The sequence below is a fragment of the Lampris incognitus genome, chromosome 2 (assembly GCF_029633865.1).
Source record: "Lampris incognitus isolate fLamInc1 chromosome 2, fLamInc1.hap2, whole genome shotgun sequence".
In the NCBI taxonomy this organism is placed as follows: domain Eukaryota; kingdom Metazoa; phylum Chordata; class Actinopteri; order Lampriformes; family Lampridae; genus Lampris; species Lampris incognitus.
The window spans coordinates 106,309,242-106,453,420 of record NC_079212.1 but is presented as its reverse complement, the minus strand read 5'-3'; the positions used below and the strand labels follow the sequence as shown (position 1 = coordinate 106,453,420).

Here is a 144,179-nt window from a genome sequence, read left to right as displayed (position 1 = left end):
CTCCCGTCTCAGAGGGTCAACATTACCCAGTAACACAATTAGTTCCAAGCAAGCAAACTGACCCCATGTCAATGTCAGACATACTGCAGCACGTCTATCCTTGATGCATGTATCAGTTCAGACTGCAGTTACACAGAGGGATGAAAACTGTTTTTTTTTCCAACCCTTTTTTTTTTGTACAGATCCAGACCCCCCCAATTTGATTGAAACAGCTCCTGATTTCTGAGGTCTCAAGGTTGGCCAGTATCAATCACACTGATTATATCACAATCTTACATGGGTATTTTTAACTGTTTTCTCTTTCGGTGTGTTAAAGGGTCTGGCATGAGATAAGGGGGAGTTTAACCAATAAAGGGTTGCGAAACATATCTCTATGCTTCAACTCTATGGACTTTTGTCTCTAAATGAAGCTGCCTTACATTAATATCTTGCCACAGTCATATTAAAACTCTAAAGCAAGTTTAAAAGCAAACTAAGTAGTCTTTAAGTTAAGTTGTAATAATTAAATAGCATGATGAAATTCTTAATTTCAGTTATTATTCAGAATTGTGATTAATTACAGTTTATTATTTTGCGATTAATCAGGATTTATCATGTTAAGTATTCCATCAACTGACAGCAGTAATACAAACATAAATTGACACAAATGTACACATGTATGCACATACACCCAAGCAGCAGACAAAGACAATCGTAAACACACAAATGCAAATACAAACAACTATGTGTACACACATGCATTCACACATGAGAACAAAAAGCAGAAAAATTCAAGGGCATGCACACACACACACTCACAAGTCACAGTGACAAATAAAGAAATAAATGCACACACACACACACACACACGCACGCGCGTGCACACACACACACAACATCACAGTCTGGGACAAACAAGCTTACAGCAAACATACACACCCAACAGAGAGGCACATAAACACATGTGCATGTGTGCACAGCATGGCACACACACTCGCTCACTTATCCATCCATCCATCATCCATCCCTTCATCCCTTCATCCATCCATCCACCCATCCATCCATTCATCCACCCTGGCTGGCAAAGTAATGTGTTACTTAGCATTCTGCAAATGTCACAAGGATAGTTTTCACAAATTCAGCCAGGCACCTGGGAGATTACATTTTATCAACATACAAATGAGCACTGCTTCATACTACACTGGGCAAAGTGACAGAATACTAACCATGGCTGAAGCGATTGGAAAATAGCTGTGACATTGAACCAATGGGGCCTGTGTGTGTGTGTGTGTGTGTGTGTGTGTGTGTGTGTGTGTGTGTGTGTGTGTGTGTGTGTGCGCGTGTGTGTGTGCGTGTGTGCGTGAGTGCATGTGCATCTGTGTGTGTGTGTGTGTGTGCGTGAGTGCATGCGCGTGTGTGTGTGTGTCTATCAAATGTGCATGTTTATGTAGGTGTAATTGGAAAGACAGACAGACAGACAGTCTTTGCATATTTGTGAATAAGTGTGTGAGTGTGAGTCCGTATTTGTGGGTCTGTATTAAAAGTTTAAAGATCCAGTTTGTCTATTTGTGTGTGAGTGTATTACAGTGTGTGTGTGTGTGTGTGTGTGTGTGTGTGTGTGTGTGCTTGCAAATGGTGTGTGCTAGTGTTACTGAACCACTACATCAGTGAAAGCTGTAGTGTGTGGAAGCCTATCACTGACAATATTCAAATGAAAATGCAATTCCATTATTGCATTTTGATTTTCAATTCATGCATGCATAATTTGTAAAAAAAAGTTTAATCAAGAGCAATAATCCAAATTTCATTTGAATGTTTGGTTTTATAGTGCAAATGTGCTGGCAATATGTGCATGTTAATAAAACAGTCATTTGACATTTCATTTTCAAAGTCATCCTAAATTAAGGTTGACTGTTTTCCAATTCCAGTCCATTCCAATTTGAAAATTAAAATGCAAAGTAAAATTTCAGCTTATTCGTTTCCTTAACTCTAGGGCTGTCCCCAACTAAGAAGTTCATTAGTCAACTGTAAATCTTCCATTACTGAATGCAGTTGAACAATTGGCGTAAACTGTTGAGTGCCCAGTTTATACACTGCTATATTCAAGGCATTCTTGCAATATTCAAACTGCTTCGGGACTGTAGATGTTGTTTTTTTCCCCTTCGACATTGTAAAGTTATAGCCAACTTTGCATTTGTGAGTGGTCAGTCCAGTGGTCTCAATGTGCGTTGCCCCTCCTACTGTGCACACTGTCAACCAGGAGCAAGAGCACAGGCTGATCTATTCAATGGTACAACACTTTCCTTCTGTGCAAAAGAAAAAAAAATCGGTACTTCGTATCTTCTGTCTACCCTGACCGTTCAGACACATTGGAATTGTTTTAAAATCCTGTGACTCATGGAGCTCACAGCAAGAAGGTCCTGGGTTCGAGCCCCGGGGTAGTTCAAGCTTGGGGGTCGTCCCGGGTCGTCCTGTGTGTGGGGTTTGCATGTTCTCCCTGTGTCTGTGTGGGTTTCCTCCGGGTGCTCCGGTTTCCTCCCACAGTCCAAAGACATGTAGGTCAGATAAATCGGCCATAATAAATTGTCTCTAGGTGTGAATGTGTGTGTGTCAGCCCTGTGATGGACTGGCGGCCTGTCCAGGGTGTCTCCCCGCCTGCTGCCCAATGACTGCTGGGATAGGCTCCAGCATCCCGCAACCCTGGTTGGGAAAAGCGGCTTGGATAATGGAAGGATGGATGCATGGCTCATGGAGATTGAACAAAGAGAGGGAGAGAAAAAGCAACTATTCGACTAAATCTTAGTCTACCAAGTGACTCAGCCCTACTTAAGTATGTAACATTAAGGTCATTCTTGCTGTGCTGTGTCCACAGGATCAACAGGGAACAAATCATGATGAAATTCACCTTAAGCATGTCATCCTGGGAATGTTTGGCTTAGAACTTTCCAACATTTTTTTCCTCTTTCGTTTTTTAAGGAAATACTGATTATTTCTAAATCTGTGGTCACACAAACGACCACGAAACTGGAGCTATGGAAGAGATAAAGGAGGAGATGGAGCAGAGGATGTATGACAGAAAGTATGAGGAAGAAAAGGGGGCAGATGGAGGGGGGGAATAAAGCAGGAGGAAATATTTACCAAGAAAATTGTAATAAAGGTCAGAAAAAGTTAAAGTTAATCAATTGTAGTTAGTAACACTGATTGTAATATGGATGCAGAGTCAGCTATCCCCAATCCTTTTGCCAGGAGTCACAGTGCAGGATTTGGATCCCCGGAGCATCTGGTGCACCAAATGGTTTGATATGCTAGAGCTGCTTTTCACAGTTTTCAATATCTTGTACAGTGTTCGCTGTTGTAAGCCACACATATCTATTATGTGTGTTTCATTTCATCTACAAAGGGTTGAATAAAATATGCCCCAGACTTGTTCTCATTTGATTTGATCATAAAAGGGGATACCTGGTAAAATGAAAAAGTGAGGCAATTTAAAAAGCGATACAGATAAAGGAAAATAAAGGAGAAAACACTGATGATGGCAGTTTTTTTTTTATCTTTACATCCCCATGTGTGTGAGCTTATGTGTGCATATATATGCCATTTATTTTACCATGTATATAGGGTGAATGAAATGTTCTCCAAGTTTGGCTAAATTGACCTCTCACAAAGTCCCCGCCCCCCCTCACTTACTGATGCTATGCCCATCAAGCTTTTCAGAACCATCCAGGAAGTAGCCAGAAAACCCCAAAGGAAACTAGTGCATTCCCAGAAAAAATAAGTGATGTATTTTGGGGTAATTCATCCTTAATATCATCCTGTGAAAGGCAGAAGAGGTTACAGTATGCAGGAGGGATACATTCAGAATATTAGAAGTAAAACTGACTTGCGTGGACTCCAAGCTGCCGGGTGTGACTGTAATTGAGGGTAAAGCTTACCGGTCGCAATCAAAGAATGAGAAACCCCATCAACCAATTCTGAAACACACTGTGGACCAATTGTGCTCTTGCACTGTAGGGTAAGTTAAATATTTCAGCTAGTATTGGTATATTTTTAATAATCCATTGTCAATCTCACCGTATTATAGTGTTGATTTTGGCCAAGGTTCCCCATGGCGTTCTTTTATCCAGGCTTTTTTGGGGGCTCTGTGTGGGCTCCTGGGGGTCGCAGATGGCCAGGGACATGCCCTGGGGCTGGGGGAACCGCCCCATGATTTTTTATTTTTATTTTTATTTTATTTATTTATTTATTTATTTTACCTTCAGACCAGAACCGATGTTTTCAACAAAATAAGACAAACAAGATGCCTCCGTGGGCGGGATGACTTTTCCGAATGGCCGGTCCCCGCCTGGAACTCACAGAGGAGAAACGTTTAAAATAGGCCGGATATGGGGAGGTCAGACTGGCCAGAGACCATCCCAGCCGACCCTCCCTGCAGGTCTTTATGCTCTGAAGTGAAAGGTGGAACCTGGCTAACCTGTGACTAGCGTAACAAAGTTATGTTAGTGGGCTAGCTATCATTAGTTATCATTAAATTAGGTATCTCTGGCCACAGACTAAGCTGGTTACGTTCATTAGGTATATTAATAATGATATTTTCTTAGTCAGTAATACATTGATATGTTGATAATGGTAATAATCATTGTGTGGGTAAAAGTAACAGTAATAATATGTTAGCTATATTAGCTATCAAATTTTGGATGGATTAAGCTGGCCATAGGGTCTGCTATACTGCGAAATCGAGGAGGGACACCGTTTCAACATTTTGCTGTCTGTTTGAAAGCTTGACGGACCTCCCTCACATAGAAACCGTTGCTAAGGTAGGATTGGACAAGCACCGTTCTGGGGCGGTACTTTGCAAAAGGTCAATTAGTTGGATTATTAAGAATTGAAACTTCTACAATAAAAAATAAAAGGTAACAGGTAAACAGTGTTGACTGTGGTTTTGTGCAGCTACTACATATGCTTATGTGGTATTGAGTGTGTGTGTGTGTGTGTGTGTGTGTGTGTGTGTGTGTGTGTGTGATAAATGACAGCACCCTATTCAGTGTTTGGTCTTGGCTACGCCATTGCATCATCGGCCCCCCAAAAAAAAATCATAAATGACCTTGTAGAAGTTGATGCATGTGCCCAGTTGACCCTTTCCCTCTCCTGAAATATTACACAGCAATGAGCATCCCCCTCTTATATTAGGGGAATGCTCATTGCTGTGTTATTTTTCTTTCAATCTCAGGGCCCCACAACTTAACTTTTTTGAGTATTCAATAGTTAAGAATGGAAAGGGCACAGCAAAATTATGCCAGCGTTCAATTGAGTAAAGGAATGCACGTTAGTGATTGGAGACTCCATTACCCGAAATGTCATATTAGCTTCACCAGTGGTAGTTCACTATTTACCCAGGGCCAGAGTCTCTGACATAGAGAATATTCTTAGGGTGCTGGCGTCACGGAGGGAGAATCGGGGAACCCAGGCACACAACACCACTACTTTCAGCAACAATGTTATTCATATCGGGATGAAGCAATCGGAAATCACAAAAGCTAGCCTAGTCAGGATGCTTAAGCTGGCCAGAAAGATAACTCACCTAAGTGAACCGCTGGCTGGCTCGTTACTGTAATGAGCAGGGATTTGGTTTTGTTGATAACTGGCCTTCTCTATGGGGCCACGTGCTGAAAGCAGACAGCATTCACCCCACTGGGGACGGCACCACTCTTGTCCTGTAATATTATTACTGTTATTGTATAGCTGTTTACACTTAGTTTGACACTAGGGACTTAACATTCAGCAGGTCGCAGGTGATTAGAGAGCCTGCTAGGTTTAAACCTAGTGTGGTTGTGGAGTCAACTAGTTCAGTTAATATGTCTAGTCAGGGAATTTCTCAGACTGACAGATTGGTCTATAACACTGAGATCATCTCCCTCCCCTGCTGTATGCACCCAAGCTCTCCTCTCCTATATGTGAATCACAATAATCTATTAATCATTCCTACCACAGGTAGTGGTGAAATGTGCAACAAAACACCTAATAATTTACAGAACGAAATAATGTTATCAAAGTGTGACTACACATCATTCAAAGTGTAGGTCTTCAAAATTGTCAACTAATAATACAAGTTGTCTAATTTCAATAAATAGTTCATCTAGTGGTAGCTCAAAGGTTCTGCCTACTACTGATCACTTCAATAAGACACTTAAATTTGGTTTCATAAATATCAGAATTAAAAACTCAACTGTAATTGGGAAACCACTAGTCATTGAGAGTCTTTGAATATTGAAGTGACATTCAAATGTTCACACATTTGAAATCATTCATTTATCTTCAGCCGCTTCTCCGGTGTCGGGTCGCAGTGGCAGCAAGCAAAGTAGGGCACTCCAGACATCACGCTCCCCAGCAACGCCCTCCAGCTCCTCCTGGGGAATCCCAAGGCATTCCCAGGCCAGATTGGACATGTCACAGTCAAATGTTCACACATTTGAACATTTGACTGTGACAAGTCCAAAAAACAAAAACAAAAACCCACTCCCCCCACCCCCCAGTGGATTGTTTCTGGGTTGTTCTGTTCACCTCTATTGTGTTTCAGGTTGAAAGATGGCTCACCAAACCTGAGAGGATACACCTGGGCCCGGGCATGTCCTTCAGCATAAAGCTACAGCCAGCTTTCAGTCTTGGCACTCTCACTGCCACGCTGTTCTACTTTTGTTTGTTGGTATGGTTTTACACTTGACAATACGCACAACATCAGCAAATACACCCACACATGCACTACCTTACACCACCGATTTACAGACACACTCATCCATACTTTATTGTATTAAGTTTATTCTTTATTTTGTAAAAAAACATTTTGGTTTATTGAATGGTTTTGACGCGTTTGTGTGGTTAAGAGGAGAGGTGCCGATTAGCAAGCAGCAGTATGGTTTCATGCCACGAAAGAGCACTAAAGATGCAATGTTTGCTTTGAGAATGTTGATTGAAAAGTATAGAGAAGGCCAGAAGGAGTTACACTGTGACTTTGTGGATTTAGAGAAAACATATGACAGGGTGCCAAGAGAGGAGGTGTGTTATTGTATGAGAAAGTCAGGAGTTGCAGAGAAGTATGTAGGAGAAGTGCAGGATATGTGTGAGGGAAGTATGACAATGGTGGGGTGTATGGTAGGAATGACAGATAGGTTCAAGGTGGAGGTGGGATTACATCAATGATCGGCTCTGAGCCCTTTCTTCTTTGCACTGGTGATGAATAGGTTGACGGACGAGATCAGGCAGGAGTCTCTGTGGACTAAGATGTTTGCAGATGACATTGTGATTTGTAGCAAGAGTAGGGCGCAGGTTGAGGAGAGCCTGGAGATGTGGAGATATGCACTGGAGAGAAGAGGAATGAAAGTCAGTAGGAGCAAGACGGAATACCTATGCATGAATGAGAGGGAGGAGAATGGAATGGTGAGGATGCAAGGAGTATAGGTGATGAAGGCGTATGAGTTTAAATAACTGTCCAAAGTAGCAGGGAGTGCAGAAGAGAGGTGAAGAACAGAGTCCAGGCAGGGTGGAGTGGGTGGAGAAGAGTGTCAGGAGTGATTTGTGACAGAAGGGTACCAGCAAAAGATAAAGGGAAGGTTTACAAGATGGTTGTGAGACCAGCTATGTTATATGGTTTGGAGACAATGGCACAGACGAAAAGATAGGAGACAGCGCTGGAAGTGGCAGAGTTGAAGATGCTAAGATTTTCATTGGGAGTGATGAAGAAGGACAGGATTAGGAATGATTATATTAGAGGGACAGTTTAGGTTGGACAGTTTGGAGACAAAACAAGAGAGGCAAGATTGAAATGGCTTGGACATGTGTGGAGGAGAGATGCTGGGTATATTGGGAGAAGGATGCTGAATATGGTGCTGCCAGGGAAGAGGAAAAGAGGAAGGCCAAAGAGGAGGTTTATGGCTGTGGTGAGGGAGGACATGCAGGTGGGTGGTGTGACAGATGAAGATGCAGAGGACCGGAAGAAATGGAAACGGATCATCCACTGTGGCGACCCCTAACGGGAGCAGCCAAAAGTAGTAGTAGTAGAATGGTGTTGATGTGTTCCCCTTTTAGTTGCAATCTGTAGAGCCAGGGGTCTTAACATGGGGGCTTGTCCTTTATATTAATTAATTAGTTGGTAATTATTTTCTTGAATTCGGGCAAGCATATGTTGTATTTTGGTAATTTGTTGGTTAATTTATAGCTCTGTTTCATTGCTTTTACACTCCTGAGTTTGTTTGGAAGCAGGGGCTGATAAGTGAATTGGTATTTCTTTGCTTTGGCTGTGTACTCATTTTGGTTATTTGCGCTATTTTTGGAAGACACTGATTTTTGTTAAAATCTGTAGGTCCTGAGTTGGATTGGTTGTTTGGGCACTATTTATGTGTGTGTGTAGTGAGGGAAGCTTGCTGCTGGTGGGTAAATTGTGTGTTATGCAAATTTGATCAAGGTAGATAAGGGAAATTTAATTATGCTTGTGTGTAATTAAATTTCGGACCTCTCACCTGGCGTGTCCCCTTAGGGGCCCATCTATATAATATATACCAGTTTATGTATGTATGTGTATATATATATATATATATATATATATATGTGTGTGTGTGTGTGTGTGTGTGTGTGTATATATATATATCAACATGGATACAGGAAAAAAAGTTTTTAATACATTGGCCGATGTTTAAAACAGGCCTGTTTCGTGCGTCTTGCACTCATCAGCTGCTAATGTTTTGTTACGCCATTTCAACAGTGCCCTGGCCCCTAAATGCTTTTCAAATCAAACCCCAGTCCCATTGGTTGTAATGTTTTCCACCCCTCCATTGGTTGCTGTGCATCATAAGTACCTACCCCATTGATTGTTATAATTTGAATGTTTCCCCATCTGATTGGTTGCTGTCTAACCGAAATTAGGGGTGTGACGCTGGGCAACGTAACTGTATGATTCTTTGTGAATAAAACATTAGCAGCCGATGAGTGCGAGATGCACGAAACAGGCCTGTACTGTAATGTATTAAAATATTTTTTCCTGTATCCGTGTTGATATCCCGCTCCTCATTTGTCGAGCACTCAAAACGCTATATATATATATATATATATATATATATATATATACACTACCGTTCAAAAGTTTGGGATCACATTGAAATGTCCATATTTTTGAAGGAAAAGCACTGTACTGTTCAATGAAGATAACTTTAAACTAGTCTTAACTTTAAAGAAATACACTATACATTGCTAATGTGGTAAATGACTATTCTAGCTGCAAATGTCTGGTTTTTGGTGCAATATCTACATAGGTGTATAGAGGCCCATTTCAAGCAACTATCACTCCAGTGTTCTAATGGTACAATGTGTTTGCTCATTGGCTCAGAAGGCTAATTGATGATTAGAAAACCCTTGTGCAATCATGTTCACACATCTAAAAACAGTTTAGCTCGTTACAGAAGCTACAAAACTGACCTTCCTTTGAGCAGATTGAGTTTCTGGAGCATCACATTTGTGGGGTCAATTAAACGCTCAAAATGGCCAGAAAAAGAGAACTTTCATCTGAAACTCGACAGTCTATTCTTGTTCTTAGAAATGAAGGCTATTCCATGCGAGAAATTGCTAAGAAATTGAAGATTTCCTACACCGGTGTGTACTACTCCCTTCAGAGGACAGCACAAACAGGCTCTAACCAGAGTAGAAAAAGAAGTGGGAGGCCGCGTTGCACAACTGAGCAAGAAGATAAGTACATTAGAGTCTCTAGTTTGAGAAACAGACGCCTCACAGGTCCCCAACTGGCATCTTCATTAAATAGTACCCGCAAAACACCAGTGTCAACATCTACAGTGAAGAGGCGGCTGCGGGATTCTGGGCTTCAGGGCAGAGTGGCAAAGAAAAAGCCATATCTGAGACTGACCAATAAAAGAAAAAGATTAAGATGGGCAAAAGAACACAGACATTGGACAGAGGAAGACTGGAAAAAAGTGTTGTGGACGGATGAATCCAAGTTTGAGGTGTTTGGATCACAAAGAAGAACGTTTGTGAGACGCAGAACAAATGAAAAGATGCTGGAAGAATGCCTGACGCCATCTGTTAAGCATGGTGGAGGTAATGTGATGGTCTGGGGTTGCTTTGGTGCTGGTAAGGTGGGAGATTTGTACAGGGTAAAAGGGATTCTGAATAAGGAAGGCTATCACTCCATTTTGCAACGCCATGCCATACCCAGTGGACAGCGCTTGATTGGAGCCAATTTCATCCTACAACAGGACAATGACCCTAAACACACCTCCAAATTGTGCAAGAACTATTTAGAGCAGAAGCAGGCAGCTGGTATTCTATCGGTAATGGAGTGGCCAGCGCAGTCACCAGATCTGAACCCCATTGAGCTGTTGTGGGAGCAGCTTGACCGTATGGTACGCAAGAAGTGCCCATCCAACCAATCCAACTTGTGGGAGCTGCTTCTGGAAGCGTGGGGTGCAATTTCTCCAGATTACCTTAACAAATTAACAGCTAGAATGCCAAAGGTCTGCAATGCTGTAATTGCTGCAAATGGAGGATTCTTTGACGAAAGCAAAGTTTGATGTAAAAAAAATCTTATTTCAAATACAAATCTTTATAACTAACCTTGTCAATGTCTTGACTCTATTTTCTATTCATTTCACAACATATGGTGGTGAATAAGTGTGACTTTTCATGGAAAACACAAAATTGTTTGGGTGATCCCAAACTTTTGAACGGTAGTGTATATATATATATATATATATATATATATATATATATACACACTACCATTCAAAAGTTTGGGATCACCCAAACAATTTTGTGTTTTCCATGAAAAGTCACACTTATTCACCACCATATGTTGTGAAATGAATAGAAAATAGAGTCAACATTGACAAGGTTAGAAATAATGATTTGTATTTGAAATAAGATTTTTTTTACATCAAACTTTGCTTTCGTCAAAGAATCCTCCATTTAAAGCAATTACAGCATTGCAGACCTTTGGCATTCTAGCTGTTAATTTGTTGAGGTAATCTGGAGAAATTGCACCCCACGCTTCCAGAAGCAGCTCCCACAAGTTGGATTGGTTGGATGGGCACTTCTCGCGTACCATACGGTCAAGCTGCTCCCACAACAGCTCAATGGGGTTCAGATCTGGTGACTGCGCTGGCCACTCCATTACCGATAGAATACCAGCTGCCTGCTTCTGCTCTAAATAGTTCTTGCACAATTTGGAGGTGTGTTTAGGGTCATTGTCCTGTTGTAGGATGAAATTGGCTCCAATCAAGCGCTGTCCACTGGGTATGGCATGGCGTTGCAAAATGGAGTGATAGCCTTCCTTATTCAGAATCCCTTTTACCCTGCACAAATCTCCCACCTTACCAGCACCAAAGCAACCCCAGACCATCACATTACCTCCACCATGCTTAACAGATGGCGTCAGGCATTCTTCCAGCATCTTTTCATTTGTTCTGCGTCTCACAAACGTTCTTCTTTGTGATCCAAACACCTCAAACTTGGATTCATCCATCCACAACACTTTTTTCCAGTCTTCCTCTGTCCAATGTCTGTGTTCTTTTGCCCATCTTAATCTTTTTCTTTTATTGGTCAGTCTCAGATATGGCTTTTTCTTTGCCACTCTGCCCTGAAGCCCAGAATCCCGCAGCCGCCTCTTCACTGTAGATGTTGACACTGGTGTTTTGCGGGTACTATTTAATGAAGATGCCAGTTGGGGACCTGTGAGGCGTCTGTTTCTCAAACTAGAGACTCTAATGTACTTATCTTCTTGCTCAGTTGTGAAACGTGTCCTCCCACTTCTTTTTCTACTCTGGTTAGAGCCTGTTTGTGCTGTCCTCTGAAGGGAGTAGTACACACCGGTGTAGGAAATCTTCAATTTCTTAGCAATTTCTCGCATGGAATAGCCTTCATTTCTAAGAACAAGAATAGACTGTCGAGTTTCAGATGAAAGTTCTCTTTTTCTGGCCATTTTGAGCGTTTAATTGACCCCACAAATGTGATGCTCCAGAAACTCAATTTGCTCAAAGGAAGGTCAGTTTTGTAGTTTCTGTAACGAGCTAAACTGTTTTCAGATGTGTGAACATGATTGCACAAGGGTTTTCTAATCATCAATTAGCCTTCTGAGCCAATGAGCAAACACATTGTACCATTAGAACACTGGAGTGATAGTTGCTTGAAATGGGCCTCTATACACCTATGTAGATATTGCACCAAAAACCATACATTTGCAGCTAGAATAGTCATTTACCACATTAGCAATGTATAGAGTGTATTTCTTTAAAGTTAAGACTAGTTTAGAGTTATCTTCATTGAAAAGTACAGTGCTTTTCCTTCAAAAATATGGACATTTCAATGTGATCCCAAACTTTTGAACGGTAGTGTATATATATATATATATATATATATATATATATATATATATATATATATATAAAACTGGTAGTGTGGTGTGGCTGAGGTTTGTAGCAGTTGGCTCGGGGACACTCCATAGCTGCTTGGAGGGTCACCAGATACGGGTTGCCTTCACAGTGTATTGGCTTAGTGTTTAAAGAGCCCAGATGCAGAAGAGCCTGAAGACTATGGGGAGTTGAATAGCTTCATGGTTAGGCAGTTAGAGGGGGAGTTCTGGAATTTGTTTTGCCCACATTTCCCCATTTTTGTCTGTCCTTTTGTAAATTTGCATAGTTTCGTCCACCATGGAAGATATTGATGAGTTTGTCCATATCCCTAGGAGTGGACAGAGCAGTGCATTAATAAGGACAAATCCCTTAAAATAGCAGATTATTATTCTTTGGATGATGGTGATAGAAGGCAAAGTAGAGACACTGTTAGGGCCACAGTGGAGTCCCAGTTAGATTGGAAGGTCTTGCTAAGTAAGGCAGAGAAGAGGCCTGGTCCGCTTCTCCAGCCACCCGTAGGTAGTAATCTCACATTTGAACAGCAGAAAGAGTTGTTCTTGTTGCAGCTAGAGTACGATAGTAAAAATCATAAAGCCGAGTTGAAATTGGGGCAAGCAAAGTTAGAGCTGCAGCATGCGAAACTGGATTTAATTAAGACGGGTAGAATGACTGGCGATTCAAGTATGGACTTTCATATAACTTCTGGTGATTCTCCAGACCGGTTTGATGCCAGCAATTTGTGTCTTGTCCTACCATTCAGTGAACGGGGTCCAGACACCTTTTTTTCTCTGTTTGAGCACATTGTTGATGCTAGGCAGTGGCCTGATGCAGAGCACACGTTGTTATTGCAGTGCATCATGACTGATAAGATGCAAAAGGCATATGCTCCTCTCAGTTCAGTCGATATTCGTAGCTATGATAAAGTGAAGTCCGCTGTGTTAAGGGCATATGAACTAGTGCCCGAAGCTTACTGGCAGCGATTTAGGTCCCGGAGAAAGGGCTATAAGCAGATGCATGGTGAGTTCGTTAGGGATCTAGCCACTCATTTTCACTGGTGGTGTGCTGTTTTGGAAGTGGAAACGTTTGAGTGCTTGGCCGATCTTATTGTGTTAGAACAGTTCAAAGACTCAGTCCCTGTCTACATAGCCACCCATATTAATAGGCATTAAGTTAAGACTGCTGCGGAGGCTGCTGTCCTAGTTGACGAGTATGTTTCAATGCACAAAAACACTCACTTTTGGAGACATGCGCACTCACAGGCAGTGTATGGCAGGTGGTTTGCATTCCATGAGGTACAATGGGTCGAGATGGGCCTTCAGTGCATGCTAAACTGATCGTGGCTCAGGTGGGAAGTTTGATCCCAACAAAGTTTGTAATTGCTGTCGGGGTAGGGGACATTGGAAGACAGAGTGTCCTGTTCTTAGAAGTAGGAGTAAGTTATCAGGAAGTAGGGGTCAGGGAAAGGTTGTAGCATTGGCCACCTCTATCCAAATTGGTAATCCTTTTGCGCAGTTTCCAGAGCAGGTGCAGCCACCAGCATCCTCATGCCGGTCCTGATTATTCTGATTTCTCACTATTTATTATAGAGGGTCATGTCTCATTCGTGGGAAGTAATGTGAAAGTGCCAGTGAGAACCCTGCGGGACACTGGAGCTATAGATTTTTTTCAATTTAGAATCAGTACTTCCTTTTTCTGCTAAGTCTGATACCAAGGTACGGTGCATGGGTTTAACCACGTTGTCTGTCCCACTTCAACAGATGATGCTCATGTCTGACCTGATGGAAGTGGTGGTTGCTGTCCGCCCTGCGCTTCCGGTTGAAGGGGTTCACCTCATTCTAGGTAATGGTCTGGTTGGGGGAAGTGTTTGGGCTAATGTGCTGCCACCTGCAGTAGTTACCCCTTCACCAACACTCGTGAGGGAGGTAAATGAAAGTGGACAAAGTTTACCAGAGGTTTTCATAGCCTGCGCTGTGACGCGCACTATGAGCTGTGCTATACCTTATCCACAGCTTGAGCTAAGTGATAAAAAAGAGTGATCTTAGGGTGCTGACGTCACGGAGGGAGAATCAGGGAACCCAGGCACGCAGCCTCACTACTTTCAGCAACAATGTTATTCATGTCGGGATGAAGCAATCAGAGATCACAAAAGCTAGCCTAGTCAGGATCCTTGAGCTGGCCAGAAAGATGACTCACCTCAATGAACCACTGGCTGGCTCGTTACTGTAATGAGCAGGGATTTGGTTTTGTTGATAAATTGCCTTCTTTATGGGGCTGCCTGCTGAAAGCAGACAGCATTCACCCCACTGGGGACGGCACTACTCTTGTCTTGTAATATTGTTACTGTTATTGAAAAGCTGTTTATGCTTAGTTTGACACCAGGGACTTAACATTCAGCAGGTCCCAGGTGATTAGAGAGCCTGCTAGGTTTAAACCCAGTGTGGATGTGGAGTCAACTAGTTTAGTTAATATGTCTAGTCAGGGAATTTCTCAGACTGACAGATTTGTCTATAACAGGGGTTTTCAAAGTGTGAGGCGCGCCTCCCCTGGGGGGCGCCAGAGAGCTTCAGGGGAGGCGCAGCGTGAGAAAAAAAACGTGAAGAAAAAGTAACCGTAAACATCTAGCTAAATTTAGTTAACTTCAGCAATGCTTGGAGCAAAATAGATCGATTTTTAGTAACATTACCTACAGTGAGAAAGGAGACAGCGTCTGGGGCAAGCAGAAAATGGAGGAAGTATGACCATGATTATTTAAAGTTTGGAATTTCATGGATTGGTCCTGATGACTCCCCACTGCCGCAGTGTGTTATCTGCAAAGAGGTGCTAGCTAGCGACAGTATTAGTAAATGGGCCAGACGATATTTCGGTACACTCAAGGTGGCAAAACTTACCTATAATTTTTGAAAGGATCCATGTCTGTAGATTATATTTTGGTATGATAACCATTCCTGAGTGGCAGCTGTATCACAGTTATCAGCTCATGAAGTTAACCACCCGCTAAACTAAATTGCATTTTAGACGCTGGTGCATATCCTGGTTTAGCCTCATGGTCAGGACATTTTTCAATGTTCTATAATATTGTCTTTGGTATCATTTTAAAGGGGACCTTCTTAGCTTTCATTCAAGCCCTGTTGTGGATATTTCTCACAAATATAGAGGTCACTTGAGCTCTTCAACCTGTCAATAACACACATCTTTCTGCAATTTTCGCCTAAACTATATACTTTCTTTTAGCCCTGTGGCATCTAGGAATATCAGGGACACAAAACACAAAAACTGGAATACTCACAGGACTGTAAAGATTCAGGAAATGTATAATATACCCATACTATTTCATTGTGTGAGGTGATTGTGAGCCTTAAATGAGAACTAGACCAAAGCCAGTTAGGTCACAAACTGGTCTCTATACATTTGTTTAAATACACAATCAAAATACATGATAAAAAGGAATACCATAGTGAGGTAATGAACTATTTTAATATTTTAAACAACTTTGACATTTACATATACTTAGTCAATGATACATGTAATCCCATATCATTAGTGGGTATATGTAATGGTAATGGGTAGGGTAATGGGTATATGTGAATATGGTTACATTATTGTTATCAAGCTCTGGGTAACCAAGTCCAGAATCAACATCCTGTGCATCAGTAGACTACTACCACAGTAATACCATCAGAATCATCACACTGTCATTCATCAAACTGCTCGTTTCTCTCATCATCTGACTCCCCAAGTTCAAAGTCCAGTTCTGGACCATCCTGCTGTTTTTGGTTACTGCAGGTCTGTGACCTGCACATGTCTGTGCATGGAAGTCATTTTGACAGGCACATGCAGCTTGGCATTTTGCATGAATGCACACACTTGCATGTTAGCATTTCCAAGACCACATCTGGTGCAGGTGGGGAGCGCATCCAGTAAATGGCCAGCTTGCCTTCATCGTCTGTCCATCCATACTCAGTAGGGCTTGGTACCACAGGGTTAGCCTGCAGACAGCACTTCCATATTGCTGCCTGATAGTTGGCTCGTTGAACATGCATAAAGAGACAGTCTCTACATGGTGGCAGCTGGCTGGACTCAACCTCTCCCCTTTTGGTGCAGAAGAGCTGGTAACGCAGTTTGTTCACCTCAGCAGTGCTGCTATTAGCAACATACACCCGACAGGTGAACTGCTCAATTTTCTGGAACAGCTCATCACTCACATTCCATGTCTGTCCCAGTTGACTAAAAGTCTCTTGGCAGGAAGTGTGCTTTCTCACTATCTTCAGGGCATTCAGCTTCCCTCGACCAGCGAATGCACTGACAGTGTCGCAGCCTGTGAAGGCATGTAAGCCAATTAGGCTGTCACAGATGCTGTCTCCAAGTGAACTTGCCAGTTTGGTGATGTCGACAAACCATGTGCGGTTCTGAGTCCCACACTTCTGGTAGATGGGACAGGTGATGTCCTTCTGGAAGCCAAGACAAAGCACCATGACATCAGTGTCCTCAGCTGTGATGATAACTGACTTTGAGCCCGCATTTGCTGCATGCAATGCATGCAGGAGCAGACGGGTGTCAGCTTCTTCATGTGTGGAGTGCAGTTCTGCTGCTTCCTCACACCCATCTTCTGTCAACTTGTAGCAGGTTTCCTCACAGGTCATGTACAACACCTTGCCATGCAGCATAGCTCTGTATCGTGGGAGTTTCCACTCTTCCACCAGAAACTTGATGAGACTGGTCTTGTTGGAGGAACTGCACAGAAAATTTCTCCACTGCTGGACGTGGTGTCCCCCTGCAAGATTATTGTACTGGAGAGTGATGTCTCCACCCCGGTTCAGTCGTTCAGCATCTTTGATCGAAGTCTGGTGATAGACATCAACAACAACATCAATCCTCCCACTCTGTGCTCCCTCATGGAGGACCTGGGTCAAGGCTGACTCTGCCACCTGTGCAAAGGTTTTGTTGTTGCCATTCATTTTTTGGACCAGGCTCATCCCATCAATGATGGAAGTAGATGGGATTGGGATGTCTTCTGCAGGAGATACATTCTTTTCAAGCTCTCTGGCAAGTGCAGCCTTGTTTGTTTTTCGTAATGACCCATCAGCATTTGCCAGTGCCCATGGTAGTGGGCCCAATGGGTAGGCAAGGACATCCTTCAGATTCACCTTCCTGCTTTCAGCCACCAGGATCATGTGACTGAAAAGGTTTCTATCTGCCTTCAGAACCACATCCTGTGCTTTCTTTCCATGAGCTTGTTTTGTGCTGACATTGGAGAATGTTTTCAGACTTTGCTTGGTCATCTTGTCGTGGAATTTCACAGGTGGTGGGTCTGCATCTAACCTTGTTTGCTGGAATGCTTGGTAGGCCTCTTCTCCTTTCTCAAGAGCTCTCAAGAGATCTATGGTCACATCAGGTGGAGCCATGTTGCCAGTGGAGAGGCTAACCAAATCAATCTCATCAGGGGACATAGGATTGAGCCAGTTATTCTCCATAAGGTCCATGAGAGACTGGACATCTGCTTCATCTCTCTTGATCCTTGGACTCTGTAGATCTGGATGAGACCATTTGCACCTGCCTTGACCTGTCAGGTCTCTCAGCTGTCTGAGGTACATGCTTCTATACTCAGCTGTGAGATAATATTTGGTCACAGCTCCTGGCTTCAAGCTGAATCCCTTTGTCCCTCCAGCTGTTTGGGTGTCTTTGTTCACCGTTTCTTCTATAGCTTGGTCAACAGGGATTCGGCCAAAGGGATTGGTGGAGCCCAGTTGGACTGAGAAGCCTCCTTCCATGAATTCTGTGTACACATCTGGGTGTGTGATGGGCAGCTCAGACATCTGGGCGTAGTAGTAGGGGAGGTAGCGTGCATAATTCATCCTGTCATAAGCAAAGCACCATGGGATCATTGCTCGAATGCTAGCCAAGTGTAGCATCCAGTCTCCCTCTCTGGATGCTCGGATGAGCCCCAACAAGATTTCAACCATGTCCAAATAGGACATCCAGAAGTTCGAGAGGCTGCCGTTTCCACCTCTAAGGAACTCATGGTAGACTTCAAATAGATCCATGATGCGTGTACAAGAGCTGTTCTCGAGGACCTCCTTCAAAGCATGTTGTGAGACTTCTTTCCCAAGGCTGTCAATGGTCTTCAGTGTCTCATTCAGGTGAACCATGTCATTCCTGTGAGTTTCTTCCAACCAGGCCAGGAAACCATTCAAGGTCAGTCGCATGAGAGCCTCATACAGGAGCTTGTGTAGTCGCACTGCCCTGTTGTACTTGCGGCCATCCATAACACCAGCAATTGGGCCTTCTGCAATCATGCCAGACTCAATGCAGAGGTCTTTGAGTCCAGCATCTTGGAAACGCTTTCCTATTATTGCCAGCAGTGTGCAGATGGTGTGGAATACCCCAAGCCTAACGATGATATCATGGAACTTGTCATGGTGTTTCCATGTGATCTCGACAGCCTTCGCATACAGGGCTTGGTCAAAGACACAGACAATCTTCCTCAGGCCTAAGCACTGCATGATGCTCAGTGACTGATTAAGCACCTCGTTGACAGTAGACATTTGTGTCGCTGGAGCATTGATGGTAGGCAGATAGCCTATATTGTCGGGGATGACCGTCATCTCTCCTCGAGTCAGGATGTTGAAGCCTGTCCAGCTGCTGACTGACTGTTCTTCTTGTTGTGACATGCGTGCTAGGACCCAAAGAAGGTTTTTCTCTCTGGCAAGCTTAGTATTGGCTGCAGTATCGGCATCTGACTTTTTGCTTTGTGGTGGCCCTACCCGTTGTCCAGCATTGTAAGTTGGTAACATTGGTGGGGGTCCATCAATGCTTCTCTTCTTTGTTTTGGGAACAGTGGGCATGGGTTGGACAGGAAGTGGGTTGACTGGCTTTGCTTGCACAGCAATCCCATTGACTCTGTGAGATGTTCCCTCACCACTGACAGTTTCTTCAAGACGGTCGATATTGTCCCAGGCTAAAGTTGTGAATCTGCCAGGATGGATGTTAGCTGGAAGGGCAATGCCACTCCCTGATGATGAGAGTTTCTGGAGACACAGGGCAGTGTTGATCTCTTCCATCTGTGAATAGGACACACTGTGACCAAGTCGGTTGAGGATGTTTATCAACTCTACATTTCCTGTCAACGATTTGACACTGAATGGCAGAACAATGTGCTTGGAAGGCTTGGTATTTCCACATGTCACTGCATATACTATGTCATGGCCAAATGACTGCAGAAGGCACTGCACTCTCTGGGATGCATGATCAGGATCATTTGAGCCTGTGAGTAGAGAGTACAGGAAGATAATGAGCGACTCTGGAATGGTAGGACATTCTGCTTCTGGTTTGACTTCAGGCGGCCAGGTTTGAGGAACATCTTGACTTTTAATGTCTGCTCTCAATTTGATGGCTGCTTTGGTTATAACATCTTGTGCACTGACACTTTTCAGGGTCTGCAGCTCCCTTTTGAGAGACTGATTTTCTTTGGCAAGTTTCCTCATGGACAAGTTATCGGGATTGAGGAGGAATTTTCCTTTGTCATCAGGGAATATCTGCAAGGCTCCAGCAAACTCACTCTCCAGGTTTCGCCTTATGTGCTTCTTGGTTGATTCCTTGACTTGGGCAATGCCTTGGGAGTTCATTGAAGCTACCAGTCTAGAAGAGAGATCAGTCATTGTCATCACTTGAGGATTGCCAAAAAGCTCCATCCTGATGAAGAGGAACAGCTCATTGTATGCCTTATTCACAGCAGCTTCATACTGGGCTGCAGCATCATCATCTTCATTGCTGGCAACCTCTCCTTTGGAAACCTCTTCTTTGGTGTAAAGTCTATAGCATGACCTGTGGTAGTGCCCTTCAGCTGCTACAAGGTCTCTACTCACAATGGCAAGGATTCTGCTGTCCCTTTTCTTTGTGGCTGCACTCCTGATCTTTGCATCAGCTCGCAGTTCTCGACACTGCACCAGTACTTCTCTTGTATTCTGTCTCTTGGAATATTTGCTGTTTTTCTGACAAAATATGCACTCTGCATCATAAGTCCTAGATGTACTTGGAGCATGTCGAGCTACTCTCTTAGATGGTTTCTCTTCAGCAGAGACACAACTTTTCTTTTCTTTTGCAAGGAGGCCATCAAGAATTTGCTTCATAGTGAAGATACTGCGACACTTTCTGTGGTAGTAGATTGCTGGAATCTGTCCCTCAGGAATGTCTTTTGCCAGTTTCAAAACTGGTGCATGATTTCGTATCTGAGCTGCCCTGAGCAGAGTTCTCCATGAGTCGACACTTTGTAGTGAAACCAGCTTATCTGTATCATCAGAACAGTGGATAATGCACTCCACCCGTGGGCGCTTTGGTATTGGGTAAAAACTTGCTTGTTCACCAGTGGCCATATTCAGTCAGTTTTCACCTGCCACATACAAACAAATACATGTAACTTAGGTGTATGAACACTACTAAAACAAAGTTTACTTTGCTTCACCAGCGTCATATTACCATTATTTATCTTACATAGCCACAAATAGATACATTACCTAGTTGCTATGCAACAGCTGTATTTTGTCCACATGAGGCCGCTAAAATCAACACAAGATGAAAGTTCCTCGTAGCCACTTTAACTAATCATATTAACATACACATTAAAAGAACATGCTAACATTATGGGAAATTAGCTTACAATCTTCTCCAGAGTGAGACAAGAAGATAGATACCAGTTTCCTCTATATGTGTTTAGTAGAAAGCTATCTGGCTGCACGTTAGCCTAGCTTAGCACAATGAATGGAAGTACACAGTACTGGTTATCCTTGGTTGTTGGCCAACTAAGAACTGTCCCAGAGTTTAAGCTAGGCTAATCAGTACAAGGGGTGTTGAAATGCTATATTTGTAAAAAATCTGGGCAAATACACAATCGTGAGAGGCACAGAAACAGGTTTCCTGAAAGAAAAATGAAATAGCTGCTCATTTGGAAAGGTTATCATGTATTATTTTACTTCTGTTAGTGTACCAAATAAAATGGCACCAGTGAAGTTGTGTCACCTTGGGTGATATCGATATCTGGTCTGACCCATGGACTAACTGGCTTTGGTCTAGTTAGTTTCTTAGTAATAATGCCCTTCTAATTTAAGGTTCACAATCACCTCACACAATGAAATAGTATGGGTATATTATACATTTCCTGAATCTTTACAGTCCTGTGAGTATTCCAGTTTTTGTGTTTTGTGTCCCTGATATTCCTAGATGCCACAGGGCTAAAAGAAAGTATATAGTTTAGGCAAACATTGCAGAAAGATGTGTGTTATTGACGGGTTGAAGAGCTCAAGTGACCTCTATATTTGTGAGAAATATCCACAACAGGGCTTGAATGAAAGCTAAGAAGGTCCCCTTTAAAATGATACCAAAGACAATATTATAGAACATTGAAAAATGTCCTGACCATGAGGCTAAACCAGGATATGCACCAGCGTCTAAAATGCAATTTACTTTAGGGGGTGGTTAACTTCATGAGCTGATAACTGTGATACAGCTGCCACTCAGGAATGGTTATCATACCAAAATATCATCTACAGACATGGATCCTTTCAAAAATTATAAGTAAGTTTTGCCACCTTGAGTGTACCGAAATAGGAAATTTTGGGCTCTGGCCCATGGACTATATGAGACCATGTAAACTCCGGCGTCATATTGATACGAAACACCCAAGTTTGGTGACCAAGCCACAGGAGTCTTTTGATAGGAAGCTAAAGGAATTGCGGTCACAGAAGAAAGTCATTGACACATTTAGCACTGTAAATACCGAGGCAACCGAAGCATCATACCGAGTGGCGTTGTGCATAGCTAAGGCAGGTAAACCCCACTTTAAAACATAAAGATAAAGATGTTTCAAAATGTTTGAAAAAGATGTTTAAAACATTTGAAAATTTTGAAAAAGATGTTTAAAATGTTTAAAAAGATGTTTAAGACGTTTAAAAATGTTTAAAAAGATGTTTAAAACATAAAGATAAAGATGTTTAAAAAAATTTGAAAAAGATGTTTAAAAAAACAAAAGAACATCTTCAAAGATATATCATTTATTGTTGACACCCATTTTTATACCTGAGTGGAACATACATTATAGCAACAACAATAATAGTAATAATAGCAATAATAATTGGGAGGGGGGGCGCAGCTGTTTTTATGTTCTCTGAGGGGAGGCTCACTTTCCTACACTTTGAAAACCCCCGGTCTATAACACTGAGATCATCTCCCTCCCCTGCTGTATGCACCCAAGCTCTCCTCTCCTATATGTGAATCACAATAATCTATTAATCATTCCTACCACAGGTGGTGGTGAAATGTGCAACAAAACACCTAATAATTTACAGAACGAAATAATGTTATCAAAAGTGTGACTACACATCATTCAAAGCGTAGGTCTTCAAAATTGTCAACTAATACAAGGTGTCTAATTCCAATAAGTAGTTCATCTAGTGGTAGCTCAAAAGTTCTGCCTACTACTGATCACTTCAATAAGACACTTAAATTTGGTTTCAGATCACTCCAGCAGTGTTACTAATAAATGATTTCATTCTTGAACATACTTTTGATATGACTGGATTATGTGAAACATGGCTGAAAGAAAATGTTTTCCTTCCTTTAAATGAATGTTCCCCACCTGACTATACTAATGCCCATTTAGCGAGGGAAAATAAACAAGGTGGGGGTATCGCCTTAATACATAAGCCTATTTTCAGTTTAACTCCTAAACTTGAAATTAAATTCAAATCTTTTGAAACTCTAATTCCAAAACCATCTCCCTGAGCCATGAACGGACTCTGTGTAGTCCAGTTCGTGATACACTATCAGCCTCCTGGACCTTACTTTTTTTTTTTGAGAGAGAGAGAATTTATCTCAGATCTTGTTACTCATTCTGATGAGATTCTAATTTTTGGCGAATTCAATATTCATCTGAATAAGGCTGGTGATCTTCGAAGTAAAGGTGTTCTGGAGCTTGTTGATACCTTGGGTTCACTCAGTTTGTTCAATAGTTGACTCATTGCAGTGGTAACACCCTTGATTTGGTTTTATCTAAAGGGATTGCTGTTTCTGATCTGACTGTCTTGCCAACCACATCTGCTGTATCAGATCATTTTCTCATTATATTTTAAGCATTATTGGCCTGTCCTGTTAATGTCGGCACATACAGTGCTGCTTGAAAGTTTTTGAACCCTCCAGACATGGTCACTGTTTTTGTAAAAAACATTAAAATAAGCTTATTACACATACATCCAAATCCCAATTTGTAAAGCACACCTTCCAAATAGTGGACACACACACAAAAAGTTATATATTTTCATTATTTAATTCAACAAAGGTGGTTTATTTCACAAAAACTGAAAATTTAACATGTGCAAAAGTATGTGAACCCTTGTATTAGTAGCTTGTGGCTCCTCCTTTTGCAGCCATTACTTCAACCAAACATCTTCTGTAACCACTAACCAGTCTCTCGCATCTGCTTATGGGGATTTTTGCCCACTCCTCCTTGCAGAACTCAGCCAGTTGAGAGAGGTCGGAGGGACATCTGGTATGTACCAACTTCTTCAGGTCTCGCCACAACATTTCAATTGGATTAAGATCCAGACTTTGACTGGGCCTATCCAGAGTACGAATCCTCTTTCTCGGAAGCCATTCCTTTGTAGTTTTGCTGGAATGCTTTGGGTCATTGTCTTGTTGCATAATCCATTTTCGTCCCAGCTTCAACTCCCTGACTGATGGCAGGAGATTCTGGTCAAGAATTTGTTGATATGCTGGAGAATTCATGGTTCCTTGGATAATATGGAGTCGTCCAGGTCCAGAAGCAGAAAAGCAGCCCCAGACCTTCACATTTCCACCACCATGCTTCACTGTTGGGAGGAGGTTCTTTTCTTCATATGCAGTTCTGGCGTTTCTCCAAACATGTTGGTTTTGATTGTGACCAAATAATTCTATTTTGGACTCGTCTGTCCAGAGAATAGACTTCCAGAAGGTCTCTGGTTTGTCCAAGTGCTCTCTGGCAAAGTTGAAATGGGCAGCTTTGTTCTTTTTTGAGAGCAGAGGCTTCCTTCTAGCCACCCTCCCATGAATGTCATGGCTATTCAATTTTCGTCTGATTGTAGACGCATGCACATTTGTCCCAGATGCTACCAGAGAGGTCTGCAACTCTCTAGAGGTGATGTGTGGGTTGGCCTTTACCTGATTTATTATTTTTCTGGTGCTTCTGGGTGATAGTTTTGATGGGCGTCCACTTCTAGGCAGAGTTGCTGTCATGTTGAAGGCCCTCCATTTGTAAATTATTTGTCTTACAGTGGATGGATAGAGCTGGAATCTTTTGGAGATGGTCTTATATCCCTCCCCAGACTGATGGGCTATCACTACCCTCTTCTTCATGTCCTCGGATATCTCCTTTGCTCTCGGCATTGTTGATTTGTATGGGACCACAGTGGTTTGGTTGGTTTCCTCTCTCTTTTAATTAGTGCAGGCCAAACCCTTTCCCAAGGATATCTCATTTCATTGGTCTGCTTAAATGATTAATTAAGCACCTAAATGTGTTTCACCCGAGTCTGTTACCTGCTTGACTTAACCAATGCAGCTGGGGGTTCACTTACTTTTGCACATACACTAATTCCATGTTTCATGTAGTTTTTGGGCTACTTAAACAAGTCCCACTAAACAAGTACATGCAACTGATAAACATACATCTGACATTTCATACATAAAAACTGGTGATGATAGAATAAGAAAATCATGGTAAAACAACAGAAAAATCTAAACTGCTCAAGGGGTTCACATACTTTCAAGCAGCACTGTGCGTATGTAACTGCCACTCGCCACATTGGTCCATCCACTCTAGCTGCATTTGACCAGCAGCTGCCTGAAGTCTTGGCAAGACAAGACAAGACAACTTTATTTATATAGCAATTTTTTGTTATGTTTTATGTTTCACATAAAAAAATACAAATAAAAAATAAAATAAAAAGTATAATAAAAAGGATTTAACAACTAATTCATAAAAATACATTTAAATTAAAGAATAAAAGAATAAAATCAAATTATAATGCAAGGTTTAACTCTTTGTAAAAGTCAAAGTGCAATGTTTGCAGTTTAGCAGAAAGCAATGGTAAACATAAACGTTTTTAATATGGATTTAGTCAGTGTTGGAGCAAGTCTCAAATCTTCTGGAAGTTTATTCCAGCTATTTGTTGCATAGTAGCTAAAATACATCAAAAGACATGCATATTAGGGCCAACACACCCATCTGTGCCCCTGACGGGGCCGTGCCTATAGTCCCCGGGTCCTATATTCCCCGGTTCCCATGTTCCAACATAGGACCCTTTCGGAAAAAAAAGGGTCCCATATTCCCCGTTTTCCCCTAAAAAGGTCCTATAATCCTGGTTGCAATAGACACCGGGGAACATAGAACCCTCTTTTGGAAAAAGGGTCCTATATTCCCCGCTGTTTCCAGGGGAACATAGGACCTTTTTCCAAATAAAGGGTCCTATATTCCCCGCTATTGCCAATCGAGGAACAAACCGGGGAACTTAGAACCCTTTTTGCAAATTATTTCCTTAACGGGTCCAAAATAATAAAAACTGGGGTCATGGCTGAGTTGTAGGCTACGACAATCTAATCCTCCGCTGATTAAATTAGGCCGTATTACCATTGTTGGCTGTTGTATATTGCAGGCCACCTTGAGTGCGTATCCAAATTCGGCCTAGAGGAGGCTGTAATTTGCTTTATTGTTATTATCTTACCAATATTTACTGCAGTAGGCCTAGTTAGTTGGCTCTCCGGCTCAGCGTGGACAGTCGGCAATCAACGCAAGTTTGTCTTGCAGTAGGCCCGCCTACCAGTATAACCTAGCCATTTCCACCTCGCTCAAAGTTCAATTTGCACAGCACTGGACACTTCAGCCACTTTCTTGTTACTTTGCAGTTCGTTTTCCATATTAAATCACTTGGCAGACTTTCTTTCAAAAGGACTTTAATGATGAACTTTTTAGGCAGAGAACTTAGACCAGGACTTGGAATTTAGGACCAGCACAAAGTATCCATCAACGGGGGCCGCCTACCTTACACAATAGGCTAATTGCCTAATAATAATAATATGTGCTTCTCAAAAAACTAAAGGCTTGTGGAGATGCTAAACCAAAAACATGAATCAAAGACGAACATCAAAGGATGTAAGGTAACACTCACCGAATGGTAAAAAAAAACAGAGGCAGTCCTCTATTTCACCATTTTATTGTTTGGCATCAGTCATTAAGGTTTCTGAAGAAGACCACCTGGCCAAGTTAATGACTGATGCCAAACAATGAAATGGTAAAATAGAGAATTGTGTCTTTTTTTTTTTCATTTGATGAGTGCTACCTTACATCCTTTGATGTTCTTCTTTAATAATAATAATAATAATAATAGCAATAATATCAATAATAATAATAATAATAATAAATAATAATAATAATAATAATAACAGCCTAATAATAATAATAATAATAGCCTAATTATAAAAGAGGCCTGATAACAAATAACAATTACAGGCATAATACTATCAATAGTAACACTGATAATAGGCTATTAATAACAAAATGCTTCTAGTAAAAGCTTGGTTGAAAAACGGTTGGTCTATGGCAGAAGCCCCCCAGAAAAGGCATGGTCTAAAACAAAAATCTCCAAGGCCTAACTAGCCTAACGTTAAGGCTTTTTTCTTCTTCAAAAAAGCAAATTGAGTAGTCCTAGTCCATTAGGCTACTCAACAAAGAGGGGCTAAAACCCTGGATTTGACGTTGCCGACGCTGCAGGACCCTTTGCGCATTATAGATCCTTCTGATTGGGACTGTTGGCTCCCTCGCAACTTCTGCAATCACCCCCTATCGGAATTCTGCACGGTGCACCATTTCTCCGTCAGGGGGATGCACGTGTTCCCCAACATCGTGCACAATAATGTTAGCATCCACGTCCTCCACTTCAAATCTATTTGTGATCAGTGGCACTCTACAGTTCCACCTCCAGCACCTCCATCTAATGGTGTCTTGATTGGTGCGGTGCTTCTGATATCTGAAGTTCTCATCACTTTGCCCCCTTGATCACCATCCTTAACTATCGCCATTGTTTGTATTCTTGTAGGCTAGTAAGCACATGACAGTGAGTCCACGAATTATCACCGATAACAACCGATTGTTGCAAATTGTTGCAAGTTGGCGGGCGGTTTAGACATTGGTGAATTTTGATCATGTGGTTTAGAACGCCAGGAAACTTGCGTGCAGATGACCACACATCCACGACAAGTTTTAAATATTTCCAAACTCGAAATCATGTGTGCATTTGGCTATTTATAAATTATTTTTCGAGCAATATGTGTTTTGTGATTCAGCTTTAGCATTGTTGATTAGCCTTTCATTCATATTTTGTCAAAAAGGCGTATTCATTAGCCTAGGCCTATGTCCCGTTATTTCTGTAGCATACAGCATCTTAGAATCTTAAGAGACCAGGCAGATATTGTTATTATTTTATTGTTATTACCATGCTATATTAGCCTACTTTATAATTATAAATATTTCAATTATCCAATTTTTAGCATTTCTAATATAAGGCTATGTTGTTATTATTATTATTATTATTATTATTATCATCATCATCATCATCATTATTATTATTAGGCTATTATCATTATTATTATTATTATTATTATTATTATCATTACAATTATGATGCTTAAAGGGCCTTACTGAGCAGATGGTTTCTATCTAATATCTGTCAGATGCTTTTCCCAATAAGCTGGTGTGGTTATGATGGGACCGACGGCTTTCTAGGGAACATAGAAGAAGTGGGTCGGAATTGGCCTATTGTCGATATCAGCCAGCTTTCGCCGGAGTCTATCCCTGGTACAATGCGCTAGAATTCTGCGAGATGGATTGCTGAGGACGGAACACAACACCTATCCTCAGCTCCCAGCACTTCTCGCACAATGTGCTACTCATACGCTGAGTTGGCGGCACCCGGGATCGAACTCACGACCTTGCGATCCATAGGCGAGAGCTCTACTGACTGAGCTATGTCCGGGTACAAATGCCCAAGGAACATAGGCTTACTATATTACATTCAGACACAGACAAGCCAGCTCACCTACTCGGCGAGGCGCATTTTCCTCGATAAGTGACACATTTCACGCATAAATATCAGAGAACTACCGGGGTGGGTTATGCGCCCAAATATAGGCTATAGCCTAATAAGTTGAAATTGGTTTAGTGTCGAAAGTTTCCACATAATTTAGCCAACCTGGACTTTGTGAATTCGTTTTTGTGATATAAAAATAGAAATCGTATGATTCATTGTCTTCTTAATAATCTGCCCTAAATAATGCATTATTGAAAATGCACTTTTTGCGCCAAACAGCGTCAAACTTGCTGACCGGGGAACATAGGACCTTTCTTTATAAACAGGGTCCTATGTTCCCCGGGTGCCCTAGGGGAACATAGGACCCTTTTTATAAAGAAAGGTCCTATGTTCCCCTGCACATACAAAACGGGGAACATAGGACCCTTTTGGGGAAAAGTGGGGAATATAGGGCCCTCTGTATACAAAAAGGTCCGATATTCCCCGGTCTCATACAAAGCGGGGAACATAGGACCCGGGGACTATAGGACCCAGGGACTATAGGGAGGACCCCCCCCTGACAGGGCAAGGCAAATTTATCAATATAGCACATTTCTGCAACAAGGCAATTCAAAGTGATCCACACAAATCATAAAAGCCATCAAGCAAAGCAACATACAGCAACAAAATAAAAAAAAACCTCAAAAACCAATAAAAAGATTAAAAGTTACAGTACAGTGCACGATGAAAATCAAAAGATTCAAGCCTTATTCAACAAAAGCAGCAGTGGCAAACGCAGGCACGGCTCAAGGATTTCAGTTTTGGATGGGCCAGGCCAATTATGGATGGGCCTGGAATTCCCTAGGGGAATGCTCCCCCGTAAGAAAATGTTTCAATATTGATAATTTAAATGCATCAATTTGGTGCATTTTGAGACCAAAATCGAGCTAGATAGAATAACAAATGTAATCACAAAAAACCCTCATAAATTATGCAACATTGACAAAATGAGCCAAAATGTTAAAAATTACTCAGTGCAAAATATACACTCACCGGCCACTTTATTAGGCACACCTGTCCAACTGCTTGTTAACGCAAATTTCTAATCAGCAAATCACATGGCAGCAACTCAATGCATTTAGCCATGTAGACATGGTCAAGACGATCTGCTGCAGTTCAAACCGAGCATCAGAATGGGGAAGAAAGGTGATTTAAGTGACTTTGAACGTGGCATGGTTGTTGGTGCCAGACGGGCTGGTCTGAGTATTTCAGAAACTGCTGATCTACTGGGATTTTCACGCACAACCATCTCTAGGGTTTACAGAGAATGGTCCGAAAAAGAGAAAATATCCGGTGAGCGGCAGTTCTGTGGGCGAAAATGCCTTGTTGATGCCAGAGGTCGGAGGAGAATGGCCGGACTGGTTCGAGCTGATAGAAAGGCAACAGTAACTGAAATAACCACTCATTACAACCGAGGTATGCAGAAGAGCATCTCTGAATGCACAACACGTCGAACCTTGAGGCAGATGGGCTACAGCCCCAGAAGACCACACCGGGATCCACTCCTGTCAGATAAGAACAGGAAACTGAGGCTACAATTCGCACAGGCTCACCAAAATTGGACAATAGAAGATTGGAAAAACGTTACCTGGTCTGATGAGTCTCGATTTCTGCTGCGACATTCGGATGGTAGGGTCAGAATTTGGCGTCAACAACATGAAAGCATGGATCCATCCTGCCTTGTATCAACGGTTCAGGCTGGTGGTGGTGGTGTAATGGTGTGGGGGATATTTTCTTGGCACACTTTGGGCCCCTTAGTACCAATTGAGCATCGTGTCAACGCCACAGCCTACCTGAGTATTGTTGTTGACCATGTCCATCCCTTTATGACCACAGTGTTCCCATCTTCTGATGGCTACTTCCAGCAGGATAACGCGCCATGTCATAAAGCTCGAATCATCTCAGACTGGTTTCTTGAACATGACAATGAGTTCACTGTACTCAAATGGCCTCCACAGTCACCAGATCTCAATCCAATAGAGCACCTTCGGGATGTGGTGGACCGGGAGATTCGCATCATGGATGTGCAGCCGACAAATCTGCAGCAACTGCGTGATGCTATCATGTCAATATGGACCAAACTCTCTGAGGAATGTTTCCAGTACCTTGTTGAATCTATGCCACGAAGGATTAAGACAGTTCTGAAGGCAAAAGGGGGTCCAACCCGGTACTAGCAAGGTGTACCTAATAAAGTGGCCAGTGAGTGTATATTGCTTGAACAGCAGCAGTACCATCACTTGCCAACGTTGAAAGCCAGTGAGTGACCATTTTGAACTATAATTCTATCACTGACCGACCAATAGAGGGCGCAACAGGTCTGTGACCAAGCAACCACAGTCCAATCAAAGGCCCTGTCCCAATACCCACCTTACGCACTACCTAGAGTGGTGCAGTTTGATATTACAGCGTTGCGTAGGGCATGCAAAGTCCCCTTTGTGAAGGAGGTTTAAATGAATTGAATTGGGACGCCTGAGTAACGCGAGCAGAGCAGCGAGCCAGTATTCAGAACTCGCTCATAACGTTATCTGTCATGTAAAGACATGCTACTAGAGTTCATTATCAGTCACTATCAATCAGTCTACAAATCTCTATGATCACAAGACGGTGGCGGAGAGGAAGAGCGTGAAGTTGTGGATACCAACTCTTGGTCAACTCCTGGTTGCAGTGACGACTCCGAGTCTGACACCGTTCGTGCACGTTTAAAGAACTTAAACAAAGTTGATTGCGCCATAGCCTACACCCACATACGGTAGCATAGCCGACCGCTTATATGTTTTCGTGAAAAAAGCAAGGCTTGGTATGACAGTTGGAACTAGCCTAGCCTGTCCCGCCGGCGTCGAACATCACATCACGTGTCTCATGAACTTGCTTGCGCATGAACATGAACATATAAAATTATGTTTATGAAAACTATTTTTAGCACAAAATCAGGCGATTATTGGCTGATTTCGAATCATTTATGATTAAATGAAAATTTGTAAAAACAATTTTTTTTTTTGGGGTAGGAAAATTGTAGGGTGGGCCTGGTGAAAAGTGGGCGGGCCTAGGACCAACAGGCCCACCCATAACGCCGTGCCTATGGCAAAGAGGATTTCAAAGAACTAAGTGTTGTAGCAGACCTGCAGTTTTCAGGGAGTTTGTTCCAGATATGTGGTGCATAAAAAGTGAAAGCTGCCTCTCCATGTCAATCAATTCTTTGGCAGACAGAGAACCAATGTAGCGACCTCAGGACTGGCGTGATGTTACTCACTCTTTTGGTTTGGTAAGGACTCAAGCAGCAGCACTCTGAATCAGCTGCAGCTGTTTGGTCGATTTTTTTTTTAGAAAGACCTGCAAAGACACCGTTACAGTACTTGAGTCGACGGAAGTTAAATGCATGGACATGTTTTTTTTTTGTTTTTTTTTTAATCCTGCTGAGACATAAATCCTTTAATTCTTCATATATTTGTCAAGTGATAGTAGGAGGACTTTGTAATTGTTTTAATTTGGCTATCTAAATTCAGGTCTGAATCCATGACTATACCAATATTTCTGGCTTGATTCCTGGTTTTTAACATTACCGATTGTAGCTGAGTGCTGACTTTTAGCCATTCTGCCTTGGCTCCAAAGATAATTACTTCAGTTTTATCTTTCTTTAATTAAAGAAAATTCTGAGACATCCAATCATTGATTTGTTCAATGCACTTATTCTGTCACAGCCTCTCGCCCTTGACATCAAAGCGATCGCCCTTGACACCTGCTACACCAGCTTACACCTGCTACACCAGCTGACACCTGCTACGCCAGCTGACACCTGCTGACCCCCCCTTCACCCCGGCAATCGCCCTCACCCTTAAAAGGCCTCCACTATGGACCAGTCTTCGCTGGAACGTCGCCATTCATGGACTTCTGCCTGCCTGCCTACCTGCCACAGAGCCACCTCCTGCTCTACCCCCGAGATCGGTCACTTCAATAAAGACTGGATTCTTCCCTTACCTGGTTGTCCCGTCTGCTTTTGGGTTCTTTCCCAATACGTGACATACTCAGTGTTTGTGTGGGATTATAGTCCCCTGGTGATATGGTTATGTAAATCTCCGTGTTGTCTGCATAATTATCTTAACATATTTTGTTGTTTTCCATAATCTAGACTAGTGGGAGCATGTAGATGTTAAACATAAGTGACCCCAGAATGGAGCCTTGGGGAACTCTGCAGGTCATTTTTGTATGCTCAGATTTGTAATTACCTGTAGACACAAAGCAGTCCCTGTCCTTTAAGTAAGATTCAAACCAGTTTAGTGCTCTGCCAGAGAATCCCACCCAGTTTTCCAATCAGTCCAGTAATATGTTGTAGTTAGCTGTGTCAAATGCAGCACTGGGATCCAATATTACCAGGACTGAGATTCTGCCACTGCCTGTGTTTAAGCAGATGTCATGAAAGACCTTAATAAGGGCAGTCTCAGTGCTGTGGTGTGGTTTAAATCCTGAATGGAAGACATCAAAATGGTTGTTTAGTGCCAAAAAGTTGTTGAGCTGCTGGAAAATGAGCTTTTTTAATTATCTTACTCAGAAATGTGAGGTTTGATATGGGCCTATAACTGTTCATTAGTGAACATTATTATTTAAGAGTGGCTTGATGGCTGCAGTTTTCAGGGCCTGTGGCAAAAGACCGGGGAGAAGAGATGTGTTGACAATTTGTAGAAGATCTTAGGACATGCAATTAGACATTTTTTTTAAAAAGCCTGTTGGCAGAATATCAAGGCAACAGGAGGAGGATATCAGATGTTGTATATTGTCCGCCAAGTTTTTATGGTTGATGGGATCAAATTGTGACATGCTATTTGAATTGATTTTAGGTGGACTTGGACAACACATGCCCTGTACGTAGCATGGAGTCACTGGTTGCCTGTCTACTTTTCTGAATTTTTTCATTAAAGGAGTAAAATTAATTGCAGGCCCTGGTAGATAGAAATTCAGTGTGTGTATGTGTGTGTGTGTGTGTCTGTGTGTGTGTGTGGGGGGGGGGGGTTGTTAGCCTGTCAACAGTAGAAAACAAGGCACCTACATTATTATTACTTTTGGCAATGATGTCAGAGAATTAAGACTGCCTTGCATTTCTCATTTCCAAATTTTAAATGTGAAGTCTCTCTTTATAGATTTCATAATCATCAGTAAGATTTGTTTTTTGTTTTTTTTTTGTTTTTTTTTTTCACATGCGTTCAGCTTTACAACACCCTTTGTTTCTTTTCTGACCAGTGTGGCACATCTCCACAGAGCTTTTTTCTTGGTTTTTCTTTTCTTGGCTCCTTTCACTGTAGAGAAAACCTCACTAGTGACTTCAATGTGGCCCTGTTTAGATGCCTTGATTCGGTTGTGACCTTTGAGTACCAGAGCTAGGTTACTAAAGAGGCCTAGACCCTGTTTTAACGACGAGACACACACTTTCTTAAGCAGGCTTGCAGGAGACTGGAACGTAAATGGCAAAAATCAAAATCAGAAGATTTTTAACCTATTTTTAACAACTGATCAAAAAGCTGAGCCAGCTGGCCTTAACACCCCCCTCTGCAACTGGTTGCTGGACTTCCTCACTGGGAGGCCACAATCAGTGCAAATTGGCAAGATCTCCTCCAGGACCATCACACTGAGCACCGGTGCTCCACAGGGCTGTGTGCTCAGTCCGCTCTTGTTCACCCTGCTGACTTATGACTGCACAGCGTTATCCACATCCAACCTCATTATACAATTTGCTGATTATACCACAGTGGTAGGTTTCATCAGCAACAACGATGAATCATCATACAGAGTGGAGGTGGATCAACTGGTGATGAGGTGCAAAAAAAACAACCTCTTCCTAAACATAGGAAAAACTAAGGAGCTCATTATTGACTTTAGAAAGACCCGCGTCCACCATACCCCTCTGACCATCAATGGTATGGACGGGGAGAGAGTCAGCAGTGTTAAGTTCCTGGGAGTTCACATCACAGAGGACCTCTCCTTGTCCTCATGTGTCACTGCACTCTCCAAGAAGATCCACTAGCATCTTCACCTCCTGTGGTGTTTGAAGAAGGTGAGTCTTCCCCCGCCCATCCTCATCATATCCTACAGAGGCACCATAGAGAGCATTCTGACCAGCTGTATCACTGTCTGGCATGGGAACTGCAAGGCCTCTGACTGCAAATCGCTACAGCGGATAGTGAAGATAGCTGGAAAGCTCATAGGGACTGCTCTCCCATCCATCCAGGCCATCTATGATGCACGGTGCACCCGGAAGGCTCTCAGCATTGTGAAGGACCCCACCCACCTTTCCCACATCCACTTCACTCTCCTACCCTCTGGCAGGGGGTACCGGAGCATCCGTGCTGCCTACACCTCTAGCAAAAGCAGCGTATCTCTCTCACTTAATATGAATAAACATGATCTCAGATTTCTCTTTGATACTGTCAGGGGTTAAAGTGGGATTTGGTAAGTGGGGGATCTCTGAAATCAGGAAATTAACCCTACGAGCACATGCACACACACACCCACTACATGCTCAATAAATCACTGGCTACATGTTCAATTTAAAAATTGAAATGCATTTTAATCAGTCTTTTGTATTACTTGAAAGTGCCACAACTAGCCAGCAACGTCAGCTACTAGCTAGCAACGTTACCGGGTGGAAGATAGCTAGTTAGCTAGCTAGCTAGCTAACGTTACGTTCGCTAACGTTAGTTGCTTGAATGAAAATCACAGCAGAGCTAGACAAAACTATTGGAAATACTATTGGAAATACACTGAATATACTCACTCTTTATGCCCCCGAATCCAAGATAATAGTGCAGGTAGCAGGTTGACGCTCTCTCGAGTCTTGTCTGACTGGTGCGGTGAACTGACCCTGACCCGTGAGTGTGAAGCCAGTCTCTTTTGATGTCAAGTTTGGTGAAGCCAGACAGCAGGCAGGTGCGGGTCACGTGAGGACGCGATATCATTCAAACTTTTAGAAAAAGTAAAGTAGTATAAGAATAGAAGAACGACTTTATTTGCGATTTATTTTGTAATGCTTGTGAATTGGCTGCATCATGTTTTTTGTTTTAAATTTTACTGTGACAAAAAGGTTGAAATTACTCCTGTCTACAGAGTGCTGGATCTCAGCTCCGGTTGACTTGGGGGAGGAGGGGAAGTGCCAGTGTCGGGATCCGGGTAGCTCCGGCCCACTTTAATCACTGGATACTGTAGCTAAATTTAATTTTTTTTAAAAAACAACAAAAAACATCTTTCTTTTCGCTGCTCACCATTCATGGCCCATAAGTTTCTATACTGTTTCTGTAATAAGGTTGATGAGATCATAAACAAAATTAGTTCTTCAACTTCAGCTACTCCTACAGATCCTGTCTTACCAAATTCATATCTATAAAATGAGTCACTGATAGTCATTGTTATTACAGCTTTTGAGACTATCGCTCTTGATAGTTTGACTAAGCTCATGTCAGCTTCTAAACCGACTACTTGCCTAGTTGACCCTTTATTTTCTAAAGTACTAGAGAGATTTGTGTATCAACAACTTTCGACCTGTATAGAAGAAAATGTGAACTTTTACAATCGGCTTTCGGGGCCTGTCATCTCACTGACCAGATTGGTTAATGATCTTCTACTTGCTATGGACTCTGATTCCACCTCTGTGCTTTTACTGCTGAACCCTCAGTGCAGTCTTTGACACCATTGATCACTGTGTGTACTATTAGACAGAATAAATTGTAATTTTGGTGTCTCTGACTTAGCTCTCTCTTGGTTTAAGTCCTGCTTACCTGGAAGGAAACAGTGTGTCTGCTATAATAATATTACATTAGAATTTTCAGATGTTAAACATGATGTATCTCAGGGCTCGGTTCTTGGCCTTCTACTTTTCACTCTTTATATGTCACCTCTTGGCCAAATTATACACAGAATGGAATTAATTACCATTGTTATGTGGATGATACTCAACTGCATGTGTCAATAAGGGCTGCCTCCCTCTGACACACAAGTAGAGACACACATTGCTGCGTGCTTGACTGACATCTCGGAGTGGGTGGCGACACACCACCTGAAGCTCAATCTGGACAAGACAGGGCTGATGTTCCTCCCGGGGAAAGGTTTCCCGCACCGAGACCTGGCCATCACACTTGACTACACTGTGGTGACACCAACTTGGACTGTGAGGAATCTGGGTGTGATCCTGGACGACCAACTGTCATTTGATGAAAACGTTGCATCGGTTGCTTGCTCCTGCAGATTTGTCCTCTATAACATCAGGAGGATTCGCCTATTCCTCACCGACTTTTACTTTAGCACTGGTTTTGCTCTTAGATGCTTGTTTAGATGCACTTATGACCTCTGATGACTAGTAGTTCTCCTGATTTCCTACATTAAATGCACTTATTGTAAGCATCGGCTAAATGACTGTAATGTAATGTAATGATGATTGTACTTCAATAACTAGTTCAGAGGTCTGTTTGGCTGCTCTGAAAAATTAGATGTCACTAAATGTCCTGCTTTTAAAATCGAATAAAGCTGAGATGCTGGCTGTTGGCCCTGCTAGACACAGACACCAATTTGATCAAGTAACAATAACAATTGACAGGTGCCTGGGTAGCGTAGTGGTCTATTCCATTACCTACCAACATGGGGCTTGCTGGATCGCATCCCCATGTTACCTCCGGCTTGATCGGGCATTCGTACAGACACAATTTCACTGTGCCTTCAGGTGGGAAGCCAGATGTGGATATGTGTCCTGGTCACTGCACTAGCGCCTCCTCTGGTTGGTCGGGACACATGTTCGGGGGGAGGGGGAACTGGGGGGAATAGTGTGATCCTCCCACGCGCTATTACCTCCTGGCAAAACTTCTCACTGTCAGGTGAAAAGAAACAGCTGGCGATTCCACATGTATCGAAGGAGGCATGTGGTAGTCTGCAGCCCTCCCCGGATCAGCAGAGGGGGTGGAGCAGCAACTGGGACAGCTTGGAAGAGTGGGGTAATTGGCCAGATACAATTGGAGAGAAAAAGGGAGACAAAAATGAAAAAATGAAAGGAAAAAATAACAATAACAATTGACAACTCTGTGATTTCACAGAGCCAAAAAAATAAATAAAAAAAGTGTTACTTTTGATCCGAGGCTTTCCTTTAATAAGCACAATAAAGAAATCACCAAGGATAAAATTCAATCTTTCCTGCCCATGTCTGACACAGAGACTCTAATACAAGCATTGTTTCATCCAGACTTGATTACTGTAATGTTCTGTTTTCAGGTGTGCCACATGCTAGAATTACAAAACTTCAGATGGTTCAAGATGCTGCAGCTAGAATCCTAACTAAAACCAGAAAATTTGACCATATTAAACCAATTCTAGCCTCCCTTCACTGGCTTCCTATCCATGTTAGATCAGACTTCAAGGTGCTTCTGCTGACATATTAAATTCTAAATGGGCTGGCCCCATCTTACCTGTCTGATCTCCTTAAACCATATATTCCATTTCAAGCTCGCCAATCCCAAAATACAGGGCTGTATGTACCCAAAGTTAAAAAGAAGTCAGCTTGTGGCAGTGCCTCTTTTTTTTTTTCCTATCGGGCCCATTCGTGTAGAATAACCTGCCTACTGCCATCAGACAATCAGTCTTTTGAGTCCTTTAAATCCAAACTTAAAATGCATCTTTTTGCCTTAACTTAAAATTAGTTACCTTTAAATTGAGTACTTCATGACCTGTAATGCATGCTGGGTCGGTTTCTGTCTCAGTGAATTTACCAAGCACTGTTCTACTGATGAGATTATAGAGTATATATTATTGACTATTGCAACTGTTCTCTCACATGTCTTTTCTCTCTCTCTCTCTCTCTCTCTCTCTCTCTCTCTCTCTCTCTCTCTCTCTCTCTCTCTCTGAATAATGTCTTCTCCTTTCTCTTCTCCTGTGTATGTGAATTGTGTAATGTGAGTCTCCCCCTTGTCCACATGTAATCTGTCCTCCTTCCATGTCTCCATGGTAATGGTGATCGCCACCTGTATGCAGTTTGGCATCCTCCCTACCACATTCTTTATATATCTCATGAATCCATATAACTTTGTTATCCTGTTTCAATGTTATATCCTTCTCTCTCTCTGATGTGTGACTAATGTCTTTTCTTGTCTCTTCTTGCATGTGTGTGAATGGTGTGACATGAGTCTCCCATGTGCATGTGTAGTCTGTCCCCCTTCCAGTTCTACAAGGTGTTGGTGGTCGTGTGGCTCAGGTCCTAGGCTGTTCCGGTGGCATATGGACACTGCTTGGTGTCCTCCTCATCTCATTCTTCATATATCTTATAATTCCATTATAATTCTGTTATCCTCTTTCAATGTTGTATTGTGCAAACTGTATTTCATTCTGTATAAGCACAACATCCATTGCATGTCTTTCTTTTTTAGGGAGTTGTTCCTTATCCAATGCAAGGGTCTATGGACAGGATGTTGTATTGCTGTAAAGCCCCCCGAGGCAAATTTGTAATTTGTGATATTGGGCTATACGAATAAAATTGACTTGACTTGACTTGTTGTATGTTGTCAATGGGACTACCTGCAGTGGTTTATTTTTGACTATTTTCTGTAGGAACTCGCAAGCACCAGAAATGGACGGAATGCTGAAATTGGAGCTTAAAATTACCTGGTGCAACAGTGAAATTCTACACAACTCCTATTGATGGTAGATATAGAGGGAATCATGAATGAAAAAAATCATTATAATGGATGCTTGTTTGTTCACCTGTGGCACTGATACTCAGTTGTAAGATCAGTCTGTGGTTCAACAAAGAGGAACCAACTTAATAGGTGTATGGACGTTTGCCAAATTTGGTGGAAGCATTTACATTTGGAAGGCAATAAAAATGCCATAAATAATAACGATGAATTAATTTGGTCTTAATTAAAGATTACTTAATGTAGATCCTATTATGTATTTTTTTCCAATAAAGAGTTCAAATTTGCTTCCTTATTGTTTTTCTTTTATATATAAATATACATTTGACAAGGAACCTCTAAAATAAACAAATAAAAAACAAACATGGGGGGCAATGTGGCCTCCTCTGGATAAATCCTGGATCAAATACTGCAAATAGAGTTTTTTTTTTTAAGCCAAGGTGAATGTGAGTTAGCTGTGATAATCAGGAGCATAAAGTAGAGAAGATGGTATTGGGGAGAAGAGAAAATGAGATAAAAAAAAAAGAGAAACAGATGAAGAAAAAAGGAAAAAACGTGGAAATTAGATAGGTTGACACGTAGTGCAAAGTATCTCATTAATTGAGCTGTGTTGGCTTGCCAGCTACTCATCATCAATATGAGCCCCTCTTGCATAATTTTAAATGAAATTTCAGGCATAGGTGAGGAAATTTTCATTTTTTTTATGTTACAGGAAGTAAAATCACATTCTCTTTTCCCTCTTCCTAAAACCATAATAAAGGACGACTCAGCAAGTGAACCTTGCAGAAGCTGTGCCATATTTCAGTGTGTTAGGCATGACACTGGTGATTTTAGGGTTGGGGCTTTGTTTTCCATTGGGGCCGCGATGGCAATGTACTCTTAGGCCCCCCTAAGAACATTAGCAGTAGGGAAGGGGGCGGCTGCAGCCCCCCCCCCCCCCCCCGTAGTGGCAGGTGGCTGTGGAATATCTTAGACGCAACAGTGTGCCTAACTTTCCCTAATGTGCAAATGCAAAAAAAAAAAAACAAGAACAAAACATACCTTTATTTTAAACAGTAGGCTGGGGCCGCGTGCAATGTATATTTTTTTAATAACAAACTGAGTAAACACTCCATTCCAAATCTGCAACACACGCGCCTTACAAACAAAACAATGACATCATACTGTAGCGACCGGGACGGCGGTAGTTTTTTGTTTTTTTTAAAAATATTTTTATTGAACATTGTTCATATTCATGTACAGATTCTTGAAAAAAGTTCATTACAAAACAAACATGGCAAATATATATTCCATCCAAAAATACATAGATATATCCAAAGTGCCAAAGGGAACAGTATGTAAACATTTCTATACAGTATATCAGGAAGTGCATAGAGATTGAATGTCACATGAAAAATATACGGTAATGTATTACGAAAATAAGGATACAAACAATAATAAATTAAAAACATGACATACACTAATTGAAAATAATAAAACATAGTCCAGCATACAAGGGGGAATTAATAAAGATATCAGTCTTCTAATTCAGTGGGAAAATGTCTTAACACCTCATACATCTTTAGAGCTTTTGTATCGGTCATTAGTTTTAAAGATTTCAAGTATAATCTAAATTCATTTAAAAAAACAACAAATTTGGGGGACGATTTAAAGTATCTATTTTTATGAATAAAGAATTTGGCTAAGCAGAGAATTACGTTACAACAGAGTTCATCGTTTTTGTTTTGCAAAATCATACCAAATGTTATATTGTCTCTAGAAATCGAAGTTGGAAAGGACAAAGTCCTTTGCTTTATCCATTTGTGAATGTCAAGCCAGAACACAAGTACCACACCACATGAAAAAAATACATGGTCCGTAGTTTCTGTCATTTTCACAAAATTAACATATATTATCGTCAAAACCAAACCATGATCTGAGTAGTTCTTTGGAGGGATATATGTTATTCATAATTTTGAAGTGTGTTTCCTTCGCTTTGGGGGGATAGGAAATGTTAGATACATTGTTCTCAATTTAATAATTGCATTTTTATCAAATTTGTGTAAAATGTCATTTTTGTTTTGTCTTTCAGGGAATACGTTTTCAGTGAGACAGTATCTAATAAAATGATTATCACATTTTTTGTCCAAGATTAAAAAGCCTTGAATTGACAGTGGGGCCAATCGTGGCTGTATAGGTTGGTGAGTCATTATATTTGTTATCAAAGATACAAATTCTTTGGGGAGTGCTTTATGTAATTTAGTAAAGTCTGATTTGGAAGGCTTGAAAGTATGTTTTGTCTGGAATTGTTCATAATTTAATAAATTACCACTAGGATCCATTAAATCAACTATTGACCATATATTTTCCTCATGCCAATCTTTAAAGAATAAAGACTTGTTCCGATACAATATATATCTATTATTCCAAAGTACAGTGGTATGGGGTGAAAAGTTATGTACATATAACATTCTCCAATACAACAGTATCTGTTTATGGAACTCTGATAATGAAACAGGACGTTTATCAATAGTATAGTCAGATCTGAGTATAAATTTCAATCCTCCAATTTTACTGAATAAGTGATTTGGATTACAGTACCAGAAGGAGTTACTATGTTTGATCCAAGATTTTAGCCAATTTATTTTTAAAGTTCCATTAAGGCAATCAAAATCAATAACTTTTAGTCCTCCATCCTTTACTTCTTTAACCATATGGCTTTTCTGTGTGGTCTGTTTCGCCAAATGAAATTTAGATTAATCTGATTGATTGATTTGAGGGGGCGGCGGTAGTTCTGACCGTCGGAGGTTGTGCTCTGGGGGAGCGCAATGGCTGATGGGACTGTTAATGTTAGATTGAAAATGGTTGATGCTAGATCCAACGGGGTGTAGGCACGGAGGTAGACGTGATTGGTTGTTGGTTAGGGTTTAAACTCTTTTTGAATGTCCATTGTTTGCAAGCGTTAACGTTAGCTATCGTTACAGTACGATCTGGCAATGTTAAGGTCAGTTGTAGCTAGCTAAATGTTTCAGTGCGCATCGAGGTTCCGCGCTGTCTATTGGCCGACGCAACAGCCAATCACGGCTTCTTCCGTTCCTACACCCCGTTGGATCTAGCATCATTAATGATGTGGTAATCATGTTGTGGTTATTCTTGTGTTGTTGTTTTGGGGTTCGACTCAGACTAAGTAGGAGACCATTTATTTACTGGTTAACTGACTGGGACAGATGTCGCCACATGGATCATGGGGGTGGTGGTGGGGGGGGACTCGTTACGGTGTTGTCAGTTCTGAACCATTCTGGCCGGTGTAAATAAAAGAGCACTCCCGAGGTCGCGCGGTGTATGGGGCACGGGAGTTGCGATTAAAATTAGATCTCTGCCTCTCGACTCATTCCACGCCGGCTCGCCGCAATACTTTTCGTTTTAGTTGGCAGCCCCCTATACTAAAAACATCTTCACGCGCGCCTGCCTAAGAGTACATCTCGCCATCTTACAATGTTGTGATTGCAACTATTCCCCACTCCTCTATGAATAGTACACATGGCCATTGTAACGCTAGTTAATGGTCATGGCAATTTGTATATGAAACTGATCTTTGGTTTCGGTCGTTATACTACTGTATTGCTTATAAGGGTGGGGATACCTGCAGTCAGTTTAGACTGAAGAGGTCACTTAGATGAGTGATGAAACGTTTCTGTCAATAAACGTTGCAGACTCAGACTCGAGTCCGACTCGTGCCCTGATTTTCAAGACTCGTGACTTGACTTGGACTTGAGCACTGATGACTTGGACTCGGACTCGAGACTCAACTCGGACTCGAGGTTTAGTGACTCGACTACAACACTGATGTGTGTGCACATGCTTGTGAGTACATTTGTTTGGTTATTGTGTCACAAAGTAAATAAATTCCCTTTGAAATGGTGACAGCTGTTTCCTTTTTGTTTATTGCGGACCTTTTTTATTTGTATCAGCTTTTTTTACGGTGCCAGAGTGGAGCACTGGAGCCCATCTTGGAACTCGACTCAGACTTGGCCTTGATGATTCTCAGGTAATGGGGACTTGACTCGGAATCGGCTCGGACTCTTTTTTGGGGACTTGGACTCGGACTCGAACACGGGACTCGAGACTCGACTGGGACTCGAGGTGTAGTGACTCGACTACAACACCGAAACGTTGTATCCAGATGAACTGATCCAACTTCATGTGATTTCTTTACCTGGGTTATTGAGCATGCATCAAGACAACAATGCTAATGTTAGTGCTGATACAAGACCAGACAGTGTTTGTGACATTGCACTTTCTCGGTATAACCGAAGCATGTGTGTCAACAAAACTGTCAAACGCAACTGCAATGTGTATCGCCATGGTCATTAGAATGAGATTTTATTTCAGTATAGGCCATCTACTTACACTGACAAATCAATAAAGCTAAAATTATGTTATTCAGTAAAGTCTATGGGTTTGATTCCTCCAACCATTTCCTAATTGTATTATATACCATACCATTTGAGTAGCAATAAATGTGAATACAACTGATTATGAATAATCAAAGTGTATTACGTGACTATAAATCCATCCATCCATGCATTATCCAAACAGCTTATCCTGTTGTCAGGGTCGCGGGGATGCTGGAGCCTATCCCAGCAGTCATTGGGCGGCAGGCGTGGAGACACCCTGGACAGGCCACCAGTCCATCACACAGGGTGTGATTTTTATATATATATATCTATATATAGATAGATAGATAGATAGATAGATAGATAGATAGATAGATAGATAGATAGATAGATAGATAGATAGATAGATAGAGATTTTTTTTTATTTAATTTTTTAAGTGCAGCAAATTGCATAAGGTGGTGGAAAAAAACTTTATAAACATGCACTTTTTTTAAAGCTAGGAACACACAGATGCAGTCACAGAAACACACACATGTACACACACATAATCCATACACCCAAATGAAATTGTAAGTCTGAAGAAGACAGGTAGAAACTTGTCAATAGCTCCTGCAATTTACAGGGAAAAAAATGAAGAAACTTAAGCGTTTTGGCCAAACAATACATGTTCTCATTAAGAGGTCTATAAAAGTGATGAGGAATTAAAAAACAGGGAGGGAGAGAGAGAGAGCGCGAGAGAGAACAAGAGGACACTTGTCACACCTCCTTGCTGAAAGAGACAAGGTCAAGACCACTCAGCATGACAAGATGAGTGATTGGAGAGGAGTTTAATGCAGAATCTGTTCCTTTAGAATCAGACAAGAGTGTCACTTTTCATTGTGTCTGCACATCAAGAAAGATAGAACAGTCTAGCTAGGTAGCTTGATGGATAGGCGGAATTCCAGACAGACAGACAGACAGACAGACAGTCAGATAGACAGACAGATAGATAGATAGATAAATAGATAGATAGATAGATAGATAGATAGATAGATAGATAGATAGATAGATAGATAGATAGATAGATAGATAGATAGATAGATAGATAGATAGATAGATAGATAGATAGATAGATAGATAGATAGATAGATAGATAGATAGATAGATAGATAGATAGATTCAAAGCATCCTTGAAGAATTTCCTGTTCTTACATACAGTTTTAAAGGAAAAGGGTTCAGGTTTTGTAAATTACGCCAGTGTGTCCTCACCGAAAAAAAAGAAAAAAAAGGTTCTGGGTTTGCATGTTCTCCCTGTGTTCTGCATGGATTTCCTCCCATAGTGCAGCTCAGGTGAATAAGAACTCTAACTTGCCCTTGGGTGTTAATGTATTTCTTTTTTTCCCTTTTTTTCTCCATTTGATTTATTATGTAATTCATATTGTTGTCGTCATTGTTTTTGCAATGAACTGATAACCCTGGAATGGACCATAATCCAGAGTGGAAATAATTAGGTATAGAAAATTAATAAATGGGTTTCTATATAAGTATTTCTAAAAAAAAGTTTAACAGTCGAAATACAGCTGTAATGGTACTTCACCTCACACGCACACACAGACACATGCACACACTCACACACAAACACACACACACACACACACACACACACACACACACACACACACATACATACACAAACACATGTGCGCACACAAATACACGCACAAACACGCACAGACACACACACACATGCACGCTCACATACACACACACGGTGACAAACACACAAAACATTGAATCAGTGGAGGCCTGAGCGGTGCTTGTGGGGTGGTGTTCGGGTGAGAATCAACGCTTACCTAACGTCCTCCCATGGAAATGATCTTCGCCTCCTTCGCAGTGGTTATCGCCTTTTTCCGGTTCGATGGCTGCTGCCTGTTGTTCCTGGCGTTGCTGTGGGCCAACTTCACTTGCCGGTGGAGGCTCCTCTTCCCAGACGGACGCAAGCCCGCCGAGGCGGCGTGGATAACAGGAAGAACCTTCGCCCGCTGGATCATGCATCAGCGTCTGACAAAGAGGAGCTCACTGTCCGTCTGGCTCTCATTAATGCTAGATCGCTAGCCGATAAGACGTTCCTGCTAAATGACTTCTTTACCTCTCGGGAATTGGATTTTATGTTTCTGATGGAGACCTGGCTTCACGCTGGTGAGTTCGCCCCATTTTCTGAACTTCTTCCCCCTGACTGTTTATTCATCAGCTCGCCTCGGACCACTGGCAAAGGTGGAGGTCTAGCTTCAGTATTTAAATCAACCTTCCACTGCCGACAGACTCCGTCTGACAGCTTCTCCAGCTTCGAGCTGCAGCTTTTGGAAATAAAGTGTAATTGTCCCGTGCTGTGCGCAGTGGTCTACCGTCCACCAAAATTTAATAAGGACTTCATTCAGGAATTCACAAACTTTGTGGCGGGGATTATAGTGAACTACGACAGTTTCTTAATCGTCGGTGATTTTAATATCCATGTCTGTTGTGAATCCAGACCTCTGGTCAAAGACTTTTTGAATCTTATTGACTCTTTTAATCTCACTCAATTGGTGACTGGTCCGACGCATGAGAAGGGTCACACACTGGACCTTGTGTTGGCCTTTGGTTTAAGTGTATGCATCACTGAAATATGTGATACACGTATATCGGACCATTTGCCTGTGTTATTTACTGTGACGCTGCCTTGTTCTCAGGTTAAATCGCGCGCCCCGGCACGCTCCCTGCGCACAATTAACCCTTTGACGGCGTCTCAGTTTTCTGTTGCTTTTAAAGATTCTATGCTTCACACCATGGATGACTCTTGTAATCTCAGTGCTGATCACATTACCACTCTTTTTAACTCTACCTGCACTGACATACTGTGAAGTAATACTTGGGGGTAGTATTGGTCGAGGATCAATGACCACACCGGGTTATAGAACTCAGGTTTAATCGTGGCTCAGTAGGCAGACGTAATAACCATACATGGTAGTGGTGTAACCATAATAACAGTCCGGGTAGTACATAACACCTAGTGTAGTTCCAGTGGATATACATGGCGTTATATCACTACATACTGGACTTGGTTGCTCCTGTTAGAACCAAACGCCCTAAACCAGTGACAGAGCGATGGCTCAATGACACCACCCGCGCTCTTAGACGCACATGTAGACGTGCTGAGAGAAAGTGGAAGAAAGACAAACTTCATGTCTCCTTAGGAATCCTAAGAGACTGCTTATCAGAGTACCAGAGAGCCGTTAAATCTGCAAAAACACAGTTTCTATCGAACCTTGTGTCGAACAATTGTCATAGGCCTGAGGTTCTTTTTAATGCTATTAACTCTCTTATAAATCCATGTGAGTCTCCTTGCATCGTGCCAACGCCCACACTCTGTGAAGAATTTCTTAAAGTTTTTACAGATAAGATCTCTGCTATTAGGGCCTCACCATCCTCTTTGGCCTCAGATCCTGCTATTTATTCTATGTGCCCAGCTGTCTTAGAGCAGTTTGAGCCCGTGTCCCCCTCCTTTATATCTGAGGTAGTTAACCATTTGAGGCCTTCAGATTGCCCCCTTGACAGTATTCCACCCAGACTGTTAAAAGATGTTTTTACCACTGTTGGTTCTTGTATTGTAAATTTGATAAACACCTCTCTTCTCTCAGGCTGTGTTCCTGCTGCCTTCAAACATGCTGTAGTACAGCCCCTCATCAAAAAGAGGAATCTTGATCCCTCTTTTCTTTCTAGTTTTAGGCCAATTTCTAAGCTTCCCTTTCTTTCAAAAGTCTTAGAGAAAGCAGTTTATGTACAATTACAAATGCACCTAGAAATTAATGGCATTTGTGAAAAGTTCCAGTCTGGTTTTAAATCACGTCACAGCACTGAAACAGCCCTTTTAAGAGTTTTTAATGATCTTCTTTTAACTGTGGATTCTGGGAACTCCGCTGTTCTGATGCTTTTGGACCTGACTGCTGCCTTTGACACGGTTGACCATAATATTCTTTTATCACGTCTTGAGCTATGTGTAGGTATTAAAGGTACTGTCCTAGAATGGTTCAAGTCTTACCTGTCAAATAGAAGCTTTTCTGTCCATTTAGCCAATTCTGTTCAGCTGCAGCCCCACTTAACTCTGGGGTCCCCCAGGGCTCCATTTTGGGCCCCATTCTCTTCTCATTGTATATGCTGCCCTTGGGGTCCATTTTTAAAAAAACATAATATGTCTTTTCATTGTTTTGCTGATGATTTGCAAATCTATCTGCCTATAAAAACAAACAGCAGAGATTCTATACAGGCTTTGCTGAGTTGTTTAAAGAATGTCAAAACATGGATGGAGTTAAATTTCCTGAAATTACATCAAAATAAGACTGAAATTATTGTATATGGACAGCCTGGTCTGCTGGATGGTTATGATAGTGCTCTTGGCCCTTTAGCTTCCTACAGTCACTCTTCTGTTAGGAATCTTGGGGTGATTTTTGACAGCTCTTTTAACTTTGACAATCAAATAAGCTCAGTAGTCAAAACAAGTTTTTTTCAATTACGACTTCTGGGGAAAGTAAAGGCCTATCTCCCTCCAAATGATCTTGAAAGGGTAATTCATGCGTTTATTACCTCTCGTCTAGATTATTGTAACTCTTTGTATGTTGGCATAGCTCAGTCGTCGCTTCGTCACCTGCAGCTTGTACAAAATGCAGCTGCTCGCCTGCTGACAGGAAAGAAGCGACGTGATCACGTAACGCCTGTACTGGCCTCCCTTCATTGGCTTCCTGTCTGTTTTAGGATCCAGTTTAAGATTTTATTGCTTGTTTTCAAGTCGTTAAATGGGCTGGCACCATCTTATTTATCTGAGTTAATATATTATCATACACCAGTCAGAGCACTTAGGTCAGCAAACCAGATGCTCTTACATGTTCCGAGATCCAGGCTTAAGAATAGGGGTGACAGAGCCTTTGCAGTTGCTTCCCCTGATCTTTGGAACAACTTACCAATACACATAAGATCTGCTCAGACCCTAGAGACTTTTAAATCTTGGTTAAAGACCTACCTCTTCTCACTGGCATTCAATTCAAGTTGAGCTAGACACCGTGATTTTATTGTGGAAATATACTTTTACGCTTGTGTTTTATTGTTTACGTTTTAATTCCTTTATTTTACTTTTACATTTATTTTTATATTCATATGTGTTACTTATTTTATATTGTATTTTAAGCTTGTGCAGTACTTTGGTTCAACTGTGGTTGTTTTAAATGTGCTATATAAATAAACTTGACTTGACTTGACTTGTGTGCATTGCGGCTGAAATGCAAGTGCCTCTTCACTGGAATTATATAACAAAAATCACAGTTTTTCAATGAACATTCCCTTGATGGTGATTTGACGAGATTGAGGCAGGTAAGAGCAGAAGTAGTAGTGTATTATTGACATCAGGACAATAGCATCCAGTCTCTGAATAGGATAGGCCACCGTTTGCTCTCTTTGACCTGGGCTCCTGAGCTTGGTTCTACGCATACAATCCTCTGAGCTTTGCTAGCAGGTTCTAAGGATAGGGGGTGCCATATATATATATATATATATATATATATATATATATATATATATATATATATATATATATATATATATATATATTGATCTGATGTAAAGTCCTTTCATACTATATTTGGATGAAGGATGCCAGGAGTAGAGGTGACGACGGCGTATGAGTTTAAATAATTTGGTCGACTGTCCAAAGTAACAGCAAAGTAACGGGGAGTGCAGAAGAGAGGTGAAAAAGAGAGTGAAGGCAGGGTGGAGTGGGTGGAGAAGAGTGTCAGGAGTGACTTGCGACAGAAGGGTACCAGCAAAAGGTAAAGGGAAGGATTACAAGATGGTTGTGAGACCAGCTGTGTTATATGGTTCGGAGACAGTGGCACTGTCGAAAAGACAGGAGGAGGAGCTGGAGGTGGCAGAGTTGAAGATGCTAAGATTTTCATTGGGAGTGACGAAGAAGGACAGGATTAGGAATGATTATATTAGAGGGACAGCTCAGGTTGGACGGTTTGGAGACAAAGCAAGACAGGCATTATTGAGATGGCTTGGACATGTGTGGAGGAGAGATGCTGGGTGATGTGTGAGAAGGATGCTAAAGAGGAAAAGAGGAAGGCCAACGAGGCCAACTTTCTTTTATTTTATTGCGGGCTTAGTTATAGGGTTATTGAGCTGTATGCTAATGTGTTAGTCTGATTAATTTGTGTATATCTGAATGCAGATGCTTGTTAGCCATTGAGGCTTATCACTTTCATTCATTCTAATAATTATTACTCATAATACATTTGTATATATAATTCTATGTACCTGTGTGAGTGTGGATTATTCATGTGTGTTTATTCCTGTGGTGTCTAGGCTATGGTAAGTGACATGTTGAGACAACCTTAAAGGGCTAGTCCACCATTTTAATATAAGTTACTCGGTGACACATTGAGGTGTCTAGACCATGTTAGATTGCCTTAAAGGGGTAGTCAACCTTTTTAGTTGGAGTTACCAGATGACACTGTAAGACATTTAGAGCCTTTAGAACATACTTTAAACACATAAAAAGCGAAGTTAACATACTTCAATAGTTTATTGGATACCGAGTTGTATAGAGAACTCAGGAGCGTTGTCCTTGACAGTTAAAAAGGATAGATAGCGCTACATAAATGGAGGCACCGCTGGGATCTGTTTATGTGTTTAGCTGTATGTAAGACCAGTACATTTAAGTCCAAGTCATTAAATTAGTCATTAGTCAGTTACCTGAGCCAAGAAATAAGAATTTAGTCTTTATTAGTAAGTTTACATAAAGATACAAGACAACAAGCAAACATGGAGTTAGTTAGTGATCTAAAGAGCTGGTGCAGAGGTGAGGGCCTGCAAGAGGACCGTGCAGTAATGGTCCTAGCACCTGAAGATACCGAAACTGCCAAAGTTGAAGAAGCCATGGAAACCATCAAGTGTTTGGGAAGAGTACGAGTTAGAGGAAGGAGGTTCAGTACGAAGCTAAGGAAGCTGATGGTGCTGTGTGAGTGTCGAGAGAGCGTCAGGTCAGAGACTGTCCCCCCTGAAGTGCTACCTATCGAAGGACAAGAGGCGTGGCCCATCGTCATGGTAGGGGAGCCGGAAGCTACAGTTGAAGACTTCAATAGTAAATTGAGAGCCTTACTGCGAGCTGAGGGGAAGACAGAAGAGGACCTGCAGGCTTTCGTCGCCACTACTCCACCCACAGCCGAAACCCTATCAGCCACTGAAGCACTCCTACGAGTGGTCAGCCTCCTACTCGATAAAACCTCCAAGCCTTCCTCAGACAGTGGTGGCTTCCGGCGACTACGGATCTTCTCAGGAAACCTACCCACGCCAGCTGGTGAAGAGCCATTTGATCACTGGCTAGAGCCAGCCCAACTCATGGTTGAAGAGAGTGACTGCAGTGGCAAGGAGAAAAGGCGACGGATCATGGAAAGCCTCAAAGGGCCAGCATTGGAGACAGTCAAAGCTGTGCGAGTGTCCGACCCCAACATGAGTCCTGCAATGTGCCTGGAAGCGCTGGAGCGCGCGTTCGGAACAGCAGAGTCAGGGGAAGATCTGTATTTCTCCTTCCGCTTACTACAGCAGAAACCCAGAGAGAAGCTGTCCGAGTTCCTGAGACGCCTGGAGAGTTCCCTCACCAAAGTAGTGCAGAACGGTGGACTTCCAGCCGACCGGGCTGACCGTGCCAGTGTAGAGCAGCTACTTTGAGGCGGGATCGAGGCTGATCTGATGCTCATCCGGCTCAGACTGAGAGAAAGGACGGACAAGCCTCCCAACTTCGTGGATCTGCTCAGCGAAATCCGCAGTGAGGAAGAGTATGAAGCCTCTCGGAGTAAACTGAACCCCTCAGTGCAGACTATTCACGCCAAACATGATAATAGCAAGCAGGACGAGATCCAGAACCTGAAAGCCGAGATCAAGGAGCTAAGGTCAATGTTCGCTACCATGTCAACAAAGGGCCCCTCTGTCGCTGAAGAGGTTAACGTCGCCAGAGCCAAACAGGAACACTGGCAGGACCCTGAAGTGTCAGCCCTAAAGAAGCAAGTCAAGCAGCTGCAGCATAAACTCTCACACCGACAAGTCAGTCCCCTAGAGAACCAAGCAGCAGTTATGACAGTGGAGACGACACGCCCTGTACGTCACAGGCCCAAAGGGCCTCGCAGTGGTTCCGATGAACACTTCTGTTACCGGTGTGGTGAAAGCGGCCACTTCGCTGTTAAATGTCGAAACGCTGAGAACCAGGGCAAGGTGATTCAGAAGCTGATCGAGTCATGGAAGAGAGGCCAAGTCACGAGCCAGAAGCCTCCCAGTGATAGTTCTACTGGTAATGTGACTGTCACGTCCAAGAAAAGTGCTGTTGATGTACAGCGAGGCCCAAACCTGCCAACAGGCTTAATCGGAGCCCCATCCTTCGAGCCAGTGAAGGTGAACGGACATCTGTCTACTGCCCTACTAGACAGTGGCTCTCAGGTCACCATAATCTTTGAAGGCTAGTACAAGAAGTACATACCTGATGTACCCATCTACCCAGTAGACGGCCTAGACATCTGGGGTTTGAGTGAGTCCAGCTACCCCTACAGAGGATACGTTGTGGTGGAGATGGAATTCCCACAGAAAGTCACTGGTGCCCCTGAGACGATCTCCGTGCTCGCCCTGATCTGCCCGACACCGAGAGGCCCAGAGCAAACACCAATCATTGTGGGGACCAATGCCAAGGCCAATCTATCTAAGCGTCTCGCACGTCTGTATGGAGAAATGGTGGGTGTGCACCTCGCCCAAACCATTGGAGTCAAGAAGATGGATGCTGGGACAAAGACCGGACCAAACCTCCCGCTACATGATACGGAAGATGGAGACGAGGGAGTGGGATATGTGAAGTGGCTAGGTCCAGGCTCGCTCATTCTACTGCCTGGGGCCAGCCGTGCGGCTAGCTGCAAAGTAGAGTTCACCCAGCCAGTGGAGAAAGAGATCCTGATGATGGATGACTCTCCTACCAAACCCCTCCCTGCCGGCGTGCTACTGACGTCAATAGTAGTGCCCAGCTATGATGTTGACCCCAAACAGTTCACAGTCCTGCTGCGGAATAAGTCACTCAAAGAAGCCATCATACCTGCTGGAGCAGTACTGGGTCACGTGTATGCCACAGATGTCGTTACCTCCACCTACAAAAAATAACCAAATTCAGTGGAGTGGGATGCCAGCGAGATTGACTTCGGTGACTCGCCACTACCTCAGGAGTGGAAGGAGCGACTCCGCACGAAGCTCACACAACGTGCGGATGTCTTCTCCCTACACGAATGGGATGTTGGCTTGGCCAAAGGCGTGGAGCACAGTATCAGGATGTCGGATGAGCGACCCTTCCGTGAGCGGTCCAGACGCCTCGCCCCAGCTGACAGTGATGACGTGAGACGACATATGCAAGAGCTGATAGCAGCAGGCATTATCAAGGAGTCCCGAAGCCCCTACGCATCACCCATAGTGATCGCGCGGAAGAAGAATGGGAAAGTGAGGATGTGCATCAACTACCGCACCTTGAACAGTCGAACCATCCCCGATCAGTACACAACCCCTCGTATTGACGACGCACTGGACTGCCTGTCCGGAAGCCAGTGGTTCAGCGTACTGGATCTAAGAAGCGGATACTATCAAATCGCCATGAAGGAGGAAGACAAGGAGAAGACGGCGTTCATCTGCCCACTGGGGTTCTACCAATTCGAGAGAATGCCCCAGAGGATCACCGGAGCTCCAGCCACATTACAGCGGCTCATGGAGAAAGCCGTGGGTGACATGAATCTCCTGGAAGTGCTCGTCTACCTCGATGATTTGATAGTCTTTGGAAGGACCTTGGAGGAACATGAGGAGAGGCTCGTCAAAGTCCTCGACAGGCTGCAAGAGGCGGGGCTGAAGATCTCTCTGGACAAGTGTCAGTTTGGCCAGAGCAAAGTCAAGTACGTCGGGCACATCGTATCTGCTAACGGTGTCGCCACTGATCCAGCCAAGATCGAAACAGTCACCAACTGGCCCCAGCCTACTGACCTGAAGACTCTGCGATCCTTCCTCGGCTTCTGCGGATACTACAGACGGTTCATCGCCAACTACTCCTCCATCGTCAGGCCCCTGACCGAGCTGACAAAAGGATACGCCCCAAAACAGCACGGAAAGAGAGCTGTGAAGGACTCCAAGAAAGTCTACCTGAAGGAGTCTGAACCCTTCGGAGAGCGATGGGACCTGGCCTGCACTGCAGCATTCCACCAGATCATCACTTGTCTCACCCACGCGCCCGTCTTGGCGTTTGCTGATCCCAACAAGCCCTATGTCCTTCATGTGGACGCCAGTCTTACGGGATTGGGAGCCGTCCTGTACCAGGAGTACCCAGAGGGTTTGAGGCCGGTGGCGTTTGCCAGCAGGAAGCTGTCCGCATCTGAGATGAACTATCCCATCCATCAACTGGAGTTCCTGTCCCTCAAATGGGCAGTGGTAAACAAGTTCCATGATTACCTTTGCGGAGCCAGATTCACAGTACGAACTGATAACAATCCCCTCACGTACGTACTCACTACAGCCAAGCTCAACGCCACAGGGCATCGGTGGTTGGCCGATCTGTCTACCTATGAGTTCGACATCCGCTACCGACCTGGGAAAAGCAACATCGACGCCGACCTGCTGTCGAGGCAAGAGAGGGGTGAAGAGAGGCAAAGAGACTGGGAGACCATCTCACAAGCTGGAGTGCAGTCAATCTGTCGACGAGTAAGCGTTCTGAGCTACCCAAAGACATCTCCGAGGTATGCTGAACAGCTAGGAGCTCGTCCTGAAAGTGTCCCTGAGCTCTACGCCTTCCCCACGCGCGTGGATGTGAGTGCGCTAGGACAGATGTCCAGGTCCGAGCTTAAAGCCGCACAGAAAGAGGATCCTGTGATAGGACTGACGATCCAAGCTCTGAAACACGGCCAATGGCCAGAGGATCTTGAAGCCAATCCAGATGTGAGCCAGATAAAAAGGGAGCTGGGAAGACTACAACTGAGAGACGGCCTACTCCATCGCATTAGCAAGAGACCATCAGGAGAAGAGTCCTCTCAGCTGGTGCTGCCTGCCGTGTTCAGAGGTGTCGTGCTAAAGTCCTTACACGATGATATGGGACATCTAGGCATCGAGAGAACAACTGACCTGCTGAAGGCAAGATTCTACTGGCCGAGAATGGCAGGAGAGACAGAGCAGTATGTCAAAAACTGCGGGAAGTGTGTCTCACAGAAGAGTCCCTGTCAGAGAGCTGCGCCGCTCCACCAGATCCAGAGCAATGGGCCAATGGACTTAGTCTGTATAGACTTCCTCTCCGTGGAGCCAGACTGCAAGGGTATTGGCAACGTGCTAGTGGTCACTGATCACTTTACCCGCTATGCACAAGCCTACCCAACGAAGAACCAGAAGGCACTCACAGTCACAAAAGTTCTCAACGAGAAGTTCTTCGTAAACTATGGTTTGCCAGCAAGGATCCATTCAGACCAAGGACGAGACTTCGAAAGCCAGACAATCAGAGAAATGCTGAAAGTGATGGGGATACGAAAGTCCAGGACCTCTCCCTACCACCCAAAAGGAGATCCACAACCAGAACGGTTCAACCGTACCCTGCTGTCCATGCTAGGCACACTGAATCCAGAAAAGAGGAGGCGGTGGAGTGAGCAAGTGCCCCACGTTGTGCATGCCTACAATGCCAGTAGGTCTGATGCAACCGGCTACTCGCCCTACTACTTACTATATGGGAGAGAAGCAAGGCTGGCCGTGGATGTGTGTTTCGGGACGTCTCCCGATGGCTATGATGTCGGTCACCACTCACGCTATGTGGCTAGACTCAAAGAAGATCTGCAGAAGGCATACCAACTGGCCTCTGCCACAGCCGACAAAACACACCAGAGGAACAAGATAGCCTATGACAGCAGGGTGGGATCACAAACCCTGGAACCCGGCGACAGAGTGTTGGTGAAGAATCTCGGACTCAAAGGCAAGCACAAACTCCAAAGCCGCTGGAAAGAGATTCCTCATGTGGTTGTGAGTCAGATGCCAAACTTACCTGTCTACAGAGTGAAGCAGGAGGATGGAAACGGAGGAATCAGAACATTGCACTGAGATCATCTCTTACCTATCGGGCAGCAAGTCAGAATGCAAAGAGAAGAGAGCGACCACAGACCACCACCAAAGCCAAAGACAAGAGCCGACACAAGAAAGAAGCAACAAACCAAACAGTCTCAAACAGTCAGTACAGAAGAAGAGGATAGTGAAGAGGGCTTGACCGACTCATCTACAGAGTCTGAGTACGAGAGACCGATACCAAGACCCTACAGCACTTACCCGGAAGATGTCCTGAACAAGCGTAGAGCTGCACGGGAACAAGCAGTTATCCCTCAGGAGGAAGAGGAACCTCCTGGTGCTAGAACTGAAGAGAATAATGACGAAGACCCAAATGATGACAACAATGACGAAGACCAAAGTGAAGAAGAAGAAGAGAGGGAGAATGAGGCTGAAGAAGAGTTAGCTCAAGAGTCAGAGTCTGACATAGATGAGGGCCAAGCTAGCAGCGTAGATGAGGAAGCTAGTCCCCAAAGACAACCAGTAGGTAGGCCGAAGAGGTTAGTAAAGCCAGTCGTAAGACTTACCTATGATGAGCCAGGAAAAGGCAGAGATACGCCTATAACTATACTACACAGAGGTGTCACTATCAGGATAGGAAAGAGTTAGTGCACCACACTTAGTTTATACCCTCAGATGTTCAGAGACCTTACTAGTTAGATTTAGGTGAATGAGGGCATTCACACGTTCAGTAGGGGGAGGGTGTAACCCTGTGGTTAAATTATAGGCCTTAGATATATGACATTGCACTATTAGATAAGAGTTTGGCCTATGTTTGTTATTTTGTATACCTTTTGAATATGAATATATTATATTGTTGATATTGTTCTGCAAAACAGTTGTTTACCAATGTGAAATGCATTTACTTTCGTGTTGAAATTTACCATTGTTGTGATTGGTTGGCTGTGGAGAGAATACCTTACCTTGAATGTGATTGGCTGAGAGGGCAGCGGGAAACGTCAGCACGAGCAGACTGGACGGGGGGAGAAGGAGGTCTCTCGTCCCTTGTGTGAGCAAAACGGAGCAGTTTGATATGGAGTGTTATATGCTATTTTGCGGTGAGAGAAATGTAATTGAAGTTTAGTGAACAGTGATGTGTGCGGGTGTCTGACCGACACCCATCCCGGGAACTGTTTGTGTGGACTGGGGAGACAAACTGACTACTCGTCAGTCCCATATGTGGACCCAGCGACGTTACGGAGCGAGCTAGCCAGTCGGTGTTCGTTGCTAGCACAGCAAGACGGGCGAATGGACTGGATGCGGTAAGGGGCTTGCCCCACAGTGAGTCGGGCCGTCTTCTAGTTTAGCGAAGTAACGTTATCAGTTACAGTGTAGTGGTGTGTTCATGCGACCATCGAGGAACGCAGAAGGAGTCGTCTGTTGCCGTGTTGGTCTGCCGAGGCGAGCGCACGGTTCTACCGTGAGATGGTGCTAACGGCTAAATAGCCAGTTAGCTAGGATGGCTGCCTGCCTGACGTTCGCTGCTGTGCTGCGGTGAGAAGCGCGAGACGAAGAGGAGCATTCTTTGTGAGTACAAGTTGGGTGTGCGGGCTACCAAGGGGAGCGAAGAGGGCTGTTTAGGGTCCCAACGTACCCGATAAAGAAACAGGCCTGCAACTGGGGGTTGACTTTCTTTTATTTTATTGCCGGCTTAGTTATAGGGTTATTGAGCTGTATGCTAATATGTTAGTCTGATTAATTTGTGTATATCTGAATGCAGATGCTTGTTAGCCATTGAGGCTTATCACTTTCATTCATTCTAATAATTATTACTCATAATACATTTGTATATATAATTCTATGTACCTGTGTGAGTGTGGATTATTCATGTGTGTTTATTCCTGTGGTGTCTAGGCTATGGTAAGTGACATGTTGAGACAACCTTAAAGGGCTAGTCCACCATTTTAATATAAGTTACTCGGTGACACATTGAGGTGTCTAGACCATGTTAGATTGCCTTAAAGGGGTAGTCAACCTTTTTAGTTGGAGTTACCAGATGACACTGTAAGACATTTAGAGCCTTTAGAACATACTTTAAACACATAAAAAGCGAAGTTAACATACTTCAATAGTTTATTGGATACCGAGTTGTATAGAGAACTCAGGAGCGTTGTCCTTGACAGTTAAAAAGGATAGATAGCGCTACATTTAAGAGACAATATCTCAAACGTCGAAACAATCCAACAACTAGCCAATATGTTGAGCGTTGACAACAACTGCGTCGCTGCGAGCTTTGGGGAAGTCTGTACAATTTTACTACTTTTCTTAACATTTCCAGTTACTGGTGCAACTGCAGAACGATCATTTTCAAAACTGAAGCTCATCAAGTCGTATCTGAGGAGCGCAATGGGACAGGCCCGTTTGTCTGGACTCGCCACCCTCTCAATTGAGAATGCTCGTGACCGCCAGCGGGATCTTAATGGTTTAATTGACGACTTCGCACAGCGAAAAGCCAGGAGAACGCGCCTATGATGTAAGTAGAACTTATTTATTATGTATTTGACTTGTCAGTGTGAGGTGCTTATAGTATACGTGTTGGTGTATACGTGTTGTTGTCGCCATAATATTTATGTAGACCTATGTGTTGGTGCGCCGTCACCATGTTTGTGTAGACCTATGTGTTGGTGCGCTGTCGCCATGTTTGTGTAGGTCTATGTGTTGGTGCGCCGTCACCATTTTTGTGTAGACCTATGTGTTGGAGCGCCGTCACCATGTTTGTGTAGGCCTATGTGTTGGTGCGCTGTCGCCATAATGTTCATGTAGGCCTATGTGTTGGTGCGCCGTCACCATGTTTATGTAGGCCTATGTGTTGGTGCGCTGTCGCCATAATGTTTATGTAGGCCTATGTGTTGGTGCGCTGTCACCATAATGTTTACGTAGGCCTATCATGTGTTGGTGCGCCGTCACCATTATGTTTTCATCTGTGTTTAGAGGTGTGCGTTATGGTTATCCGACCTATTACTATAGGGCCCGCTTTGACCATCTCGCATCAGGGTCCGGTACTGATTCGTTACGCCCCTGCTCCTGTGTCTCTCATTTCTCTTAACCTCCCGATATGTCTTCAGTGCTTGCAGGTGCCCACGTTAGTTCCACCCCCCCCCAATTTTTTCAACAACCAATCACAAATTATTAAGTTCAATTTTCACAGACATTTGATTTGAAATCCTAATGTCCCAGTGCAGTGACATGGACTCTGTGCTGTAGGAGATACTGTCCTTCGGATGAGAGGTTAAACCGAGGTCCTGACTCATTGTGTTCATTAAAGATCCCATGGCACTTATGCAAAGAGTAGGGGGTTCCCCGGTGTCCTGGCAAAATTCCTAAAATTCTCCATCTGGCCACCTATTCATCCCCCCCCATGTAATTGGCTCAATGATTCCTCTCTCTCCACCTCAAGCTGATGTGTGATGAGCGTTTTGGTGCAAAATGGCTGCCGTGCATCACCCAGGTGGGTGCTACTTATTGGTGGTGGTTGAGGTGAGTTTCCCCCTTCAATGTGAAGTGCTTTGGATGTCTAGAAAAGTGCTACATAAATGTAATGATGATAATGATTATCATTATTATACAAGCCATCTGTGTGATGGAACTTATCAGAATCAGATGTACTGCCAAGTACAAAAACATCCAAGGACTTTGTCTTGGTATGTTGGTGCAAGAAGGGGAAATTGACAGTAAATAGTAAAGATAAATGTTGAAAAAAAAATTAGTTATTTCATATCTATATACCTCTCGTTCTCTCTCATATATATATAATCCAGTTTGTCAAGTAAATGTTCTATGAGACAGTACAAGCCTGTTTCATGCTATAAGCAATCATCATCTTGCTTATAGCATGAAACAGGCTTGCACTGTCCCCTAGAAAATTTACTTGACTAACTGGATTATTTTGCTCCTTATTCATTGGGCACTATCCCTAACGTTGAGTGTTTCTTTTAACAAAGGTGTGTGTATATATATATATATATATATTTATAAGGAGAAGGGGAAGGCATGTCCACAGGCAGCGAGAGAGGAGGAAGGATAGGAGTGTGGAGGTCAGAGTCAGAACTTTGAATGTTGGCACTATGACTGGTAAAGGGAGAGAGCTAGCCGATGTGATGGGAAGAAGAAAGGTAGGCATATTGTGTGTGCAAGAGACCAGGTGGAAGGGGAGTAAGGCCAGGAGTATCGGAGGTGGGTTCAAACTCTTCTACCATGGTGTGAATGGGAGGATAAATTTGGGTAGGGGTAATTCGTAAGGAAGAGTATGTTAAGAGTGTGCAGGAGGTGAAGAGAGTATCAGACAGAGTGATGAGTATGAAGCTGGAAATCGAAGGTGTATTGCTGAATGTTATCAGTGCATATGCCCCGCAAGTTTGGTGTGAGATGGAAGAGAAAGAATAATTCTGGAGTGAGTTGGATGAAGTGGTGGAGAGGGTACCCAAGGAGGAGAGAGTGGTAATTGGAGCGAACTTCAAAGGACATGTTGGTGAAGGGAACAGAGGTGATGAGGAAGTGATGGGTAGGTATGGTGTCAAGGAGAGAAATGTGGAAGGACAGAGGGTGGTGGATTTTGCGAAAAGGATGGAAATGGCTGTGGTGAATACATTGTTCATGAAGAGGGAGGAACACAGGGTGACGTACAAGAGTGGAGGAAAGTGCACACAGGTGGACTATATCTTATGTAGAAGGCACAATCTAAAAGGGATTGGAGACTGCAAGGTGGTGACAGGGGAGAACGTAGCTAGGCAGCATTGGTTGGTGGTCTGTAGGATGACTTTGGAGACCAAGAAGAGGAAGCGAGTGAAAGCAGAGCCAAAGATCAAATGGTGGAAGTTGAAGAAGGAAGACTGTTGTGTGGAGTTCAGGCAGGAGTTAAGACAGGCACTGGGTGGTAGTGAAGAGTTGCCGGATTGCTGGGCAACCACTGCAGAAATAGTGAGGGAGACAGCTAGGACGGTACTTGGTGTGTCGTCAGGACAGACGAAAGAAGACAAGGAGACTTGGTGGTGGAATGAGGAGGTACAGCAAAGTATACAGAGGAAGAGGTTGGCAAAGAAGAAGTGGGATAGTCAGAGAGATGAAGAAAATAGACAGGAGTACAAGGAGACGCAGTGTAAAGCGAAGAGAGAGGTGGCAAAGGCAAAGGAAAAGGCGTATGATGAGTTGTATGACAGGTTAGACACTAAGGAAGGAGAAAAGGACTTGCACCAAGACAGAGGGACCGAGCTGGGAAGGATGTGCAGCAATTTAGGGCAATCAAGGATAAAGATGGAAATGTGCTGACAAGATAGGAGAGTGTGCTTAGAAAGTGGAAGGAGTACTTTGAGGGTCTAATGAATGAAGGAAATGAGAGAGAGAGAAGGTTGGATGATGTAGGGATAGTGAATCAGGAAGTGCAGTGGATTAGCAAGGAGGAAGTGAGGGCAGCTATGAAGAGGATGAAGAGTGGAAATGCAGTTGGTCCTGATGACATACCTGTGGAGGCATGGAGATGTTTAGGAGAGATGGCAGTGGGGTTTTTAACTAGATTGTTTAATACAATCTTGGAAAGTGAGAGGATGCCTGAGGAGTGGAGAAGAAGCATACTCGTATCAATTTTCAAGAACAAGGGCGATGTGCAGAACTGTAGCAACTACTGAGGTATAAAGTTGATCAGCCACAGCATGAAGATATTGGAAAGAGTAATAGAAGCTAGGTTAAGAGGAGTGGTGATGATTAGTGAGCAGCAGTATGGTTTCATACCACGAAAGAGCACTACAGATGCAATGTTTGCTTTGAGAATGTTGATTGAGAGGTATAGAGAAGGCCAGAAGGAGTTACATTGTGTCTTTGTAGATTTAGAGAAAGCATATGACAGGGTGCTGGGAGAGGAGGTGTGGCATTGTATGAGGAAGTCGGCAGTTGCAGAGAAGTATGTAGGAGTGGTGCAGGATATGTATGAGGGAAGTGTGACATTGCTGAGGAGTGTGGTTGGAATGACAGATGAATTCAAGGTGGAGGTGGGATTACATCAAGGACCAGCTCTGAGCCCTTTCTTGTTTGCAATGGTGATGAACAGGTTGATGGACAAGATCAGGCAGGAGTCTCCATGGATGATGATGTTCGCGGATGACATTGTGATCTGTAGCAAGAGTAGGGTGCAAGTTGAGGAGAGCCTGGAGAGGTGGAGGTATACACTGGAGAGAAGAGGAATGAAAGTCAGTAGGAGTAAGACGGAATACCTATGCGTGAATGAGAGGGAGGACAGTGGAATGGTCAGGATGCAAGGAGTCGAGGTGACAAAGGCATATGAGTTTAAATACTTGGGGTCAACTGTCCAAAGTAACAGGGAGTGCAGGAGAGAGTGAAGGCAGGATGGAGTGGGTGGAGAAGAGTGTCAGGAGTTATTTGCGACAGAAGGGTACCAGCAAGAGTTAAAGGGAAGGTTTACAAGGTGGTTGTGAGACCAGCCATGTTATATGGTTTGGAGACAGTGGCACTGACAAACAGACAGGAGGCAGAGCTGGAGGTGGCAGAGTTGAAGATGCTAAGATTTTCACTGGGAGTGACAAAGGACAGGATTAGGAACGATTATATTAGAGGGACCACTCAAATTGGATGGTTTGGAGACAAAGCAAGAGAGGCAAGATTGAGATGGCTTGGACATGTATGGAGGAGAGATGCTGGGTATATTTGGAGAAGGATGTTGAATATGGAGCTGCCAGGGCAGAGGAAAAGTGGAAGGCCAAAGAGGAAGTTTATGGATGTTGTGAGGGAAGACATGCAGGTGTGACAGAGGAAGATGCAGAAGACAGGAAGAAATGGAAACGGATGATCCACTGTGGCGACCTATAATGGGAGCAGCCAAAAGTAGTAGTAGTAGTATATACACGAACACCACACACACACACACACACACACACACACAAACACAGGTGCATCTCAAAAAATTAGAATTTTGTGGAAAAGTTCATTATGTTCCCTAATTTAATTCAAAAAGTGTAACTTTCATATATTCTAGATTCATTACACATAAAGTGAAATATGTCAAGCCTTTTTTGTTTTAATCTTGGTGATTACCGCTTACAGCTCATGAAAATCAAAAATCCAGTATCTCAAAATATTAGAATATTACATAAGACCAATCAAAAAAAGCATTTATGATACAGAAATGTTGACCTTCTGAAAAGTATGTTCATTTATGCACTCAATACTTGGTCAGGGCTTGGTCCTTTTGCACGATTTATTGCATCAATGCGGCGTGGCATGGAGGCAATCAGCCTGTGGCACTGCTGAGGCGTTATGGAAGCCCAGGTTGCTTTGATAGCGGCCTTCAGCTCATCTGCATTGTTGTGTCTGGTGTCTCTCATGTCTCTCCATAATACCTCAGCAGTGCCACAGGCTGATTGCATCCATGCCACGCTGCATTGATGCAGTAATTCATGCAAAAGGAGCCCTGACCAAGTATTTAGTGCATAAATGAACATACTTTTCAGAAGGTCGACATTTCTGTATTATAAATCCTTTTTTTGATTGGTCTTATTTAATATTCTAATATTTTGAGATACTGGATTTTCGATTGTCATGAGCTGTAAGCTATAATCTTCAAGTATAAGACAAAAAAAGGCTTAACATATTTCACTTTATGTGTAATGAATCTAGAGTATATGAAAGTTTCACTTTTTGAATTAAATTAAGGAAAATAATGAACTTTTCCACAATATTCTAATTTTTTGAGATGCACCTGTGTGTGTGTGTGTGTGTGTGTGTGTGTGTGTGTGTGTGTGTGTGTATATATATAAGATAAAATAAAAATAATGTGCAAAAACACTGGTTCAAAGTTCATCATGACACCACATGGCAGCACCTGATGCCCAGCACTGGATGGCAGGATCTGTATTTACAAAAATTTAGATGACATTTTTAAGAAGTTATTTACAGAATAAGAGTTTTAAGTGTGTTGGTTTATCATCAGCATAACAGTAGTGGATGATATTGCACAACAATACACCATAAAACATTTCTATCTAACTTTTTTATTTTATTTTATTAGGATTATGGTGCATGCTGCTATCCAGGGCATTTTGTATGCTTTCCAACTCAGGCTCATTTGAGGCTGGTGGCAACACTGCCTCACCAAGTACAGCGGCTATCCCTGCTTGTGGAGCAGGCTACATCTATAATGCCAAAGGATCAATTGTGAGATTTTAAATGGACTGCCACAGTTCGTTGCAGTGCATATACTATGTGAAGTCTCAGAAATAATAATCCGAACCTTTTCAGATTTGTTAGAGAACAGGGGACTCACCCAGCAAACTAATTTTCATTCTCCATTGTTTACAGTTACTAAGCAACTAACTGCATGCATGAGCATTGTGGCTTATTCATGCTGTCAATCAAAATACCTGTCTCCCTCTCCCCGCCATCCATGCTCCATCCAACAGTGTGCAATTTTCAAAATTGAGGAGGGGGCAGGGAAAGGCATTTTTCATCTGTTTCATACCCCTTTAACTGAACCAAGAATGATAGTGTCTTAGGCCCACCTCTCTCTCTCTCTCTCTCTCTCTCTCTCTCTCTCTCTCTCTCTCTCTCTCTCTCTCTCTCTCTCTCTCACCTCTCTCACTTGGTGTATGCCTGAAATGGGTGAGGAGGACAGGGAGGAAAAAGCAACTGTTGGCCAGCATGTATGATAACCCAATGAATATCAGGGATCCAGAGAAATTGCAGCTGGTGGCTATTTACCTGGATGGAAATATTGTTATTGTGGCAAAGCACCGAGGGTATCTGCTTACATGCGCCCACGTGCACACACACACACACACACACACACACACACACACACACACACACACACACACACACACACACACACACACACACACACACACACACAAACAAACAACAGAACAAGCCAAAACAGGACATAAATGTATCAACTCACTACCAGCTAGAAGAGCTGGTGCAGACACGATTAAGTTAGCCACTGTTGATGTCTTGAAGGAGCACACGAGCACAAACACAGTGGCAGTTTGTGGAAAAACGGTGTGCTTTTCCTGAGCCAACAGCTTAGCCAATAGGGAGGGTTTCCCTTGTTTTGTGGGCCAACGATAGGTTGTAGCTCTATGAATCACTCACCCATCCATTTAATGTTATAAGTTCAGATACATAAAATAGCATAATTGTACTTGTGTTTACTTGTACTACAGATCGGACAAGTCAGGGTGGAAGCTAGCATTGCATGAGAGCAGATTGCATGCCTCGGACAGCTCGCAACAGGAGACATAGTTGAAAAATTCTACATAGTTGTAATATTTTGCTTTTAATTTCACATTATAGCAGCAATTCTCAGTAAATAGACATCAAAATGTTTAAAAAAAAATACTTGGTGGCATGGTGGCCCAGTGGTTAGCACTGTTGCTTCACAACAAGGAGGTCCTGGGTTCGAACCCCAGGCTGTCCCAGGTCCTTTCTGTGTGGAACTTGCATGTTCTCCCCATGTCTGCACGAGTTTCCGCCAGGTGACATGTATGTTAGGGTTAATACTCCAGTCTGTGCCCCTGAGCAAGGCAATGGAAAGAAGAACTGGAGTTGGTCCCTGGGTGCTGCAGCTGCCCACTGCTCCTGTAAAATAGGATGGATTAAATGCAGAGAACAAATTAATTGTAAGAATACAATGTCAGATAAAGTGGCTTTGATTTTCATTTTTCATACTTTATTTACTAAGTTGACATTTCCAAGTAATTTTCAAAGTATATGAAGCTTGACTCTTTCAAGGAAGTGTCTTGATGCATGCTCAATAATCCAGGTAAGAAAGACAAAGAAGGCTGAATCAGTTCGTCTGGATACAACTTTTATACAACGTTAAATGTGTCCAGATGAAATGATTCAACATTCTTTGTCTTTCAGGGAAGCTTGCTGATTGGTGAAGCGAAGGTGCGCCCCCTATTGTCTGATTTTGCATGATCCAGAAGGCAGAGCTAAGAATGAGGACGCTAAAGACAAAGTTCTGGTGTAAACGGAGCAAAGGAGACTTGATCAAAGGAAAGAGCGAAGAGAAACCACAGACTCTGATGTACAGAATGACAAACTTGGTCAAGCCAGTTTTACACAATAAACCCCACCACAAAAAAAGCTGTCAGTGGCTACTGATGGCCCTGGTAAAAGAAATAGACTGATGAACAGAAAGAGACTGTTATAGCACAAAGGCTGTTTAAGAAAAGAAATGATTACACATCAGAGTATGTTTAAAAAAAGTGAAGAGAAAACAATACTCTTCAACCTAAAGAAAAACACCCTTTACCACTGTTTGAATTATACGTAAGTGTGTGTTTGGGCGTGGGAACAGGAAATACACAGACTGATGGCAATTACAGTGCCTTTCTTTCTTTTGCTGTAATGGGAATTTAGAGATTTTACTTATGCATAGTCATAAAGTAGTACATCGTCTTTATTGCAAGCCAGAGCGAGGCTGACCATTGTATAATTTTGCATAATTTTATTATTTTCAGAATAAAAATCCCACTTTCAAATGTACAACAACCTTGTGTCCACTGATGCAAATTTGTAATTTGTCTTTTGTGATAATGGGCTATACAAATAAAATTGACTCGACTTGACTTGTGTCTGTCTGAGACCTCAGGATCAACAGTAAAAGAAGAATAGCGTTGTATGGATACATTAATTACTACTACTATTACCAATAATAATACTTATTATTATTATTACTGATTATAGGAACTGGTGGCCTGTCCAAGTTGTCTCTTCCCCTGCTGCCTAATGGCTGCTGGGATAGGCTCCAGCATCCTGCAACCCTAATTAAGATATGCCGCTTGAATGGATGGATGGATGGATGTATTAATTATTGAGCCTATTGTTATTATTGAATATTTATTAATTTTATGTATTTATTCATGTTTTGTGTATTGAGTGTAATGCACTTTGTAACTGTGTTTTTAAAAGTGCTACGTTTTTAAAAGTGCTATATAAATAAAAGTCTTATTTACTTACATATATACTATTGTACAACCTCTACGTACAAGCTCATCTCCTGTTTGTGTTACCAAGCCTATGCACCTTGTCCAGTTGGTGAGAATAAGTATCTGTGTGGAGTGAAGGCCTAATTAAAGCCTTGAAAAGGGAACAAAAAAGAAAGCAGAAACAAAGAGATACCATCTTTATCTGTGTTCAACCTTCAAACCCCATACAAGCAAACAAACATAAATATAGACAGATTGTGGGTGACAGAAAGAGAATGGGTCTGTCTGTCTTTGTTTCTTTTGAATTAAAGCCCTATTCTCGCTCATGGAAATGTTGGAGAACAAGGTGTCACCAGTATAACCAGGTCCACTGACCAACCAATTTGTGAGTGAAATTAACAGAATCATAGTAAGAATGGCATGTTTGATGGGTCTCATAAATTCTGATTTCGGCGGCTGACATGGATGACATATGTGTATGTACATCTAAGGAAGCTGTGCCCAGACTGATGCGTTCTGGACTGATGAATCACGCCAACTCATTGATTTTTTTTTTCGAACCTCCATTCATCAGAGTAGGGTTTTGCTGAGCATGCATTTAGTTATTAAGAGACGCCCTGCCTTAAAATCTACATTCACCCTCTGATAGCTCATGCATTTGTTTTGAAGACCAATGAGAGATACATACATGGATGATGCATGTATATGTATCAAGATGTAAACTTGCGGGTTTTCATAAAAGTATGGGGATTTAAACCACCAACTCTTGGATAACATGCCTGTTTCTTTACCACCCACAGCCTGTTCCTGTGGACCCAGAGTACTATCAAGTGATAAATCGTTATTTTTTGGGCCGCATTATCCTTTGTGGTTGAAAAAAAAAGTGAGAATAGGTCAGAAATTAAGGGTGCCGTAAAGAGAGACATCTCTCATTGAGCCGTTTTGACGACACAAATCTGATTCCATGATGTCGTTACTGCTGCCTTGTGAGTGGGGTCGTTTACTCCTCCGGCAAAGGCGAATTGAATTCGAGCTGAAGTATTTTCTGTCGCGCAAGATGTTTTTGGTGTGACGGAATTGTATTTTCTGTTGAGGCTCAGTTTTCAATCTGCGAAGCAGCTATCTCCTCTAGGCTGGCGGCAAAAGCCCTTTAAGGTTAAAGCTGTCGGCACAGCTCTGATTGTTCAACTTAAGATCAAAGCACAGGTATCGGGAACAAAAGTTTGTATTTTTGTTTTTCATGGTGACAAGAAATGACTCACTGTTTTGACATTTTTCGCCCCTGCAAATACAAAGTAAGACAGGAGACACATGTCATTGATTTGTCATGTTTCATAGGCAGGAACCAGACGTCAGCCATCAATTTTACAGTCTGGCAAGATAATTACATGATTTTCTCTTGCAAGCAACCATTGTATATTTATGAAGTTTCCAACCTATCAAGATGTGTGCAGTGAAAGAAAAAAAAAAGACTCGTGTTTGGGTTGGGTTTGTAAGGGTGCTGGGGAAAAGAATCAGCTGAGATTTTTGCAGCGTGATGTAATACCACATTTCCAGCAAAAAAAAAAAAAAGTCCCCAGCACGTCCCCTAAAAATCCCAATAAATGTCATTGTGTAGGATTTTCATTACGTCCCGGGCCGTTATTGTGGGAAGTCCCTGTAGAGTCCCGAGAATATTACAGGGACGTTAGGGGAAAGTCCTCGTGACATCTCTGGGACATCTCTGGGACGTCACGTCACGTCCGATAAATGTCATTGTGTAGGGTTTCATTATGTCCCAGCTCCGGGGACGTTATTGCAGGACGTCCCTGTAATGTCCCGAGAACATTACAGGGACTTAGGGGAAGGTTCTCTAGACGTCCACACGACGTCCCGGGGACATTATTGTGGGATGTCCCTGTAATGTCCCGAGGATATTACAGGGACATGAGGAGAAAGTCATCCTGACATCTCCGGGACATCACGTCACGTCCGATAAATGTCATTGTGTAGGGTTTTCATTACGTCCCGGGGGCATTATTGTGGGACGTCCCTGTAACATCCCGAGAACATTACAGGGATTTAGGGGAAAGTCCTCGAGACGTTCTGGGGACGTTACTGTGGGACATCCCTGTAATGTCCCAAGGATATTACAGGGACGTTAGGGGAAAGTCCTCACATGTGATTGGCCCGTGGCTTTTTATCATGTCTCTGATGGGGTCTGTGAGGAAACACAGTTTCCAAACACCCTTCACCATGTTTTCTGAATAAATAAGACTAATAGTTTGACATAAAAAGTTAAGTGTATATTAATGTGATGCGTTTTTATTTGTTTCTTGTTCAATAGAGAGATGCTTCATGTTCAGTGTGACATGAGGATAAGGCGAGGAACACTCAAATCAAAGATGCCAGATTTAAATAGCCATCACAGTTATGAAATGAAAATGAAAAGAAAGCCACTTTATTTTTGTCATTGTACAGTTGTTTGGTCACAATGAAACTTGTTCTTTACATTTAGCCCATCCTGTTGTATCGGAGCAGTGGGCAGCTGCAGCACCCGGGGATCAACTCCAGTTCTTCTATCCATTGCCTTGATCAGGGACACAGACAGGGGTATTAACCCTAACATGCATGTCTTTTTGATGGTGGGAGGAAACTGGAGCGGCCGGAGGAAACCCACACGGACACGAAGAGAACATGCGCACTCCACACAGAAAGGACCTGGAGTTCGAACCCAGGATCTTCTTGCTGGGAAGCAACAGTGCTAACCGTTGGGCCACCATGCAGCCCAGCATAAATGAAATGAAACAAAAATATGAAAAAAATAAAATAATAAAATAAAACCTCCAGGACCCCAAATCCATAAACTTCCATTTAACATTGCATTTTTTACTGACAAGAAGGGTTTAAAAAAAAATATCAACATTTTGCTTGAGCCATTGCAAGATGAAATTAAACATATAAATACATGAATAGATATCTATCTATCTATCTATCTATCTATCTATCTATCTATCTATCTATCTATCTATCTATTTGTCTGACATTCTTGTGTAAGAAGTGGGAATATTGTGAAGCGTCTTGTGTGTTGGTGTAGTGGTCTGTGCCGGCCACGTCTCACTCTCAACCTTCACTGCTGGCTAGCAGAAATGTGAACAGGAGAGCCTAGCGCGTAAGTCTCTCCCTGCCAGTACATAGCCTCTCCAACAGCAAGCCCTATGTAGTGCCTCCTCATGGCGACACACGGTAACAGGGTAGGTCTGGCCCGTAGACGTGCGGTACGCAGGCCCACCAGTGTGTGGATATTCCCTGATGCACATGAACCAGCCCCCAGCTTCGGGTTAAATAGTGTCACTGCCTAGTGGATACCTCGGGAGAGGAATAAGCTACGGGGGTAAACCCCTACAGAAAATCAACGTCTACAGTGCTGTTGTTTTTTGTTTTTCTTGCCCTTTTGTATCTGTTTAAATCGGAGAGTACTGCTGTGGCTGCCGCTTCTCCCTCTCGTAGCCCCGCCCCCCTTCCCATCCATCCCTGTATGTTTGTGTTATGTTTATCTGTTGTTTTGTTTGACCCCGTTTATTGTAAAGTGACTTTGAGTGTTAGAAAAGCACTATATAAGATTGATTTATTATTATTATTATTATTATTATTATTATTATTATTACTATGATAGATAGACAGATAGACAGATAATCCATCCGTCCATTATCCAAACCGCTTGTCCAGCTCTCAGGTCTCGGGGATGCTGGAACCTAAACCAGTAGTCATTGCGTGGCAGGCGGGGAGACACCCTGGACAGGCCGCCAGGCCATCACAGGGCCTGGTGGCCTGTCCAGGCCCTGTGACTGGGGGGAATGGCGTGATCCTCCCACACACTACGTCCCCCTGGCGAAACTCCTCACTGTCAGGTGAAAAGAAGCAGCTGGCGACTCTACATGTATCAGATGAGACGTGGTAGTCTGCAGCCCTCCCTGGATCGGCAGAGGGGGTGGAACAGCAACTGCGATGGCTCAGGAGAGTGGGGTAATTGGCCAAGTATAATTGGGGAGAAAAGGCGGGGAACAAGCCAAAAAAAAGAAGAAACCATTGAAGGCATTTTATGAGTTTAGGTCGTAGTTTACAGAAACGTTTTAGGATTCTTAAAAACATGCTTTGTTTTTGTTTTTTTGTTTTTTGGATAGTTACATATTTTGTCCCACAGCAGCCATATTAAGGAAATTGTTACATCCTCTCAGCCAGCTTGCAATAGCTACAAGAAGATATTATGATGCTGAAGGCTAATTAATGTAACACGGTAATGGAAATTTGGCAACATAAAGGTGTTTGGAGTGCAAATAATCCCTGTTGAATGAAATCCAGTGAGTCAAGTAATTTCTTTATGAGACAGTGTTTTATATATATATATATATATATATATATATATATATACTATATATATATGTATAATTTTGTTAAAAGAAATGAAAAGAAACACTCAACGGTAGGGAAAGTGCTCAACAAATAAGGAGCAAAATAATCCAGTGAGTCAAGTAAATTCTTTGAGACAGTACACGCCTGTTTCATGCCTTAAGCAATCATCTTTGACAGCTGATGGGTATATATATTTTTTTCTTTGTTGGACACAACAAAGAGAGGCAGCAAATTAATCAACCTGCAAAGCAATTACAAGTCTGTGTTATTCATTGGCTAGGACAATACCTTAAATCTGGCTATAGACTAGTGTGTGGATCTTTCAAATAAAACTTGAGGCATTATTCGTCATGGATCTAAGAATAGGAGCAGAGGACCAAGTATGTAAGGAGTCGGGGGTGGTTGCACCTCTTAAATCATAGTTAGGTGCACGATCGTGTAGACTCATGACTGATCCTGACACCTCCAATCCTATTCTTGGATGCTTTAAGTATGGTGCTTCTATTCTAAGAGGTTTTATGTGGTACAAACCTTTACTTCTGAAACAGGGTAGTCTTACAGAAACTCTAGCTCTTATGTTTCCATCTTCTCATTGGCAATGACAGCTGCCATCATTTCTCATGTGCAGAAAATATGTCGTGGCCATCTATTGAAACAAAGGTCTTCATAATGCATGGTGAACAAACAAAAATAGATGGTTTTGAGATTGACATATTCAACTAATTATTGTCTTTTTTTTGGCCATTTCCCAAATAGTGTAATTTTCCGAAATATATGTATCCTTCAGGACAGAGGTAGAACACTACATGCTAATTTCATCTGCCTTTTTCACCGATCCAGGTTATCTTGCTCCTTGAGGCCTGCTGATTTGGGCTTCATAAAATACAAACGTGGCACATGTGTGATCTTTCAGCTAGGCTGCATCATGCATGAGATACAAAAAAAAAAAACTTTCATGTGTAATCCCAACAGTCTACTTGCAAGTGGGTGGTTTAGACTTTTAGAAACTACCATTTTAAGTACCAAAAGCCATCAGTGAGCAGTAAATTCCCAGTGGACATAAGCAAAAGATACCTCAAAACAATTTTGACGCCCTTCCCGTTCATCTGGCCTTCTGCTATTGTTACACACAAGTAACCATAATCATGATGTTTACAATTCATTCAAACGCCTCCCAATCTTATCCTCTTTTTTTTAGGAATAGTCCCTCTTCATGCGTGTTCTTCATATTGCTGATGTTTGCTGAGTGTAGAAAAACAAATGAGAAGGTAAAAACAGGGCGCTGCACGTGTTTTAATGGACTTTGCATTGTCTTGTAACACACAGTCGTCCATCTCAAATGGTAGGCAGTTCAAACCCAGATCAATCCCTCATTAATATCTGTCATCCCCCTGATGTGTTTATGAACTCAGCAACCGGCGGTACCTGGGGAATACATCTATCACTGTTTTTATCTCTGCCAAATTCACCGCTGTCATGGGGGATAAGAGGGGTGTGAAGGAATTATCAAATTACATCTAATCGTTTGAGTAATATATACCCCCCCCCTTTTTCTCCTCAAGTGTACTTGGCCAATTACCCCATTTTCCGAGCCGTCCCGGTCGCGATATTATGAACCCTACATAGCCCTCGCCAAAATCCCGTACCCTGTCCCAAATCTCGCGAACGGACGCCGGATTTCCGCTGCGTTGCTAAGGAAACAATCAACTATCAACTCGGTGCGAAGCAAAGCTAACGTTAGCTACCTTCAATTTTGTAATTTTGTATTTTTCGCAATTTTGGACAGCTGGCTGCTTTTGTAATTTTGGACTGCTGGCTGTCAACAACAGAACGGAGGTAAGTAACGTTAGTTGTCTGAAAATGAACATATATCTAATAAATAGACTTTCTCACATTTAAGAAAGCTAATCAGTAAGTTGTTACCTGTGTATAAATGTAAAAGTCATATTACTACAATATAGGAGCTCGTTTTGTTTGTAGTCATGATAAGGGGTGAAGTATCCTATGCTCAAACGTGGAGCAAGCAAAGATTGAGTTAAAAACGTTAATGTTGATTGTGGATAACTTAGACAGGTACAGCGTTTCCTTGATGAGCGCTAACCCCATAACAACATATTTTCGCGTTGCTACGGTGGCGCACACGTGACAAAGCCAGAAACGAGATTTTGGCGAGGCCTATGTAGGGTTCATAATATCGCTACCCGGACGCCCCTCAATACCATCCACATCTATGTATTTGTGTGTGTGAAGAGAGACGGAGCTGACAGTATGTTTTCACAGAGAAGATTTTTTTTTAATGGGCAGAGCTTTCAAACTGAGTTGTCCAACTGGTCATTTGATAGAATAAGTTAGTACAAAAAATTGTGAGCGTTCCCTTAAGTCCTAAGAGCTGAGAGGCCTGCAGGGCTACAGAACTGTGGACATCAGATCGATTTTTTCATCAATACAAGGCAAAAATAAAGTATTGGGAAAAAGATGGTGATTAAAAAAAAGACTCATCTATAACAATCAATAAGATGTCAAATGTGACGTAGTACAAGATAACATTTTTATGGATGAGACAAGTTGCCAACTGAGCGCTGGGTCGAGTCAAATACAAGGAAGAGTGGGGAAGGGTCATTTTTTTTTAAATTGTACCAGTTGGTTTTATTATGACAATGCACACTTGATGAGCAAAACAAAAAACCTTGGCAGTCTGCAAAAAAAAACCCAAAAACCCCCCAAAAAAAACCCCAATAACTATACATATTGCTCCCTTGAGCCTTACGTTATTATTGCAAAGGATCACTTTCAGTGGAAACTCATCAGCAAACATGAAGACATAAAAATAAACTTTTGTGATTACAGAAAATATGGGTCATTCCAACGTTGTATAGTGAGAGATACATTTCTATATGCAAACACAGCAAAAAATAAAATAAAATAAAAAATAGTTGACCCATGAGGAAAAAAAATGTATATAATTGAATCAATTCTCTCTAAGCTAAGATTTTACAAACTGCAGAAGACTAATCATGTTTTATTTTCATAATCAAACAATTTGAGGCTGTATCAAAAAATTCTATTAAAAAATTAGATTTTCTTCAACCATTGTTCAGTGTCTCCCTCAAATGACCTTTGATCTCCATTTGCTTTCCGTCTTTCTCTCCTTTTCATTGCCTCCATCCAAGCTAGTTATTGTCTCTCTCACTCTCTATCCCCCTCTCTCTCTCTCCACAAGCTGTGACCTCTTAAATAAGAATATTGGTCAAATCCTCTTGAAGACGGTCTCCATGTCTCTCCCCAAAGCAGAGAATGAACACCTCATTACATTAAAAACAAATAAAAATATCCCTGGTCTGAAATAAACTGTAGGGTTCTTCTTCACCTCCATGATAATATCTTGAACATAATATAAATACAGTTTGAACCCAACATGCATTTTATAAAAAAAAAAGAAACTCAAACTGTTAGAAAAGAGCCAAAAGATAAATAGCAATCCAGTGTCTCTATACTATTGTCGACTTCAACTAAAAATAGGGCTGTTTTAAAGTCTTGTAGGTAATTTTCATTGTATGCATCACAAGCCATGTGACAATGTCACAGTCTGGCTATATGATCACTATCTTTTTTTCTGTTTTGGCCCTATATCTATCAAAGGTAGAAGAAAAAAAAATTATGAGTTCCCTTCAAAAAAGTTCTAATCACTCTTTTTTAAACATGTGAAATGACAATGGCTAGTCAAATTTAGAGGCAAAATATATGATTTGCAGAGGGGATGAGGGCAACTTGGAGGGAAGGATTTTGAAATAATGTAACATCCATTGGCAGCTCTGATGTGACCTATCATCTTTTTAACGCAAAGGGGGGAAAAAAGGGCTCTAGTAAGTTATTTTAGTCAGGCACTCTTTTCCATCCCTCTTGTTTCCTCCACCACCAAAAAAATAAAAAAATATATTTAAAACACTATCAGAATATCCTCCAGTTACTGTATACAGTGATTATTAAAACAAACAAGCAAATCATTTATTATTCACCTCTAATTCTTTTTTAGGCTACCTTGTTATACTCATCTTTACTAGACATTGTGAATAAGGATAGAAACAGACAGCTAGTGTTAGAAGGCAAACAGTATTGAGTTTGAATACACATACACACGCTTACGCGGACACATGTGCACACAAACGCACACACACACCCTGGCCTCCCATTCTCTTGTGATGTCTGCAGGGGTAATTTGAGATCATCGTGATAACAGTTTTTTTCCCCTCTATTTATTCAGAAAATCTCTCGCTTCTTATTAAAAATCAGAGTTGTCGCCTGCGGTAGTCTGGTGACAGTTTATTGTTTTTTTGTATTCATCAAAAAGTAACAGAAGAAGGAGTGCTGTTGAGAAAAGGATTTTGAATTGAAGTCAGTCTACAGGGGGAAAAAGTGTGGGGAGGTAAAGACACAAAAACAGGAAAAAGAACAGCTTTTAAAAGAACTCAAGAAATAACTTGAAAGCGCTGTGGTGGATGAGAACCTCTTCCAACTGCCGACTAACTGGTTCGCTGCTTAGCCAACATGACAAGAACTATTTTGTCCTTTGCAGGCCACCACATTAGCTGGGCTACCACTTAAACAGTAGTCCCACCCAGCTTTTTTCAGCCAATCAGCCAATCTTTCTCTTGTAGTTCACTTCCCCTCCCATTACTCCCCCTCCCAGACTAAGTTCCCATTAGTTTTACAGTCCTAATAGCACCTCTTTTTATACCCCCCTCCCCCCGTATATATCCAAAGAGACAAATATCATCAAGGAAACCGTCAGTTTCTCAGGCATCTTCCTCCACCCTACAAGGGGAGGGCTCAGAAAGTCTTAGGGTGGCACATAGGGAGGAGGTGATCTGTAGGGGGTCATGTTCTTGGGACGGGAGCCCTTGCCCTCCATTGGAGTAGTGAAGGGGGGAGGCGGCTGGTAGGGAGGTGCATTGGGATCCTCATCCCGCAAAGCGGTATACTCCCCAAGCAGCTCCTGGTTGAGGGGAGTTGTCTCTGGTGTGACCATGTTAGGGTACTCTGGAGGGGGAAGAGGAGGTTTCTCTTCCTGAAGAATCAAAGGCATGCTGGAAGAGGGCGGGGGCTTGGAGTCATCCAGCTCATCTGCAAAAATAATTGGCACACCTTTCTTGATAAAGGTGGCTTGATCCTCAATGGTTAGCTTGCCCTTTCGCTTCTTCCTATAGCATATCATTGCAATGATGCCAGCAATCAGTAAAATGGCTGCCACCACAACAGCAGGGATGACTGTGTGGAGATACACATCATCTGCACTCTGTCGACCTGTTCCCAGGGCTGGAGTGACTGCTGGAGGTTCTGGGAAAATAATCTCCCCGTGTGGGATGAAGGAATACATTCTGCAACTTGCCCGTCCCCTAACCATGACATCCGTTGGTTTGAACTCTGGGTCCATGGTGTTTTTGAAGTGCATTTCAAGCGTCCCATTAGGACTAGCTAGCCTGTTGCTCAATGCTGTGATCTGCTCCTTTGGACAAGGGTGCTGTTGCAGGCTGGTGTTGGTCCACTCCACCCGGATGGACCCTCTGGTGATGTTTCTCAGGCTCACTGTGCTGCTGTTGCGATCACCTAGTGCAATTGCCAGCTTCTGTACCAAAAGGATCTTCTTATGGATATCATTTGTCACTGATTGAGGCTCACCCTCAAAATGGGCTGTGAAGGTCACTGGAGTCTTGTCATTGATAGGCCAGCGGTTCACCCGGACCTCAAAGGCATCAATGGCATTCAGGCCACCTTTGTCACTGGCCTGCATGAAAAATTCATGCTTGCCAACATGTGGGGTGTCCGGCAGGCCATAGAGGAGTTGGCTGGTGGTGTTGAACTGGATCCAGGAGTTATCTCCCACAATCTCATTGTGATTTTTTCTCAGTGTAAGGCGCAGCTTGTCTGTGGTCCCATCTTCCTTGTCAAAAAATGTATCGGAAGGAATCTTGACTTCAAAGTAAGTGCCCACCAATGCATTGACCTGGTCAATGGGATTGCGTAGTACAGGCTTCTCATTGTACACGTCTGGGAATAGTCCGGACGATGGTGTGGTGCGCCTAGGTGGCTTGGCTGTTGTGGCTTTTGGCTCCCTAGGAACTGGCGTGGTTTTCGGCTTCTTAGGTTTCCTGGTGGGTCTTCTGGTAGGTGTGGGTGGAGTGGCAGTGGCTTCAACATATGTAGGCCTGGTCATGGTTGGCTGGATTAGGATAGTGCTGGTGGTTTCCATCACTCTGGTTGGCTGAGGTGGTCCCAAGGTTGGTGTATGGACAGTGGGGTCACGGACCTTGATTGTAGGTTTACCCGGCAAGGGAACAGGGCCTCTCACTGGGGGAGCAGAGCTGTCTGTGGGTCCAGCAATAGATGGAGAGGAGAGGGTCGGAACAATCCTCACTGAAGGCTCTGCAAGAGTTGTTGGGGGAAGTACAGTGAGAACAGGTGTTGGTGTGTTGTTCAATGCACGCCTCACCCGCTTGGGAATATGGGGTTTTTTGTTAGCAATGTGCCAGCCCACTACAGGGTACCCCAGTTTAGCCGACATGGTGCCCTCTTTCGCAGGTATCTGAACACTGTTGATGTTCGGGACTGTGGTCTGGTCTAGAGCACAGCCCAGTTTCCAGGACAGCAGAGCTCCATTCTCTACCACCTCGAGGAAAAAGAAAATTATAAAGATGATATATATTTAATCACTCCATTAATTCTTTTACCCACTTATCTATCCATTTTTCATTCCATGTATCTATCTATCTATCTATCTATCTATCTATCTATCTATCTATCTATCTATCTATCTATCTATCTATCTATCTATCTATCTATCTATCTATCTATCTATCTATCTATCTATCTATCTATCCCTTCATCAATTGTCACTCGGTAGTATTCATTTAGACATTCATTAGGCTGACTATTCAGTCACTCACTTACCTTTTTGGCATTCCCTGGTCCAGCCATGAATGCTGACATGTCAAACAGTCTATTATTGACTACTGGGAGGATTTTCATGTACTGCAGCCCCACCTCAGAGAAGCTTCTCATATTATCCAGTAGCCTCACTCTCTGCTCTGAGCTCATCTTGGTCAAATCTGCATCCAGGATCACCGTCAGGACTGTGACTGGTTCCTCATTGCTGCACATAAATGGCTGAGCCCCATTGTCTGTGGAGGCTTGGTTGAGCATCAGCTGTGTCACATCAGTGTCTGAGTGATCTTCTGGGTGCACCTCTATGGAGAAGACCTCTGAGGAAATGGACGGAGAGGAAGAGGAGGTGAAGAAGGCCTTGGTGCTGTTAGAGATGGAGACTGAGATGTAGTGGACCCCCTTATCCTCTTCCAAGGGCAGACCCTGTAGGATTCTGCTGTCAGCATCCCAGTGCAGCCAACCTGGGAGGGAATCCTTGCCTGTCTCTGTGATCTGAGAGAGAGAGAGCAAGAGAGAGAGAGAGAGTGAACAGAGAGGAGTGACAAATGAGAAAGATGTGTTAGATTTTTCAAATGAAAAAAGTTGTGCTTGAATTAAAGATAATCGAAAACTTGGAAATTGATGAATGACTTTCATCTAATTAAGGAATGCCTTCAATATTTCAGTGGTACAAAACAAAATCAAAAATTTAAAAGCAAGCAAAGCAAAATTGTGCCTGATCTGAGACAGACAAAATTAGTAGGAAAAATTAAAACTAGACATTTTTACTTTCTAAAAACAGGATATTCAGTGATTTTTCACAATTAAAATCTTTAAAACAATTTTAACTAAAAAAAACCTTTCCTTAAATGTCTAATTCTTCTTGTTAATAGTACTAATTCTTTGGGGTAAGGGAATGTAATTCATAAAAAAATAAACATCCCCTTACTGGCATAAAACTTTCATTTTTTTATTTCTGTTTTCCTTTAGAGTGATTCAACCAAGTTTGGGAATAGTCATAAGAAAAAAAATGAATTGTTCCTTTAATATAGTACATCCTTGGTCTGCAATAACAAATCTTCGAGACAGGACTAGCAATAGATGGGGAAAAAAACATTTAGAAAAGGAACAGCATTTCATTTTTCGTTTTTATTTTTTAATTTTTTAGGTATTTTGTTTTTACTCTCTTCGGTCATAAGATAGTTTTTACTTCCTCAGTTTTTCTTATTTTTTTCAGTAATTATATGTGTGCAGGTAATACTTGTTTGTGACACTTTGCCTTTGAGAATGAAAAGGAAGACTGGTAAAATAAACTGTTTGCGTGCTTGTACTCGGGGGAAGTGACAAGTTGAAGACCACATAAATGAAATCTAGAACTGCAACGTTGAAGAAAAAGGGTTTAGATTGTCCACTGACCCCTATCCTTTATTACTCAAACAAAGGCACACAGATATACATCCAGCACAGCTGTGGAACACTATTTCAGTTTCAATCAGTATGTATGGCTAAGCAGAGGGGATGGCAGACAGGTTTATTTTCAAACCTTATGGATTCGAAGAACACACGGCGTATGCCTCAGTCCATTGAGCAAACAGTACATGTCCCGTTCTGACACAAGAAACCACCCTCGCTCACATATATGTGTGTGTGAGAGAGAGAGAGAGAGAGAGAGAGAGAGAGAGAGAGAGAGAGAGCGAGAGCGAGAGCGAGAGCGAGAGAGACACCTCTAAAGCTTAATTTAGGTCCAACTTAAATTGAAATAACTTAGCCAATTATATGGCTGGGGACACCCCCATGGCAGGAGACTGATGGAGAGAAATGGATCACAAGGGAGTGACAATGCATTCACACACATAAATCCAAAAGCAAGAACAAATGCGTCCTGCACCGCTCCCCGGTCCCTACAAGTTAATTCTGCGGCTAATAAATCTTGGTTGATAAATTATGTAGAGGGAACGCTCCCAAGACACATCATTAATGCTCTAACCAGCACACAGGCAGTGCCTGGGGAAAACACACAAATACACACACACACACACACACACACACACACACACACACACACACACACATACACACAAGCATATGAACACACATATACACACAAAAGGGCTGTGGAAGCCAGACACTCAGACAAATGCTCGCTATTCCACACATATATGTACATGAATTGGAGTTCAGAAAGAACACATGCAAAAATATAGAGTACATGCAGGGAGTCACATTCAGATAGACATGCATGAACACTGTCTGGACATACACACAAATAAGGCCATACAGTGACAGACACGCATACACATGCCTGTTTGTTTGTTTTTTGTTTTTTTCTCTCTCTGATTCACCAAACCAAAGAAACACACCTCACTAGTATTGATAAATTTAGCAATCATCCTTTCCTTGACAGCAATTTTTTAGCTCCTTCCCTTGGACTAATTCCATTCCCCTGTACCTGTACCTCCTCAAACCCCTATTTTTCCTCAAGACAAAACTTCTGCCTCCCCACCTCCAAGGGGTAGATGATGGGCAACATTGGGCTGTGCCCCAAATAAATAAAAAAACAAAAACAAAACAGCAAGGACCACACTGAACACGTGTCAATTATAATTTCATATTATCGCCCCCTCATTTTTAGATGATATTTTAATGGTTGCTTGCTGACTCAAAGATTAAATAGCCAATGGATGAGTGAATGAATGAATTAATCATTCAATTCATCCATCCATCCATCCCAACATATTCTCATCCCATGGTTGTCATATTGTTGCTTTGCAAATGTATTGATTTTAGGTACAAGGTACCGTTCAGCATCTGTATGAGACAATGTTCCATAGATTCCTATGTTAAACTTTCAGCTAGTTTTGGTTCAAGTCTAGGGTTGAGGTTAGCTAGAAGTAAATCTGCTATGTCTTACGCAGATGCAGAAGTTGTCCTTAACCTACTGTGTCTCATACAGATGATGAAGGGTACTACCTTGTGCATCATACTGACACCTTGACAAAAGCATCAAAATATGATGCTGTAGGATAAGAATAGGTTCTCCATCCATCCATTTATCTATCCATGCAAGAGTGTAAGTATCAGAACAATTAATGGCAGTCTTTCTTTGTCAAAAATCCAGCATTGTTTCACATTATGGCCAACTAAAAACCATTACTTTCTGCAGGCTGGGGGGTGGTTTAGAGATGAGAGGGCATTTACATTTCTTTAAGTAGTTTTATTCTGGAATTTATACATAATATAACTGCATATATCATGCAACATATGCAGATCAATATCTGCATCAACCACATCAACCATCCCAACTGTAAGATTTAAAATATATGGTCTACAATTAAATTTTCCGTTTTGATTTTTTTTTTTTACATAGTTCTAGCCAAAAGAATGCAAAATAAAACATTTGGGTGAAAAAACATTTTAACTTGACAGTGAGGTGGTCTATGTCCGATCTGACATGGGTGTCATATGTCATACTTATTTTGATAATTTTCTGATCAGTATAGAAGCTTGCAGTGAAGTCCATCGGGAAGCTAGGACCCAGTCAGTTCCAGAAAATAGCTGTCTTTTGTATGTACATCGAACAGACAGCCCTAGGACTCATTGATCCTGCCTCATTGTCTGTAGACCAATTAGAGTTGCAGTGAAACTTCGTGCAAAACCAGTGGTCCAACTCCATTCAAATGTAATGCAACATGGGGAAAATTTCCAAAGACCTTTAAACGTTAACCTGTACACAAACTGTATTCGTATGCAAAGGTAAACAACAGAAAAAAGAAAAAAAAAGAAACTACTTCTGTATCTTCAAATCTAAACACCCAGAGCCATGCTTGATTTGATTGGTCAGGAGTTTGCAACTGCCTCAAAACTTCGAACTGAGTGCCTCATGACATGGCACAACAAATTAAATCATAAAGAGACTGCAGAAGCCATGTGAGTTGCCAGGCAGTAATCTTGTCATAGCTGTCATAATTGCTCTGTAAATTGCCTAGTTTCGACCTGGGAGCATGCGGATAATTTCTTGTTTACCTGCTGCCAAGTAAATGGGTAAACGAAGAATTAATAGAGCCACCTCATTCAATTTGTCGGGCTCCAGAGCTGCCTGAAGTGTTGGAGATAAAGCAGGATGAGGTTTAGCAAAATCAAACGTACGTGCTTGCATACCTCTGAATAACATGGACAAAGGCAAGCAAGTATGTCAGTGAGAGGTGGCAAGTTGAATAGAGTACTCTTTATTAGTCATTTTGTACATACATAAAAATGAATGTTACTCTCTGTATTTAACGCATACTAGCTGTGTAGCTAGGAGCAGCGGGCAGCCGCCATGTAGCGCCCGGGGACCAACTCCAGTTCTTCTTTCCATTGCCTTGGTCAAGGGCACAGACAGAAGTAATAACCCTAATATGCATGTATTTTTGATGGTGGGAGGAAACCAGAGCACCCGGAGGAAACCCACACAGACACGGGGAGAACATGCAAACTCCACAAAGAAAGGACCTGGGACGGCCTGGGGTTCGAAACCCAGGACCATCTTGCTGTGAGGCAACAGTGCAAACCACTGGGCCACCGTGCTGCACTATATTTGAAATCCCCCTTTGGAAAACTGTGGGCAGAGGAATTGAATGAGAAACAATGAACATTGTCTGCTCTCTCAGTGCTTGCTAGTGATGTTGAACCTAAAGCAAGGCTCCTTCCCAGTTGCTCAGCTGGAGCTCTTCAGTAGCTGACAGAGGAAGAACGTTGCACAGACTGTCATAAATGGGTGTCACTTATGAATTACCCTCTGCTTGTGACATCTCCTTTACAATGTGAAAAGGAATGGATAATTTGTCTCCTTGTTTAGCGATCAATCTTATTTTCTGTTTTCTTCGATACTATTAATCTGATATGGATCAGGGGAAAGTTTATATTTTTTTTACTGCCTAGAAGAACACAAGAATGATCCCAAATGCCCTAATTGTCAAGAAAAATATTTCGCATAATTCCTTGGCACGAGGCTTTAGAATGAGCGAGCTTAATGTTTGGCCCTAAAGGTTATCATGTTCTTTCACAGATTTCTATACCCTCCCTATCCATTCTGCACAACCCACACCACTGGCAAGGTTATCGCCTGAGCTTCTTTAAAACAACCAGGGAAAGCCCTGCGTTTTGGAAGATTTATGAAGGGAAGAGAAGGCTGAGCAGCCAGCAAGAGGCTTTTTGGGAGGGTATTAATGTAGCGACAAGGGCAACTCTGGGGGAAAAAGAAATATTTTAAATAGAGATGTAGCTACAGTAAACATAGTTTACAGAGAAGATCCAACTCCTCCATTCTGTGTGCCAATATGTCTTGTCAGTTGTACTTGCAAAATCTGAGATGAAAAGCAATTGTGCCTTTTTTTTGAGGGATCTATCTTGATGACTCTGTTGCTGAGAATGGACTATCAACAAAACTTTCACTTGGTGTGAGACAGTTTTGTAATGGTACACTTTTGCAACTACTGTATCTGTTTTTTCGTTTTTGTTTTTTGTTTGTTTTTTTAATTTTCTCCCTTTTTCTCCCCAATTATATCTGGCCAATTACCCCATTCTTCCGAGCCGTCCCGGTTGCTGCTCCACCCCCTCTGCCAATCCGGGGAGGCTGCAGACTACAACATGCCTCTTCCGATACATGTGGATTCACCAGCTGCTTCTTTTCACCTGACAGTGAGGAGTTTCCCAGGGGGATGTAGCACGTGGGAAGATCACGCTATTTCCCCCAGTTCCCCCTCCCCCCTGAACAGACACCCCGACCAACCAGAGGAGGCACTAGTGCAGCGACCCGGACACATCCCCACACTCGTTTTCTCACCTGCAGACACTGCCAATTGTGCTGTAGGGATGCCCAACCAAGCTGGAGGTAACACGGGGATTCAAACAGGTGATCCCTGTGTTGGTAGGCAACAGAATAGACCGCCACACTAACCAGACGCCCTGTATCTGGTGTTTTAACATTTTTGCGAGGTACATCAAGTTGTGAAAAATAGAAATTACTTCGTGTAAAAAGCCAACTTAAGAAATAAAGCAAGAAAGCAGGAAAGAGTGAAAGAAGCAACAAAAAAAAGATAAAGAAAATCTTTGTCAATGTTAAAGACCCGGGTAACGAAGAGATGTGGTGAGGGGTGATTTAGTAAAGGAATGAGGCCAATGCATGGGCTGTCACCCCCAGTGAGAGATCAGCAGCGTGCCACATCTGTTTTGCCCCCTTCACCCCCTTTGCTTAAAAGACCGTTAATTAAAACTGGCGAAATGATAATCTCATCAAAGACAGGGCCTGTTTGATCATCTCTTTCTCGATGACAAAGACACGCCCAGATGCACACATGCACCAGCGCACACACACACACACACCAGTGAAAAAGAAACCGCGACTATCAGCATTATAAGCCACCACGGTGGAAATGTGTCTGATGTCTACATGACCAATGGATGTGAAACACTGCACAACGTAATCACATCACTGCCATCAGCTTCCTTTTATCTTGCCTCATTGGCCTCGCTCTGTCAGCCTCCTCCTCTATGTCATCTAGAGTTACAATTCGCCATCATTGAGAGTAACTACCGTTTGAAGTGCGATAATGTTACAACTTGGGCAAAATGAAAAGAGCGAATGAAAAAAAAACAAAAAAAACCAGCCACAGTGTTGATAGTTAATACTATGGCTTATGAGTCATTCATAAATGCAGTATCTCTATGACTAGGGATCACAGTTGTGCACACTCTATTGGTCTCTCTCGTTCTCTCCCCAGGTGAAGAAATCGCTCGGCAAATGCCACCTCTCTCTCTCTCTCCAGATTTATCTCTTATCCTTTCCCTCCTTTCCCCTCCCCGGGCCTTCCACTCCTGCCTGTCTCTTGCTACTTTCTATCCACCTACCGTTCTTCCTCTCAATCACATTTTCTCCCCTCACACACTGTGGTAATATGGCATCCATCTACGGTGTTATCTTTACCAAGGCAAAAAACACCCCTCCATTCCCTCACCCGTTTCTGCAGAGAAACAAGTAATTTCATTACAGACCTCTGTCGAGGACAGATGAAGGAAAAAAGGGAGAGAGAGAAAGAGAAAGAAGGTAAGGGAATGAGAGTCCTATAGAAAGTGGAAGAGAGACCAAAAAGGGGGAAAGAAATGGACCGTAACCAGTATAGAGTGAAAAGGACAGCGAGGGAATGAAGGAGGCAGAAGCAAAGATAGAGAGCCTCTAAGTCAAGGAGAGATCACGCAGGCAATCAATACAGAGAGAGACCAAGAGAGAGAGGGAGAGACTGTGATCCTCTAAACATAAAGATATTAGGATGAGGCGTCAAGTCCCCCGGCGTATGATGGCGGAAGAAAGCAGCTCATTGTTGCAGCAGAAGGAGAACAGGGAGAAAGGAGTCCATTGTTAGAGGGGGACCCAAGTGACAGCTCAACAGATAAGTCTCAAATTTTGAAGGAGGAGAGAGTGGAGGCTTGGCATGCCTTTGTGATACCATGATTTGGGGTGTGTTGAAGCTGGGAGGATGGTGGTGTTGGGTAAGTGAGCAAAAGAGAGAGAGCAAAACCGACAGAGAGAGAGAGAGAGGGAAGAAAGAAATGGAGGGAGAGAAGGTAGGGGGCAAAATTGTTGGCGCAGTCAAGTGTTTCCAGTGGAAAATATGAGACGAGGAAGGCTGGATGGATGGATGGATAGATAGATGGTTGGGGGGAGTGGGTGTAATTGCTGTAGAAAGGAGGGAGGTAGGAAGGGGCCTTGGGTTTGCCAACAAGCAGGCGGATGTTTATGAGGGAAATCCCTCTCACAGCCCATTTTCTACAGTTAAAAATTCATTCCCGGCCTTGGTCCACGGCAGGCACATTCGAACACTTGAGCTGTGCAATCCAGGAATGGAAATGTACTGTGCAGCCAGCGAAAGATTGAAACGCTTGTATGTAGAAAATATCAACCTTTTCCTTTTTGGAAAAAGAAAATCTGCATTTTTCTACATTAAAAAGTAGTTATTGTACGGGGTTTACAGCACCATAGCAGGGTCACCTTTAGTTCAAGAAAAACATCTGCAACACGGAATAAGACAATATGCTGCAAGAGAGAAGGATGTTGTACCACAAAGTATACTAAAATCTAATAACGGCCCCCATTTTAAGACGGCACAACACATTATCGGCTGGGGGAGAGCGTAAAAAAACTCATTAAAATGTTTGCCACTGCTGTGTGCCGTACAAAGGAGAAGCTTGCATGCAAACAAAAATGCATGCATGATGAACGGAGTCCAGTAAAAAAAAAACTGCTTTCCCACAGAATGTGTGCGCGTGAACAAGCATGCATTCATCCAGACCTAGCGTGCCCGCGCGCACACACACACACACACACCCTAACAGTCACATAAAAACACTCCTATTTTGTAGTTGTTAAAATAGGATGATTGAGCAGACTCTTAGCAGTAAAACCTGAATTAAAACCATAGACTCTCTCTTTCAATCAAAAAGAGAAACTCACCCAACCTGAAGTAAACCTGGCTGCCAAGCCCTGCAGTCAAAGGCATAATGAGCTCTCTCTCTCTCTCTCTTTCTCTCTCCCCAGTCATTCTTTCGTTTTGTTTTTTTCTCACTTTCTCACTTGCACTCTCTTTCCGTGTTGGGAAACACCATTTAGTTGCAGTTAACAGTACTGAATGGATACTCACAAGCCAACAGAAAATGCTCATTGTTCACATAATTGTGCATGAGAGAGGAAGAAGAAGTTAAAGCAAGAGAGAGGTAGAGTTGGAGAAAGAGAGAGTGTTATGTGAAAGAGAAAGAGAAAGACATAGACTTTACAGGACTGAGTGCAATACAAGGGAGAGAGAGAGAGATAAGCAAGTAAGAGCCCCAAGTAAGAGCACACAACTCTGTGTGTGCGTGTGTGTGTGTGCACCTACAAGTGATTCCTCAAGTGCTATGCTTTAGCTAAAATGGTGAAAGATAGAAATTCACCATCTACTTTTTTTCCATTGACAAAGAACGTGTGTGTGTGTGTGTGTGTGTGTGTGTGTGTGTGTGTGTGTTTTGTCATGACAACAACAAATGGAAAACTAGAGGGGAGAGGAGGATATAGCAGATAATCTCTTAGCTAACCACTTCTGCAGCAGTTGTCCAAGAGGCAACCTCAGCTAAACAAACCCACCAACATAACCAGACCTTCTGTGCTAAGATAGATACCACAAGTAAAAAAAAAAAAAAAAAAAGATGAATCGATGCACAACGCGAACCAGGCCTGGCTTCACAATTGCTTTGTGACTGCATGTGTCTTTATTTAATAGTCTTTATTTAACAAAAATTTTTAACAAAAAACAGACTTGAAATCTTTCTAAACATAATACTTGTCAAAGTACAAACACTCAATAAGCATCTTATTACACTCAATAGGAGAGAGAGAGAGGGGGGGGGAAGACAGTAGGAGTGCATGTGAATAAGTGAGTTATAGAAAGACAGACAGCAACAGCATGTGAAGAACATTCGAACATTCATTGATAGGTGTGTTGTACTTGCAGTTGACAGGATGTGTATGTTTGATCTGTGTAGCTTGGAATGACAACAGAGTGTATGTGTGTGTGTGTGTGTGTGTGTGTGTGTGTGTGTGTGTGTGTGTGTACGCACAACATGTCTTTGCGTCACTGTTTGGTCCACTTTCTGCAGACTCTCAGGTCCTGCTCTGCCTAAAACGTTGCAGCCCCACCAGAATTGCTAAAATCAGGTCACATTCAAAGATTAATGCGCACAAACACAAAATACACATCTTCCATACCAATTATCCTCACAAGGTAGAGATGTTCTGGATTATATTTCAATTCTGGAGGGATATTTACGTCCATACTAGCATGGAACAGCACACACAAATGCACACACACGCACGCATGTATGCATGCATGCACCCACACACCCCCCCCACACACACACCACTATCCCCTGCAAATACACCCAAACAAACATGCCCCCCCCAGAAATAATGGTGTGGGTTTCTGTGCTGTTCACCTATTAAGAAAGGACAAACATCTCTGTTTTCTTGACACTTCCCAGCATATCTTCAGTGTCCTGTCCAAGAACAAAAACTCATTAAATACTAAACGAGGCTGGACAACCCGCTCTCTCCTTGGCAAACAACACCAGCCAACATCTCAAACAAACCAAATTGAAGCAGTAGCTCTGGTTTGCTTATCAGGTCTTCCTCTCTCTAAAGATTCTGTCTGCTTTTGCAAATTATCGGTTTCCTGCAAACCCTTCCTTGCTCAGTACTGGAATTGATGATACTGTACTAAGCATCTGATTGGGGCCAGAAACAGTAAAATAACCTTGTTCAGTGCATATAAGAAGTCTCCATGCTGAAAAGTGTAGCATAAGAAGTAGAGTTGCAAGTAATTTGTCGCCAATGACCAACAGAGCATTGAACCAGTGAACAGTGAAACATGACCTGAAGACCAAGCGCCAAATTCCTATAACACTTACAGCATACATTATGATGCAGCGCTGGGTGATATGGAAAATATTATCATGATAATCATAGGGTATTTTACATTATATATCCCAATATTGGCTTAGATATGCAAAAATGCAACTGAAGTTCATCACACTGAACTGTCTGGTAATGTAAAGTATAATGTCAAACCAAAACGAATTTTCAAATAATATTTCCTCAAATATTTCAAACCTAATTTTCTGAGAAATTTTAGGTAACAGATTCTCGTTATCATTAATCTAGACAACCCATTTGTGTATTACAATATGACAATATCCAAATTTCATCCTGGTACAATACTGAAAGATGATGGGCTAAACAGTAATATTGAATTACTGTATTAAAATTATGTGACAGTAATGTCTGAAAAATGGGAAAGATCAGCACCATTTTCTGAGTTCTACTGATTTAGTCTACTAGGTTTCTACTCAACATTGATGAAATGCAAAAAAAGAAAAAGAAAAAAAAAGGCGAAAGTCAATTTCCTCCAACCTCCAACTACAAACAAGTATTTTCGTGATCATACTCTCCCTCATCCCCCTGTTTGTCTCCATCAACATTTCTTGACATCCAAATACATCCTTAAAGAATAATTTCTCCTCCAAGATGCCTGACGAAAAACTCGGCCGAGCACCCGCTTGTCCCTAAGTCAGCAATTATGCCTTTTTTCTTTGATGCAGTGTGAATAAAACATTAGCTATCTTTTTTCCCAGCTAACAAGCTATAGTACCGACACAAATCATTAAATCTTAAACACATAGCTTGGGGATAATGAGGGACATGATAGAGACCCTTTTTTTTCTTTTCTTTTTTTTTTGAAGATGCAGAAATGGGAAGGCGATATTGCCTGAAGAAGAGAGGAGGTCTGGTAATTCAAGACAAAATCAATATGGTCAAACATAGTGCATTCAAGATGAGAGGAATAACATATGAGGAGTTCTGTTTCAACATGAGGAGGACTAATCCTCTAGGACTAAATGACTTCACACGCCAAAACTAAAATGAATCAAGACACAGATATTGTTAGAATTGACCTACAACGCTAGATCACAGATCGATGATTTTTTTTTTCTGTGGATTTTTCCTCCTTTTTTCTCCCCAGTTGTATCCGGCCAATTAGCCACTCTTCCAAGCCGTCCCGGTTGCTGCTCCACCCCCTCTGCCGATCCAGGGAGGGCTGCAGACTACCACATGCCTCCTTGATACATGTGGAGTCGCCAGCTGCTTCTTTTCACCTGACAGTGAGGAGTTTTGCCGGGGGGATGTAGCGTGGGGAGGATCCCGCTACCCCCCCCCCCCAAACAGGCGACCCGATCAACCAGAGGAGGCACTAGTGCAGCTACCAGGACACATACCCACATCCAGCTTCCCACGCGCAGACACGGCCAATTGTGTCTGTAGGCACGCCCGACCAAGCCGGAGGTAACACGGGGATTTGAACCGTCGATCCCCGTGTTGGTAAACAAAGACTGCTATGCTACTTGGACGCCCTTACATTTTGACTTTTACCAAGACACCTGTGAGTAGGAAAACTTATGATACTGAAAAAAACACGGGGATTCGAACTGGTGATCCCATGCTGGTAGGCACCGGAATAGACCGCTACACTACCTGGAAACCTCAGATGGATAATATTTTTACAGACCACATTCAAATGACCTCTATATTTTAGAGCTCAAATTGTTAGGGATGCACCTAGATTATTTTTCCACTGCCATTCTGAGTTTGAATCTTAAAGTATTGGCCGACACTGAACCTATCCAATCCAATAATTTTGCTCAGCACTGCAGACTTAGACCATTAGTTTGTTGTCAATGGGCCAAATAATTGAAACAAAATCCGTTTTTGTTCCACTATTAACAAAATACAGACTTCCATGTGCCAAAAATGCAGTAACGCATGCCAGTTTGCTTCTATTTATATCATGTTACTCCTGGCTTAGGTGTTGGATTTTATTCCTGGGTAAAAAATTCGATACCAATACTCCATTTTACCCTGCATCGGCCCAATATCCAACCCCAGTATCGGTATCATTGCATTGCTATGAATTGTTATTTTGGAATAGTGTTCAAGTTCAAAATGATTGCTTTATCTGTTGTTTCTTGCTACCTGAAACGATGGGGGATATTCAAACATTAAAGTGTGAAGACATACACAGGTAAAGCTTTCTAAAGCTATTTGGTAGTAAAATTACCCATTTGTATTCCTTTTGTATCATGTTTAATGTATGCTCTTAAGGTGGGTGACACTTTGTTTACTTGCAATTTTTTTGGGTGCTGTGAGAGGAAATGCTTGCAACGATAAGCAAAAAAAGTACAGCAGGATAAAATTTCTGGACAATATGTTTGTTTCATTGTGACCTAAATATCACTGCCAAGACAACTCAACAATAAGATGCTGTTACCATGCATGTTACTGCCTTAAGAGGTCAATCTATAATCATAGCATCAAGTATCTAAATATAATCTGCTACCGTAACACACACAAACCAAATATGGCTCAGGACACTTGGTCAGACTGGCAAGCTGATAAAAGAAGCACCTCATCCTGCAGCCCAACTTCCCCCTGGGCCTCATCCCAGCCTGTGAGAGAACACAAGCGGTCAGTTGGTCCAAAACGATTGGTTGCTAGGTTACAAAGAGACAAATCACAAAAATAAATGAGGTACTATGCTTAAAATACATCTTCTGTTTTTCTAATTGGAGGGTATCGGCCTATCAAACCATTCTGACCATTATTATGTTTTTTGTGGGGGGGGGGTTTGCTGAAAGTGTTTCTTTTTTGTAAGAAGCCTAAGGAGTCAAACCATGGTTGTTTGGCAGTAGGCCTATTAATGTGAGCTGAAGGTCAAATGGAAATTGTGTGGAAATCCAATACTGACATGGAGGCATTAATATGGCTGACGGCAAAATGCTCCTGCGGATACAAGAGCAGCAGAAGTATGTCAAACACACAACCCCCTGCTAAAACTGAAAAACTCTGAATTATGAATGAATTTGCGGGACTAGTATATAATTTGGAACATATGAACCAAACACAGCCTACTGTATGTTTAGCTACATAGCAACGTGACCTCTACCGGTCTGCTGCCAGTAAACTATTCACAGTGTACTAGCTAACAGCTAGGATGACTCATATGTTCTGGTGTGTTTTAATCTTTGGGTTTCCTTCTCTCTCTCTTTAATACCAGTTTTCCACTGCCATGCTGCCAGTTACGCAACTACAGGAGTATATGGGTTTCAACTCTCTATAAAGAGAAACGGTGGCAAAGGTGTATCGTTGGGAAGAGACTGAGACGGATCTGGAAAGGTGTGAGAGAGCAAGAGAGAGAGAGCAAGAGAGAACAAAGAACAACAGCAACATTTTCCCTGTTGAAAAGTTACTGAATGGCTAGGTTTGGAAAAAATCAGAAATACATGTATAAATGAAGGAATGAAAGAGTGAATTAGAGATGGGGGGGCTGCTTGGCGTTGCTCTGTAATAGCTGCAGGAAGAAAAGGTGGAAAACGGGAAAGAAATAATACGATGGGAAGCCGCAATCGCCATAAGTAATGGAGATCAAAGAAGAAAGTAAGAAGCTGGTTATCTAAAATAAAGAGGGACGTTTCGAGGGAGGACAGAGAGATGGGGGTAGCTAGCTGTAGTTGGTGGCTAGTCTGCATTGGCAGGGCAGAGAAGTAGAAGCCTGACTGAGAAAAAAGATAAAGTGAGCGAGAGGAGTAGGAGAGAGAGGGAGATAATGACAGTGATAAGAAAGAGAGGTTAGCAGACAGATTCCTTCCATCACAGGCAGACAGCAGCATAGGAACTGAGAACAGTGGAAATTTTAACAAGCGATTCCAGTGAAAGAGGAGAAAGAGACAGTGAAAGACTGGGAAACAGTGGAGAGAGAACATTTGTGAGTGTGGTTGTGTGTGTATGTGCGTCTGAGAGAGCGAGAGAAAGAGAGATAGTGGGGGGGGGGACAAAGTGCATAAGGCAGGGACAGAAAGACAGGATGAAATGAGAGAAGTAAAGTGAGGGGAGTAGAAGAGATAGTCGCTTTTTTTCCCACCAAAACGCTCCCAGGGGGAACGGCCCTTTATAAGAGCAAGCTACTGTCTCCATTCATCAAGTAGGGAGAGATCCAAACAGCTACCCAATGTGTTCTGACAACCACCCAAACACACACACACACACACACAAACTATAACATCCTCGCATTTTCTCTCTCTCTCTCTCACACACACACACACACACACACACACACACACACACACACACACACACACACACACACACACACACACACACACAAACTATAACCTCCGCGCTCTTTCTCACACACACACACACGCACACAAACTATAACCCCCTCACTTTCTCTCTCTCTCTCACACACACACACACACACACTTACAAGTCTACATATCTTTGTGAGGACCCCTCATTGACCTTAACCCTCAGAGTTATACACTGATTAGCCAAAACATTATGTCCACCTGCCCTAATATGCTGTTGGCCCTCTGTGTGCTGCCAAAACAGTGGTGACCCACCAAGGCATGGACTCTACAAGACCCCTGAAGATGTCCTGTGGTATCTGGCGCCAAACTATTGCAAGCAGATCCTTCAAGTCATGTAAATTGCGAGGTGGAGCCGCCATGGATCAGACTTGTCAGTTTGGCACATCCCACAGATACTCAATCGGATTGAGGTCTGTAGAATTTGGAGGCCAGAGCAACACCTTGAACACTTCATCATGCTCCTCAAACCAGGGCTTAATTTGTCCTGGATCCTGTCAGAACAGGATCCAGGACTGTGGTGGCAAACTTTGTGATAAAAATAAAATAGTCAGTCTTGTCTCTCTGAGTAAGTTTAATTCACAGACGTGGTCTCAGTCTCGCCAAGGCAAAAATGAGCCCAGAGCATTAGTACATGATTTTTTTTTCATAGGGTCAGACAAACAATTTGCATATCAGGATGGAATGTGGTTTTCTGCTGACACCAGACAAAGGGAGCAGTCCCCTCCATCTGCAGGTGCAAGCTCCTTCCCCTTCTGCCATGCGAAGGCCACATACCAGCCATCCTTCTTGTGATGAAAAAAGGACTTTTAGACTAAAGAAATAGCAGTTACCAAGGTAAACGTGGAGAAAGCAGCCACTGTCTCAGCACAAAGGATGAGCCGACAGCAGCGGAAGGGTCACTTGTAAGCAAAACATAAGTCGTAGGCAAGATATGTGAGCAGTATGTGATGTCTAACTAGAAACAAGTGGCTCTGTACCTTTCCACTACATTTGTCTCAGTACCAAGGTTACAGCAGAACCTGTATAAGTTTGTATTTTTCCATTACAGGGACCTCTCAGATTGGTACTGGCACCTATTTGATTGGATCAAGCACCTCCTTTGGCACTATCAAATTCTGTAAATAAATGTTGTGTAATATTTAATATTGTCTGTTCTGTTACTCTTTTATTTACCATTTAAGTTACTCGTAAATCGCTTGTTTGCCTATTTGATTAAAAAAAAGTCACATCAGGTCAGTCAGTGATGTCTGAAGCGTTAGTTTTGTGCATGTCATGTGAGCTAATGTTATTGTGATTTTAATTAGGACACCCTCAGCAACAAGGAAGAAACTGGTAAAATGTCAAAAAGAGACAATCAGATTTGTTGAACCTCTTCAAATCAGGTCAGTCAGACTCTAAGCAAGCCAACGTTTTTTTCGGTGGATTAACAGGGTGGCGATAATGTCGCTGTCGATAGTACTGAAATGGAGTGGAGGAGATCGATAGAAAGACAGACAGACAGAACACGGCACTTAGTTTGGTTTCTTAGCCTGCTTGAGTTATGTGGTTGTAAGTAGAACTTATGGACCTAATTTCATTTTCCCCAATTGTAGCAAGCTACAGACAGAAGGGAAATGACAAGGAAGTGAAGGGACAGTCAATGAGAGAGAGAACGAGAGAGAGAGAGAGAGAGAGAGAGAGAGAGAGAGTGAGAGATGCAAACCATTTCTACTCCCCTCTTCTAATGTTGAGTGATTATTGTGAATGCTCTGATTAATAAATGTAAATATAAATAATGCTTTGTTTGTGATGACAGGTGTTTAGTTTTAACAGCTAGTACCTAGGCATTGTCCAATGTGCTCCAAGCACTATGGATTTTTTTCATGTGTTCTGTGTCTTTTACTTTCCCCCTGACCCGCCGCAACAGCACACTCTCTGTGTTCCAGGACCTCTTAATTTACAAATTAAGCACTGCCTCAAACCATTCCCGATCACTGTCTGCAGTGTGGCAGCACGCATTATCTTGCTGAAGAAGGCCACTGCCATCAGGGAATACCATTGCCATGAAGCAGTGTACCTGGTCTGCCACAATGTTTAGGTAGATGGCACGTGTCAAATTGACATCCACATGAATGGAGCCAGGGTTTCCCAGCAGAACATTGCCCAGAGCACCACACTCCCTCCACTGGCTTGTCGTCCTCCCTTTGTGCATCCTGGTGCTACAAGGCCATCCACGTGATTTAAAAGAAAACAGACCAGGCGACCTTCTTCCACTGCCCTAAGGTCCAGTTCTGATGCTCGCGTTCCCATTGTAGGCACTTTTGATGGTGGACAGAGGTCATCATGGGCACTTTGGCCAGTCTGCAGCTATGCAGCCCCATATGCAGAAGGGTGTGATGCGCTGTGTTGTGACACATTCCTCCTGTAACCATAAAAAAGTTTCTGTGACTTGTTCCACAGTAGACCTTCTGTCGTTTCGAACCAGACGGGATAGCCTTCATTGCCCTTGCGCATTTTGTGAGCCTTTGGAACCCAACACCCTGTCACCAGTTTATGGTTTGTCCCTCCTTGGACCACTATCAGTAGGTCCTCACCATTGCTGACAGGGAGCACCCTTATCTGATAATAGGGTCTAAGGACAGGATGTCGCGTTGCTGTTGAGCCCACTGAAGCAAATTTGTGATATCGGGCTATACAAATAAAATTGACTTGACTTGACCCAGCAAGCCTAGCCATTTCAGAGATGCTCTGACCGAGTCTTCTGGCCATCACAGAAATCACAAAAAAACTGCAAAAATGTAGTAATGTTAATGTAGAAACATGGTTTAAACTTTAAACAGGGTCACAAGTCTCAAGACGTTGTTGAGATAAATCAATATGTTGTATCTAGTATGGTTTTTGTGAAATCAGTTTAAGTTTCATGCTTTTTTAGGCCGGTTAAGAGTGTGTCACATGACCCACACTCTAACTGCCATCCCTGAACATTTTACCAAAAAAAAAAAAAGCTTCTAACCTATTTTATTCCCCACAATTTCCAACCATCAGTGACAATTTATATATCAAAATGTAGGGACTTTGTCCTCTCTCATCCAGTGTGACTCTAATTTTGATATGACTTACGGTTTGTGAATAACTCCCCTCTAAGCACCGAGAGTGCTGACCAAAACTCCCATAGACTGCCATGTTAAACTAAGCTCTGAAGTCTTTGTCAAAAAGAGATGGTGGCAGTTTTTAAACTGTGGCAGCTCCTATACTGTAAACAGTAAGCACACATAATATATCAGTGTCTTCACTGAAGCCTTGTGTTGCTCGTTACAACACATCTTCTCGGTACGACTTGTACTTTTCGAACTATGAGGGCACCAAAAAGCAGGCATCTTCAAAATTTCTCCAGAAATATCCGTTTTGTTCACACTATTCACAATGCATGCAACACAAAAATATTGATACACACTGACAGTACATTTAAATCTTAATAATGTATAGTATAATGTATATAATCTTAAATATGTACATCGACATTTGTGCACATGCACACACACACACACACACACATACACACACACATTTTCGCTAAGTCGCTTGAGTCCCACAAATAGGTGCACACAGCCACACACACTATCCCTGCATTGCAGGACAAATTAGCTTTTTTTTATTTTTAGTTTTTTTTCTGAGAACTACAAAACAAAAGAATTTTGCAGCATGTGTCTCTTATTTCCTGTAACAAATGATAGAAAGGCAAGAAGAAAGAAGACGAGAAGAAAAGGGTCGGTGTGCCAGCCAGCCAGACCGTCAGCAAATCAGCTAATTACACTGGTGATTTTGGTAATGAGGCTATGGAGAGAACTCATCTGTTGGCCAGAGATGCATTCCTGTCGGCCACTTTCATTAATAACACTACACATTATACCCACCAGTGAGTAACTTTCATCCCAAACAGCAACTGCACACAGATGCTGCTGTCTCAAAGGTACCACCCTTTAACTGAGATCACCACAGGCGATGGTGAATTATTGCTGTGCCGTAGCTTCCCTGTTGACCCATGAGTGGAAACATCCAAAAAAGGCTTTCTTTTCAGATTCATAACCAGCTCCAATGCTTTTGGTTTGTTTCATTGCTCATTTCTTTTCACGGGAAGACATTCTCAAGCCACGCTGAAAGCAGAAAGACACTGAAGTGTATTGCAACTACTCTCATAGTGTGCTAATTTTAGAGTCAAACTTTGCATAATGTATTTTTTTCTCTCTTTCCAACACTTAAATGAGAAACTGTTTGGCTGAAACTGTGAGACTGCAACTGTTCAATTTTGTTCCAAAAAAAACAAACAGTGCATTCATCGCCAATATATTATCAATGCATTTTTTGTGTACCATTTATTATTTATCTTTACCACCCATTTACTTGTCTTTTGATCCATCTATCAATTATTTTTGCTGTCTTTAATTTGGATTGGAAACCATCCAAGGCTGTCTAAGCGAAGTGGTTCTGACCCCAGCTGTCCTCCCTCTTTTATCCCACACAGTGGGATAAAAGAGGGAGGACAGCTTACACAGTATTATATTCATCTCTGGGATAAGACGTTCCAGGAAAAAGGTGAATGGGTGGACTGTCACAAAGCAACCTCTCAAACTCTGGTAGATTTTTGTAAGAAAAGGCCATTTGTATGTGAGCAATGCCGAAGACAATACAATTGATTCGGCCTTTTGCTTTGTAACCTTGACCCTGACCTTCCAAATACTTTAAGAGGAGCTTCCCAAAGAAGAGAGGGCAAGGGAGAGGAAAGAAGAAAGGGAGCAGGTAGAGCGATAGAGAGAGGAAGAAACTGGGCTAGCAGTGTTTATAATGGGGGGGAAAGCCAGCTTTTCAGAGAAGGTGTTGATGTTGAAAGTAATATGGGTTGGGGAAAAAAAAAAGGAAAATATTTTCAGCAAGTCTTAGTCGATCAGAGTGATTTACAATGAGCGAGCCCGTTGGAGCTGTGTTTTGGGATACAGGACACAAATACATGGAGGACAAACAAGGTGACCTTCCCGGTACGGGACAGCGACTCCAGTCACATGGCCACTCTACAGCCTCCCAGCTCCTGCCATCACCCTCCCATGTTGTCTCTGTCTCCAGCCCCCCTTCCCTCCCACTCTCATCCTCTCCATCATGTCTTTATGCATGCTCAGTAATCCAGGTAAGCTAAACATTGTGTCCAGACGAAATGATTCACCTTTCTGTGATCCTCTCCATCACTTCATCTCTTGCCTTCTCCAATGCTTTTCTTGCTCTCATCACGCTACATCTTCCCACCTTCTCTCTCTTTCTCTGCCTTCTTCTCTCTCTCTGTCTTTCTGTCTGTCTCTTTCTGTCTATCTCTGTCCGCCTCGCTCTTTCTCTCGCCGTTTTCATTCCTTTGCTCAGCCTGTCAGTTCCTGTTGGCTCTCTTAAGGCGCCCCTAGCCCAGGGCGTGACAGATATAATCAGGTGGGGGGGGATTTAGGAAGAACAGCTTTACGCCCATGGGAGTAAGTAAGGCAAGGGAAGATGAAAAGAAAGATGTTTGGAGGAAGGGGAGGAGGAGAAGGAGAGAGCATGTTGTGAAGGGGCAAAGGGGGAAAGAAAGAAAAGGCTGCACATCGAAAAGGAGATGCGGCAAAGGGGGGTTGGGGGAGGAGCAAAGAAAGAAATGTCCATCGTAGCACATCATTAGGTATCACTATCAACAGGTAGCGCTTGTTTCCAGTCTCAATCTTGTTTCCTGTAAAACAAGTCCGAAATTCTGAAAATGGAATGAAAATGTTCAGTTTGCTTGAAATGCAATTTAGCAGTCTGGATATATCATTAACGCAACAAAAAAATAGTTTGAAATTGTGCAGATCGCTCCCCTACTAGTGAACTAGTGGCAAATGCTCGATGGAAATTCTTGAAACAATCTGATTTGCGTTGCAGAAAAAAAAAAAAGCAAAAATATTTTTCCACTTGTTTCTGGAAGAAAGTGAATTTCAAAATTAAACGCTGGGCTAAAGAGACGGCGAGAAATAGAAGCTGAAAAAGGCCAGGATAAAACAAAAAAGATCAGAAACAGGGAAAAAAGGCAACAAGGGAGAGGAGGGCAGACAAGGACAGAGAGGAGTAGGAGGAAAGCCAAGTGCTGGATGTTTTTGCATTCTTGCCCGTGAAGCCGTCATTTCAGAGATTTTGTTTTTCTATTATGCCGTATTAATGTTTGTGTGGGCGTGTCCATATGTTGATGTGTTTCTACGTGGATGGATAGGGGCTGTTATTGACAGTCAGGGCAGAGATGATGCTGTGAATGTAGGATTCTGTGTGTGTGTGTGTGTGTGTGTGTGTACATGTGCACAGACACACAAATACATATGCCTGTGTGCATGCATCTGTGTTAGACACCCTTGGGGTTTTGCTGAAACTGCTGGGTGTGTTAATTTCAAACAGTTAGCATGTTTCACACATGCACCATAGCAGAGGAGGAGGAAGGAGTCAAAATAGCACACAAGACAGGAAGATGCCAGAGAGAGGAGATGAAAAGAGAAGAGGTGCTAGGAGAGGTAAGGAAAAGGCAGAAAAGAGGAGCTGGAAAAGACAACGGGCTCATTGAACGAGGGCTTAGTTTTACAACATTACTTCTATAAAATTATTTACGTCTCTGTAAGCTGAGAAAAAACCTCAATTCTGACCCGCTGAATCTCGTAACAACATATGCATAAAACGTACATCACGTCACATTTCTCTCAATTCCCCCAAAACAACACACACACACACACACTTTTTGTTGTCCTGCTCAGGCCAAATGTGGTTCGGCAACTGGACCTGTTCAGTTATCCACGAGACAATTAAAAAAAAAAAACTTCAGAAGTTGTATAAAAAGACAACAGCTTCTTAACAAATAGATTTATTTTGATAAAATTAATGATTAATCCTGAAAACTTAATCCTGCTCTTTAAATAACACTTGAAATTGACAAAATTTGCTCAAAAATGTTGTAGCGTCTAGGTTCCTATCTGTCTGTCCTGTGCTGTGAAAGTCAATACACTGTCAATATGTCTGGGCTCTAACACCACCAAGACATACAGTATTCAGTAAAGTGGCAGTGTTCATTTTAAAGCATAATTTACTTTCCAGCCATCCATTATCCAAGCCGCTTATCCCAACCGGGCTTGCGGGATGCTGGAACCTACCCAGTCACACGGTGGCAGGTGGGAAGACACACTAGACAGGCCGCCAGTCCATCACAGGGCCCACACACACACACACACACACCCCTAGGGACAATTTCGTATGGCCGATTCACCTGCCCTACATGTCTTTGGACTGTGGGAGGAAACCCACGCACACACGGGGAGAACATGCAAACTCCGCACAGAGGACAACCCGGGATGACCCCCAAGGTTGGACTACCCCGGGGCTCGAACCCAGGACCTTCTTGCTTTGAGGCGACCGCGCTAACCACTGCGATAAAATGCTTTGATCTAGCTTATTATTTTAAACATTTGGAAGCTTTTTATCTACTTCAAATTAGATATAGTGTTTTGAACCAAAGTATAATTTGTATTAACAAGGCCACTTACAGTAAGAACATGTATTCATGATGGTTACCACTGGAGAATCATGTTGATATCTGATACAATGAGAGAGAGAGAGAGAGGGTGGGGGTGGGGGGGATCAAAGGAGGAACAGATGGATGAATTGAGGGAAGGAGAGGGGGAGCAGGAAAACAGGGAGGGAAAGCATGCCAGATAAGATTTAAAAGGAATGGAAGATTTGAGGGGGGCAAAGAGGGAAGGTGTGTCAGGAGAGAGAATAAGGGATACAATATGAAAAGCTGAATGAGGATGGAGGGGAAGAGGACGGAATAACGGACACCAGATAAAAGACTGGATCAAGATGGAGGGAGGGAGAGCAAGAAAAGAGGGGAGCAGGAGAAGTGAGAAGATGTGCAGGTTAGTACTGAAAAAGGGATGACTAGATGGGAGGTGAGAAAAGAGAATGAGTAAGGGGAGGGTGAGGGGATGGAAACATGGGGTGTGGTACTGGAAGGCCGACCACTGGGAGGAGAGGAGGTTGGAGGAAAGAAGAAGAGGAGACTGGGAGGGAGGCGGAGGAGAACAAGTGATGGGATTTTAAAAGCCTGAGTCAAGACAGAGGGATTGAATATGAAAGAAAATAGAACTGAGAGAGGAGGAAAGTGAGGAAGAAGGAGCAGAGAGTGCAAGAAAAGGAGCTGAGTGGACAATTTCAGTAGCAAAACCATGAGGAATGAGGCCACATGAGACAAAAGGAGCAAAAATTCCCTGAAACAGGCTTGTAGAGAGTGAACTGGTGTCCGTGGTTTGACCATGGTGAGTTACAACAATCCTGGTCATAACCTTGATAACTGAACTCATATGAGGGAATGACTGAAATGTGAAATACTTCATTTGGCTGACCGCTTTCCACAGAGGTTGAAATCCCCAGTGAGTCATACGGAGGATTTGGATCTTTGCTCAATGCTAAATTAATTTTGCCTTCTGTCACTTCACCACACCCATGCACATGCCCTCTACTGATTCCCTTTACGTAATTTTTTTTTCAAACTCACTTAAAATGGTGTGGTAGGCAGAGAAACAATCTATAGTGGTGGTGGTGGTACAGTTATCACACAACGACTATATACAGACATGGAGACGAGAGAGAAAAGAGGAAGTGAGGGATATCATATTGAAAGTCCAAGCTATTTTAGGAAGATAGATGACGGGCAAAAAAAATAATAATAACGTGTAATAACATGGCGCAAGGCAAACTAAGACAGAGAGCGACACAGACAGATATATATATATATATATAGAGAGAGAGAGAGAGAGAGAGAGAGAGAGAGAGAGAGAGAGAGAGAGAGAGAGAGAGAGAGAGAGAGAGAGAGAGAGAGATACACATGAATGAATTGAAAGTCTTAAAAAGAGGAGCATGTAAAATACTGAACGTAATTAGGGAGGGGGATGGACTGGCTAGAGGTGAGGGAGATGATGAGAGAGAGAAAGAATGAGAGAAAGGGTGAGCGGGAGATGGAGAACTTGATGAATGGTGATGGGAGAGAAGGGTGGAAGATGGAGGAATAGGAAAAGAAATGACCGAAATACAGAGTGAGGAAAGGACAGAGGAAGAGAGGGCTGAGGGAAGATTGGGAAGAGAGGGAAGATTGAAGCGAGAGAGGGAGGAATGACAGTGCACAATGATGGAGAGAAAAGATGGAGGTTAGAGAATGGCACTTAAGCTTCCGATGCGGATATGAGGCCACATTTATTATAGAAAATTGGCCATCGTGGAAAATACTGCGCAATTAAATAGGGCATATTCCTCAGAACTGCCTCAAATATGTGTCGCCTTGGGATCGGTTATGAGCAATAGCAGGCATGTGCACAATTTCGGTGACACATTTCTTAGGAAAATGGCTCATTTTTGATTGTCCTTTGAGTTCATTTGGAGTCAACCCACTCGTTTAGACTGAAGAAGCTGGGCCATAACCCCGGTGTCCCCGATGTTCCTCTGCCTCTATTAAATTGCTCTTTGATTATGTCACTGACAGTACACTATATGTTAAATAAAACCCTTTTTGTTGTTTGTGACTGTGCTGTGGTGTAAGCATTACTTTTTGTAAGTCTGCACAAAAAAGATGGATAGATAGACATTGAGAAAGATAGAGCCTGACTTACCTTGATGATGTTGCCTAGGTAACTATCCTCCATCTTGTTTGGCACTTTCATCTGGAAGGCCCGGCCCACCACCGCTGAGGAATCTGGGAAGGCTGTGGTCGCAGCGGCAGTCTGCTGAGTCTCTACTGTCCCTTCGACTGCCACAGCTACATCCTCCTCCATTGCCCGTATACCTGCAGTCACCTCCTGGAAGTTCTGGAGGAGCGAGGAATGCATGGAAGCCTCCAGTTCTCCTCCTGTTCTTCCTCTCTCTCTTTCTCCACCTCCCTCCATCATAATCAGCTCGCCCAACACCTCCATCTCCATCTCAGCATGAGCTGGCAGGGGTAGCCAGCCCACAACAGCCAGAGCCAGCAGCAAGCCCAGAACCAAGGCTCTAGTCCTGGGTAGTCTCAAATTGTGCCCCCATCTCACTCCAAGAACTCCAGAGCTCAGTTTATTTTGCATTCTTTTCCCCTTTGTGGGACTGTCACTTGCGCAGAAATAAAGGATGTCAGAACTGAGGGGAATTGAGGGGTGGAGCGTATGTGTGTGACTGTGTGTGTGTATGTGTATGTTAGGGGGAGCATGCACCCCCATCAGATGGGGCAAATCCCTCCTTGATGGGTTCCTCTCTTTCTCTGCCTTTTCTATTGCCTTCCGCTCTGTCCAAAGCCGTCTGCAAGAATCCCACCGCCTCCCTTTCCACCTCCCCCGCTTTTGTCTTCTTTTTTCTTTGCTTCTTTCCTTTCTTCAGCCACAGCTTTATTCTTCCTCTTCCCCTTGGGTCTTTTGTGCTCACTCCTTAAAGGTTTAGGAGTCCAATTGTGCAAGGAGCCTTTGAGATCTGCAAGGGAGCAGTGAGAGAGACAGAGAGCGAGAGGCAGAAGGAGAGGGAGAGAGACAGAAGGTATCATTAGGCAGTTGTTTGTATACAAGACAAGAAAAAAAGTACAAGTTCTTACCACTCGATACAGACTCACGTCAACACTTCAACTCAACCCCAACCCCCTGACTGAATGAAAAGTCAATCTCCTTGATAAGTTTAGCCTGCGTAAAGCGATTGTCGGCTAACAAATCTCATTGTCGATAAAAATCCATCATCAATGCAGCAGAGTAATCTGATTAGCCCTTGCACAGTTTTGACTCCCTTCTCATTTCGCTTCCCCTTTCACTGTTTCTGTCAGCCTCACTTTCTACCCCTCTCTCTCTCATTCTCTCACAAGATCTCATGTTTCACCCTAAGATGCAAAATGGCACAGATTATTTTTGTTAATTGCCCTTGTTATTCATTAGCTGCAATAGAGAGAGAGAGAGAGAGAGAGAGAGAGAGAGAGAGAGAGAGAGAGAGAGAGAGAGAGAGAGAGAGAGAGAGAGAGAGAGAGAGAGAGAGAGAGAGAGAATGAGAGAGACAAAGTGAAGGGGATATACTGTGGGACACTGGATTAGCCCACAATGGCAAGCCAGTCAAAGCTTTCTTGGAACACTTAATGATTGCATGCCTTTTCTTTTATCAGAAGGGTCAAACTGAGTGTGTGTGTGTAGGTGTGTGTTTGGGGGTGGAAGGAAGAAGAGACAAAAGGCGAGCATGATTTCATGTGTGAATCAGAGTAGGTGTGTGTGTTTGTATATGGGTGTGTTTGTATATGTGTGTGTGCATGTGTGTGTGTGTGTGTGTGTGTGTGTGTGTGTGTGTGTGTGTGTGTGTGTGTGTGTGTGTATGTGCACCTACAAGTGATTCCTCTTGAGTGCTATGCTTTAGATAAATTGGTGAAAAAAAGAAATCCACCATAAACTTTTTCCCATTGACAAAGAAAGAAAGAAAGAAAGAAAGAAAGAAAGAAAGAAAGAAAGAAAAGAAAAAATCCACCATCTGCTTCATTAGTCTCCAGTGACAGTAAAGGAGGAGAGAGAAAGAGGGAAGGCAGTCGGGGAATTCCTTTGCAACAACGACAGCAGGCCTCACCAGTTTGTTTCAAGTGACTGAAAAGCCTCGCCCCTGCTGTCCTCAGCAGTGGACAAACTATTGTTGATAATCACAACCACATCCCTTCATCAACACATTCAACTTCAGCAAGTACAGAGAAAGTTTGACCCGGAATATACTTGTCTTTCTCACCTCAGAGGGGCATGACGTATTTTGTACTAGCTTTCATTGTCTAAAACATGCAAGCACTGGTCAAGGCTGTTTTTTTTTTCAAAATTATTTTCATTCAGTAAAGCCTTGAAAATAAATCTTGTCAAAGTCCCAGCTGAAAATGTGAAGTTACCTCTGCTTTTCATTCAAACTTTTGGAATTTGGAGAGGCATGCAAACTTGTACCTTACCCGCTTGAATCTAGTCCAAGATGGCTGCCAGAAATAAACTACATGACTTTCATGTAGACTACCTTTAGCTGTCTAGCCAGGGGGCAACGTTCCTCCCGTCTCTCTTTACCCCTTATTCCTATTTGACTGTTGCTATGTCAGTCTGTATATTTCCCTTAATCCAGTCTTTCTTCCCTCAGTGCCTATCCCTGTCTTTTTTTGTCGCTTACGAGTTGTTTTGACTGTCCTTCTGCTGTCCTTTCTCTCTCTCCGTCTACCTCCCACATCTTTCCCTTCTCCCAAACCTTCAAGGGCATTTTTTTTTTGCTCCTTTCCCCCCCTCTCTCCTGGGGCTGCAGGCACACTACTCCTTCCCTCAAATCTTCAAAACCTTCCAGGCCAACATCAAACCCCACCACCACCACCCGCCCATCGAAAACACCATCAGTCTATTCAGCATGTGACAATAGCCGCGACGATAGCGAGGGAGTGTCGCTATGAAAGGGCTTGCTGAGCTGTCTATGGCGTTAGATAAAGAACCACTGTCGACACAGAAGAGTGGAAAACAGACAAACGCACAAACACACACACACCCACACACACACACACATGCACGCACACACACAGGAAAAGATGGGCAAGAGAGTGAGAGGGAAGGAGAGAAAGACTTTGAGCGGAGGATTTTTCTTCTAGGAGCACAACAGAAAGCTGTCATTACCTTGCCATCAAACTCCCCAACACCCACCACCACCACCACCACCACACCTTTGATCAAGATGAGAGGAAACGGTTGTGCAAAAGGAGGGGATGGTCCTTCAGAATAAGTGGAGGTGGTTGGTAAAGGGAGAGGGGGTAGAAAGAGAGAGAGAGAGAGAGATTGAGGAAAATAGTAAGGTATTGAGTATGGTTACATGCAAGTTAAAAAAATTTTTTTAAACAGATTATAGCAATAATTTTATTACTGCAACTGCCACGTAAACACCGTAATCAAACTATCCAAATCAAATTAAGGTCTAAATCGATGCGAACATAATGTGATTAAGAGCTAGAATTTTTGTCTAACGTTCAATTTACTGTGCATGTTACACACTTTAATCTGAGTTCTTTCAGCAAACTGGTTGTGCACATGCACCCCAAAAACTATCCCCGCTGCTAGCATCTGATGTGGAAACGATAGATAAACGACAACATGGCAAGCAGTAGTACACCACATCTCTGGAGAGAGACAGAAACAATCAACCTTCACGCACAACACGATGAAGGAGCTTAATATCCTGAAATTCCTAAACAGGTGGAAAAAAAGAAGACATTTTCGAAAAAGTCTCTGACACAATGTCGGAAGTCGGGTCTTATCATAATTCTACAATCCAGCGAGTCTTGTAAACTCAGATTACTGAAGAGATTGCTTTATCACAAACACGTGTAGTCACCTTAATCACACTATCACCTTAATTGGATTACTCACCTCAATCAGATTATTGACTGCATGTCAACACGCAGAAGAAAGGTTGGAAAGAGGAATGTAGAAGAGCAGATGTACAAACAAGTGCAGCGCGATGTGGAACATATTATGATAATCATGGCAAATTATACACAACAATATCTGCTAACATGCAAAAATACCACGTTTAAAAATCCAACAGATTCATCTCACTGAACTGTTGCGTAGAGTGAAGTATAACATCAAGCCAAAAAACAAAAACCAGACCGCATTTTGTAAGACATTTTAAGTGATACATTCTCATCATCAGTAATCTAAACAACAAAATGATGTAACATAATATGACAATATCTATATTTCATCCCAGTACAATCCCACTGAAAGGGGATAATAGAGTATTGTTGCCCATACCAGACACAAATGTGTTCTGTGTTTATACTGATAACTGGAATGAAGGGAAAATCAAAGACAGAACGAAAAAGTAATGGAAAGAGGAAGACGGAGAGGAAGGAGAGAAACCTCTGCTTTCCAGTCAGACAAACATAACCTCGGGCTCCGCTGGCCCCTGCAACATGCCTCCTGATAGGCTGGACAACATCAAAAGACCTATTCAGAGATGCTCGTACTGATGCCTGACGTGGCGCCTGACGTGGCTCGGGCAGCCCTACCTTCTCTATGGAGAACAGCTTTGTGTGTGTGTGTGTGTGGGGGGGGGTGTTGGCCAAACTGAGGGAGTTCACTACATTGCCCATGGCTGAAAGATTAAAATTTAGTCTGAGGAAACTATGGCGAATTTGTGAGGCCTTGTGTGTGGATCTGTGTAAATGTATTGGGTGAGTACGCCTGCCTGTGTGTGTGTGTTTTGGTTTGGTGAGTGCGCGTGTGTGTGCGTGGGTGTGTGTGTGCATGCATGTGTGTGTTTGCACACCCAAGGTCTGTCACAGATTGTTGGCGACAGGACTGGAACTAGTTCTGCGGGCACCATGGCGACACCTTTGTTCAAAGTGGGCACTAAAGACGTCCCATCCTCTTTTCTCTCTATTGGTCGGCAGTCACAGTGAGTCACTTGAACAGAACACAATAAATGTTCTGGAACATTCCTCAGCCTCCCACGGCACTGAAAGATTTAACCAGCACAGAGGATGTTTTCATGATGGTGCTGATGAAATGTTTGTCCGCATTATCATAACTGGACCCATTGTTGGAAAATACAAAAACAACTACACTTAATCGCAACTGAAGAACACATTCGGCAATCCCGCAACTAGAAAGCACGGTGCGCCAGCAGGATGTGATGGCGTTTCATATCCAAGCGACTTCCCTAGTTTGTTGTGCTTCACGTTGTGATTTTCTGCATTACAAATTCAGTCTCATATTCCACTGCCCTGTTTTTCAAGGGGATTTTTAAACAGGTTGATGAAGTGGGGAAGAAAATGCCCCCAAGGTTAAATGTATTTTTCTAAAATCAGCGTGGCAGTGTTGCTAAGACCAATATGAGGCAACACGGGGGGAGAAAACAAAGGTTTAGTAACAGCAGACTGGTGTTAAGATGTGCTTACTGAGAATCTCCAAGTGGGCTCGCATGTCAGCACCACTTTTAAACAAAACTTTGGGGATTTATGTGCAAAACACAAGAATCTATCCCACATTTTTTGGCTGTTTGTTTTCTTTAATTCAGTGCACAACACCAAAAAATAGGTCGATGGCACACTGATCTAAATGTGCTGGCTTTACCCCAGGTCCCATATGCCATCTATGATAAAGAATGAATAAATAATGAAGTGAATTCATTTGTCATTTAAGGACTCTGGTTTCTACCCTTTTTTTAAAAAAAAAAAGTAGAATTAATTGTTTTACTCTTGTGATGTCAATTACGATGACATTTTAAGTGTCAACGTGGCGGTTTGGAAACCTACAGAAAACAAATGCAATTATTTCATTTATGCACTGTTGGGGTTGGCCTATGTAATGAGACAGTCTCAACAAACCATATTAACCCGGGGTTTAGGTGAAATACATAGCATGATAGCACATGTTGCTCAAAGCTACATACCTGTTAGATGATTTTCATGAAAAATTATTTTTCTTTTGAAAATTTAAAACAATAAAAACACAAAAAACCCTCAAGACATTAATACATATACCCTTTAAAATACCCGTGTATTTAGACGGGTTGCATTATCTTGTGAACTATGGACCTCCTTCAGTCCACAAAAGACTGAGTGAACCCCCGACCAAAATGAATCTTCTAAAAGCACCACAGTAGCTCCCGATAGCAGCGTTGTGTTCAAGAATGAATAACGACGTGTCAGTTTGGTGTAATTAAGCACACCAATGTTGTGTCAATATCCGTTACACTGTTTTGAAGAGAAATGTATCAAATATATACTACCAACGGTTTGTAAAAAGTATATAAAACAGTAAAAACAGTATGCAAGCACGGCTTTATAAATAAACATCTGACCTGACACCAGACTTCAACCTCACACTTACTGATCGCAAGGAGGGGAGGGGTGTGTGTGTGTGTGCGCTTGCGTGTGTGTGCGCTTGCGTGTGTGTGTGTGCGCTTGCGTGTGTGTCTGATAGGATGAACAGGAGTTTAGGAAGGAGAGAAGAGGGTGGATGCGGGTAAAGAAACTGGGCAGGAGAGCAGTGCAGAGAAAATTTTGCTTGGCGGTGGGCTGGTGGGGGCGGGGGTGGCTGGGGACATCTGGGGAGGACAGGCAAAGCCTGGAAGGCAGGGAGTGTGGGAGGTATAAGGCATAAAATGTAAAACCATCTAGTTTTCCAGTTTCACCCTCCACCCTTCTGTTACGTCCCCAGCACAGTTGCCAGTGGTAAGCTATTGCTGCCCTCCCTTTTTCCCCCTCTCTTTGGTGAAGCCTCTGTGGTCAAAATATAGGGAAGATGCATTGACAGATCTGCACAGGCAGTGTGGCTGAGCGTCAGTGGGAACTCCCCTGCAGCTAAAGCCACAGGGTGTGACGCAAGGGAATGATATATACTTGTCACTTTAGCATCAGGAAAGGACGGGGAAAAAGAGAGGGAGGGAGAGGGTAAGTAAGGTAAACACAACCGGACAATTTCTAGAAAAGTCCTTATTTCATCCCCATGAAAGGAAACAAAGAGATATGCTTTCACTATACTGCAGTTTCCAATATCACCATCTCTTTTCTCCGCTTCTTTTTTAGAAAGCTTTTTCATTTCCCTTTTCAAACAGCCTACATGGTTGAAAGTGTGATAGCAGCAAATCATATTTACATTTGGCGGGCAATTAAGTTTGGCACAAATTGATAAACAATGCCCATTGTAACCCCACCAAAGCTATCTCTGTTAGCAGGCCTGAGCAGGGTGCACTCTCATCTATCCGCGAGCAGACAAAACACACTCACACAGAGACAATTTATGAATGCAGTTCGCTTGAAAAAACGTGACTTGCCCGCACACTCAGCTTTCTCTCCTTCATTGCAGATACAGCTGTCAAATGGCTGTCCATGCCATCCCGCTCTTGACACCGATGCAGCATCCGGCAAAGCCAGGGCTGTGACCCGAGACATTAAACCTCTCTAACCGCGATACTGAGATTACAACAGAGAGCCGTCTGAAATGATAGGCTTTTTAAGGCTTTTTCCAGGTTTTTATTTTTTAAGGTTAAAAGTTTGCTCCACTAGATTGTATTGAAGCACAGCAGTTTGTCTCTTAATACTGAAGTGATCGGTGTGGTTTCTGTCTGTGCATTACTAACGACAACAGCAGTGTTGTACATCTTAACGAGGTCTGGATTAAAAAAAAACCAACAACAATATTTTCCTTTAACAGTAAGTGGAGGTCAGCGGCTTAAAAAAAATAAAAAATAAAAAAAATCATAGGGCATCCGGGTAGCGTAGAGGTCTATTCTGTTGTCTACCAACACGGGGATCACCGGTTCAGATCCCCGTGTTGCCTCCGGCTTGGCCGGGCATCCCTACAGACACAATTGGCCGTGTCTGCAAGTGGGAAGCCAGATGGTTATGTGTCCTGGTTGCTTCACTAGCGCCTCCCTCTGGTCGGTCGGGGCCCCCGTTCAGAAGGGAGGGGGAACTGGGGGGAATAGTGTCCTACCACACGCTACGTCCTCCTGGTGAAACTCCTCACTGTCAGGTGAAAAGAAGCGGCTGGCGGCTCCACATGTATCGGGGGAGGCATGTGGTAGTCTGCAGCCCTCCCCGGATCAGCAGAGGAGGTGGAGCAGAGACTTGGATGGCTTGGAAAATAGGGTAATTGGCCAAGTACAATTGGGGAGGGAAAAAAAAAGGGGGGGTCACACAAAAAAAAAAATCTAGCCTCAGAGTAGTAAAATGTGGAATGGATAGTAATGCTACTAAGCATCAGACAGAATAATATACTAAAAGTGCAATAAAACTTTTGAATTAAGTAGAGCTTAAGAGTTGCATGTCTAACATTTTTTGACCAAATAAGGCGAGTACATGCATAACCATTAGGGGCTGTGCATTTACGCAACAGAATGCTGACCTGGCAAGAGGTCTGACATCCCAGAATGCAACTTGGCACCTAACATAGTGCAAAAAAGAGATGAGACTGTGTAGCCTTACACCCTAAACAGCCACTGCGTGTCTGAGAGGGCAAAGGAAGGAAGAGGTGACTGTAGCATAAAACCTTAGGGTCCAAGTTAGGGAGGACTATAGAATGACACCACGGTCTTAGTTTAGCCACTTACTGTAGCTTGCAAGCAAGTGCAATGAGAGTGGGGACTCTGCCGATATGTGACCACAGAGCAACTAAAATCCTACTGAAAATATAAACAATATATACATCTTAGTTTATGTTACCCAGTTGTTGGGCAGTTTCCTTTGCACCTGTAAATTGCATAGTGTCTTTGCATATGGCTGTGAGGTTATCTCGTAATGCCGCTGGCGGCTCTAAAAATAGACAATAACACTTACTTTTACGACTGCCCTGAGATTGCAGTCAGCTGCCAGTAAGGGCGAAGAAACTCAACTGCGTGGCGTGAAGATGCAATGGAACGCCCTGTGCCGCCAGCCCATCAGAGAGAAATATGTCTCATCAGGGGCAAACCACTGGCGAACGACTTAAGTTCACCTTTCCTCCCTCTAACTCCTGTCTCCGCTTGTCCCCCCCCCCCACTCGCTTCCTCTTCTCCTCCTTTTGTCACCTTCCAATCCCCAAAGTCACAGCTGATGGTTCTATTATTGGCACTGGCAGGACGCGAGTGGCATTAGAAGGGAAGACAGGCAGACATAAAGAGAAAGGGATAGGGATGGATAGATGGCTACGGGGGGGGGGGTAAGAAGATGACATTCTCAGCTGAGGGAGGGCCTTGGCAGACAGGCGGGACAGCACCATCATGTGTGGACAAAAGTATCTATTGTGTGCATACACTTCAGTGTGGGCATACACCCACATGCATGAACAAAACACATAATAATTCATAACACTAATATGGGGGGAAAAATACTATTCTTGTCAAGTTAATTGAATATCTGAGAAGGTTTTTATAGCCTACATGTATTCAGAGCAACAGTGACGCCCCCCCCCCCCGTCAAAATGAGAGTGCAGGTTATATTTAAAAAAACAGCTGTTAAGCAGGAGTCAACATTACAATAAGGTTTGAAAACTGCAGAATGACCTTAAACATGTGGTTATTTAGCCGACTCATCCAGTGTGACAGGAACAGGAAAGTAAGATTATGCTTTAAGCTGTCAGGGAGCCAGCATACTTCTTTGTGTGTTTATGTTTGTGTGTGTGTGTGTGTGTGTGTGTGTGTGATTAGTTGAACCCAAATGCTTATGTTCCCTGATGTTCTTGGTGTCTGCATACACATGTAGGCTAAAATTTTGCAAAATAAATAAATAAACAGTGGGAGTAAAATAATGTATAGAACAGCGATGGTGTTATATGGCGATACGATGTACCCACATGATAGTCGATGATACCATACTAATATAGTCAAATACTGGGGGAGTTGTTCATAAAATCCCTCCTTGCACTGCAGGAATATTAATGACATACAGGTTAGGTAGTGGTTAGGTTCAGGTTAAGGGTGTGGGTACACCGGTGCGTCCCATACAGGCATGGAAATTGTCACTAAGCCGCCATGCCTCAAACAGACATCGAAGAGTACCTTACACATCCACTATTCATATTTTGGCAAAAGTGACAACATGTGACACTAGGGGGAGAAAGGGTTCACTTGCCAATGCCGCAGTAGAGTCTCCTCAGCGGAAACCACTGCCACTGTGTTGTTTGAGTGAGCTCAGAAAACCACGTTGCAGATTTCTGCATGCCGCAATGTTACTGCCGACTTTTATGAACGCTGGCCCTAGGCCTTGCAATTTGTATCATATGAAATAAGTGAACTGTTCCAGAAACAAGCTAAACGCTGAGAGGCCTTGCAAACTCCAACAAATCTTTGTCTATCAAATGCTCCATTTAAATTATTAAAAAGGCCTCTTCCCTCTCCACATCACAGTGGACTGGAGCCTGTCCCTGCGTAATTTGGGCAAACGACAAGAACACATTGTACACAGGTCTGCAGTAGCATAAATATCTGAAGATCTTGAATCATTTAAACTCAGTACATTTGGGCTTTAAGTCAGTTCTGTACTGGGCGGCATGGTGACCAAGTGGTTAGTGCTGTTGCCTCACAGCAAGGAGGTCCTGGTTTCAAACCCCAGGCCATCCCAGGTCCTTTCTGTGTGGAGTTTGCATGTTCTCCCCGTGTCTGTGTGGGTTTCCTCCGGGTGCTCCGGTTTCCTCCCACCATCAAAAGGACATGCATATTATGGTTAATACTCCTGTCTGTGCCCCTGAGCAAGGCTAGGATGGATTACATGCAGAGAGTTGATTAAATTTGTATGTATGAACAAAATGACTATCAAAGAGTATTCTATTCTATTCTATTCCATAACAGTTGGACTAAGGTACTGCAATCTAGCAATGTGAGGAAGAGGCAATCAATCCCAGAGAAAATCCACCATCCCGTTGGCACTTGACATACTGTTAGTCGTCAACCGAGGCACACAGATTGGCCATATGTGTGAACATAAGGTGGTGAGGAGAGGGTCTGTGTGTTATGCCAACAGTCAACCAACCAGGCCTGCAACACTCCAACAACTCGGTGAATTATGAACCAAGTTCAGTGAAGAGGAAGAGGACGAGGAGGGGCTGAGAGGCGAGCCGCGAGGACAGCAGAACAGAAGAGAGGATGCAGAAGAGAGAGGGCAGAGAAAAGAGAAGAACATGAATAAATAAATAAATCTGCACGGAAAAGAGCAGACTCATTGAACGACCACACCATTCTCCCAATAACTCAGTCTTATGAACGTTCCCCTTTTAGCGAGTAAAATTCTTATTCAAGATCACATGAGGTGCGTAAACAGGAATCAAAGCACCCGATCATTTCAAAAACACAACAGATAAGAAATCAAAATGGCACGGTGCACCGCTGCACAGCACAGTGGGTGTCGGGGCTTCATGTGAAGAACAGCAAACATGAATGTAGGAGAGAAAAACAGAAAATGTGGAACGCCTGCAGAGAAAACAGGAGTTGCCGGAAAAATAACCATAAACCCAGCTGACAAAAAAAACAACTTTTAATGGCAACTTCTGGCCACTCCTCAACTATGATAGCTTTGATATGGACACATATTGACCTGCGTCTGTGTGTTTGTGTGTTGTGTGTGTGTGTGTGTGTGTGTGTGTGTGTGTGTGTGTGTGTGTGTGTGTGTGTGTGTGTGTGTGTGTGTGTGTGTGTGTGTGTGTGTGTGTGTGTGTGTGCGTGTGTGTGTGTGTGTGTGTGTGTGTAAGAATGGCAGACTGGTGGAAGCAGATGTGATTCTGCCCTATAAAGTGCAGAGGGGTCTGGGAAACCCACTGGGGTGGAAACACAGGACAGAAGGACACGAACGACACTCCAAACATCACCATATACCAGACACCTGGGTGGGGCCGCCATCTAGGGCTCAGATGGATATGGTCCTTTCATCTAGACTAGGGGTAAAATGATACCGCACTGACCGGGGTGAAACAACCATTTTCCGACCCAGTCTGTTTATGGTGGTCACTGGAGCTCAGACTGATGCGCATTTATAGAAGAAAACCGAGACTTTAGATTGGAAAATACAGCCCTTTAGGGGCTTATATTAAATACAGTAAATTTCAATGAAGGTGTCAAACTGTACAAAAGATAGAAATTGTACCTGAATTGAGCAGAATAAATAATAATAAGAAAAAAAACGAGATGCTTAAATTACCTTTGTGTGAGGGTCACGCTATTCCACCCCCCCCCCCCCGAACAGGTGCCCCAACCAACCAGAGGAGGCATGAGTGCATCAACCAGGACACATACCCACATCTGGCTTCCCACCCACAGACAAGGCCAATTGTGTCTGTAGGGACAACCAACCAAGCCGGAGTTAACACCGGGATTCAAACCGACAATCCCCGTGTTGGTAGGCAACAAAACAGACTGCTATGCTACCTGGCTGCCCTTACATTTTGACTTTTAACCAGACACCCGTGAGTAGGAAAACTTATGATACTGAAAAAAAATAAAATAAAATAACAGTGCGAGCCAGTGACGATCCATCCATCAGTAATCAGTTTTATTACTTGGTATTTTGGAAGTTTTACAAAGTGGATTCCAACTCTGGTAAATGAACACTAAGTATGTTAGAAAGGTTGTTATGATGAAATGCAGACTTTCTAAAAGCCGTGTAAGGACTTGGGGAAACCAATACAAGAGGCGTTCTAGAGGTCATCACATCCTCCAGATGTGCAGACACACAAATCGAGGATCTGACATCTGGGTGTGGCAGCCACTCCTTACCTGCCAAAGGCTCAGAAAAACCCAATGGGAAGCCTCCTCCTCTGGGAGATCAAGCCCAACATCAGCCAGATAAAGTTACACCGCCAACCTGCGGCGAGGGGAGCCATTTTATTATCTCTGAAAACAAGATCCATCTATTAAATAATCCCACTTTCAAAACAAGACCGTATTACCTCCAAGGATAATCCTCCACCAACACAGTGTGACACCCAAACAGGAAGAAGTTAAAAGAAAAGTTGCTTGAACCGTGACACGGCACTGAATAAAAACATACTTTTGTCTGAGATAAAAGGAGATGCCCGACGTCAAGCCAGCTGAAAATACTGCTCACATCGACGTGCACGTTTCTCTTTCCTAAATTGTGAAACCACTTCTGTTCTGTCAGCGCAAAGCGTTTACAAAGCCTTATTGGGACCCACAAGGACCGGGATGCTGTAAGTTCCTCGAAGAGAGAGTTTAATTCAAGGCAAAGTAAAAATAAAAATGAAACCAGCAGGGTGGGATCATGGGAATTGCAGTTCTTTTGCACACACAGCCAAAAGCATGTCCACTTTGATTAGAGACGTGTCTTGGAACAGCAAGGCATCAGCGCTTTCACTAGCACACTTACAGGCATCATAAGCTTTCGGAAGCACTTGTGTGTGTGTCTGTGCTTGTGCGTGTGTGTGTGTGTGTGTGTGTGTGTGTGTGTGTGTGTGTGGAGGCTAACAGCTCATAAGGGGGGGAAGTGCCACGATGCTTTGTGCATCTCAGTAGGCTAATTATAACATTGCAACCAATGCAGAAATGAAACATGAAAGAATTAACAATCACCTAGAGAGAGGAAGAGAGAATGTTGGAATAGACAGAGAAACACAGAATGAGGAGAAGAGAGGAGGGGTAAACAAAATTATCGATAAATAATGTGTAGGTAGAAAGGGTAATGATGTTTCCTACCAATTAGAATGCCATATTTGTGATTCATCTCTCTCTCGCCCTCTCTCTGTCTCTCTCGCTCTCTCTCTCTCGTTCATGCCACAACCTACCTATAATGTAGATTCAGAAGATACTGTCACACACATACACCCAAGGATGTGTCATTCACAAATAAGGATTCCACATTTTTAAGCAAATATGTGACTGTGTGTGTGCGTGCGTGCGTGTGTGTGTGTGTGAGAGAGAGTGTGTGTGACCTTAGTTCTACTGGGACCACCAGCTAAAACTTGAGACACACTGACAGCTGCAGGCAGTTGGTGATGGCCGTGTGCAAATATATTCATGTGTGTGTGTGTGTGTGCATACATGAGAGAGAGAGAGTTTATGTGTCTGTGTTAGACAGACAGCTGGGGACAGTTGCTTGTGTGACACAAGTGACAGCTGGACAACCAAAGGACACAAACACATGCTCTCTCTCTCTCTCTCCTCTCTCTCTCTCTCTCTCTCTCTCTCTCTCTCTCTCTCTCTCTCTCTCTCTCTCTCTCTCTCTCTCTCTCTCTCTCTCTCTCTCACACACACACATAGTAACCCTTACCCCTCTTAAACTTCTAACCTCCTCAGGCGGCATGGCAGAGTTGCTAATCTGTGCCCTTTAATCCAAGGGTGCGCTTCATTCTGTGCTCTTCCCCTTCCAGGCGCCCTCCAATTCCCACCCAATGCGCTCTTCTTCTCTTCTCTGACAGCTTTGATAGGGGTGAATGTCTTGGTGGCGGCTATATTTAGAATTAAATACATTCACTGAGAAAAAGTATTGGGATGGTGTCCTAAACACACTTCATCATCCATTAAATGCTATAAATAATTTTTTTTTTTTAAAAGGTGTCAACCTAGAATGCTGTTTGGCCATTTTGAGCGAGAAAAAGAAAGAAGAAGAGCCAATCTAACTTGAAATCAATCATTGGCTATTTAAAGAGGATGATTCTATTCTCAAAACCATAACTGGGAGTTGACTGATAGTAATCCACATTGTACTTCTTCACATTTTCAATCATTTTGTTAGATCAGGTGGTGTTTTTCCTCATATTCCATAGTCTGATTTATACACCTCTGTTTTGGCCATAGCAAGCTCCATTTAAACCCACGGCGTAGAAACATCTTTCGTCCCCACCTCTGAGATAAACAGGACCAATCTAGGTCAGCTGTGTGCAGGTAGTTCTGATAACATAGTTCGTTTCTCCACACACTGCAGTGACCTGGATACTGCAATGACCGCAATGCTATGGCGTGTGTGTGTGTGTGTGTGTGCGCGTGCGCGTGCGTGCGCGTGTGTGTGAGTAAATGTGCATGTCTGTGCCTGTGTAGGTGTGTGAAAAAGAAGCAGTGATAGCCATCTCCTCCCATCCCCCAGCAATGCAGGTCATCAATTTTCATCTCCCTGTCTGTCCTATCTGGCGTACACCGCCCAGATATAAATACACAACCAGGCAGCAAAGCAGCCAGTCAGCAAGTCAGACAATAACCTGGTTCAGGGGACACAAACAAAGAAAGGTAGTCAGTCAGCCAGCCTGTAAGTCAACCAATTATTCTGTGTATTTAGGTTAGAAAACCAGCCGGCAAGCTAAACCAAATGTTAGTCGGGAAGACAGTGAGAGAGGCAGGGAGTCATAAAGCCATTCAGTCCCTCTTACTATAATGTGAACAATCAGCCCTCAAACTGGCCAGTAAGCTAGTGCCCTGGTCACCTGTTGTCAGTCTTTTAGTCAGTCCCCCCCTGCTCCCCATTCAGACAAAAGGCAATTTTCATTGAGACAATAAACAGGTTTCTTGTTGGACAGTCATTCAGTGAACAAGTTTGTCAGCTGGCCAAACATTTAGCCAGCCAGTAAGCGCCTTACTCAGCCAGCCAGCCCATGATTTACACAGTCAGGAAACATATTCACTCAGCCAGTCAGGTGGTCAGTCAGATCTTCAGGTTGTCATTCAGTCAGCAAGTAAGCCAGTCATTCATCCTGTCAGTCAGGCAAGCAGTTAGGTCATTTATTCATCGAGTCGAAAACCTAAGCCGCCACATCTCTCTCCCTCCTTTCATACAGCTTCCTCCTTCGTTTGCTCCACAGACATGGCAGAGCCCAGCTCCAAGGCCCCATTCTTTATCTCTATAATAATAGCAGGCCACAGGTTATGGACTGAGCAATGTGAGCTCCAACTTACTGGCGGGGTTTTAACAGTACCATGGCCAGGATTTTTCACTGAGGTAAAGAACCCCCCCCCCACCTGCCAAATATATCATGTCACAGTTATTCAGACTTCAACATTGTCTGTCAGTATGTGAGGTTTAATAACCCCCATCAGCTGAAGCACATCATCGGGTTTTATAACTCCACCTCTTTGCTAGCTCAGAATGTTACTTAAGGTTTTGATAGAAATTAATTTTGGAAAGATGTCACTGCAAATCCAACATGAAACACACACCGTGCAAAAAAGCAGCAATGGCTCTTTTTTTCTGTCATTAAGGAAACGTAACATCAACATCAGTAAAGTATTGGGGCAGTAAGGTTTATAGTCTCTCCTGTTGTTGTGGATTCTTCAACATGGAGCCAGGTGTTTTATAAATCGGGGTAACCTTTCTCCGAACACACTTTGACAGGCCTATATCACCATGTCGTACATGTAATTAACCTCATTTAGCTGTGGTAAAAAAATGCTATCCTTTGTCAAATCAAATACTGCAGAGTATGCCTGTCAATAATGCGACAGAGAGACAGAGAATAAAGCAGCCAGTCATTCAGTCAGTCAGTTCTCAGTCAAACAGTTTGGAAGTACTTAATATAAACGGTAGCTGACAAGTATGTGTGCAACATAATTGTCACTACCCGATCCGTACCGGAAACCCAATTTGTTCTAACTGCAACCTCAATCTAACCCTAACCTTAACCAAGCTTACCTTGCACCTGCGCGAGCCAACAATAGCAACATAGTACATGCATAGAGCAACATGGCACATTTGTAGAACAACATACAACATGGTGCATGTGTAGAACAATGTGGCACATGTGTAGAACAACATGATGCATGTGTAGAACAACATGGTGCATGCATAGAACATGGTGCATGTGCAGAACAATTTACCACATGTGTAGAACAACATGGTGCATGCATAGAACAACATGGTGCATGTACAGAACAACATACCACATGTGTAGAAAATGGTGCATGCATAGAACAACATGGCACATGTGTAGAACAACACTGTGCATGCGTAGAACAACATGACACATGCCTAGAACAACTTAGCACATGCACTGAACAAATTGGGTTTCCAGTATGGATCGGCAGTTACAGTACCAAACTGCATACAAACTGTAATTAGCCTAGTATTGCCAATCCAAGGTTATACTTAAGCACAAAAGTAAAATTAATATTGTAATGAAAACACCTTAATGCATAGTGCCTCTAAGGTTTGGCTTCTTTTTTTCCCCTTTGTCCTTGTCTAGACTTTGGTTATGTTCACATCAACAACTTCAACCTTTGTATATTGTCTGACTGAAGTGCAAAAGAGCTGGTTTGATCACAGTCAATTAAAATGCAATATCCATTATAGACTTCTGACATGCTACGATTTGACTGTGAGCTGTTTATCAAAAGGTTGAGTCAAGGCGACATTGCAGTTCTGTTATCTAAACGTGTATATACATACACATGCACACCCTCAAAACCTACATGAACAAACACACGTTAAGAGAAACGGATAACACACTGAAGTGAGAAAGAAGAGAGATGCCGGAGTGCGAGTCAGCCGGGAGGGTGGATAGAGGGAATCAGAGATTGAAAGTAGTTGAAAGGCTGAGCCTGTATATCTGGCAGTTTAGATGTGGATCTGAGGAACAGAAGGAAGAAGGAAGGGGAAGAAAGCGAGAGTTAAAGAGTGGGAGAGAAGAAGAGAGTGAACACACTGGGGTAGAGCTGGTACTGTGCTGACGAGCATGTGTAGCTGCAAGCCTGAGCCTGCCTATCTTTCTCTCAACTCAAACGATTGGACGGGAAGATAAACTCAAGGGTAGGTGGAGGAGAAGAACAAGGGAGCTGTGGTGGCGGTGTGGGGGAGCAAGGCGACGGCAGCAGAGAGGGAGGGGTGGGGAGAAAGAGCGGGGTTAAGGAGAGACACCAGTGAAAAAAGAGAGGATGCAGGTGAAAAGATAGAGGGAACATGGAAGGTTAAAGGATTAAAAGAAGAGATTTCATTTTTCTTTGTGCACCAGCAACCAAGCAAGACGTAGTATACAGAATGTGAGTCACAGAGAGAGAGAGAGAGAGTTTTTATTTTTACAATGCTTTATATTCGTACTGTTTTCGTTTTAACATTTTTGTCATACATTTAATGTTGTGGTGAATTTGAATTACAGTATTGAAAATTTTACTTTACAAAACGTGCTTTAGCAGTACTGAACACAAGTACAGTTATGCCAATGAAGCCTGTCTGAGCACAGAGAGAGAGAGAGAGAGAGAGAGAGAGAGCGAGAGAGAATCACTGGAGAGGAAATAATAAGTAGGCAGAAGTAGTGATTCCTCTCTCTGTTGGCCAAAGACCCTTGGTAGATCCAAGCGAGACAGGAAAGTGCTGGTGTTATTCACTCATCTGCCATGGCAGCAGACAGTCAGGGATGCTGAGCAGTCCTTGGCAATGACAAATGTTCCCTAGGCTTCAGGGTATCAATGGTATTCAACCACTTAAATGAAATACTACTGAACCTAGCTGGCATGAAAAGCACACACAAACACAAAAACACACATGCGCACACACAAAGTAAGAGCGTGTGAGGGAGAAGACGGGGAACAAGACAAAGACAGTGCCTTGTTTCCTTATGGGCTGCAGGCAGCAACTATGCAGTTTTAAACATGACGATAGAGCAGCACACTGCAATAGCCCAGCTCCCGCTCCCTCTCTCCCTGTCTAAGTCTTCGTCTCTCCCCCTCTCCAAGTCTTCATCTCTCCTTCTCCCTAAGTCTTCATCTCTCCCTCTCTCTCCAAGTCTCTCTTCCCTCTCTCCCCAAGATGCTCGCTCTCTCTCTCTCTCAAGTATGTGAGAGTCTAAAGCAAAGTGCTGTACACTTTGATAGCATGGAGCAAACAATGAACATATTGGCCATGCTAGTGGTCTGCTAGCATCTCCTGAATAACAACAAAGCAGAGGGGAGGCTACGGATAAATTACCATGCTTCAAAGAGAAGTTTACCAGCCTCTCTCTAAGCCTCTCTGTAAACAAGCTCTGGACAAAACAGAGTAGCCTTACTTGCTTTTTCGCTTTAGTTGAAACCAGGTTGTTGTTGTTTGTTTTTTTGTTTTTTTGCTTTTCTTTTCCTCAAGATTTGCATTTATGAATTCAAATGTTTACAGAGGGAAATTGGATTAAAAAAAAAGGGAAAGAAAAACTACCAAAGGGCAACCACTCATCTAAAATGCGATGAAACTTTATTGATCCATGCAATGTGGAAAATTATGTTTCGTCCTGTAGTAGTATCAAAGGCAGCTTTACAAGCTAATGACCGCAAAACCCAAACACCCATGAGGCGGTCACACAGCACACAGAAACTAAACTGGAAGCCTGTTTTTCTTTGAAACCTTCCAAGATGTGTTGTGTTCTCCATGCTAGAACAGAACTCGGGTTGCATACCATCAGTGGCTGAAGTGATTACAGGCCAAGCCTGGCAGCCACTGCACACCTGGTTTGAGGTGAACCTAAAGAGAGGTTGTTGTCCACAGCGAATCCACCTGATGCATTGCAACATAAACACGGAGCAGATGACGGCGCGATGCCCTCAGCTTGGTTTAGGGTGTGCTCTGTTTGCAGCATGGCCCATTTGCCCTTGAAGATTATTGCCTTATTAAATTGTAATGTTCTTTGAAGCAGCAACAATGTAAACAATAACCTCCTCTGAGTTCCGTAACTGCAAACTGAGGTCATACTCGACACCTCAAGGACACACAGGAGAAAGTAGCAGCTCTCTCTCTCTCGCTCAGTTCCTATTCTGACATACCTCTCGTTGTCTCTGTGGTCTTCACATCCTGTCCATGCCCTGGCTCGCTCTCTCTCTCTCTCTCTCTCTCTCTCTCTCTCTCTCTCTCTCTCTCTCTCTCTCTCTCTCTCTCTCTCTCTCTCAAATTGCTTTATTGGCATGACCATAACAAAATACAGTATTGCCAAAGCACTGTACGAATAATGAATGTTAATAAATATACATACTGAAAGAAGACAATCATATATACATACACATGAATAAAAAGGTAACTGAAAACTGAGGCCTGATGTAGATCAGCGGGTCATTCTGATTCCCTCATGTGGTGGCAGGCAGAGATAAACTGTCCTGCAAGAATGCAACTTTCTTTCATTTCCCCCAGGGTAATTTTTAGTTTTTCGTTATCTGATTTAATAAAATGTGGATGTTTATTGCTGAATTTTGGGGAAAATTTGCTCCCTGCTCAGTTTACATTTTGGGCACTGTGTGAGGAAGTCCTGCTCTGTCTCTACAGCAGTTCCTCCACAGTGTAGGCACAGTCGCTCCTCTTTTGGCAGCCATGCTTTCTTATATCTGCCTGTTTCAATGGCCAGGCTATGAGCACTCCCCCCCCCCCCCTCTCTCTTTCTCTCTCTCTCTCTCCCATTATTGAACCCCTCTCACTTTGTCTTCTATTAATGTAGTTTATTTCTATATTTGCAACTTCTCTCTCTCTCCTCCCTACCCATCTCCATTTTTGGAGACTCCAGTCTCCAGTCCACTCATAAGAAATGCCATTACTACATTCCCTGTCACTCCCAAATCACTTCACTGTCTTTTCAGCCCCCCCACACACACACATGCATGCGCAATTGTCTCTGTAGACTACACCCCAATTCATCTGCACGTGCCTGCACACTTGTCTGTATTAATGGCATGCTTACACATTCTTTAGCACACTTGCATGCACACACACACACACACACACACACACACACACACACACACACACACACACACACACACACACACACACACATAACCTAGAACAGCTTTGGCATCTCCAGTGAGTCATCAGAGCACAGCTCTCAGTCTCTGAGTGACTGCCCATCAGAGAAGATGGAAGGATGGATGAATGGGTGGATGGGTGGGTGGATAGATGGATGGGTGGGTGGGTAGATAGATGGATGGCTGGATGAATAGATGGCTTAATGGGTGCATAATGGAATGAATGAATGAGTCGTGGCATCCTGATCTGTCACAAAACTCAGTAAATAGGCTTGGAGATGAGCATTCCTTCTCTGATACATTTCCTGGTGTGTCTTCTGCTTCATGTATTTATTTATCTGTCAGAGTGAGGTCAAATAGTATTTACAAAAATTATAAAAGCACTGCCGTTTAACTTATTGCGAGGATGGTGGTGCTGGCTACATATGACAATACAATGCCAGTGCCAGAAATGCCATTGGCTCATTCTTAAATATTCTATACTCCAGATCCTCTTGCTGTTGGTGTAACCATTGCACAGTGACAGAAATATGTTGACCTATGAAAACCAGATGTGTGTCAAGCAAAGCCTCTACTTTTGCTCTGATCATGTGAATATGCATCAGCGGGTGTTTCTGTGTGCTGACAAAGTTGCACATAAGCAAAGCTTTATAACACTTACACCAGCAGGCGATGTGTGCATCGATCCATGCCAAGAACAATGTCATCCATTTAGAAACCACACGCAAACACACAGCAAGTTTGGCTGGTGTGAAGGCAGCCCGTTGGTATTTGACTGTTAGATTCAGCACTACTTTGCCCTTTCCGGCTTCGTACCAGTCCTGGGCTGCTGTGTTTGTCCTCCAACAAAAGCTTAAAACCTGCCCTGACCAGACGGAGGGGGGCAAGCTGTTTGCCTGAATCAAATAACACACAAACAAACATGCAGAGAGACACCTAAAACCAGGGCGGTGCAATACTTATAATTTATGGTCTTTCAATGGCATTACATCAGGATGAATTTCACATATTGCCATATTGAGATGCACAATTTGTCGATAAAATGAATGATATAACAAGAATCTATTACCTAAATTTCAAATGAAATGAGGCCTGTTGAGGGAGTAGTATTTAAAAACTAGTTTTAGTTGGCATTATACATTACCAAACAGTTCAATGCAATGAACCTCAATTGGATTGTGGAGTATGGCCCCTTTGCATATATCGTTTTATATGCATAAAAAAATCCCAATGATTTTCTTGATCACAGTGTTTTCTAGATTGCCCAGCACTACCCAAAAGGGTCCAAAATGGTGTTGGGTGTGTGAAAAAATGTAAGGTTTCCCTTAAGTGGTGGCTAGTTTGGAAGTGTTAATTATACGCTTCTTCTGATAAAAGATCTTTTTTTAGTGAAAGGAAACTCATTTTCTGAGGTAAAATATAACATTTGCAACCATTTTTACTTTTGCATAAAACATCCTAATCAATGTTTTCAACAGTGACTTTAACAGTGTGTGTGTGTGTGTGTGTGTGTGTGTGTGTGTGTGTGTGTGAATTAAGTGGATTTAAGATCAGGAATTGTCGCAGTACTGAGTGTCCTGGCATTGACGTGGAATTCCTCCATGGCTGACAAGGCAACACAGTCCACCATTTGGCTCCATGTCCAGAAGACTAACCAGCCAAAACAACGGGGCTAATAAACCTGTCCACTGATAAGCAGTTAATGCCCCAGAACTAATTACTGCACTGCCATCTCTCTCTCTCTCTCTCTCTCTCTCTCTCTCTCTCTCTCTCTCTCTCTCTCTCTCTCTCTCACACACCCATCTCACACACACACACACACGGTTGTGATCTCTGCCTCTGACACGAGTATTAAGAGCGTGATTGGACAACTCAGAAGGTTGCGATAATGAGCAGTAAAAAAAAATATCACTCCAGAGAACTTAAGGGAAGTTGTGTTTCTACAGATGATAGAATAGCTGAAAGTGAAACATAATAACATAAGGAGAATCATGTCCGGCATGGTCATTTGTGTAGCAGGAAAAGAGGAAATCATAGGGACAACAGGAGGCAAGACAGGAAATGACAAGGATGCGAGCAGGAAAATATGTAGCTATGTTGGACATGAAGGAGAAATTTGTGCAAAAACATAAAAAATAATAAAACAGTTCAAAAAGAGGTGGCGATGTCAAATACATTGTGCCAGTCAGTAAAATGAGTAATAAAATGTTAGCTGTGGAATTTGCATACGGTCCTGAATAGTTAGATACGATGAGTGCTCATTATGTCCTGGCCAGCTTGCTGTGCCGTCTCCCTCTGCAGCAGTACTCAACTGCGTCAGCTGCAAACAGACGACAGCCATTAAGGAACAACATCGTTGCAGTGACAACAGCCCAATACACAGAGCAGCAATTTTGACACACTCCCTTGCGCTCATGGCTTGAATCCAAAAACAAAACTATTTATTTCTCAGAGCATTGGCAGTTGGCTACAGCCCATCCCACCTCCCAACCCAAGTCTGAGCATTTGGTATGGTTTGACGTGTGTGCCCACCAGCATTTTACCGAAATGAGAAATGGCTTTTCACAACGAGTAAATTTGATACCGAGACACAGATGACACAGTGCATAAACCATGCTGTCATTGCCAGAGTTTGGTCAATTTAATAAATCCAGGAGGTTGATTTTAATTATTTTAAAAATTTCAAACAAACTGTGATTTTTTTTCCATAGGAAAAAAAACCAAACCTACAACTAATCTAAAGGTAATCAGAGGCAGCAAATAATGTTTATTGGTGAAATATGAAATTATGTTTCAGATTCAATATTGATCTAGAAAAAGTTATATTGTGTGAAGCCACCATTCAAATCCATGGGGATTTTGCTTTAACATTAAACTTAAAACATCTTAAAAGTATACGTAACTTTAGCCACAGAAAGCCCAATGTGTTGATGCATAATATGTGTATGTAGTGTGAAAACTGTGGCGGCGGGGATGCAGGGAGAAACGTTTCAAGGTGAAAAAGATTGAGATATAACAATAGTGTTTTTGGATCCCACCCCCCACCTTTTGCTCCCCAATTGTATCTGGCCAATTGCCCCACTCTTCCGAGCCGTCCTGGTCGCTGCTCCACCCCCTCTACCAATCCAAGGAGGGCTGCAGACTACCACATGCCTCCTCCGATACATGTGGATTCACTAGCCGCTTCTTTTCACCTGACAGTGAGGAGTTTTGCCAGAGGGACGTAACATGTGGGAGGATCACGCTATTCCCCCGTTCCCCCTCCCTCCCAAACAGGTGCCCCGACCAACCAGAGGAGGTGCTAGTGCAGCGACCAGGACACATACCCACATCCAGATTCCCACCTGCTGACATGGCCAATTGTGTCTGTAGGGACACCTGACCAAGCCGGTGGTAACATGGGGATTCGAACCGCTGATCCCCAGGTTGGTAGGCAACAGAATAGACCACCATGCCACCTGGGTGCCCACAACAATAGTGTTTTTACTTCATAAAACAAACTCCAACTAAGATAACTTATCTTTATTCATGTCTACATGCCTTCTTCTGCCTGATGAGTTCAGATCATTTTATCACTGTCCAAGACATCGTCGTCATACTACTTTCAGCGGTGGTCTGATGTTAATGGGCAGAAGCAGTCAAAAGATTAGCTGTCAGAGGTTTTACAGACGCATCCCCTTCACCCACCTCACTCTCCTTCCCAGAAATCAGCACTTTTCAAATGTATGTACTGGCCACAGACCAGGTCTGCAGCTGAAAATCTAGTATTACATTTGTAATGCAAAGCTGTTCAATTGTCAAGCAGTTTTTTTCTTTTTTTACAAACTCTCATGTACTTGTACTATATTATTGAGTAAAGCAAAGCCTTAATACTGGATCTGGAATCAGACTGTCAGATACTCATTAAAATTAAAATATACTTTATTATTCCCCGTGGGGAAATTCATCCTCTGCATTTAACCCATCCCAACACACTGTACCTATTGTATAGGAGCAGTGGCCAGTTGCAGTGCCCAGGAGCCAACTCCAGTTCTTCTTTCCATTGCCTTGCTCAGGGGCACAGGCAGGAGTATTAACCCTAACATGCATGTCTTTTTGATGGTGGGAGGAAACTGGAGCACCCAGAGGAAACCCACGCAGACACGAGGAGAACATGCAAACTCCTCACAGAAAGGATCTGGGAAAGCCTTGGGGGGGGGGGGGGAGTCATCCGGACATCTCTAGAGTCAAATCCAGTGAAGCACTCTTCACTCTGCAGCCATGTTTAGGTCTCTCCTGTTGGCTGGCTTCCAACGATAAACAGAGAGAAGATGCTGCGGACTCATATATATCATCAAGCGGAATTAAAAGCTGACAGACCGACAGGACCTGCATTAAATATTGAATCACGAGAAATGGTGGCAGTGCTTTTTTTTTTTTTTAAATCAAACATAACCCGTGCTATTGTAGATTCAAAATCAAAACAATATAGCTGAGCCTAAGCCTCCAACAAACAGCCTGTAGTAGTGTGCGTTCTTTAGCTGTTCATGTACCTACATCACAAAAGGGGTTTCCAATCCAAAATGTGGAACAGCAGGTTTTAAAAGATTCTGATAATGGATTTTAACGGTCACAATTTTAAGCCATGCTGAAACCATAATGGCAGAGGAAACATTAACTTGTGCTTACTGTCCCACTTTACCCTACTTGGAGACACAGCCAACCTCACTGGCAAATGTCAACCAAAGTGCTCTTCTTCTCCTGTCGTTATCCTGCAGACTAGGAGGAGCGGCAGCTGAAGCCCAGTCCCACACGTCTCAAAGTCTTGGGAGGCTTTTCAACGTCTGACATCCAAGGCATTTATTTTTGAGTTCCGAGAAACGTGTGCAACAACAAGTGGCGTTTGAGTCAAGGCTAGACATGAGTCACTGTGACCAACCAGTAGCCAACTGCAGGCTGATACGCACTGTAGATTCCTCATCCCCTATTTCTGTTTGCAGGGGGGTCAGGGGTATCGAGAGAGGATGCACAGATGATCCAAGTCTCATCTCCCAATGTGATAAAATGGCCTATTTCCGCAACATGCACACATTTATTTATTTTTTACCCTTCACACGAAGCTTTCAAAACAGGAAAGAAAGAAAGAAAAAAAAATAAGAAGAAGAAGAATCATCTCTAAGCCTAACTCTAAGCCGAGGGAAAGGCGGCCTTCCTCCCACTTGCACCTAAAGTTTGAAAAGCAGGGAGCCAAAGATTAGAGTTATCATTTGGAGGATACACAGAGCTTTTCATAACAGAAGAACTCAATCCTATTTTGGATAGATATTGATTTCAGAAACAGATAAAAAAGGAAAGAAAAAAAAACACCGTGAGGAGTGAGAACAAGGGTGTCTGGGGAATATGTCTGACTATATCTGCTTGGGCCTCTTTCTGGAAATCTCCTTCTATATGATGGAAATAGGATAAAAACAAAGCCGTTGCCAAATTTGAAAAAAAAAAGAACAGATTTGTAAGAAGGGAACTTTCACGGAATAATTTATTTTTCTGAACGCTGAAAAGGTTTCCTGGGGCCATATGGGGACAGAGTAAGTTACTCGGCACATTATGAGTTATGCAAACAACAACAACAATGAAGATGAGAAAAAAAAATAATTGAGATTTTTGCCTTCACGGAAAAGTGCTTAAGAAAGGAGGCTCTAATAGTCAGGATGAATGACAGCCATGCCTGAATGGAAATACTGGGTCGTTTAGAGTCATTGGTTACTGGGCGTCCGGATAGCGTAGTGGTCTAGTCCATTGCCTACCAACATGGGGATCGGTGGTTCGAATCCTGGTGTTCCGGCTTGGTCAGGCATCCCTACAGACACAATTGGCCATATCTGCGGGTGGGAAGCCGGATGTGGGTATATGTGCTGGTCGCTACACTAATGCCTCCCTCTGGCCGGTCGGTCGGGGAGCCTGTCCGGGGAACTGGGAAGAATAGCGTTATCCTCCCACACGTTACGTCCTCCTGGTGAAACTCCTCACTGTCAGGTGAACAAAAGCGGCTGGTGACTCCACATGTATCGGACGAGGCATGTGGTAGTCTGCAGCCCTCCCTGAATCGGCAGAGGAGGTGGAGCAGCAACCGGGGCGGCTCAGAAGAGTGGGGTAATTGGCCGGATACAATTGGGAGAAAAAGGGGCAAAAAAAATCCCCCCCCCAAAAAAAGAGTCATTGTTACTCTGCATTTCCTGGAAATACATAGGCTTGATATGGAGTAGGAAAATTAAAACCAAATTCACATTGTGGGGTTTCTTTCACAGAGCAATCACAGAAAAGGCCCATAGATGGCTGCTCTACAAACACAGTTAACAGATCGGATTAAACCCAAACTGCATGCTACGTCTCAGCTAACTGTGTCGTGGTTAAATATCTGCTTTGCCGACTATGGCCTCGAAAAGATGGCTGAGCAGCGGCCTGGTTCTAGAGGTACTACGCCCTTCACTCCTGCAGCACACCTTGTTCCTAAAGTGTGAGGCTACCTTTATGCTGTAGTCTTTGATGCATGTCTGCACACACACACACACACACACACACACACACACACACACACACACACACACACACACACACGTACACATATAGACGAGAAGCACTATGCGGTACAACTTTAACAGGAATAACTCACTTTTGATGTAGACAAACTGTCAATGCCATGTATGCAAATTTCTGACATCTTATTGTTTCAAATAGCTCTACTACCACAAGCTTGTAAAGGTTTATCAAAATGAAATATGAATATATTCCATCCATCCATTATCTGAACCGCTTATCCTGCTCTCAGGGTCACGGGATGCTGGAGCGTATTGCAACAGTCATTGGGCGGCAGGCGGGGAGACACCCTGGACAGGCCGCCAGGCCATCACAGGGCCCACACACACACACACACACACACACACACACACCTAGGGACAAATTTAGTACGGCCGATTCACCTGACCTACATGTCTTTGGACTGTGGGAGGAAACCGGGGCCCCCGGAGGAAACCCACACGGACACGGGGAGAACATGCACACCCCAAACAGAGGATGACCCGGGACGACCCACCAAGGTTGGACTACCCCGGGGCTTGACCCCAGGACCTTCTTGCTGTGAGGTGACCGTGCTAACCACTGTGCCGTCCATGAATATATTAATTCAAAAAAGAAAAAAAAAGATTATTCCGGTGAGTGTATCCACTGCCCTTCCTCACATACCCCTCTTGAAGGGGAAAAAAAAAACAAAAAAACAAGTTGAGGTTATTTACTAAAGCTGCCTCAGACAATGATTTTGGGTTTTACACTGCTGCTGATGCTACTGTTACACTATCTATTACACTACCGCTGAAACACACACAGGCCTATTTTCCCCTTGTACAAACACAGGTAAACACGCTCACAGTACCCTACACATATGTTAATCTGTACACTTAAATTCACCCACACACAGACAACAACATATATAAGGCACCCCAGCGTGTGGATTCATACACACTGGAAGACTTGTGTAAACACAAGACGCACGTGTAAGCCTGCACAAACCATTTGATACACACACACACACACACACACACACACACACACACACACAGTATGCAGACCAAGACGTGAACAAATATGGGGTCCTGTAAACACACACACACACACACACACACACACAAACACACTCTGATAAATTGTTTCTGCAGCTCCCAGGGAAATAAACACAGGGCTCTGTGTAGGGGATTAAAGACAGCTAGTCTACAGAGCACACCAGTCCTATCAACATGATGCTTGTTTAACACACACACACACACACACACACACACACACACACACACACACACACACACACACACACACACACACACACACACGTGTGCTCAGCTGTATGTCCTGGTGATTAACATCACTGGTAGTCCAGGATGTATGACAGAATAGAACAGTAGAGAATATGATAGATCAGAATAGAACACATCTCTTCGGCGGGGGGCGGCAGAAGAGATACCCCTGGTATTGATTGGTGTGGGGATGGGGCTGTAGATGACCCTAGTCTGATCTATAGACTTCACACAGAAAATAACTACTACCGAGGGACGGCTCAAAATTCACTTAATTGCCCGTTAGTGGTAACCAAAACTGTGTTTAGTGACTTGGTGCTCGGGCTTGTGAGATTATGCACCGCATATTTAATGAGCGTCAATAGAAAGGTAAGCACTGATTTGAGAACGCGCCTTCAAATTTGGACGGGATTTTCAATTTGTAGTATATTTTTAAGAAATAGGTTTGCGAGCCCGTCAGACACTACTTCTGCAAATCAGAACAGGGGTAGCCTCAATTAGACAGCTACCACGAGCCTTAAAGTCAGATTACAACAGCCAACTCTTTATTATTATAAAAACAAAAAAACAAAATAACACCTTTGTCGTCAAGACAAATCATGTTGGTCCCTTTCCAGTCCGGCCCCGTTTCACTGGGGGGACACTAAACTCCGGTGCCATGAAACAGCTCAGCGCAGGCCACTGTGATGGAGGCTTTTCTTTTCTTTTTCTTTTTTTGAGTTTTCGCGATCTCCTCCTTTTCATCAGGGTTTATGTTTTTTTTGTCTTTCCCCCAGTTCAAAGGAGACATACCCCAACCCACGGCTGGCTTTCAAGCGGCTCCGTGGCACAGCATACGTGAGCGGAATCACGACGAGCCGGGCGAGAACACCTCCGTTAACCGTTAAACACTCCAGAGCCAGAAAGGCTATTATTAGGCGCCTGTTACCCCACGGCCACGCATGCATGGACGCCGAGCGGAAAAAAACCTGTTCCGGGTGTTTGCTGTTCTGTGTGTGTGTATAGAAGAAGGCTGGTAACGTTTCCCTAGGTTCCCTATGTGTTACTATGCACTACGTCTGATTCCATATGTTTTAAAGAAAACGTCGTATCCAACTTGAAACTGCAGCTAACCTTGCCTTGGGGTCTGGGGGGGGGGATACACGTACAAGAGAACGCGCTCACGGTGCGAAGATGGGGTACAGCGCACATACGCGCACGCTCAGGGGCGTAAAACACGGGCGCGCGCGCACACACACACACACACACAGGAACTAAAGAGGCCACTACTTACACAACTATACAACCTACACAAAAACAAAAACAAATCCCCCCGCGGAATATTGTAACTCAAACAATATTACATAAAACGCTCACCCACTATATTACAATGATAGATAGATAGATAGATAGATAGATAGATAGATAGATAGATAGATAGATAGATAGATAGATAGATAGATAGATGGATGGATCCTATGAATGAACCTATAGATAGCCTGTGAAATACAGTCCTACCAAATTAAAAGGAGGGCCTTCTCATCTCTTCTTGGCATTGGCCTGTCCTGTCTGTTAAATGCACCTGTTTTGTTTCGAAGCCAAGGAATGAAAGCTGGCCGAATCAGGGTGCTCTTAACTCGGGCCGGCTGCCCAAACCCGGGCAACGGTAGGTAAGGGAAGAGAGGGATAAGGGAGGTCGAAGGGGTGAAAGCGGTAGCCGGGTTAAGTAGCCCAGCAAGTCAGCTAATAACACGGCGAATGCCAAAAATATCCCTCTCACCCGCCGCTTGCTGCCAGACTACAGCGCTGCCTCAAATCACGGCGTTCACTCCGCCGCGCCACCCCGCTATGCTGTCAAACTGCCCAATTTCAGGCCGAGTGCGCATATTAATCACGACAGTAGCCGCGTGTGTGTGCGTGCGTGTGCGCGCGCGCAAGTGTGTGTGACTCCTAAAAGAGAGAAAAAAACCCACATTCCAACTTTATGCTATTATCAACAATTCACCGCCGATGGGCTTCATCTCCGCCAATTCCTCTCCTCGTCTGTTCACACATCACACTTTGGCTGTCAAGCGCAACACGAGAAGACTCGACCAATAGATCCAAGAAATGTGAATGCCACATAGGCTAGAAAACGAGAGAGAGAGGTGGAGAGAGAGATAGAGACTAAACACGACGATATGTATCACACATAACTAAAGAAAAGGTCTCAATTTCCATACAAAACTGACCGTAATCGCTCCTCTGTGTTTAGCTTCCGTTATGATGGCCAAAAAAAAAAGAAACCTCCTCTTCTCCCAAGAGGGGAACGGCGAGTAGAGAGGCACACTGGCGGCGGCTGGCGAGGTTTGGTTTTCGTCCAGTGCGATCCCTCCTTCCTTTCACAGTCAGTCAGGCGGACAAATATAGGCTGGCTGGTCGGTGTCAAATCGCCTTGCTCTCCCGAACCTCCTCTCCCATTCCCTCGTTGGCGACTGACAGTCGTCGGCAGTCCAAAGTTAGTAGTTGCAGTCGAAGCCGTTGAATCACATGGGAAACCACCACGGAATAGTACCCCGACTTATTTTTCTTTTAATACCAACAACAACAGTGTTTGGTTACAAATCCGATTTAGCAGCGCGACGCTAGGGAGACTTAAATTCATCCGAAGAAAATAAGAATATTTTTTTTAAAAGTAAGAAAAAGAAAAAAGATTTGGAAGACTAACGTTGGATGAAGGGGGGAAATAATCACATGACGGTTTTCAGAAGCGGCAAAAATAATAGCGGGACCTTGATTCGCCGCTGTAAACGAGCTACGCAACCACAATCACCACTGCTCCCATTAACCCGACGAGGTTAATGCTGGGACCTCGCCCCTACGTGCTGACTCCACGGATCCTCCACACAAATGTCCGCTGCCGAGCCTGAAGGATGAATTTCCAACGGAGGAGTGGAAGGAGAGAAAGAGGGAGGGGAAGGGGGGCAGTGCCTCGCATTCTCTGAATTACTCCACCCCCAACAGCCTGCCTCCTTCTCTCTCTCTCGCTCGCTCGCTCGCTCGCTCTCTCTCTCTCTCTCTCTCTCTCTCTCTCTCTCTCTCTCTCTCTCTCTCTCTCTCTCTCTCTCTCTCTCTCTCTCTCTCTCTCTCTCTCTCTCTCTCTCTCTCTCGCTCTCTCTCTCGCTCTCTCATTCATTCATTGTAGCTCTCTTGTCTCCAGTTTTCTCCATCTTCCCTTTCGCTCTTTAGTTTTCCCCGCCTAACTTAGTATTTCTGTTCCTCCTACCTCTGTTTCTATCTGTCTCTCTGCCACTTGTGAAGCAGCCTATCATTACCTATAACTGTAACCTCTGAGTGTCTCAGAAGGTTTTCGTGCAGTGATGATAAGCAAATAAATCAGTAGGTTTACTCAACACCTCCTTGATTTGAATCATGATGACACACTCATTGATTTTGGGGCTTGGAGCATCTTGCTGCTTTTATCGATATCCAAGCATTGTAATGAAGTGGCGTGGGTCCTGACATTCATGGCAGCAAAGCAGATCAATAAAAAAAATTATCAATACAGCCGCAAAAAAAAAAAATTAGGTGATGATGTTATCTGAATGAGGCTTTACGGGGGAATTGCAGCCTAAAAAAAACAGACATTTAATTTTGTGTATCTACTCAAAACAGAATTATGAATACATACATTTTCAGCATGGATGTTGCTGGTGGAACTTGAATCCTCAATCCAGAAATTAACGATAATGTTCCATTTAACCTAATCAGCACTCAAACACCTTTTGCCTAAGTCTCCCAACACTGCAAACCAGAGAGCCGAGATGCTGTTGATGATATAATCAAAAGACAATATGGTGGAAAAATTTGTGATAAAAAGAAAATAGTCAGTGTTGTCTCTCTGAGTAAGTTTAATTCACAGAAAATTGCATGTACGTGGTCTCAGTCTCACCAAGGTAGGAGTGAGCCCAGGGCATTAGTTTACATGATTTTTTATAAGATGAGACAAACAACTTGCATGTCAGGATGGAATGTAGTTTTTTACTGACACCAGACAAAGGGAACAGTCCCCTCCATCTGCAGGTGCAAGCTGCTGCCCCTTCTGCCATGGGAAGGCCACATACCAGCCATCCTTGTTGTGGTGGGGGAAAAAAAAACACTTCTAGACTAAAGAAATAGCAGTTACCAAGGTAAACATGGAGAAAGCAGCCGCTGTCTCAGCACCAAGGACACACCAACAGCAGCGGAAGAGTCAGTTGTAGGCAAAACATAAGCTGTAGGCAAAAACATGTGAGCAGTATGTGATGTCTAACTAGAAACAAGTGGTTTTGTACCTTTCCACTACATTTGTCTCTGTACCAAGGTTTCAGCAGAACCTGTATACGTTTGTATTTTTTCATTACAACAAACACGGAGGTGCTTCATTGGTTTTATGAGTGTTAAGTTAACCCATACGTATCCATTCAAGCGGCTATTATGAACAAAGACAAAGATGAAAAGTGACTGTGTGAAAGGTTTTCCCAAAAACTGTAGGCCCATGTTATTTTTGCCAACAATCCTGAAGGCTGTTATCTCCTGCTAGCTGAGCGTGATGGGGTTTGACAATGAGAATGATGTGGTTTAAGACGGTGGTGAAGAGCACAAGCACAGTTAGTTTTTCAATTAGCCATTCAATATAACCACTTTTGTTGATGTGAAAGCACCGCAAAATGCAGGCTTAATGCAGCCCTCATCAGCATCCACACCATGCACACAGCATCCACGTCACTTCATCATGTGTGATTTGGAGGCTTACTCTCTTCATATCATTCTTGTCATCATCACCGTGACTCAGATGAACAAGCTTAGCTAGAAAAAACCTCCCCTCGCTTTGATCTCAAGTCTGATCTGTGCTGAAAAGTATTTTTTGAGTATATTCAAATACAAAATACTGCTCTCAGAAGTAACATAATACAAATTACATTCTATTTTTTTTTCCCCAGACTGATCAAAAACGATGGTGGCATGGTGGCGTAGTGGTTAGTTCAGTCACCTCACAGCAAGAAGGTCCTGGGTTCGAACCCCGGCGTTGTCCATACTTAAGGGTCATCCCAGGCTGTCCTCTGTGTGGAGTTTGCATGTTCTCCCTGTGTCTGCATGGGTTTCCTCCCACAGTCCAAAGACCTGTAGGTCAGGTGAATCAGCCATACTAAATTGTCCCTAGGTGTGAATGTGTGAATGTGTGTGTGTGTGTGTGTGTGTGTGTGTGTGTGTGTGTGTGTGTGTGTGTGTGTGTGTGTGTGTGTGTGGGTCCTGTGATGGACTGGCGGCCTGTCCAGGGTGTCTCCCCGCCTGCCGCCCAATGGCTGCTGGGATAGGCTCCAGCATTCCACAACCCCGATTGGGATAAGTAGCTTGGATAATGGATGGAATGGATGATCAACAATGAATGACAAAATACTTCAAAAGTTCAAATATTGTCTAGTCTAGTGTGTAGCTTTACAAGAGGGTCTTACTCATGGTTCCGAAACAACACTTACAGTATTTTTTTTCTGTTCAGGAGATTACGCTTACAAAAAATTAGTCAGTGGTTTCCTCACATACAACTCATATGTAACACAAGATTTGAAAAAGTCGCCTGCATAGTTGTTCAACATTAGTTAAGCAGACCTGTGATCTTAAAGTCGTTGGTTCAAATCCCCAATCAACTGGGGAAATTGAGTGAAACATGCCATCCATTTCCTCAAAGGCTGTCGCCAAAGTGTCCTTGGTCATGGCACTTCACTGTCGGTTGTGTGATAGTGAAGATGCTTTACTTGTATTGGGCTGCTCTTAAGTATAAAATGTGGAAATAGCTTCACAAATGTGAAGCAGGCCCTTGTCGGAAAAAATAAACCCACATATCTATCTTTCTTTTTCTTTCTCTTTCAATTCGCTCCACTAGAATCAGCATCTTAAATACCCAGTGTTTCATAAAACTAGTTCTTTGGCGTCATGTGTCAAAAAATAAATAAGCTGAACTAAGACAAAGTGGGAGGGAGAAAGAAAGCACCAAAGAGAGAGTGGGTGTGAAAGTAGAAGACATCATTGTTAAAAGCATTATCCTTTTGTCAACCAAGAAAGTAAGTGACTGTCTGTCCTTTAAGAAATGACACAATTTGTGTCAATCTTGTGCTGTCAATCATTTCATGAGAGTAGGTGACACTTTTTAAAAGGGTTTTTGATGATGGTATTCTCATTTTGAGATAAAGGTTTTCATGGCAATCTCTCAGAGGCAGAGGCCCCTCTGGCTTCTCTCAGAGGGACATATGTGAATCTTGAATGTGCTCATAAAAGACTCTTTAATTTCACTTGTATTTAAATTTCAGGCAGGAGTGTAACTAATGCTCTCATTCAGAGTGACTCCAAGAGAGACTACTTAAATATGCTATTCCTTGTAGATCACCAATATTACCAGCAATCTACTTGTTAGTACAGTTCAGATAGATTTATGTAATATGCATAGTGCCCTGACAATAGTTCAAGTTCAAGTTCAAAATTATTATTATTATTATTATTGTTATTATTATTATTATGTGTGTTTCAATACAATTAAATTATTGTGCTCTTGCTCTCTCTGCCTTAACACAAGGGACACAAGAACACACCAGCCCCAAAAAAATAAACAAAACAAAACAAAACAAAAAACACACTAATTCACTACAGACTTACATAGACTGCATACACAATGAATTCATACATTATATACACAATATACAGTACACAATAACACAAAAATATAAGGTGCATATGGGTGTGTCAGCTGTTGAGCAACCTGACTGGAAAGAAACTATTACTGAGATGGGTGGTTTGATTTGATGGTATGGTAGCGTTTTTTTTAGATGGAAGGAGTGAGAACAGGACATGAGTAGGGTGGCTGGTATCCTGAAAGATGTTTTGGACTTTCCTTATGCAGTGAGTGGTGTAAATACCATTAAGTTGTCGTAGTTCCGTACCAATGATTTTTGCTGTTGTCTTGACAGTCCTTTGAAGCAGTCTGCAGTCCTGAGCAGTCAGGTTGCCAAACCACACTGTGATACAGCCTGTCAAGACACTCTCCATGCCATAAAGGTTCATAAGGGTTTTGGTGCTCATACCAACCACTTGAGATGCCTCAGAAAATACAGTCTCTACTGTGCCTTCTTCAGGATGCAATTGGTGTTGAGAGACCATGTGAGGGTGTCTGTGATGTGTAATCTGTCCACAATTTCAACAGGTGAACCATTGATGGAAATAGGAATGTAATTTTCTCTGGTCTCTCTAAATCAACAATGATTTATTTTGTTTTACTGACATTTAGAGAGAGGTTGTTATCATGGTACTGTCACACCCCGTCTGAATGGTTAAGTTATCTTTTTGTTTCCCCCAGTGTTCTTTGTCTTGTACTTCCTGTTTTATTTTGTTACTCACCTCTTGTCTTGTTTCAGGTCCTTTACTTCCTGCCCTCATTTGTCTCCCTCCTGTGTGACTATCTGCCCTGCCCTAATGTGCTGCACCTGTGTCTCATTGTCTCCCCTCCCCCAGAGTATATAGTCTTAGTGTCCCCTTCCTCCTGTGCCAGTTCGTCTTGTTCCTTGTGACAGCGTTCGAGCATTTTTTCCTTGTGTAAGTTGCTTGAGCCCTATAGTTTCCTGACCTGTTTTTACCTTTTTGACCTTGCCTTTCGCCTGCTGATTTGGACACTGTTGCCTTGTTATCTGATCACCTGTGTACCGACCTCATTCTTATTAAAAGGACTGATTTTTGTGAATTGAGACTGAGTCTGCGTTTTGAGTCCAAGCCCGTGGTTCAGCATTGACAGGTACCATATGGTTAAATCTACCACTCCCCTACTACAGGCCCTCTCATCAATGTTGTTTATTAGTCCAATCACTGTGGTGTCATCTTCAAATTTAGTGATGCTGTTGTTGTCATATTTGGCAATACAGTTGTGTGTTAACAGACTATACGATAAGGAACTGAGACAGCAGCCCTGAGGTACACCGGTCCTATGAACTAATGTGGATGAGGATGTTTTACCTATTCTCACAGTCTGGGGCCTGCCTGTCAGGAAATCAAATAGCATATTACAGACAGACTTACCAAGACCTCTGAGTTTCAACACCAGTTTGGATGGTACAATTGTATTAAAAGCAGAACCGCAGTCAATAAACAACAATCTGACAGGTATTTTCTTTTCAAGGTGTACTAAAGCAGTATGCAAAGCAAGTGAGATAGCATCATCTACATATCTATTGGAACAGTAGGAAAACTGTTATAGGTCATGGGTAGCAGGAACATTACATTTTATATATGATATTGCAAATCATTCCAGGTGTTTCATAATAATACAGATCAAAGCAACAGGTCAGTAATCATTAAGGCGAGAGACACATCTTTTCTTAGGTACAGGCATAATGGTGGTTTTCTTGAAACACGGTGGAACCATACACAATGATATGGATGGGTTAGAAATGTCAGTAAAAACCTGAGATAGCCGAGTGTAACATGTCTTCAGGACATGGGAAGGGATGCTGTCTGAGCCAGCAGCTTTATGAGCCTTAACCCTTTTAGAAGTTTTACTCACATCAACCTCTGTCACCTGTAGATCGACTTCATCGGGTTGGCACTGTGCTGCTGTCACTGGATCCAAGCTGTGAACTTCAAAGTGGGCATAAAAGTTGTTAGACTCATCTGGGAGAGAGGCAGAGGTGTTGGTAGCCACACTGGGTTAAGATTTATAGTCTGTAATCGCCTGCAATACCTTCCACATGTGCCGCGAGTCACAGCCACTTTAGTAAATGTCCATTTTGCCCCTATAATTTATTTTGGCAGCTTTGATGGCTATACTTAAGTCATACCTGATTTTTTGTAGCATTCTTTGTCCTCCAATTTAAAAGCTGTGGTACACTCCCTCAACCACAGGCAAATGTCGCTGTTAATCCAGGGCTTCTGGTTGGGGTTGGAGCAAATAGTCTACTGGGATACAGTTAACCATACAGAATTCAACATAGCCAGTGATCAATTCAGTTTACTCATACAAACTCGAGGCTGAATCCTTAAAAATTGATCAGTCTGTTGATTCAAAACATCCCTGAAGTTTGGATTCATGTTCTGTAGTCCAGCACCGTATTGTCCTCAGAGTGGGCTGTGCACACTTCACTTTCTGCTTGTAGGCAGGAAGCAAGAGCACTTACAGGTGGTCAGATTTCCCAAAGTGAGGTCGTGGCTGCCTTGACCATGGAGTAAGAGTGGTCAAGAATCGTATTGCCTCTGGTTGAGCAGGTGACATTTTGGTAAAATTTTGGTAGCACAGATTTCAGGTTACAGTTGTTAAAGTCCCCTGCCAAAACTGAAATGGCCTCAGGTTGGAAGTTTCTCTGCCTGCTAATGGCTCCATACAGCTCGCCCAGCAATGTGTTGCTTATTCCTGCAAATGTAGAATAGTCATGTTCACGAGGTGCTATAAAGGGAAATGAGAACTGCGTAGGGAGGATTGGATTTTTTGAACGGATTAGAACGATCTTTTTTTTTAATATATATATCCAACATGAGCATATTGTGGAAAATGGGAAATATATACGTGTATATACACTCACCGGCCACTTTATTAGGCACACCCGTCCAACTGCTCGTTAACGCAAATTTCTAATCAGCCAATCACATGGCAGCAACTCAATGCATTTAGGCATGTAGACATGGTCAAGACGATCTGCTGCAGTTCAAACCGAGCATCAGAATGGGGAAGAAAGGTGATTTAAGTGACTTTGAACGTGGCATGGTTGTTGGTGCCAGACGGGCTGGTCTGAGTATTTCAGAAACTGTTGATCTACTGGGATTTTCACGCACAACCATCTCTAGGGTTTACAGAGAATGGTCCGAAAAAGAGAAAATATCCAGTGAGTGGAAGTTCTGTGGGCGAAAATGCCTTGTTGATGCCAGAGGTCAGAGGAGAATGGCCAGACTGGTTCGAGCTGACAGAAAGGCAACAGTAACTCAAATAACCACTCATTACAACTGAGGTATGCAGAAGAGCATCTCTGAACGCACAACACGTCGAACCTTGAGGCAGATGGGCTACAGCAGCATAAGACCACACCGGGTGCCACTCCTGTCAGCTAAGAACAGGAAACTGAGGCTACAATTCGCACAGGCTCACCAAAATTGGACAATAGAAGCTTGGAAAAACGTTGCCTGGTCTGATGAGTCTCTATTTCTGCTGCGACATTCGGATGGTAGGGTTAGAATTTGGCGTCAACAACATGAAAGCATGGATCCATCTTGCCTTGTATCAACGGTTCAGGCTGGTGGTGGTGTTGTAATGGTGTGGGGGATATTTTCTTGGCACGCTTTGTTCCCCTTAGTACCAATTGAGCATCGTGTCAACACCACAGCCTACCTGAGTATTGTTGCTGACCATGTCCATCCCCTTATGACCACAGTGTTCCCATCTTCTGATGGCTACTTCCAGCAGGATAACGCGCCATGTCATAAAGCTCGAATCATCTCAGACTGGTTTCTTGAACATGACAATGAGTTCACTGTACTCAAATGGCCTCCACAGTCACCAGATCTCAATCCAATAGAGCACCTTTGGGGTGTGGTGGACCAGGAGATTCGCATCATGGATGTGCAGCCGACAAATCTGCAGCAACTGCGTGATGCTATCATGTCAATATGGACCAAACTCTCTGAGGAATGTTTCCAGTACCTTGTTGAATCTATGCCACGAAGGATTAAGGCAGTTCTGAAGGCAAAAGGGGGTCCAACCCGGTACTAGCAAGGTGTACCTAATAAAGTGGCCAGTGAGTGTATATATATATAAACTTTGTTAAAAGAAACAATATGTTATGGCTCGCCCACCCCGCGCCGTGGCCCGCCCACCCCACGCCGGCAGCCAATCGGCTCGTCAGGGCCGGGCTTAGTCATCAGGGTTGGGCTTAAGTTTGGTGGCCTCCCACGTGCCCGTTGTCAGTTCGTGTTGTAACCTCCCCGCAGTAGCGGCGACTCTCCTCTCACGGTCCTTTTCTCTACGAACTCATCCCAGCCCTTGGTTCATGTTTTTCCCTTGCAAGGTTTCCCCGTGGAAGTATCCTGCCTTGTTCCCGTTTGGATTACCCGCGAGTTTTTTTCCCCCTTGGACTTTCCGTTTTTTCCTTGTCGCTCATTGCCTTCCTATGTTTGAATAAAGTACGCCAGTTTTCGGCTAACCCCATCTCTGTCTGGTGTCGTGCGCTTGGGGTCTTCCACAAACCCTAACTCAGTAGTAGGGAAAGTGCTCAAAAATAAAGAGCAAAATAATGCTGTCTCATAAATAATTCACTTGACTCTATATATATATATATATATATATATATGTATATATATATATAATAGCTCAAAATTGTTAAATGGCAGAACAAGCTTGTTTCGTGCTCAGTGCACTCATCAGCTCACACACACACACACACACACACGTTTTTTCCTTGTCGCTCATTGCCTTCCTATGTTTGAATAAAGTACGCCAGTTTTCGGCTAACCCCATCTCTGTCTGGTGTCGTGCGCTTGGGGTCTTCCACAAACCCTAACTCAGTAGTAGGGAAAGTGCTAAAAAATAAAGAGCAAAATAATGCTGTCTCATAAATAATTCACTTGACTCTATATATATATATATATATATATATATATATATATATATATAGCTCAAAATTGTTAAATGGCAGAACAAGCTTGTTTCGTGCTCAGTGCACTCATCAGCTCACACACACACACACACACACACACTTGCTTGCTTGCTGGTTGTCCATCGTGCCCGATGATGACCATCTTCTTCTATTTGTGGGTCCTTTGGTGGCTGAATAGTCCGATCCTGGATGCACAGTTGCGGTTGCAGACCGGGCATGTAAAAGTGGTGCTGGAGGGGGTAGGGGTAGCTTTGCGAGCATTCCTCTTTGCACGCTTTGCTACACGGTGTTGTGTGCGCTGGTTTTCCATGTACTTCACTCCCTCTGAGATGTGAGAGCGCCAGGTTGTGCGGCAGAAAGCAAGTTCCTCCAAAGAAGAGGGGTTGATCTGACATCTTTTTAGTGTGGTCTTCATTTGGTCTTTGAACCGCTTCTTCTGCCCATCAGCAGTGCTTGGGCATGCGAATAACATGCCCAAGCCACCTGAGTTGATGCTGTTTTAGGGTAGACTCCACGCTGCAGCTGCCTGCCCGCTCCAACACCTCTGTGTGTGGCGCTCTGTCCTCCCAAGTAATGCCAAGGATCCTCTGGAGACATTTTACATGGAAGGCCTCCAGGCTTCTGAGATGGTGGCTGTAGATGGTCCATGCCTCACATCCATAGAGTAGTGTGGAGATGCACACTGCTCTGTAAACAAGCACTTTAGTGTGGAGATTGAGGTTGCTGTTTTGGAAAACCCTTCTCCTTAGACGGCCAAAAGATGTTGAGGCTTGTTTGAGGCGGTGCTGAATCTCATCGTCTATTTTGCAGGTGTCGGATAGCATACTTCCCAGATATTTGAAGGCAGGAACAGTGGCCAGTTGTTGCCCTTCTGCTGTGAAGGTTGTTGGGTGGTTTGGGAGGCCGGCAGTCAACTGACAGATTACCTCTGTCTTTTGGGTGTTAATAATCAGTCCCGTTCTCCTGTATGCAGTTACAACTGCCGACAGAGTGTTTTGTAGAGCTTCTGGTGTGTGAGCTACCAGGGCACAATCGTCGGCATACTGCAGCTCAATAATGGTCTCAGAGGTCAACTTGGTGGTTGCCTGAAACCTCCTGATGTTGAATAGGTTACCATCAAGCCTGAAGTCAATGGTAACTCCAGCCTGCTTCTCCAGCCTCCTTCGTAACAGTGTTGTAACAGAGACTAAGAAGATATTGAACAGGACTGGGGCTAGCACACAGCCTTGTCTGACTCCAGTCTGCACACCAAAGGGCTCAGAACTGCGGTTCGACACTACCATTCGGGCCATCATTCCTGAGTGAAACTGTCCAAGATTGGTAAGAAACTTGGGTGGACATCCAGATTTCTTCAGGACTTGCCACAGCAGGGCCCGGTTAACTGTAGCAAATGCCTTTGAGAGGTCTATAAATGCTATGCATAGATCCTTGTATCGTTCTCTGCATTTCTGCAGCTGGAGCTGGCGTGTCACAAAGATCATGTCAATGGTCCCTCTATCCTTTCGGAAGCCGCATTGTGACTCTGGTATGACCTGTTCGGCTATTGCTAGTGTTAGTCTGCGGAGCATGATCTTGGCTAGAACCTTTCCTGCAATGGCCATCAGTGAAATACCCCTACTGTTGGAGCAGATGGATTTGTCTCCTTTGTTTTTATAAATGGCCACAATGTTGGCATCTTTCCACTGTTGGGGGACACACTCGCGACTCCACACCTCAAGGATATAGAGATAACAGTGTCCTCGTACAGAGGTAGCCTCCTTCCTTGAGGATTTCAGCTGGAATATTATCAGGTCCAGGGGTTTTGTTGTTTTTCTTGACTGCATGTAGGATTTCTTTAAAAGATGGTGGGAGGTCTAGGTCTTGCA

General features: G+C 43.1%; 1 protein-coding gene across 2 annotated transcripts; it reads right to left on the bottom strand.

Annotated features, from left to right (window-relative positions):
* Positions 1–73,312: 73,312 nt before the first annotated feature.
* On the bottom strand, positions 73,313–133,638 carry dag1 (dystroglycan 1). Of its 2 annotated transcripts, none has more exons than XM_056273492.1 (4): positions 132,907–133,638; positions 102,386–103,211; positions 77,979–78,464; positions 73,313–77,697 (listed from the first exon to the last, which is right to left on the bottom strand). In XM_056273492.1, the coding sequence occupies exons 2-4, from the start codon at positions 102,962–102,964 to the stop codon at positions 75,871–75,873; spliced, it is 2,892 nt and encodes a 963-aa protein (XP_056129467.1). In that variant the 5' UTR covers positions 102,965–103,211; positions 132,907–133,638; the 3' UTR covers positions 73,313–75,870. The 2 variants fall into 2 exon arrangements, with proteins under 2 accessions (XP_056129467.1, XP_056129468.1); XM_056273493.1 differs by lacking the exon at positions 132,907–133,638 and adding an exon at positions 111,055–111,140.
* Positions 133,639–144,179: the final 10,541 nt, after the last annotated feature.

Bases quoted from the DNA above. Each gene is read 5' to 3' on its own strand.
- dag1 (XM_056273492.1), bottom strand. From the start codon at position 102,964: ATGGGGGTGCATGCTCCCCCTAACATACACATACACACACACAGTCAC. The intron at 78,465-102,385 runs GTAAGTCAGGCT...TCTCTCTCTCAG, and splicing joins ACCTAGGCAACATCATCAAG to ATCACAGAGACAGGCAAGGA. The intron at 77,698-77,978 runs GTAAGTGAGTGA...TTTTTCCTCGAG, and splicing joins GACCAGGGAATGCCAAAAAG to GTGGTAGAGAATGGAGCTCT.